The sequence below is a fragment of the Mus caroli genome, chromosome 9, assembly GCF_900094665.2.
Source record: "Mus caroli chromosome 9, CAROLI_EIJ_v1.1, whole genome shotgun sequence".
NCBI classification, from domain to species: domain Eukaryota; kingdom Metazoa; phylum Chordata; class Mammalia; order Rodentia; family Muridae; genus Mus; species Mus caroli.
This window is the reverse complement of record NC_034578.1, coordinates 20293373-20427028: the sequence shown is the minus strand read 5'-3', so window position 1 is coordinate 20427028 and position 133656 is coordinate 20293373. Positions and strand designations below refer to the sequence as shown.

Genomic DNA, 133656 nt, shown 5'->3' with positions numbered 1-133656 from the left:
AGTTTGTAGACCAGGCTGGCCTCGAACTCAGAAATCCGCCTGCCTCTGCCTCCCGAGTGCTGGGATTAAAGGCGTGCGCCACCACGCCCGGCTGTTGTTGTTGTTTTTAATCATCAAATTTCCTAACCAACAAGGCCTTGAGAATGTTGAGATAACTAATTGATATATTAGTATGGACTTATATCTCTTATGGGCATTGTGATCATTTGGAATCTAACCAAAGGAAACATACTGATGTTTCAAAACTAACTTCCCCCATATAATTTCTTCTTTTTAATGAAATATCCTCAAATGTGTTCTATGTAAGAAAGAACTGGGGGAAAGAGGATATATAAGAATACTGAACTGAATGCTGAAGCCCTGGCATTTCCACACAGACATTATGTAGATCCATTGGCTTTTGTCTAAATAACACTCATGTGTGGGTTGAATTCAGCAGTGTATCACTTAGTATCTGCAGCCCAGAGACACACATGGGATCCACAAAGCTATTCATTTGAAATGAAAAAGAACAAAATTTGGGGGTGGATTTCTAGAAGAAATGTGAAGGCAAGAGGAAATAAGCATTGAGAGCAGAGCAGTCAGAGTTCACCCTTTCCAGGGCGACTGACATCCATCTCAGTTTTGCTTTTATTAAAGCTTTGCAGACTCTTCTAACTGGATGGGAATGCAAGATGTGTGTGCTTCCTCCCTTCGGGGTACCAATGAATGACTCCACTAAAGTGACATGACTGCTGTGGCACATCTGAGGACCAAATGACCCCAGGAAGTACTTACATGTGTCCCTGGAGAAGCCCTGATTTCTTCCTTCATGAAGAGTCACGTGACCTTTCAGAGAACATTCCCAGTCAAGGAATTGAATTCTTTAGCAACAATAACTCTGGGGCTTATCCTGAAGCCTGGGGTCCTCCCCAGATGACCCAAGCCTACTAGAAACCCCCATCCCTAGTTCCCAGCCTCTACTTTGGCACTACAGGCTTTGGCTTTACCACCAAGTACTGTTTTAAAAATCTGTTTTCAGGAAGGCTGGAAGACTGACATGCACTGCTGATGTCTTGTTTTGTGTGTCTTCCAACTACGTTTCCAACTTGGTTATATAAATATCCCCCATTCACATTTATTTTCCAAGCCAGTGGCTTCCTAGCCATGATGGTGTCACAACACACTGGCATGCTGCTATGGGCTGTGAGCAATAGAAAAGTCATTTGTTACTAACAATAGAATGTCAGTCTGCCAGGGGCTTAGTTATACGTATATAAATTAAAGGGAAGTCAACTTAATCCCCGTAAAATGCCACACTCTGTTGCTCTGTACATACTTCTGAAAGCCTATGATTGGAATGACGGCCACATTTCCAAAGAAGTAATTTTGAGGTTTTAAGAGAAAGCACAAAACACAGTGCCTGGCCTTTTATGTACATTGAAACAGCAAATGCAGTAGTATTAGGGCAGAGTTGGAGAGAACTGCTTGAGTCTACTCTTGACCTGCTGTGTAACCTTGAATGAGTTACTCAGTGTCTCTGTGTCCTTCTGCTAAGATACTGGGAATGACAGCACACACCTTGCACAATGCCATGAGAATTACACATTCTCGTGTTTGGCAAGGACTGAAACAGTGCCAGTACCAGGAAGTGTCTAGCCTTTGAGTGTTCCCCTTTAGAACACTGAGGTTTCCCCCCTTGCTTTTGCCCTGCTGTCTGACCAATCTGCCTTTGGGTGGGAAGAGCAAACTTGCCTTTACTGTGATGAGTAGTTGGAGCAGACAGGTGAGGAAGTAGCCTGATTGTAGCAGGTGGCTTGTCACAGGGCTCCAGGGTAGTTTCTTTGAGGCACTACACTAGCTGTGGGAGAGACTCCAAACAGTTGTGTTACCTCTGTTCCAGTTTCCAGTGAACTGCTCCTCGCTAACTGGCTCCCTTTCTCCTCTCTATCTGCCTGTGTTCTTTGCCTTTACTGTCCTTGTCAGGGTCCTCTGTCCTCCTTGCCTTTCCTTGGAATCTTTCTCCCAATGATCTTATAGAGTCAGGGGCTTTGAGAACACATACAGCTGGCAAACATGGCCAGTGAAAGCAATGCAGTCAGATCTCTATAGTGTTCAATGAGGAAAATAGATGTGCAGACTGGGCTTCTTGCTCTTGGAAGTTTCATCATCTCCCTGCATAGCCTCTACAACTTGACTGGGCTTCATAGCAGTGGATGGGTCTGCCCTGACTGTCTGGCGTGCTCCCCAGGGCTAGTTCCTTCAGTCTCTCCATGCACACTTGACTCCCATGGAGAAAATAATACTGAAGGTTCAACTTTGAAGCAAATACTGAAAGTGCTCTGTAGGTAACTTCTTAGAGGCTCGGTTGTATATATTCCATCATGGGAGAGAAGAAAGGAGAACAAACTTATGTCTGTGTGTATTTCAGAGCTACAACAAGATGCAAAGGGAACCACAGATCAGCGTGTGGGTCAGCTTTCCCACAACACTGTTTTAGATGCAGCTGTGAGTAAACTTGGTATCACCAAGCAAGACACAACACTCGACTATCACCAGGAAAGACCACTGTACCATCCGATCAGAGGAATCCAGCGGCTCCACTTGACTTTCTCTGACTTTCACACTTGAAGCAATTGAGAACTGAAGGAAGTTCAGAAGAATTTGGAAGGACACCAGGCTGTAAGTGTCGTTAAGTTACTGTGTTCATCACCAGACATCTCACCGACACCACTATATAGCCCTCAAGCATGGCTGGAAGCCTGTAGCATGTGCAGTTCCAGGACCAAGGATAGAATCTAAGCCCATCTGCTTCTTTTGTTGACTGTACTGTAAGAACACACTGCTGTCCCCTGTCTGAATGCTCATTTTGTCTCACAGCAGTAGCAATGGTGGTTTCTGTTCCTCTCAAGACTGTTCAGAGGTCACACTAAGTATTACTCCCAAGACTGTTGGAACCTACGATGGTTTTTTTTTTACTGCTCCACAAGCAAGGTCAAGGCCAGTAGCACATGATTTCACCATACTTTGTACTTTGGATCTTCTGAAGTAGTATTGATTTCCAATGCACAATAGCCACAGGTCAGGGACAGAAGTCAATAGTAGATGCAGTGAGTTCTTTTCTCAATAGACCAATTCTCTTCCACACTATACTCTCCCCTTCCCTGTTGTTTGCTACAAATCTTAGAGCTTCTTGGCAGGCAAAGCAAAGTGTTCCCTCACTGAGCAGTGTGTACGTTGATTGGGTCATCTGGAGGTAGAAGTGAACCATCTGCAGCTGCCCCTTCATATTTAGTTAACTGACAGAAAAACAATATCTGTCACACAAGCTTACTTTAACTGGACACTTGTTTAGTAAGCAAAATTACTAAATCTCTAAACACCTTAACTTTAAAATATATCTGCTAGATTACTTAAAAATAATGACTGTTTTGAAATGAATAGTGAATGTGTCGGGTGGGAGAATTTTCATCAGTCATGGCTTACTCACTCCAAATCTGTATCAGATTTCAGCCAAATAAGACCTGATATGCTTATGAAACAGATATTCACTGTTCATTACTGTTAAGATTACTAAATGCCCAAGATAGCCAAGTTTTCAAGAGAAAATATTCATTTGGCTTATGGTTTGAGTGATTGCAGTCCATGATTGGCTAGTTGTGTTACTGTTGGCCTATGTTAAGGGAGTATACTTCAGTGGAAGGACAGGATAGAGCAAAAGTGTATACTTTGTGCCCAGGAAGTAACTTGCTTCCTAGGAATCATGATGCAGAAGATTGAAGGGTAGTCAGAGAAGATGCAGAGACCACTTTGGATGAGTTTGAAGGCTTTGATAGATTATAGGAGAGACATGACAGATGTTGATGAGCCAGATGCCTAGGATTATAGATTGATCAATTTGAGGAATTACAAAACGGAAAAATAACTTCCTGGATTGGGGGAATGCTTACATGCTCAGATGAAGACACTAGAGAAAACATGGGTTGTGATTTGGGCATTTGCGGCACCAGGGGAAGTTCTAGTACAAGTATTGAGTGGGCAGTAATGTATTTGGTTCTGCATGTCAGAGAGGGGAATTGAGGGCATAGGTTTAGATATGTGTAGCAAAGAATGTGATTATTAAGCTTAATTGTTAGTGTGAGTAGATTTAGAATCCCCTAGGAAACTGAGGTACATGTTAGGGTGTTTTGTGTGGGTGTTTACAGAAAGATTAATTGAGGGGAAAACATATCCTGAGTGTCTGTTAGCCTGATCCCATGGGGTGCAGGCCTGAGTGGCTCTCCTTTCTCCCACGACCTGGCTGCCATTATGCAAACAGCTGCCCTCTGCAACACACTTCACTGTCAACATATGTTGCTAATACAAAGTCAGAACATTGCCTGGGGAAAATGGCATAAAAAAGAGAAGAGGAAGCTTTCAAATCCTGGGGAAATGAGTATTTGTATGTAAGCAAGATGTACTTTCAAAGGAGAACAAAATAAAAGCAGACAAAGGAATCTCAAATCCTGGGAGGGTGGTTTAGAGGAACCACAGGAAGTGAGTGACTAGGTGCTGTAGAGAAGAGAACCACAAGATGCCATGGAGGAGAAGACCATGGGAAATGAGTGATCAGATGCTGTGGAGGAGTGGACCTTAGAAAGTGAGTGATCAGATTCCAGGGCAGATGGAGACATGTTCCTATGAAGCTCATAATGTGGAGGCTATTAACACCTTGGCAGGAGAAGAGCTGTAGAATATTATATGTGAATGCCAGGGTTCTAAGAGCTTGGGAGGAAAATAAGGACACAGAGACAGCAGGTAGAAGAACTCTACTGAGAATATTTTTGGGTAAAGGAAGAAGAGGATGGTTCTATTGAGATACTGCTTTGAAAGGGAGATGCTACTTAAGATAGGAGATGACTGGCCATGCTTGTGACGGTTGAAATCACCAAAAAGAAGCAATAGTGAACCCAGCATCTAGTTGATAGTTGATATAGTGAGACACCAAGATTGTAGGATGGTATAGGCTGTCAACTAGAAGAGAGGTTGGGCATGTAAAGGAGCCTTTCTCTCTTTTGTGAAAGGGAAGGAGACCAAGTGTGACTCTGGAAAGATAAGACAGTTCCTTGTATAGGTGTCCAGTGGCTCCATGATGTGGGAGGAAAATCCGTCTTGTATGAATGAGAGGGTTAGTGACATGTACAACTATAAGACATTAGTAGACGTTTTTTTTCCACCTGCATTGGTGAATGGGGTCAGAAGAATGTAAAAGATAGCTGTCAGGGTCCAGTTAGTGATAGAACTAAGGATCCATAGGGATTCCCAACCTTCTAAGTTGTGGCATTTCCCTAGCATTCCTTACAAAGATGGATGTGGATCTCAGAGCTGTACAATGAAATTATGCTATGTGGGTGAGATGGAATCAGGCAGGGAAGGGAGGTAGAATTCTACCAGAGTTGCAGTGGTGGGCCTACCACTGATTCAGAGTAAGAGACAATGAGAAGCACTAGATTGGATAACTTGGATTGTATAATACAAGGCAAAGGCAGATGGGGGCAGTGACAAGGTACATGAGGAGAGTGTAAACCTGGGTAGATAAGATGGATTAGGGATGCTGGGGCCTGGAAAAGGAAACAGAAGGAACTGAGAAGCCTGTTCTTCAGAACTGTGAGGACTTGGTAGGGTTTGCTACAGTGAGTTATGAGTGAGGAAGGAAGGGTCATCTTGAAGGACAAGTACTACAGATAGGGGGTTCAGAGGAGTGCTGAGAGGGTAGAAAGGAGCTCTGACAAAGTACAGTCATTGGATGTATGAGCCCACCATAGAAGGTTCTAGGTGGAGATCATGGACAAGGGCTGAATGTGATGGGAGCCAACTGGAGATCTTGGAGAGACTGTTAAAAGGCTGAGTAAAGGAGTCTCTCCAGTGTTTGCCTGGAACATTTTTTTTATTGCTGTGATGAAATACGTGAGATAAGTTAAAGGAAGAGAACTTTGTTTTAGCTCATAGTTTCAGCCTGTAGGCATTTGTCTCAGTTGCTTAAAGGGGAGGTGAAGCAGAACACCTGGTAGAAGCACGTGGGAAAAGGACCCAGCCTATCTTGTGGCTGTCAGAAAACAGAGGAAGGGCTAGGGATCCCACTGTCTTCTTCAAAGGTTATGTGGAGATATGTTTGACCCACTTTGCTCCCAAATACTTATGTTCAATAACCAGCCCCATCTCCTAAACACTTTAATTCCCCCCAATAGTGTCACTAGCAAGAACTATGTCTTCAATACATAATCTTTATGGGGACAGTTAAAATCAGAATTATATCGTTATATACCTGACCCTGAAAGCTTCCTGTCAATCTCACAAAGCAAAGTGTATTCAGCACTTCTCCAAGAGCCACCAAAGTATTAAAGTATCCAGTATTGTTCAAAACCCAATCCAAAGTCTCTTTTGAGATCTAAGGGAAACTCTTAGCTGTGGACAACTGTTAAGCTGTTTAAAAATAAGTTACATACTTCCAACATACACTGTCACTGGATAAACATTCATGTTACAAAGAGAAAGAAAAGAATATCAATAATACTGGTCAAAACCCCAGTCAGAAAACATTAACTTCTATAGTAACAATATCCTCTCAGTCATGCCCCTACTTCCAATATTACTACTATCTGAGAAATCAAGCCCTTAACCTATGACACTTTGAGAGACAGGGACACAACTGGATATAGTCCTATGTACTGGTGATAAAACACTGACCATATAATTTGTGAGAATTAGTTCTAGATTTCCTTTTTGTCTGGGGGCAAGTGAGAGGAAAGCTTGAGATTCTGGTAAAGAGTTAACAAAAACATGCTAGATACTAGCAAGTTCTGGTCCAAAGAGGTTAGTAGTGGATCCTTGTTTTCCATTAGTCCCAAGACCATTATCAATATAGACGAGTCTCAGAATGTTGGGTGCTGTCTGACCCAGGCAGACCTGAGAGCACACCGAAAGTCACATAATGGGCTGTGTGTTCTGAACATTTTACAGCCCGTTCATAAGGTAACTCATATTCAGTCCCTTCTGTAAGTTTTGCTTTTATTTCCTCAGATGAAGTCATGAAAGTTGTACCCAAACTGTGCAAATACATGGCTTAGGCTGAGCCCAAAGTGTTTCCTTCTTGCTTCTAACTTCTTCTAGGCCTAGGCCTAGAAGCTTCCAGTCTCTGGACAATCTAATTTTCCAAGTTGACTGATTCGATTCAGTTTCTCTAGGCTTCTGACTAAATTGCTCTCCCTGGCCTCATATTGACGTTGGCACTATGTTTTAATCTTCTTGATCTTCCTTATTCTCTGGCTCATTGTGCCTTATCTGTGTCTAGCTTTCTCTCTCTGTATTCTGTCTGTAAGAATGCCCTTGTAAAACTACCATACCCACCAACCACCCTCCACCAACTTTTTTCTTTCTTGCTGCTCTAAAGTAGTCTCTTTTCCTTTGCTGTTCTCATGTGAGTTGGCTGTATCCCATCTCTCACTCAGTCTATCAAATCTTTCTCTGATTCATCACTTTGTCTGCCCCTCAACTAGACATCACTTTCAAACATGACTGCTTTCTTCTACAAACTGACATTACCTTCATTGTTAGGGATTAAAGATGTGTACAAAGAGCATGTCTGTATGTATTCCAGCTGGATCATATCTTTAGATATGATCTCTTGCCAGAGCAGCCATGTTACTGGATTAAAATTCCTCTACACCTTCCTTTATTCCAAACAGGATTTCAGATGGTCATATTAAAACATGCTATCTACCAAATACAGGTTTCAGAAATATGCTTTTCCCTGCTTACTGTGATTCTTCCACATTCCTTCCTATTTACAGAAAAAAAAAATCTATGCCTAGTCTACATTTCACTTCCCTGTGAAAACTCCTCCATCATGCCAGCCGTCACATCTTTTTAATTTAGCCCTTATGTTCTAAATAATACACTTTGTTATGTGAGCATATTTTGTTCTAGTTTATTTTGCCTCACCAATTAAACCTTATGCTCTTCCAGGATAGAGATTTGACATATGAATTTTTAATGTTTCTAATATATGCTAAGGCACTTGGGACCTAGTAAGCCTTCAATAATTGGAATTATACTTTAGTTTAATGGACATGCACTTCTGCCACAGAATGATTGTCTGAGTGCTATGACTAAGCCTAATAATAAACTCTCTGGGGAACACTCATGGGGGCATGAATATTTTAAGTTACAAGGTCAGAATCAAGAAAGGCACAAGATAAAAAAATATAAAAAGCAATAAAGTAGCAATTTATATATTTTCTCCCTACTTTAGAGATGCATTAAAACAAATACAATGACAAGCTAATGTTGGAGCTTTGCCTGAAGCCAGTTGCTACACAGATAGATCTTTTGTACCAATTTAAGTTTCAGTGAAGTGACAGGATTATTCTGGTTCCAGTCTTGGTAGAAGCAGCTGTTGAGCCAGGAAACCAAAATCTGGAACTAACTTTAGGGCACTTCTTTAAAATAGAGCTCAAATGATCTAGCTGAAGAGAATAAAAATTAGCACCAGAGACTCCACATTTGTCTGTTACCTATGAATAGGAAAACAGTGGGGTGGAGGGAGGAAAAGACATTTGGAAGATCCAAAATAGAGCCTTAAATGATAACAAAGAGGAGGGCAATTCCCAGCATGCCCCTGGATCCCGCATACTTTCTTCATTACTCATTACTAAGTTTTACCTTTCTGGATTACTTGTCTTGCTTTAGGATTTAATACTTTTAATCTTCATTCTATGTCTACTTCATCTTTATATCATCTACCACTTATTCTTATAGGTGCACACAAAGTGTCTTCAACATATCCATGGGCAAAGTATAGTTTTCTAGTGAGAATTGGATTGGTGTTTTTTTCTGGAATCAGCCTTGGAACCTCTCTGGAGTAGTAGTTCTTTTTGATTCCTGGCTTAGATTCTTTGTCTCAGGCTAGTATTCTATAGTATCGCAGTGGGAATTATCTTTCTGGTATACCATTAAAGCATAGAAAGCATAGTAAAGGAGCTCACTGCCAATACTTAATTTAAAGTCATTATAGCCTTGTCTTAATTCATGTGAGTGTGCACATATAACTTTTTAAAGATTTATTTCATTTGTATGAGTACATGGTCACTGTCTTTGGACACACCAGAAGAGGGCATCAGATTCCATTACAAAAGGATGTGAGTTACCATGTCGTTGCTGGGAATTGAACTAAGGATCTGTGGAGGGGCAGTCAGTGCTCTTAACCTATGAGCCATCTCTTCAGCCCAACATAATTTTTTATTAATAAAGAATAGCTTTTAGTTTGTCAGTTTAAAAAAAATATCAATCACTATGTGGTAGGCACTGGTCTAATAATACAGAGGTGAATAAACTGTATCTCAGCTCTTCTAGATTTTTAAAGGTTAAATCAAGTCTGGCATATTCTCTAAAGACTCCATTTTCAGTTCTACTACTTCCCAGAGCAAAACATCCTGCCTCTGAGGAGCAGGGCACCAAGAGTGGCCTGCTATTGTATCTAGGCTTAATGATTCATGAAATGGATATTACTTTGTAAAGCACCTGTTGGAAGCAGGGTCAGTGAGGGATTCAGGTCAGATCTGAGAAGCCTGACACCCAAGGAGTCGAGGACCATTAAAGTCTAGGGTGGCTCTTGATTTCTTGCCTCTGCTTGCGAGCCATCTCTTGGCTCAAAGAATCTTGGATTGTCAGCCCAACTCACTGGGGGGGGGGGGGCAACAAACCCCTCTCTTCCTTGTCAACACCCAGTGCTCTCAGCACAGAGCAAGTGCTTTGCCCAAGTCTCCTTGAACCTTCATAGAACAACAGCCCCACCTACTCATTTTTTTAAGTTTTGCAAATCTGATAAGTTTTCTCTCTCTCCTCTCTCTCTCTCTCTCTCTCTTTCTAAATAAAAATTCTTCTTATTCCAGAGAGGGGGAAACTGAGATTCAAAAGGTGAAGGGTGTGAACAGGAGAGTCGTGCCAGGCATCAGAGCAGGGATTCCAACCTGAGTCTAGAAGAAACAAAAAATGAAACCAAAAAACAAAACCCAAAACTCAAACCAAGCACCATCCCCTATCCCCCCAGTTCACACTTCCCTTACTTGAGGTTTCCTGAGGGTTGCATCGCAGGAGAGGAAGTAAGATCTACTGGGTCTGCCCCACCCATAAGTAGTCCTTTCCCAAGTCAACTGAGCAAATTTTCAGCCATGTTCTGAGCTTGGGTCACAGCTGCAGCTAAAGAGGAGTACTGGAGAGATTTGGTTTCTTCCAGAAACTCAGGTCATGTGGAGAATGTTCAAGAGCTAGGAGCATCATGCTTGATTATGCCGTTTCCTGTACTCATCCATTCATTTATTGAACAAGAAAATCATCTAACAGAATTGTACCAATTAATCAGTCGCCCCTCCCCCACAAGTTTCCCCCACAGAGCCCAGAAAGCACAAGGAAACTTTTCTCTTTTTGTACACACTTTTAATTTTTCTCATATAGTACATTTTGATCATTTTTCCTCTCCCTAATTTCTCCCAGAACCCCCCTATCATTCAACTTCTTACCTCCAAAATCTTTTTAAAATACCACTCAAAATCACAAAAATGAAAACTGGAACAAGCAAAAGATCAGTACAACAACAACAAAAATGTCAAAGTAAAACAAAAACTCCACAAACAACATAACCACAGAGTTCGTTTTTTTGTGTGTTAGCCAACTACTGGTGGGCCCAAGGACTGCCCTGGAATGTGGGTGATATAACCAGTGACACTCCATGGAAAAACTGATTGGGAAGCAGTCCTTGATGCTCCACGTCTCAGGGACAAGCAATCCAATACTGTAGCTCCGTGTGTCTTCTAATTAATAAGTACGCTAGTGATGAAATTACTGTTATTGTCTTTGGCAGACACTGAAGTAAATTTCTTTTAATCTGGTGGGTTATAAATTTAGTATCAACCCTAGAAATAACACTCTATCAACCTGATACCTTGTTTCACAATATAAGCCCCTGTACGACACTGTCAATCTTTTTTTTTTTTTTTAATAGAGGTGTCTTAAACAGTTGTTCCTTGTTTTCAATACATAACTTAATAATCAAACTCAGGAAACTTACAAAGTGTAATATAGCGGTGAGTCTTTTAACAAAATCCATTCTTTGTGCCTGAGTTAATGAATGCTCATATTAATAAAGTCGTGAGCAATAGAAGCCAGAGCCTCCTGAAACCCCTGTAATTACTGTGGAGAAAAGTGAAACGATGTGCCTTGATTTCCAGCATCCAGACTTTTTGGAACAAGCTCATTTGGACAGGGGCCAAGAAATAAGTCTCGCTGCTGCTGCAATTCTCCAAGGCTTTGTGCAAATAGCAATGGGCTGGAGGCAAGGAAGGTTAACTTGGAATATATTCTATTTTTTTTTTTTTCTTTACCTGGGCTTCTTCATTAACTCCTACATCCTGCTATGAGACAATGCGTTTTCAAGTGTCATATCTTTTAGCCGTTTCCATACTTTCAGGATACATGAGGTAAAAGTAACACGTGGATAACCTTCCCTGACAGGCCCTTTTCATTTATGACTTGAGTTTGGGTTCCTACCCAGGCCTTCAGTTTACATCCTCACTCCGACATACCGGACACTTATTTGAATACTCGGTCCACTCCCTGCTTCTCATCCTTGAACCAGAAACCTGGCTGTTCTGAGTGGCGGGGTCACACTTTTACCCCGTTAGTTTCTTGCACAAGCCTAATGCACAGAGCCCCGGAGCGCACGCACAGCGCCGATCTGTGGCCATTCGGTTCCCGCCCGGCGCCACGCCGCCTCACAGCCAGAATCCCGGTTCCCGAGGGCGCACTGCCGCTTCCGGAGGTCGTCCACGCTACTCCCCGGGCCGCCGGTCCCGCCCCGCTTGTAGCCCGCGCGTGCGCGCTTGGCCCCTGGAGCGCGCCCGGGCGCGCGCGCCGGAGGGCGGGGCCGCGCCGCTCGCAGCTTGTCCCCGCCTCCGCCCCGCGGCGTTCCGTTGTCGCCCTGGCAACCCGAGAGCGGCAACGGCGGAGGCGCGGGAGTCCGGCGCCGCCTCTCGGCCGCCACGCGTTAGGCAGCGGCCACCCGGCCCGCGCTGTCCCCGCCTCCCGGCCCGCCCTCGCCGGCCGGAGTGAGCGACCGCCAGTCCGCGGATCCCAGCCGCCGTCCGGGCGCGCGCAGCTAGCGGGTGCGACTATGCCAAGATGGTCCTGCAGGCGCGGAGCAAGCACCGGGACGCGGCTCCCAGGCCGCCCCGGTCGGCCCGCTCGTCGCCGCCGCCACTGAGCGGGGCATCCGAGGTGGACGCCGGGGAGCTGGGGTCGGAGCGCACGCCTCCGTCGCCGGGGCGCAGGGGCGCGGCGGGCAGGAAGGGACCCCGCGCAGGGACCGCCGCGCCCGCCCCGGACGGCCTCGCGGGCCGCCTGGCGGCCGGGCTGCACTGGGCGCTGGGCCTGCGGCGCGGGCGCGGCCGGACCTGGAGCACGCTGCTGCTAGGTGAGCCAGTTAGCAGCCCTCTCTGACTTTTCCCGGGACGCTCCTGCCTCCTCCCTACTCCTCCCCGCTCCTTCCGGGGCTCAGCTCCACGCAGCCTCTGCCCCGCGGTCCGCCCGGGCTTTTAAAAACATGGCCCCGAGATCAACAGCTGCTCGGCTGACCGCGGGCGGGCTGGTCCGCGCCGAAGAGACTGGATTCTGCCTGCATCGACAGTCCACTCTTTGCCCCTGGCCCAGCCGCTACTTCGGAGGATGGTTTGCTTGGTGATGAGAGCGATTCCTGGAGCTCGAAATACTCAGGTTTCCTGACTTAGAAAGTTGCCAAACTTATAATTAAATTTTAGCGTGCTTTTTCCCTTCTTGGCCGCAAACACTGAGGGTGGCACTTCGTGGTTCTGTCACTTTTCAGGCTGTGTCGTGTTTTGGATGCCCAAGCTTTAACCTTGCCTGCTGGCATCTCTTTACCTTCTTCCATGCACCAAATGGATGGGATGTAACTTGTGCCTAAAAGAAATAAAGTTGAGGCATTTTCGTGTGGACTATCTTCTGGGTTCGTTTTCTGATTGACTTTGTCGGATATGGCAAGTTTATAGAAGTTGGATTAATAGGCCTAATTTTTCCAAGCCCATCATAAAGATTCTGTGATATTTTTGCCACGATGGGATCTAGTTGTTGAATTATGTAGTGATATTTTCTTACTATCTTTTCCCTGTTGCTTAATGACCTCTAAGAGTTTGGGATGCTTGAAGTTTGGGGGTTAGACAGACGATACAGCAAAATCAGCCTTTCTGTGGGGATAGCCTCTACTGCAGCCGTATAGTTAATGAAAGCCAGTCATGGCTGTGTGTTTGTGGGTTCAAGAAGACTGGCATCGTTACTAGGAATTTTTTGTTTTTTTTAATACTTGGGTCAAGATTTGGCAAATTCATTATTTTCATCATGCCCTCCTCCAGCAGCTAGCTTGAGAACCTGGCAAGTGTACAGGTTAAATTCACCTTGGGGAGGCAGCGTGGTACAGTGGCTGAGGTTGAAGGCACTCAGCACTGGTGCAGAGTGCTTGATTTTGGTTTAAGTCTCACTTTGAGGGCCTTCCTTCTGTGTTATATGGAGGTATCCCATGCCCTACTTACCCAGGGATGTCCTGAAGAGCAATACTAACTCTGTGGGTGATGCAGGTTTGTACCCAAAGCACTTAACAGCATCAGTTCCTATGTAAAAGCAAATGCATAATCCTGATTTCTGATCCCACGACAGAATAAATCTCCAGCGTTTGTGAACGGCTAGTATAAACAGCAACTGTAGTAGAGTAAGGGATAGCACTGTTTATTTTAGGGAGAGATAATAATAGATTTTAAAGGATACTGTTCTTTTCATGTTTTATGGTACAGTTCCTTTGGGTTTGCTTATATTGGATGGCTTATATTTGGATTTTCTAATGCTCTTGCAGAAATACTGTTTTGTTCAATGCAGGTGGGCAGCATTTCTCTTGATTTGCTCTTTTTGACTTTGTGAGTGGAAGTACAGTGAATGTGGCAGACCATAGTCTTAGGTGTACCTGGATAGAGGTCACCAAGGGTGGGAATTAAGAGGAACACCACAGCCTCTGTCTTCTTGCTTGGCCATCTGCTGTGAGACCACACAGCACCTGGAGAGAATGAAGGCTCTGCTGAAGGACCAGGACCTGGTGTCTTTGGGTCAGCTCTGGCCCTGTACTCTCAAGGGAGTATCCATAGTGATTTCTTTTGTACCACCATGTTGTGGAAGCTCAGAAAGCCACTGACCCTGCAAGAGGGTCAGCAATTTCCATGTCTTTGTAGGCTGTTTCATTTCCTCCGATTGATTTCATCCTCCAGTGTGGGTGAGAGTTGCATTTCAGGGTGGAACTTTTAAAATAACTCCTTGGTCTTACACGGTGAGAGGTATTGCTAGTCACTTGTTGCTTGAATTACTTGTAGCTGCTCAACTCTAAAAACTACATATTAAGCTGTGATAAAATGGCTTTATTAGTATTTTATAATAAATTTCCTAACTTGGAGTGCCATTACAGCAGCACATGTTAGAACTGGTTAGAGCTTTTCTTCTTGTGTGCTGGGCACTGATAAGTCACTTGCCAAGGTAGCTCTTCCATTGTTGGGCAGTGGTGAGCATTACCTGTTTTAGTAAGTACGTTTGATTTTCTTATATGTGAACATTACTACTTACTAAATGGTGATGATTAAAGAGGTTCGAATTGTTTATTTTTAGTAGTTTCAGTTCACTTGCTCCCAGCTACAGGAGACAGTGGCGGAGGAAGAACCTTGAAAATGTTTTTCAAACTTTCCTGACCACAGAAAATAATATACATTGCCTCTAACCTGCTCCCACCATAGGAAGCTCATCTTAGCCCATAGATATGTCTATACAGATTTCTGTGTTGAGGCAAGAAGCACTAATAATTGAGCTATCTTCAGAGGTAAGAACAGGGTTGAGAAACCTACAAAGGGTGTTAAGGCCGTGGACAGTAAGGCTCTACTGCTGGAGAAGAGTGAGGCGTGGAGAACTGGCTCTGTCAAGAGGTGTGCTCAGCTGTGCTTGAGGGAGCCCAAGAGGAGTTACACAGCCTTTCCACACTCTGGTCTCCTGCTTGTAGTAACCTTGGAGGCTACTGAAACAGGCTGTAGAGCCAACCTCCTGGGACTGGGGTCAAGGCCAAAAAAGGATAGACAGTTATCAGCATGGTTCCAGTTCATACTGTCTTTCAATAAGTTCTTTTTTCTTCTTTCCCTCTGTGCTGGTTAATTTTAGCTGTCAATTTGACACTGCTTTAGAATTACCTGGGAAGAGACTCATAGGGATTATCTATCTCTTGGCCAGTAGGAGGTTGTCTTTACTGTTGACTGAGGGAAGAAGACCCAGGCAGTTGTTTGCTGTGCCATTCCACTCCCTAGGCAGGGAGAGAGGAGGAAGCTGGGTGAGAACAAGTAAGCGAAAGATGAATGCCTGTGCTTCTGTTCTCTCTGTGCTCCTCTGTGAGTGTGACGCCCTTGCTCTTAGCTGCCTTCCCCGCAGTAATGGGCTGTAACCTGGGATTTTAAGCCAAGTGAACCTTCCCCTCTCCTGTGTTGCTTTTTGTCAGGATATTTCACAACAGCAAGAGAAATGAAACTAGGACTTCTGTACGTGCTCATGCCTCTCTTCCCATGCCTGCTTCAAACTTGTTGGGCTTCTGAGCCAAGAATTTAGCTTTTTAACATTTAGTTTAGAGATGTATAAGATGAGAGATCTGCATTAGACCAGCATTTCTTAACCTGAGCTGTACACTGGAGCTATCTGAACCCTTAAAATGAACCACATATCAGATGACTTAATTGTGTATCTAGGGGTGTGAATATGGCAATGGGGGAAGTGTTGTAATAGGTTTTTCCCCCCACCCCCATAATAGTGCTTAGTTTTTGGTGCTGGGAATTGACTTTGGGGCTTCATGCATGTTAAGTAAGTCCTGTATCTCTGAGCTTTTTGAAGCACATGAGTATCCCTGGGAAATGAAATTTTCATGGCTGAAGTCTACTGAAACTGTTATTTATTTTTCATTTATTTATTGTGTGCACACCCACACACATGTATGCATGTGTATGTGCATGTATAAATGTATGTGTGTGTATATGTATGTGTGTGTATATGTGCATATATGTATGTGTGCATGCGTGAGTGTGTGCATGTGTGTGTACATGTGTGTGTGTATGTTTGTCACAGTGCTTGTGTGTCAGGATAACTTGCAGGTATCAGTTCTTTCTTACTGTGTGAATGTCTGGACTAGAACTCAGGTTGTCTGGCTTCCACTGAGCCTTCTGCTCTGCTCTGCCCTCTTTGTTGAAATAGGCACAAGAACTATGCAGTTGCTACAGTTCCTATAATCTTTATTGTTTCCTCAGAGTGGGGACTATTGGTTGCCACTTGCCTGATGGAGTCTCATCTTTCTTACACCTACCTATGTCCTCCACCTTATTAAAAGAAGGAGGAAAAGTTCTGATAGTTGGAGAGAGCTCTGTTTCAGGGTGAAAGTGAGAAAAGTGTGTATTGAACATGTACACAAAACATGCTAGCAGTCCAGGGATGTAATATAAGATGCCATTTGTAAAAATTGTTAAAAGTAACTAGTGGTTTGAGTAAAAATGGCCCCAATGGCCTCACATAGTTAAATGAAAATGCATGGGAGTGGCATGAATCTTTAGGGAGTGGTACCGCTTTAGAGGGATTAGGAGAGGCCTTGTTGAAGTAGGTGTGGCCTTGTTGAAGTAGGTGTGGCCTTGTTGAAGTAGGTGTGGCCTTGTTGGAGGAAATATATCATTGAGGATGGGGTTTAGGGTTTCAAAAGCTCAAATCAGGCCCAGTGTCTCTTCCTGCTACCTGTGGATCCAGATGAAGAACTCTCAGCTCCTTCTCCTGCACCTTGTCTACCTTGAGGCTACCATGCTTCCTGTCATGCTGACAGTGGACTAAACTTTCTAGCTGTAAGCCAGCTCCAGTTAAATGCTTTGCTTTATAAAAGTTGCCATGGTCATGGTCATGGTGTCTCTTCACAGCAATAGCAGCGACTAAGATAGAGGTTATGTCACTTTCACACTTCCAGCCGGGTTCCCGTGGCAACTGCAACCCCCTTGAGCTTCGTGATGTTTTGGGTGGGACTGTCCTGTATTCTGAGGGACTGTCCTGTGCTTTGCACAGGGTTTTACAGCATCCCAGGTTCTACCTAGTGGCACTTCTCCAGTGGTGGCAGCCAGAATGCTTCCCAAACACTGCCCAATGTAACTGGGGAGGCAACCACCATACTGAAACTACTCTTTCAAAAGTCATGGCTTATGAGAGCCTGCGACTCACCAGGGACGGGAGGAAGCCTAGAGAGGCAGAGAGCTGAGTCTGCCTGGGCACTGGGACCTGGGATAGGCCATCAGGGTTGTGGTGTGGTGTGGTGTAAGCCACCTGGAATTTCAAAGCTGACCTGCATTGGAAGCCTGTTTCTACACTCAGAAGCTGTTTCAACTCTCCCCACTGTATTATTATTGCCTTTTCTTTAAGATGGGGATAGTAAGTGCTTTGATAGAGTAAAAGAATAATTGAGATAATGCATGCCAACTAGTATGTGTGGTTTCTTTATATTCTCCAAGTGCCAGGTGCATCTGGGAAAAATATAGACAACAAAACTGTACGGTATGGAGCTTAGATTCTGGAAGTAAGAAGAATACATGACTAGGTGGTTTCACTTTATAGTAAGAGCGTTGGAGGAAAGGAAGGGCTTCTGCGTTAGAGAAAGTGAAGCAAGGTGAACAGATAAAATCCCAAAGCCAGGGAATGTCCACGTTAGCAAAGCCAAGAAAAGCCATGGCATGGTGGCCTGGGCTTGAACTTTGCTCTATGGTGAAGAAGCAGTGGCACCTACCTATCTCAAGGCTGAGCTGCTGTGAACTGTATGAAGATGACAAGGTGCATCCCAAGTACAAATGGGAAGGGAGGAACAGGTGTCAGTTTCCCTGTCATGGAGAAAAGCTGGGTGTATTCCTGCAGCAGTGGAAAGCCCCTAAAGAGTGTTGAGCAAGGCAGGGTCATGTATACATTTGAATTTTGAGAATTCTGTGCTAGAAAAATGGGTTGAGGCAATGTAAAGACAAGGGAGACCTTTACCCCCACTCTGAGTTGGGGCTCTGCCAGGGCCCTCACAAGTTGCTGGTGTGAATAGAGGGCATGGCTGGCTGTGGAGATGGTAAGAAGGTGATAGCTTTTAGATGAAACTGGTAGAACTTGGGGATGAATAGATCTGGGTGTGTAGGAAAGGGAGGGATTGTTTTCTAGGGGAGAGAGTGGAGACTGGAACAGGAGAGGTTTGAGGGAGAAGAGAAAAGATTGTATCCCAGACACACTGTTCTTCAGGTATTTGTGGGATCTCCAGTTGGAAATGTCTAGAGGTTCTGGCCAGAATAGGCAGTGGTAAGTTTCCAGCTATCAGGTGGTATTTAGTCATAGTTAGTTGACTTTGTACACCACAAACATTGTATACTGGGGTTGGGGGCAGTGCTGTGGATGAACTCATTTAACAGTAGCTTGGGCCTGACCGTGGCCTTGTGACTGTCATAGTTACTAAAAAGGGGATCCGAAGGTGCTTAGTTCCTTATGCAAAGTCCCTCCTGGAATTTTTAAGGACAAGATTCGAAGCTAGGCCTCTTGTCTTCTGAGTTCACTTTCTTAACTATGGAGTGTCTCATCCAGTGAGCATGCAGCAAGTGGACACATAGCCCCCCCCCCCCCCCCCCCTTCGCCCCCAGCCTGTTCTGAGAAACCTGGACAGTTTGAGCAAGGACAAGCGTCTGCCTTGTTTCCTTCTTCAGAAGTAAGGAAAAGAAATTATATAGAGAGAGGGATACCAGACTGGAGAGAAAGCAGGTTAGAGCTTCGGCTGTAGGAGGAGAGAAGCTGAAATGTGAAACCCAGGAAACATTGTCCCCCTCCTGTGCTGATTTTCAGGCAAGAAGTTGGACCCAGTGTAGCAAGCAGCTGTGAGGGTATGCTTGTGTTAATTACCAGAATCCCATCAAAGCCAGAGAAAAGATGGAAATTTGGGGTTTTGAAACAATTTCTCCCTTTTTAAAATAGACTTCTGGTTAATTCTTAAGAATATTTAGAATCACCTAAATATGCCTTATTAATAAGGTGCTCTAAATATGCGGTCTCTGAACATCAGGTGCTCACAAGCACTGAAGCTGCATGCAGTGAACCTGGTTCACTTGTTAGTATAAGGCTGTATCCCTTATTTGTGATTACTTTTGTCAATAATATGACATTGATAGAGACTGAAATCTAATCTCTCTCTCTCTCTCTCTCAACAGCTGGTTATTTTAAGCCTTATCCTACTATGTTGTATTAGTGTCTCTTAATGAGTGTGAAGATGCATTAATGTCTTTGTAAGTTTATTAATGACATTTACATTTCATAGACTACAGAGCTTTATTATTTACATATTTCTTTCTAAACTTGTATTTTGGGTTCATCTTTTACATTAGCTGAGATTTACCATTGGGACATTTCTAGGAGATAATTTGTTACTTTTCTTCATTCCAGTGCTAATCAGAACTAGTAAAAGTCTCATCCACTTTCAGATACACACCTTTAATCCCATGAAGAAACCAGTTTCCTGTGGGTGATCTTTTCTAATTCAGATAAGAGTCATTTCAGAAGAGTATATTAAAGTAGAATTACCTTTGGGAATGCATCAGTTTACAACAGTTGTAGAATGTGCTTTAATAATAATACTTTTTATTTTCTTACCACTATTATGATTAAGTGAAAACAAGAACTAAAAGGAGCATGATTGCTCCTAAGGGGTCTAGGCAGAGGCAGAGACATCTGGGAGAGTCCAGAGTGGACATTGCCAGCAGACTGGACCTGGCCATATGAAGAGATTGCAGAGGGAGAAGGGAGAGGGAGGAAAGGGAACCAGGAACAGTGGCCAAGAGGGCAATGGACCAAAAGGTAGAAAGCGGTGACTAACCAAAATGGTTGGGTTGTGTAGGGAGGAAGAGCTGGAGGAAGTGCAGCCCAGCCCCTGGGCTGGAGGGCTCAGGGTAGGGGTGGGTTATGCCAGCCAGGAGGATCCTGCTACTGAGACTGAGACTGAAGGATACCGGGAGAACCTGGACATGTTAATAGGCATCCCAGTTATCCTTTTGTTTGAGGTTGAGACCTCAACCAGGCCCTTTAGTGGACAGTGAAGTTGTCCATCTTTGCTTAGTGTCATTCCCCATGTTTGACTTCCTTCTGAGTTAGCTAGTTGTTAGTATGCCTGCTAGCACCGGTGCCACCACAAGAGGAACTTAATGTAGAGGTAACTGTTGATATAACTGTCACCCAAAGCATTGACAAGATTTGTATTTGGCTCACAGCCTGATGACGATGGAAGTGGTTTAAATGCTCATTAACTGTATCGTCATCTGGACCTTAGAGCACAGTTTATGTGTAAGTTGACCAGACACTTTTAGAGTTTGTTGGCTAGGTGAATTTTTAATTTGGGAAAATTTTCATAATGGATAAAGGTGAGGTTTTCTTTGTAATTTTGTAATAGTTAAAATAATTATGTGATTGCTCCATCCTCATTCTTGCTCCACATAGTAATTAGTCATGGCTGTCTATACAATTCTCTTCATGTCTCTGCTGGTCTACTAGTTACAATTTGTTTTTAGAAGACCTTGATTTTTTTGTTCCTCATGTTTGAAATCTATAGAAATCTCCCAAGTAATGTTATTGTTAAGAACTTTACCCATGTGGGTATCATTCTTGAGTTTCTCAGATGAGGTTTAGGCTTGCAGCCAACTCTTTGTCAGTCCTATTGGTCAATAGTAAGTCTCAGATCTGAAGCATAGCGACAACCAAAGGCCTGTCTGGGAATAGGACCTGAGATTCCCTAGGAGAGTTGATTCATTGGAGAGAGCGGAGATTTCTCTTTCTGCTCATTCTGAGAATCGTCTGCTTTCTATATCTGCAGGTCAATCCACCCCAACCCCATCTTCATTTTGATTTCCTATTTAATTTTGAAAAAAATGAATAAATTCTGAATTTAAGGAAGGATAGTTGGTTGTTTGGCAGTGCTATTAAAAAAGATAGTTTAATAAGTCATGATTTCTGACTCATTTAAGTTAAATGATAAGCTAAATCTTATGATACCCAAGGGCAGTTTGCAATTTGAAGGGGTTTCATTATCTTAACATTAGAATGCTTTATCAGGGAATAAGCTTGTTAAAAATTACTAAAGACTTATATCTTCCTATCCCAGCTTCCCCAGTGATCCCCAGGCTTTAGGTGAAGGGATTGGATTTTAGATGTATGTGTCAGTTGGTGCTGGACAACAGCCACATGGTCACTTGTTATCTGCATCCCCACTCACTGGCTGTGATTTTCTGTAATGGTTTCAATCTGCTGCAAGGAAACATTTCTTTGATGAGTGGTAAGGATTGCATTAATGGGTGGGTATAAGAATAAAGTTGGGGAATATGCTGATTTATTAACGGTTCTAGATTCTCTTTCAGGATTTGTGACTTCCCCAGCCCTGGGAAGGTTGCTAGGTTTCTAGTACCAGATATGGCTTCCCTCTTGTTGACTGGGCCTTAAGTCCAATTAGCTATTTTTTTACCACCAAGATATACGTGGTCACTATTACACTTAGGGATATTGTGCCATGGTAGTAATGGTTTTAGTTCGGAGGTGTCATAGTTGAATAGACTATTGGTTGGTTTCCTCCCTTGCAAGTTTGCATGGCACTTTTTAATATCATGAAAGCCAGTCCTTTAATATCTGAAAGCCAGGATGCTTTCAGATCAGAAGCAGCTCGTGTCCTCCAGTTCATGTGTCAGGCCCTAACGTCATATACATACAGATGACTTCATATGAACAAAGAAGGTTATATTTATATATTTGTGTGTGTGTGTGTACACCTGTGCTTGTCTCTTCATCTTGTCTTACATTAAAGAGACCTGTATTCTACACTTCCCTCCTGGATTTATCAGGTTTTGGAATTTCCCTCTGCATGCTCAGAAGCATATTATTTTGGTTGTATACTTTAAGTTTTTGTTCTTAAAGCAATAAAATGCATTGTATTTGCTAATGAAGAGGAAGTTAACATGGAAATTATCAATGCAGGTTACTGTTTGACTTAGAAATATTTGTATAAGGCTAATATTTTAAAAGGAAGATAGAATTCACTGCCTTTAAAATGTGTCCTGTGTTTTGTACATACATCCATATTTGAAATATATGAGGGCTGACTTTGTGTGTTTTGGTGAGTCCCAGCCATGCAGTCTGTGGGGTGGCAGTGTAGACTTTCTGTGCTTTCTTGTTTTCCTGTATTCACTTAGAACACATCATTTTTTTCTTTGAATCTGTTGTGATTTCTAAGACATTTCTTTCGTGTTACTTCACTCTTTTAGCTAACGTGCTCAGTATTTTCACGTCTGAACTTGGAGTTGGGGAAAGCTGAGCTCTGTTCCGTGGTTTGTTGTATCCTTGCTACATGAGACCTTGGGCCTCTTGGGGAAATAAAAGCCACCAGTTCTCTAGATGGACTCCTGGATCTCTTATGTTAACACTGATGAGCAGACATTATATACTATCATTACAAGTAGGGGTTTCTACGTTTTTCCCTTAGCTGGTGGCCAGTACTGTTTGGCTCAGTGCCAAATGTTGGTCGTCCTCCCATACCTCTGTGAGTTCTCGATTTTACCAGAGATGGTTTCTTAAATCAGGCTGGGAATTTCAAATTCAACTTTGCTTCTTCTCATTTTGAGACTTAATGTCTCTATGAGCTCGTGGCTGCTGCTTCTACTTTTTTATGAATCAATGAGTGTTTTATTGAGGTTACTAACAGGACTCTGTGTGAGTGGTTACTCACTAGGAGCAGAGATGATTCAAAAGCAGCCAAATCACCCAGAGCCCACCCCAACATGGTCAACAATTTCTTTTCTTTTCTTTTCTTTTCTTTTCTTTTCTTTTCTTTTCTTTTCTTTTCCTTTTTTTGAGTATTTTCTTTATTTACATTTCAAATGTTATCCCCTCTCCTGGTTTCCCCCCTTCCTGGAAACTCCCATCCCATCCCCCCCCCCCCCCCCCCCTCCCCCCTACTTTTATGAGGGTGTTCACCCACCCACCTATTCCCACCTCCCTGCTCTTGATTCTCTTATACTGGGGCATCTATCGAGCCTTCATAGGACCAAGGACCTCTCCTCCCATTGATGCCTGACAAGGCCATTCTCTGCTTCCTATGCAGCTGGAGCCATGTGTACTCCTTGGCTGATGGCTTAGTCCCTGGGTGCTCTAGAGGGTCTGGTTGGTTGATACTGTTGTTCTTCCTATGGGGTTGCAAACCCCTTCAACTCCTTCAGTTCTTTCTCTAACTCCTCTATTGGGGACCCTGCCCTCTTTTCCTATTAAAAATAGAGTGTTTTCCCCAATCCCAAAGAGGGAACAAATGAAAGGGATCAGACCTGTCAAGGCTTTGAAGTTTGTGGAACAGGATTCCAGTGCTGGTGGTAAGAGCTGTGGGTCCTAACCTACATTAAGCACTGGAGGCTGAGCTAAGCCCCCTGCCCCCCATTCTGTACTCTGTAAGTGATACTCAGAGGCTAAGTCGATGCTGTCTTATAAAACCTGAAAAGCATTTCCACTTAGGAGGGCTTTCTTAGAAGAAGGGAGGTTATGAATTTTAACTCTTTCCCTTTCTGAGTCCTCATTTGTGATCTTTTGAGTTTGCACTTCCTTTTCCTTATCCCTTTCTGTTACCGCCCTCCAGGCCTCCATTTCTTACCCGAAGTCCACTCTTCTTGTGGATTTGCTGTCATAACTGTACCACTTTTTAAAGTGTAGACTATGTGAACCACTTGAGGATTTAATAATAATGTGTGGCTTCAAGCCCCTGTACCTGTTGAATCAAGATCTTCTAAGAGCAGGACCCAAGAAGGCAGTGGTGGTGGACTTCTTCCATGACTGTGCTCCAGTGCCACCTAGTGCTGTGCAGGTCTGCTAGGGAATGTCACTGAACTGTCTGTGTCTTCCTCAGGCTTCTTGAAATGTTGATTGTTGGCAAGGCTGTGACCTGAGATTCTGCACTGTCACCTCAATCCAGGGTAATAAATCCCTGTTGGCCTTCAGGAGAGTTACTAAGGGACCCTTCCGTTCTCACAGTAAATCCTATACAGAGTACCTAACCTTTGCCCCAGTTGTTCTGTGATAATGAGCCTTAGTCAATTTGTCAGTCACTTTGCTTTTATTTGTTAAGGATATCCCATAAACTTATGTGTTGAGACACTTCTTCCCCTATCTGTGGCTATGTTTGGGGAGGTTGTATATTTCTTAGAAGGTGGGTCTAACTAGAGGAGAATGGGTCCTGAAGCTGGGCCTTGAGGTTAGTCGTCCCTTGGGAGCAGCCAGGTTCCAGTGGGCTATCTACCTCTAGACTATGGGTGCTGTAATTAGCTGCTTGAGGTGCACACTGTTACTCACTGTCATGTCTTCTCTCTCAGAAGGGCATCACCTCAGAACATGAGGGAACATAAATGCTTCCTTCTGTGGCTTGCTTCTCCTCATGGCGTTTAATCACCATGATAAGAAAAGGAACTAAACAAGGAGAGCTGCCTAGACTTTCAGATGTATGGGGTGGGACTTCGTGAGCTCCTCCCCCAGCCATGCCAGGATTGTGGCTGGCTGGATCTTGTGAATATCTTGTGCATGCAGTAGGCAGTGACAGTCTGAATCTGTGAGTGCAACGGCCTTGCCATGCCTGCCAAATACTGCTTTACTTCTGCTGCTTCTGACTCTTCAGTCTGTCTAACTTCTCTTTGGTAATGATCCCTGAGGAAGGGGGTGTATTAGAGACATCTCAGAGCTGACCACTCCTCAGTCCCTTCGTCTCTGCACGTGGAGGAGTTGTGGGTCTAGGTATTAATAACTATCACTATAGTTATAAATATCACTATAACTATAACTATCACTAGAAGCTCCCCTGCTGAGGGCTGAGAGACAGTGATCTGTGGGTATAAAGGTAACGTAAGAGGCATTTTGTTACTATGTTTGTTTAGAAGACTAATAGTAGTAGGCTTTTCTCCTAGGGCCTGCAACCTGACTAACCCGGGGTTCTTGGCCCAGTTAATGATACCAGGTGTGGGTGGATCAGGCCTTAACTGAAACTGAAAGTGATGGATTGCTTCTGTAACATTTATGCCACTATTTCATCTGTGGCATGGCTTGACAAGGCAGTAATTGCAGCTCGTTTGCAGGGTTCATAGCCGGTAAAACTGTTGATTATGTAGCTAGCCTGTAGAGCACCTTCCAGCACTATGCAAGCTAGCAATTGGACAGGGCTTCCTGGTCAGTACCAGGTTGATGTGTCCGTGTCCTCTGTGCGACACAACATGTCTTTACTGCTTAGGTCTCACCATCAGCAGTGTAACCTGGAGCAGCATCACAGACTGTGATGAAGGAGGGTCTTTCAACCTCCGGTGAGCATCACCTTGAAAAGTGGTAACTCAGACCTGGCTCTGCCGGAACCTTCCCACCTCTCCCTGGACTTGTGAGCTGTGGCTGGAATTTGAGTCAGCTGGGGACAGGCGGAATGTGGCTGAGGCAAAGAGCTCCAGTGGAACAAAATAGCCAGTTGCCTGCTTTTCCACACCTATGGCTGGCTCAGTAAGCTGAGACAAACTCAGACAACAGGGTCCTGGATGCTCTGCCTGCTAACGTGGCAGAAAGGTCCTAAGGCTTGGCCCTTGGCTGCCTCCAATGAGCTGTCTATAACTTCCAGGAAGTAAATTGAGAAATGATTACGTCTAGGTGTGTGACTTAATTTAGCTTTACTCCAAGGACAGGGTTTAGTGTTAATTTATACCCTCCCATCAAACTTGGTTATGCACAGTAATTTCTAATTCATTTGAACCCCATCTGTGTATGCAGGCTAACAATTACTGGGGTAAATCCAGGAACTTTGTTTCTACACTCCCTTCTGCAGGGCAGTCTGTGTAGCTGCAGTCTAGCTGCAAGGAGACACATAAAGTGTTGTTTGTTTTGTTTCACCTCAAATACCACAAGATTGAACATTGATACAGGGTAACACAGTCAAGAGTTGTTTGAGAGCCCAGTGCCTGATGGAGCTTTGGTGTGGGAAGTATGGATGCTCCCAGTCAAAGTGGCAGGGTTTTCAAAGCCATCATAGGAAGGGTGGGATCTTCTGCAGTCACCTTTCCTTGACCTTCTTTGAAATGTTTTTATTTGCAGATTTTTTAAAGTTTGTTTTTAATAATAAAAACTCAGCTACTGAGAACATAAAAAGAGCATGCTTATTTAAGTGAAGAGATTACCTATATTGTTAGACCCCCCCATATACACACCAGATAATAAAAGGCTAATAATTACTGACATAAATTCAGAGAAAATAATTTAGAATATTCTTTTCTGAGGCCAAGAAAAGGACAGAAGTGTTTTCAGAAGTCTCTGTCACTTTAGCTTTATTCCTAAGTCACGTGTTCATAGCGCAGTGTCTTACTGGAGCGGCAAACGAAATACCATGCATCATTTTAAATACAGTATCTGGGAACTTAATATCTCTATGTGTGAGCCTGTGTGTGCACACGTCTCTGTGTGTGTCTGTGTGTATGTGTGGACTTCGGTGTGTATGTGTATATAGGTGTGTGTGTGTGTGTGTGTGTGTGTAGTGTGCTTATATTAATGTGCCTGTGCCTATCGAAGCAAGATGAACCATGGGTATCATTTTTCAGGAACTGTGCACTTTGTTATATTGAGACAAGCGTCTCTCTGTGGCCTGGGGCTTGAAGATTAGACTAAACTGGTTGGCCTGTGATGTTAGGGAATCCTCCCTTTTCTCTCTCCAAGGCTGGGTTTACAAATGCTGTTGGCTACCACACCCAGCTTTTCACTTGGATGCTGGGTGCTTATCAAGTTTGTGTGGCAAACATTTCCTGGTCTGAGCCTGCCCCCAGTCTCTAGTAATTATAGTGTCTATAAAGTATATTTCCTATATTGAGGGATTCATTGCAGTAGTTTTGTTCTTTTATATTTAAATTAAAGAGGGATTGAGATTAGGAATTCTTTGTGGACAAGAGGCCATATGTTTGATGTTACCACTAACTTGAACGGAAGAGATTGAGAAGTGCCAGGACTTCTATTGTCTACACTGGTGCTAAAGGAACCATTAAAGGCACTAAAGACATCTGACATCTTCCATCTTCTCCCAAGAGATTATGGTTTTTAAGAAGACAGAAGGTGCACATCTACTACAAATATGTAGGGCTACAAGTTCAGTAACTCTGCTTATCTTTTGTACTGGCTGGTTTTGTGTCAACTTGACACAGGTTGGAGTTATCACAAAGGAGCTTCAGTTGAGGAAATGCCTCCATGAGATCCAGCTGTAAGGCATTTTCTCAATTAGTGACCAAGTCCCCTTGTGGGTGGGACCATCTCTGGGCTGGTAGTCTTGGATTCTATAAGAGAGCAGGCTGAGAACATCCCTCCATGGCTCTGCATCAGCTCCTGCTTTCTGACCTGCTTGAGTTCCAGTCCTGACTTCCTTTGGTGATGAACAGCAATGTGGAAATGTAAGCTGAATAAACCCTTTCCTCCCCAACTTGCTTCTTGGTTATGATGTTTGTGCAGGAATAGAAACCCTGACTAAGGCATCTTTGGTTGGTGGTTCAGTCTCTGTGAGCTACCATGGGCCCAGGTTAGTTGACTCTGCAGCTCTTCTCATGGTGTCCTTGACCCCTCTGGCTCACTCAATTCTCTCCCTCCCTCTTTCACAAAGCTACCCGAGCTCCGCCTGATATTTGGCTGCTCATCTCTGCATCTGTTTTTATCTGTTGCTGGATGAAACCTCAGGAGACAGTTATGCTAGGTTCCTGCCTGCAAGCATAGCATAGTGTCACTAATAGTATTGGGGCTGGCTCTAACCCCTGGGCTGGGTCTTAAGTTGGGACAGCCACTTACGGCTGTTCCCTCAGTCTCTGTCCTACCTTTTTCCCTGCATATCTTGTAGGCAGGACAAGTTTTATGTTGAAGGATTTGTGGGTGGGTCCCCTAACAGTAGGAGCAGGGATCGTCTTGGTCTCTGTTCCCTGCTATTGGATCCCCTTCCCCTATCTGGACTGCCTAGTTGGGCCTCAGTGTGGGAGGGGACTAGATGTCCTAGGTCAGGGGTAATACCCAAGGGGAAAGGGGGAGGGTAGGGAGGGGATGGATTTGTAAGAGTGGGACTTGGAGGGGTGGGGGCCTGTGATCAGGATATTAAGTGAATGAATTAAATAAATTAATGAAAAAAAAAAAGAAAAGAAAAGGAAGGTGACCTTGACAAATCCTTATTTTCACTACAGAATAAAAGATGAAACTTGTTCAAATAAGGGAAGTCAACCCTAGCATATTTTTTTCACCAGATTTTTTTTTAGGGTATTCTATAAGATATTGGCCAAGTAGAAGATGCTAATGGTAAAATTACAAAACGGGAAAAAAATAGTATTTGCTAGTACTACTGTCTAAAATGGAGAATTTAAAGTAAGTTGAAATAGTATAATCAATAGTCTCCTTGGATTTGTATATCAATAATAACATATATTAGCATAGGGAATATTTCATGGACATGAAAAATTTAAAATAAGGTGAATACTCCTAATCTGAAATCCCAAAGCTCCAAAGTCTGAAACAGTTTGAGTGTTAACATGTGGGCACAGGTAGAAACTGTTACACCTGACCTCAGGATAAGTCTGTCAAAATGCAGGCACCTTAAAAATATGGTATCAAAGTACCTCTGACTGAACGGTATTTCAGAGACATAAATGGATTTTATTCAGACATTGGTGCTATCCCCAGCAATGTCATTATACAAAGAGATATTTCAAAATATGAAAAAAATTGATATTTGAAACCCTTTTTGTCCCAAGCCTTGAGGGTAAGAGTTCCCGGCTTGTACTACCTGATAGAAGTTTTCTCAAGGGTAATTGAAAAGTGCTTTGTATAACTGAATGTGTACACCATGTTTATGAACACAAAGTCCATAGTCAGACGTGTCTCCAGGGATCTCTGTGCTTGGGCAGAACATGAAGCATTCTGAGATATGATCTGTGTTACTCTTGCCCTTACCCTTTTTCTGTCTCTTCTTTTCTCCTTCCACTTTCACAAGAATGGGACTTCCTGAAAAATCCGGGCACTAAGGTAGTTTTCAAAGGTGGTGGTACCTTGTATATTTATTTCACTGGTAACCCTAGCCCACCAGTAATTGTGGCTCCTCTGTGGTCTTTTTGGGATGCTTTTGATCTAATGGTTCCTGTATAGTATTGGCAACAATGTGGCCTCACATGCTATGTGAAGTGTGTGAGAGAGTAAATGAAAACTGTAGCTGGGAGCTGAGCTGCCCTCGTGGTGCAGTGCAAGCTTCACCACAGCGCTTCTTTTGAAGGGTCATAGTGTCTCCTAGATGCTAAGCCCGCTTCAACCTTTCCTCAGCTGAGGCTTTGCACGTTTATCTCAGGACTTTCTGAGGTCTACAGCCATCTGGCCCTGAAGGTGCTGGATCTCTTTGGAAGTGCTTATCTGTAAGGAGAACGTATTTCTTCATGCTAAAATAGTAATATAAATTTCTTTTTCTTTCAGCTTCCTTTGCAGCTCTATTGCACTGGTAAGATTTTTTTTCTTCAATGATATGTATTATGTAAATGTTCATAACTAACTAAAGCTATAGCTCATGTATTTAAAGGCATAGCTTCTGTGTCATAGGATGGATGTATCTTATTTATACCATAGTCTTCTCAAAGATTAGTTTATTTGATAAATCAGGATCAGAATAAAAAAACTGTTGTATGAAATTATCTATTATTAAAGAGGCTATATTTGATACTCTAATTTGTGTAACATTAATATGGTATACATGTTGAATGTTAGATTGATGTTTTTAATCTTCTGGGTGGAGAGATGTATGAATTTTGTGAACCAGGCAGTTTCTGAATGGTACCCAATGGCACATTCAGTATGATCTATATTTTTATAGTACATCACTTAAAATATTGTTATGGTTTATTTTAATGTTAAAATCTAATTGGAATGTGTTTTCTTATGGAGGGGACTTTTAGTAGAATTGTTAAAACCTGGTAGAAAACAAATACAGATATAATGGTGTTTCAGTTTTGTTGCAAAGGGTCTGCAATCTGTAGACCGTTTCCTTTGCCTTTGAAGTAGCTCTCTCGGCCTCAGCGCTGACTGCTGTGCTGTTGAATGTTTCCAGGAGCCACATAACGCACCTCTTTGAAAACGATCGGCATTTTTCTCACCTCTCAACGCTGGAAAGGGAGATGGCTTTCCGCACTGAAATGGTTAGTTCTGTGTGTGGATAGTATTTCATTGTAGTATTTTGGGTCTCTAAATATTTCAAAGCTTTTTTGGCATGAAAAGTTTCAACAAGACATTCCCAAAAAAAAGGAGTAGACAGTTCTCCCTCTTTCTCTTGTAGCTTCAACAACAGATAAGACCCAGTCATCCATATTCCTTACCAATGTCTGCTTAAAGGAAACTAGACTTAACTCTTGTGCTGCTGCATTGGAAGTTCCTCAAAGGACTGTTTGTCCCTAGTAATTTCTTAGCATCATCAAATGAAAATGTTTGAAGGAGCTGATTAGCACTTGATAGCAGCTGATGTCCTTAACTGAAGATGCAAACTGTCTGTATTTATGTTTACCTGCTGTATTGCTGGGTCTTCTAATTTGTAGAACCCTCTTTCCTTTTTTTTTTTTTTTTTTTTTTTTGCCCGTTATCTATTGAGGAACCATATATCCATATATATATATATGCATACATATACCAATTCCTCAACATACATGTAGTATACATATATGTTACATAGACTTGTCTATGGTTGTAACTCATGTTCTCACTATGTTATCATCTCCTGTGTTTTCTGAAGACTAATGGAAAATCTGACTACTTTCTGGAAGGAATACTTGCCAGCTGATTCTGGGACCTTTATTGTAACATCTCAAGGGGTCACTGAGCGGACTGGTTGCCTTCTCAGATGCTCAGTCTGGGGAGTAGCTGAAGGAGTGGTCTGGCTGACTCCTTCTTAGAGTCCAGCCATCGTGTAGTTCATTCATCTTGTTAGCATAGATGCTGTTAATTGTTTTTCTGCACATTCTGACTTGTAACTCTGGAAAGGATTTTCCCACAACATTGCTTCAGTGTCTTTTCTAGGCTGTGTTGACCTCAGTGTGACCTCACTAGTGTTTTCTTGGTGTCCAGGCTTTCCTTACTTTGGGTGCTGCACGATATTTCCTACCCAACTGGCAGCAGCCAGTTTCCCAAGGAGCTTCAGTTCTTTTGAGCTGAAGATGACAGGAAGCACCAGGACCTCCGTGCTGCAGGTGCTCATTGCTCCTACATGGGCCATTGAGACTTAGCCTTTTAGTGAGCAGAATTAGGAAACTTTTTTTTAAAAAAACAAAAAACCTAGTAAGTCATGAGTTTATATTAAAATTTTTTAATTAAAATTTAGGATTTGATCTATTTTACTTGATATTAAATTTGTTTTAATCTGAGAGTATTAATTTCAAATTATTTAATAAAATAAAGATATCAAGCTCAGTACTAGAAATATAATTATTAAATGAGTTTTAGGGTTTTCTGGAAGTCTGTCTCTATGCTATGCTGTGTTCTACTTAGAATACCGAGTAGGGTAACTTGGTATTCTCTTCCAATTTGATAAATAATTAATGTCTTTTAAATTTTTTGTTACTTAAATATTTAAAGTTGTGTGTTTTGTGATTAAATAAAATGTTAATATGCTTCTAAAGCACAGAGCAGGTAGATGCAGTAATTTGGGGCTTCTGACAGTCCCAGAGTCTAGAAGGGATGGGCCACGTGCCTCTCCGTGGGGCTGGCTGGTGTTTGCTGCCTGTTTGGGTTTCCTGGTTTGTTGCTGCATTGCTCTTCAGTCTCTGCTTCTGTCCTCTTGGTCCTTTTGTCCTTATTAGGCTGTGCTCAGAGTCGAGTCACCCAAATCTTCTTTGCCATTATTTCAACTTGATTGTATCATTGATTGTATTGGACCCTGGTTCCAATGAGACCATATTCACTAGTTCTGGCCTACAAGAAAGTGTTAGAGACCCTGTTAACTTAATACAGTAGGGAATCTATTTTATATTAGAAAGGATTATGTGAAGACTAACTCAAGGCAGAATCAATCTTTCTCTCTCTGGAGACATTCTGGGTAGTAGGGCAGTTACCTTTCTGTGTTCAGAGCTTGGCAAGTGTCTCACTTTGGTGGAACTGAAGAGAAGGTGGCATTGATTTGCCCAATATACGTCTGTGTCCTTTACACTGCCTCTCAGACTCTTGCCTAAGCTTCATGGACTGTCAGGGGATGTTGTTTTGTTTTATTTTGTTTATTTATTCACTGAGAAAGAGTCTCCTGTCTCCTCACCTGGCTCAGACTTTGTAGCTGAGGGTGACCTTGAACTGCTTGCTCTTCCTGCTTTAGTGTCATAAGCCCTGGGCAGGTATATGTAGTATGTAGAGTTGGGTGTATGTAGTGGCCGGTGTTGAACTCAGAGCCTCCTGCATGCTGGAGAGCACTCAGCCAATCGAGCTACATCATTAGCCCTACCTCTTACCTTTTGTCTCATGTTGTTTCACCTTTGCTACAGTCCTTTTCAAAGTAGCATGTCAAGTTCTCTCAAAATGCAGCCCTCCCAGTCCCCAATGTCAGCTCCTAGGCTGTGTTGCTATGGGGGAAAATGATCTGTAAAATTATTGTTTAATAGGAATGTGAATAATGTGCCGTCTTTTTAAAAAACACATTTAGATTTTTGAGTGTAAATTTGGAGGAAATAAGACTGATATCATTTTCAGGTAATGAATAGACTCTTCATACCTGGCAAATGCAGAATTGCATGTATACATATTTAAATTCTGATACTATTTTTGAAGCTATTTTTCCATTAAATTACTTTAATTATGATGAAATTCTTCTAAAATGTACTTTTTTTAACCTAAGAATTTATAAATGATCAGAAACCTGTGAAATTAATTGTAGCTATTACCTGCTTGAGTGCTCAGTTTTTCAAAGCCAGTGTTTTTTAAATATTTGTAATCTACGAAGCTGAGTAATGATGTACTTTTATTATAACTGGAGCATATTCTCCTTTCAGGGGCTGTATTACTCTTACTTCAAGACTATTGTGGAAGCACCCTCATTTTTGAATGGAGTATGGATGATAATGAATGACAAGCTGACTGAATACCCCCTTGTTATTAACACGTTAAAAAGGTTCAATCTTTACCCTGAGGTAAGTCACTGCTGTGATTTTTTTATGAAAAAAATTAAATGTGAGTCTAACTTTTAAGTTCTGATTTACCATACTAAATTTTATTTCACCTTTTAATAAAAAATATGTACCACATGAAGGAGTTTATTGGGGGAGGGGATTTTGAATCTCTGGGATCTATAATTGTGATGGCATTATTAGAAAATGAGGGACTTCTTTACATTTGGCGACTTTATAGCGAGAGACAGCCATGATTGGCATGGTTCATTTGTCAGATAACAACTCTTTTCTCTGTAGGAAGACATCCCTTCCCTCCCTAGGATAGCATCCTTCCCTCCCTAGGATAGCATCCTTCCCTCACTTGGGTAACAGCTCTTGGGTTCCTCTTTTCATTGTGAACGTTTTCTTGGACAGGGCTAGAAGGAAGGTGGGCTCATCTAGGAGGTAAGGATCTGTGATAATGGTAACATTTTTAGACTTTCATTATCTTCCCTGCCTTCATTTGACTAACTTGACATATTTCTTAAACAATTTTTTGGGCCCTGGGCTGAGAACCAATTCCTTTGTGACTTGAAGTCAGGCTCTCTTGCAAAGCCCACATCTTCCCTTACCTTGTAACATTGGTACAGAATGCACGCAGAGGGCTGTGTCTGTCTAGGTTTCTGCTCAGCAGCTGTCCTTAGTGGATCTTCAGTCTTTCTCTACGATTTGTTACTGAGCAATCCGTATGAATGCCCTCCACAGTTCAATGTTTTCCCACAAAGTACTGCTCTTGAATATTTTCTGTGACTATATGCAAGTCGACTTTACAAACATGGGATTACAGGGTGTGCAGTATTTTCTATGTGTGCGTTTTGTCTTTGGGGACATTGTAGCCACCCTCTCCACCACTTTCACTTCAAGACAGGGTTCTTCTGACTTACCATGTGTCTTAGTTAGGGTTTTACTGCTGTGAACAGACACCACGACCAAGGCAATTCTTATAAAAAAACAACATTTAATTGGGACTGGCTTAAAGATTCAGAGGTTCAGTCCATTACCATCAAGGTGAGAGCTTGGCAGTAACCAGGCAGGCATGGAGCAGGCAGAGCTGAGAGTTCTACATCTTCATCCAAAGGCTGCTAGTGGAAGACTGACTTCCAGGCAACTAGGGTGAAGATCTTATGCCCACACCCACAATGGTACACCTACTGCAACCAGGTTACACCTACTCCAACCAGGTCACACCTCCAAATGGTGCCACTCCCTGGCCCAAGAATGTACAAACCATTACACCATGGTTGCTGGTGTATCATTTGTAACAGTTGTATGCATGATCTTCTATGGACATTGTAACTTTTTACACTTGTGAGTACTGTAAGCAAAGTGACAGCAAACATCTGTGAATCTAAATCTTTATTATACACATCTGCCTTATTTAGGTTTTACTGCTTTGATAGAACTCTACTATCAAAAGGAATTTGGGGAGGAAAGGGTTTATATAGTTTATTTCTTGTTCCTAGTCCATTGAGAAAAACCAGCTGGGAATTCAAGGCAGGCACTTGGAGGCAGGGCAGGGACTGGAAAGGAGACTGTGGAAGAATGCTGCTTACTGGCTTGCTCCCACAGTCTGCTCATGGGTAGAATGATCCACATGTGCTGGGTCTTCTCACATCAATCATAAATCAAAGAAAATGCCACACAGACTTGCTTACAGGTCAGTCTTTTGGAAGGGTTTTCTCAAATAAGATTATCTCCTCCAAGTTATGTATAAGTTTGTGTAAAATTGATGAAACCACCAACAAAACATTTATTCATTTTTTTAAAACTATAAATTTGTGACTATAGCTCTTCAGTTTAGCAGAGTATGTGCTGTAATGAGTTGAGGGCATATTGCCAAAAGCCTTCCGATAGGTTATGCCGACTGAATCCCTGCCAACAACAGTTTTGGAAATGTTGATTTGCATCCTTGTTGATTTTGATAGACAAGGAAATTATAAGTACTTGGTGCATTTTATTTAATTCATGTATATGAATGCTTTCATGCTATATAAATATCCATTTCTATTTTGAAAAAGAATTCCTGTATATGCCCCCTTGTATCTGTTTCTATTGGGGTTCTTTCTTTTTCTTTTCCTTTTTCTTTTTCTTTCTTTTTTCTTTTATGGTTTTTAGAGACAGGGTTTCTCTGTGTAGCCCTGGGTGTCCTGGAGCTCACTCTGTAGACCAGGCTGGCCTTGAACTCAGAAATTTGCTTGCCTCTGCCTCCTGAGTGCTGGGATTAAAGGCGTGTGCCACCACTGCCTGTCTCTGTTGGGTTTCTTAAAGACTCATTTTTTTTATACATAAGATGTTATGATTATGACATTAATGAAATATTTATCTTTTTAGCTATGGATACATATTTTCCCATGCAGCATTTTATGCCCATGAATCTTTTAAGTTATGACTTTTAAATATGCATGTAAAATATTTATTCTTTATAGTTATATACTTAGCTTATATTTTAACTTATTTGGCGTTTGTGTTGATGCATTTGTAGGAAAGAATATTTGTAGTGGTCTTCGTGTAACTCATCACCTTCTCACCACTAACTTGAAGTAGCTTTCTCTTTTAAATATAAAATCAGTGTACTTATCAACGACTGTCACCTGTGTTTGGATTTTATGCTCAGTATTGCCATGTCGAGGTCCTGAACGTGGACTCTGGGCTGCAGATTTGCTTGCAGCAAGTGTAAGGAGTGCCTTCTTCAAAAGCCAAGTGCCTGTGAATCCCATGGGTTCTCTAGGCTGGGATAGCTTAGCACAGTTATGCTTCCTTTGGCAAAGGCCTCTGAACTACATATCACTTCTATTGATTAGTCTATCATAGGCTGCAGTTTCCCTTGCGTGACCTTGAGTACGTTACTCTCATCAGCCCAGAGCTGTTGTGTAGGGTGGGCAGTGGCTGGGCTGGGAGTGCCTCTGTCTGGAAGGCAGGTCAGTTTATGTCCCCTGCCTCCACGTACGGCATTGATCAGTCTGGGTATCATCTGCCTGTGTCCTGCTGTTTTAGCTACTTTGAGTGATAGACCTTTATATCCCTTAGGATAGTCCCATTTTATTCTACTTCTCTAAAATAATTATACATATTGGGCTTTGGCTGGGATTGTTTTATCTTTACAAATTAATTTGAGATAAGAGTTTACATCTTGAAAAATTAGATACACACATATTTTTGTTTAGTTCTTTTATGTTTCCTTGTACAATTTTATGTTTTTTAAAATGTAAATCTTGAAGATTTCTTATTTCATTTTTTTCTTACCTATGCATCACCAGTAAGACTTGACTACTGAAGAGTCTGTGGGAGAGGCTGAGCCTCATTTAACTAGATATAGAAGGAGCCAAAGAGCTGGAGCATGAAAAGACAGTTTGACAATTATGAAAAACTCTAAAATATATCTAGTAATGATAACTTATTTCTTTTCATTTTGTTTGCTTTTTGTTTTGTCTTTGTAAATTTTCAAGACAGGGTTTCTCTGGGGAACCCCAGGCTTTCCTGGAATTCACTGTAGACCAGGCTGGCTTCAAACTTGGAAAGATCTTCTTGAGTTCTGGGATTAAAGGAGTGTGCCACCACTACCTACCTTGGAAATTACTCATGACTTCTTTATTTTCTTTAAAAAGGTGATCTTAGCCAGCTGGTACCGGATTTATACCAAAATAATGGATTTGATTGGTATTCAAACCAAGATCTGCTGGACAGTTACCCGAGGAGAAGGACTCAGTCCGATTGAGAGCTGTGAGGGTGAGCCCCTTTCCGTGTTGTCCTGATGTCTGTGGGACTACAGAAGACTTACTGCAATCTTAGTGATACAAGTAACAACCATTTTATTATGCTCTTGGATTTTGCAAGTCTCAATTTTGGGCGGGCTGGTTTGCTTCCATGGTCACAGGGCAATCGCATGGCTGTGCAAGGTGGACTGAACAGGAAGCTGTTTTGGTCACATTTTGGCCCTTGGGCTGGATTGGTTCAGGTGTTACCTGGGATGTCTAGATGCCACCTTTCCATAGACTTTGAGCTATTTTATAGCAAGGTTCTTGTCATAAAGTAGCTATGCTCTTCCCAGGGTAGCTTCACTCCAGCGGATCGCTGTGGCTGCTGCAGCCCCTCCCAGAGGCCATGCTCTTGACTCTGGCTTGCTCTGCTGTCCACCCTCCCCGCCCCCCATAACCTCCCTAATGTGTATCACCAGGCTTGCAGCCTATGTGCAGAACAGCATATCTGGGTAGTGCTGTTCTCGTCACTCTTCTGCATGCATGTCCTGTTTTCCTGTGGGAACCAAGGCAACCGTTTATCCACAGCAAGCACAGTTTAATGTAAATTGCCAGACTCATAATTTGTGGCTAGAACATATGTTTTGTTTATTTTTAAAGGATTGGGCGATCCTGCTTGCTTTTATGTTGCTGTAATTTTTATGTTAAATGGATTAATGATGGCATTATTCTTCATATATGGCACATATTTAAGGTAAGAATATCTTAGTATGTATTTGCAAAATATAATAAAAGGTCCTTGGTTAATAATTATTGATAACGTATGGCTCAATTTTAATAGTGTTTTTGAAAAATTTGTTTGTGATTGTCTGATTTCAGTTTTTATGGTAATCACATTTCAGATTGTTTAAGAGTAGTGGTTCTCAACCTTCCTCATGCTGTGACCCTTTAATACAGTTCCTCATGTCGTTATCTTCCCCCAACCACAAAATTACTTCATTGTTACTCAGGACTATAGTTTTGTTACTGTTATGAGTTGTAATGTAAATATCTGATAAGCAACGTCCCCCAAAGGGGCACATCTCACAGATGAAGCACCGCTGTTTTAGAGACTTAAATAGACTATTGTGGGCATCTGTGGCAAATGCTAATGGTTCACAGGCATGTGACCTATGTAATATGTATCATTTTTATATAATATGAAAGTATCACTTCCCAGATGACAGTGATGGTCATTGCATTGCTAGTGTTAAAGCATAAGTATATTCCATTTAAGTATTTGCAGTCTGCCTATCTTCATAGTCAAGTGGTGGTCTTGCAACACAATGATAGTATTAAAGGTTTTCTGTTTGTATTGCCCTTTCTACTTTGATGATACATTTCAAATATGTGTATGTTTGTCTGAACTGTTGTATTTCATTTGTGTGTTTGTGCTTGTGTGCACATGAATTTCAGGGTATATGTGATGGAGGTCAGAGAAAAATGTTGAATGTCTTAGGCACTGCCAAAATATTTGAGACTAGGTCTCTTGCTGGTAACTCACCAAGTAGGCTATGCTAGCTGACTGGCAAACTCTGGGAATCCATCTATTTCCTTTTCCTGAGAGCTAAGATTACAAGTGAGGATTACCCACCTTTTCTCACAGGCTCTAATGGATTGGACAGAGGTCCTCATGTTTGCAAAGTAAACCCTTGACACCTGAGCCATCTCCTCTGTACCACTTGAGCTTCTCTGACCTTGAGAGTATCTTAGACTTTTCTTCCTCCTGCTTGCTGATTGACTATAGGGCAGAACTGAGTGTGTATGAATGTGGTTTTCCACTTGGGTTAGTGGAAAGGAGTTGGGTTCCTGCAGTGTCCTGTTATCTTCTTTGCATTTTTAGTTTAACTGCTTAAAGATGTATGTTTTTAGGCCAGTCTTTGAGTACACAGCAGTTACTTGATAAGTGCTTATGAAATGGAGAAGCAACTAGGTCAGATTGAAATATATTTTCAATTTATATTTTTAAAATATATACTTATATATTTATAAATAAACATTAAATATATAAATGTATAGATAAATTGTATTATATAAATATAAAGATTATATAAAATAAATTATATAAATGCAAATATATAACTATAAATATTATATAAATGTTTTATATGTACTTATAGATATAAGTATATATTATTTATAAAATATACAAAATATGTAAATAAATCTATTTATAAAAAATGAGTATATATTTACATATATTTAAAATATGTACAGATGCTTTACAGTACTTAGGAGACTCGATTCAAGTAAGATAAATGCAAACATGGTTACTGCTAGACGGCACTGATAATTCTGCTTTTATCTCACCCTTTCCTAGAGGAAACACTCACACTGATTTTTTACCATTCTTGTTGTAACTTTTGTATCAAAGGCTAATGGCATAATATCTGTGGAAAGAATAGAAGGTTCTGGTCCGATTAAAGGGGTCTTATTGGCACTGGCCCTGTACAAGTTTCTTAATCTTTAGCCATGCCTTTCATGGTAAACACTTTTCTCCTATGGCAATGCATAGTCAGTTGTTCAGTCAATACCGACGATACATGCTAGGTAGTGTCTTCTTAAGAGCGTGGGCTGTCACAGGGCAGGCAGTGAGGTGAGCATAGTGCGTATCTGTGGAAGACAGGCAGCAAGAAAAGGAGAAAGAAAGTCTAGAGTCCTGAGGAGGGACAAGCTTGTTCTGATGGGATACTAGCCCAGCCCTGAAAAGTAAGAGGGTTGGATAGCTGGAAATATTGGGGAGGTGCATCCCAGGATGAGGCAGAAGCTGAGGCAGACAGCATGGTGACAGTGTGACCTGAGGGTCCATGTCCTCCATGGGTGAGGAGGCAATCAAAGTTAGAGCCGTGGGTGAGCTAGATGATGAAGGCCTTAGTGCAAGGCTGCTTTCAGACTTACTCCAAAGGGAATGATTCAGGCTGAGTGATAATCTTAGAAGGTCCCTAAGTGCCATCTGTCCTGAGAGGCACACAGTGAACACTCAGCACAACATCAAACTAGAGAGCACTACCTGCTAGGAGCTTTGAAATCAGTTTTGTAGGTTGGCACTCCAGTTTTCCTCAAGGAAAACAGTATTTTAGGAGCTGAGGAGCCTTGCTTTTCAAGCATGGAGACCCAAGGTTTCACCTGAACCCACATGTGTTAGTTACTTCTCTGTGGCTGGGACAATACGCCATGACCCAAGGCAGCCTGTGGAGATAGCTCTTACTGGTGTAGTGTTGTGGCATGGAGGCATCGTGCAGGCAGCAGGCATTTCAGGAGAAGCAGGCAGCTGAGAGAGTAAGCTGGCAGTGAGGTGAAGCTGGAGATTTTCAAAGCCCACCTCTACTTCCTCCAGGGGACTGTGGGATCTCTCCAAGCATCACCACACACGGGGGACAAGTTCTGAAATGCCTGTGCCTCTGGGGGACATTCTCATCCAAACCACGATACCATATTAGCACATATTAGGATGGTAGCACATCCTAGTACTGGGAAGGCTGAGACAGGTGGATCCAATTTCTAGGCTGGTGACCCTTTCTCAACTAACAAACAAAAACTGTAGATAGCACCTGAAAACTTATCCCAGAGCTTGTCCCCTGTTCTTTAGTGCAGGCACATAATCAAACACACGTGCACGCATGCACGCACGCACATACACAGGTGTTTTACAGCAATACTAGACTGTACCATTTCTAGTAGTATCGGTACAACTTAGGGTTGTTATACTTGCATCTGTGTGCTGTGTGTACTGTAGTGCTTTCTCTGCTTGTGGTTGCAGACCTTCAGAGGTCTGCATTCAAGCTGGTGGTAAGGGAACAACTTAGGTTCAGTGCATGAGAACCCGGTCTCCTCCCAGGGTCAAGGCCTCCAGTGTGTTTCAGCTCAGCCCGCTTTACTGCCTTTGACCTCTTCTGTACTGCCTAGGCTTGATGTTCCAACCCCGTAGCCTGCGTTGTCAACGCACATTCGTTTTCCAGCTCTGTCTTTGCCGTTTGTGTAACCAGAAAGTAGAGCTCAGGCTGCCTGCCACCACAGATGCCAATAAGCCAAGCTGGGAATTAGCCTCTAAATTGCAGAGATCTGAGAAGGCTGAAGAATGACATCCTAGAAACTACACTCTTTCCTGTCTCCTCACAACAGATTTTAGGGCATGACAACAGGGACCATCCATCATTCTACAGTTAGCCTTGGCCCTGAGGTTCCTGGCATGTCTGCTTTTCTTTACTTGCCCTCCACTTTCCCCTCTTAAGGGCACTCTCTGTGCAGTGAGGTTTGGATGCCCCCAAGGCCACTGAGCATTGAGCACCACTGGGTTAGAAGCTGCTTGGAACAAAGCCCTTAGTCAGTCTCTTTCCCTCTCCCTCTCCCTGCTCCACCCTCTGTGTGTGTGTGTGTTTGTGTAGGAATTTCTTTCTGCAATTTGAAATGCAGTGTGACCTGTCATTTGTAATAAGCCCCAAATATTCTGAGGCTAAATAGGAAAACAAGCCCAGTTCCTCTGTTTACAGTCTCTACTCAACACCAGCGACAGAGGCTTCTTTGACAAGTCCTCTTGTTCACTTTGGCTGGATGGCTGTGCGTGAAGGTTTGATGTCCTCACTCTTCATTCAGTAGGTTTGTAGAGCTGCTAGTTAAACTCGGGGAAATGTGCTTGTGTTGCTGGGTTGGTATAAAGTGTTACAAAGGGTGGGACGGAGAGTGGTGTAGGACTGAGAGCCCCATGGGAAGCAGCAGCAGGGCCTGTTGCTCTCTGATTGTCTTCCGCTAGGTGTTTGGAAGCTTTCTAAACGTCGTCTTCTTGTCATCTAATGGAAGTGCTGTTCTGTAGGGAAGATGGAGTCACTGCTGTCATCTTGAACTTTAACCACTTTCCTGTTCCTGGATCTTGGAGGTCGAGAATAAAAACTCCTAAACCCTCAACTCTGCCTTCAATTCCTTATGACCACTTCCCATTCCTAAACTGTCTAGGTGCCACCAAGCTGGGTTTGTTTGTTTGTTTGTTTTGGATGAAACTGGGGTTTAGATAATATTAAGTAATTTTTTGAAGATCTCCGTTCAGGTGCATTATTGGGATTTGAATGTAGACAGAGCTTCAGAGTGTGTGCTCTGCATTTTAAATGTTCTCTCTACAGAAATTAAATTATCCATAGCTTTATTTAATTTATTATTTACATATGCTGAGTAATGAAGGAAAAAGAACTGTTTATTCCATTTTCAAGGAGAGTACTATTTTATTTTTAAAAAGTTTCACCTAAAGTAATGTAAGACTGAATGACATTTGGAGAGGTCCAGACTGTGCTCGCCTGCATCATCGTTCATTACTAAGGTCCCCACAGTCCCAGGCCTTAGGTGTTCTCAGTTAGGGCTCGTCTTCCTTTTCCACTTGATAACCTGCTACTCAGTGTTTCAGGATGGAGTTTGTATTGTTAGCCAGCATCCTTCCCATCTGCACTGCTCTCAGTACCATACGGGGCTTGGTGATCATGATTTCTTTTCTTGGTGTCACTCACTATATTGACTTTCTAACTACAGCACAAATTGGAAGAGAAGGCGGCGTGCTGGCTGCAGTGTGTCTGTGACTTACCAGGTACCCTGTGATGTACCTACCCAGCCCGGTTCATTCTCCAGTCTTTATCATGCATCCATGACTACAGAGTTTTAGATGACGTGGCAGTGTGCTTGCCTCAGTCTATCTTACAGGTAGTTTTTCTTCCAGTGGTTTTTAAACCAAAAAGTAGCAAAACCTTACAAAATTTTTTGGGGGTGGGTGGGTGAGTGGTAATAGGAATATCTGTTCAATACCACCTGATAGAATTATCTGTTCAGTGCCATCTGATAGGAATACCTGTTCAGTACCACCTGGGATTTTCCTATGGCTTTCCTTCTCATAGTCATTTGCATGACAGGCAGCAGCTGGCGTCTGTGTATCTCCTAACAGCCCGATGCTGAGGAATGTCAAGCTAGCTTGGTGGTCATTACACAGTGAGCATTCCTGACCGGACCAGAACGATTTTAGATTTGGCTTTTATATTTTGGAGTATTTGTAATACATGGAATGTAGTACCTTGGAATGAAATCTAAATGTGAAATTCAATGTGTAAATAATTGCTTATTATCATGATTTCCCTAGTTTTCTATATTCTGATTAATCCTCCAACTGAACTATAAGTTGATATTTTTTTACTTTTCATTTCAGCACCCCCACTGTTGTGTTTCTCTTAGAGTCCCACTCTCTCTGATTCCATGGAGGTGGCTTCTCTAGGCTGCCTTCACTTGTCTATGATGCCACACATCCTAGGCTACCCACAGGCTGCGCTAGGCCTTCTGTCTCCACCGTCCTGAGAATTCTCCCCTTTGTATTTATCTTTGGTTGGAATTCTGTAGTGGCTTCTTTCATATATATGTCTTGATTTTGGAGAATCGTATTCTCTTATAGTTTGGAAACAAGAAAACCTAAAGATAATTTTAAAATAAATGTATCTTGCAGATTTGAATCAATCTGCCCCCTCCCTCTTTCTTTCTTTCTTTTTTGTTTCTTTCTTTCGTTTTTTTATTAGATATTTTCTTTATATACATTTCAAAGGCTATCCTGAAAGTTCCCTATTCCCCCCCCCCCTGCTCCCACTTCTTGGCCCTGGCATTCCCCTGTAGTGGGGCATATAAAGTTTGCTATACCAAGGGGCCTCTTTTCCCAGTGATGGCCGACTAGGACATCTTCTGATACATACGCAGCTAGAGACACGAGCTCTGGCGGTATTGGTTAGTTCATAATGTTGTTCCTCCAATAGGGTTGCAGACCCCTTCAGCTCCTTGGGTACTTTCTCTAGCTTCTCAATTGGGGGCCCTGTGTTCCATCTTATAGATGACTGTGAGCATCCACTTCTGTATTTGCCAGGCACTGGCATAGCCTCATACAAGACAGCATAACTGGGTCGCTTCAGCAAAATCTTTCTGGCATATGCAATAGTGTCTGGGTTTGGTGGCTGATTATGGGATGGATCCCCTGGTGGGGTAGTCTCTGGAAAGTCCATCCTTTCATCTTAGCTCCAAACTTTGTCTCTGTAACTCCTTTCATGGGTGTTTTGTTCTCTCTTCTAAAGAGGAATGAAGTATCCACCCATTGGTCTCCCCTCTTCTTGATTTTCTTGTGTTTTGCAAATTGTATCTTGGGTGTTCTATGTTCTGGGCTAATATCCACTTATCAGTGAGTGCATATCTAATGATTTCTTTTGTGATTGTGTTACCTCACTAAGGATGATATTCTCCAGATACATCCATTTGTCCAAGAATTTAATAAATCCATTGTTTTTAATAGCTGAGTAGTACTCCTTTGTGTAAATGTACCACATTTTCTATATCCATTCTGTTGAGGGACATCTGGGTTCTTTCCAGCTTCTGACTATTATAAATAAGGTTGGTATGAACATCGTGGAGCATGTGTTGGAACATCTTCTAGGTATATGCCCAGGAGAGGTATTGCTGGATCTTCCGGTAGTACTATGTCCAATTTTTTGAGGAACCTCCAGACTGACTTCCAGAGTGGTTGTACAAGCTTGCAATCCCACCAGAAGTGGAGGAGTGTTCCTCTTACTCCACATCCTCACCAGCACCTGCTGTCACCTGAATTTTTGATCTTAGCCATTCTGACTGGAGTGAAGTGGAATCTCAGGGTTGTTTTGATTTGCATTTCNCTGATGATTAAGGATGTTGAACATTTTTTCAGGTGCTTCTCAGCCCTGCAGTATTTCTCACTTGAGAATTCTTTGTTTAGCTCTGTACCCCATTTTTAATGGGGTTATTTGACTTTCTGGAGCCCACCTTCTTGAGTTCTTTATATATATTGGATATTAGTCCCCTATCTGATTTAGGATTGTTAAAAATCCTTTCCCAATCTGTTGGTGGCCTTTTTGTCTTATTGACAGTATCTTTTGCCTTACAGAAGCTTTGCAATTTTATGATGTCCCATTTGTCAATTCTTGATCTTACAGCACAAGCCATTGCTGTTCTGTTTAGGAATTTTTCCCCTGTGCCCATATCTTTAAGGCTTTCCCCCACTTTCTCCTCTATTAATTTCAGTGTCTCTGTTCTTTCTTTCCTTTCCTTTCCTTTCCTTTCCTTTCCTTTCCTTTCCTTTCCTTTCCTTTCCTTTCCTTTCCTTTCTTCCTTTCTTCCTTCTTTCTTCCTTTCTTCCTTTCTTCCTTTCTTCCTTTCTTCCTTTCTTCCTTTCTTCTCTGTTGCTGTTTACCTTGTTCCAGATTCTGTTTTCCTTAGAAAATGAAAGCTTGTTTTGCTGTTTTCTCAGCTTTGTTGTGTGATACTGTTTCTGGGAAGACATAAAGAATCTAGTCACCTTGGATAGGGAACTGGCAGACCAACACCCAAAGATTCCACCAAAATCAGCTTGGTAAACCACTGAGTTTTATTGTAATTACTTACGGAAATAAGGGTGAGGGATTACTTAAAAGAGTACAAATGACTCAAAGCCAGCTGCTTGGCCATGGCACCTTTAAGCATGGGTGACAGCTCATAAGGCTGAAAACTTGGAGTGCACTGCACAGCCTGCAAGCAGCACAGCATGCTAGAGAGTATCCTTTCCAAGTAGCTCAGCCAGTCTGCATCTTCCAGTCACCTTATCTGAACTGCCTTTTTAGGAAAGCCCAGCTTGCCTTTCATTTATATATTTCAGTTATATATTTTCAGTTATATATTTTCAGTTATATATTTTGGCACCTAATCAATTTGATGAGTTTCAGGAACTTCCTGAAATCTTGCAGTTGTTTACTTTCTGGACTTAATGAGTTTCTCTGCATGGTAGAGGGTTTTACCTCCTCTAGATACTCTGTGCCTTAATGTACTTTCCTCCAAGGTGGAGGTTTAATCTTGGCAAATTGTCTCATGGCAGGGATGCCTTCTATAAGTTCCTTCTGACCCCCTCCCCCATCTGTTCCCTTTGCATTTGTCTTTTTACCTTTGTTGCCCCAAAAGTCTCAGTGTAGCAGATGACAGTTTATTTTGTCTGTAGCACTCTGGGCTCTACATTTTGGACAATGACTGTCCTCAGTCTGTATGAATACTTTGTCTAGTGGGGTTTCTGAGATGACTTTCTTACCTGTTGTTTTCCCCTTTCTTCTCAAAGTCCAAATTGTGTAGATACTAGAACTTTTAAAAATAAAATTTTAGGGTTGTTTTTCTCCCTCATTCTAATTGTTATACTTTCTGTTCCTTAGTAAAATTTCAGCTTTTTAAAGAATCTGGATTCATGATTTTTCTGGCTCTGTGTGTTTGTGTGTGTGTGTATGTATGTATGTATGTATGTGTGCGCGCACATGTGTGCGCACAAACATTTTTTCTTATGCTTAATTTCCCCTTGAATTGTAGTTTCTGTTTTTCATGCATAGAGTGACCCTGGAGCCTGGCAGTCCTGCAGCAGTTAGAAGTAGATAGCTCTTAGAACTTGAGATGACTCTTTTCAGGGAGTGGGACTTTCAGACTAGCCAGCTCCAAGAGTCTGGAAGTAGGTCTGTAGAGGAGACCCAGACTCTTTTCGTCTGCAGCTCTGTCTTTGTGACCCAGCAGTGTCTGCATGTAGAGAGCAAGCAGTCAGGGGAAACTTGCATTCTTAACCATTTTCATTCCTGAATGACTGTGGTCGGTGGACACGATACCTGTATAGGGCTGCCACCCACACAGAAGGATGACACACTGCCCAGGCAGGGCTTACTCTCCTGGTCCTCTTTTACCTTTGCATCTTGTGCTGAGCTAGCTTTCTTAGAACTGACTGTTTGTTTGTTTGTTTGTTTCATGCATTTCTGTCCATTTTATCTGCTGACCAGGGTCCCTGAGACCACTGTGATCTGTCTCTGATGCTTTTCTCCTCTTTCTTGTGTCTACTCGACTTTCTCTGCTTCTTTGTCTTTTGTAGATGGAGTTAGGCAGCAGAAAGTGTCCTTCCTTCAGCACATGCCCCCAGCAGGCCTCAGAGCAGTGTGTTCATCTTTTCTCCTTCTCTCCTTCTAGCCTCCTTGGTCACTGAAGGCCAGAGTAGCTCTCTTGGTAGCAGAGAAACTTTTAAACCATGATTTTATTTCTAGATGTGTTACAGAAGACCCGAGGGCCCAGAAGACTTATCTGTATTCATCTCCTCATTTGATTTTGTTGTAGCCCCCTTTACTTCTGAAACGAAGCGTCATGATAGTGCCTCCATGATCTGGCTCCGGGGACTGAGCATCTTTCCTTTGAGGCTCTGTGGTAGAATGAAATGCTTTTTATTGTCAGTGTCTTAGTTCTCCACTGATTCCTACCTGATAACTTTCCCATGAGAATATATTTTATACCTGTCTTGCTTCTACAGTTTTGTGTGATATTTTCTAATTCTTACTATATCTTAGTGTAGGCATTCACTGCTGACCGCACACAGGATTTGGTAAGCTGTATCTTAAATAGGCTGTGTTGCACCTATGAAACTTGGCCAATTACATACTTTTCTGAATGTTCTAGTAAGTTGGCTTGCTGTCACGTCTTTAGTCCAACCCATGTGGTTTAACAGTTGTATATGAATATTTAAAGATAAGTATTTCTCTTTGGTATGCATAAAGTGATGAATGTTGTTGTTAGAAAATACTAACATCTTTTCTCCAAATTCTTTCCCTTGTATGACTTCACTGTCTTAGCAAATGACACCTCTTTCACAGTGATGCCCATGCCTGCTCCTGGGAGGTGCCTGTGGCCTTCCTCTGCTCTTGGCTCTAATCTGGGTGTATCAGAACATCTCAAGTCCATGCATTTTCCTCTCCATCATCGTCTTTCCAAACACGAAGCCTCAGGACACTGGCTGTCCAGCTAATGCGTCAGCCTCACCCTTGCCACACTGTTCTACATACACTGTAGTCCATGTGGGCATTTTACTTGAGACTGACTGAGACATGGCAGACAAATACAGACATTTGAACATGTGTTGATGTTTGGATTGACATTGAGGTGTGGAATGGTGGCCAAGTGTTGGGAGCACAGAGGTGGCTTGTGCAGCTCATTTATAAAGAGCTTTGTGGACATTAGCTGCCTGAGGCACACCATTATGTTTAGAGAAAGGTAACAGGCCTGGGAGAAGGAGGCCATGAGCTGTAACTGTCCTCCTGGTGGAAGAGGGTGGCAGCCTGGGCTAGTGTGTGGGAGTGCTGTAAAGGAAGTGTGTAGACTGCAGACATTTGCAGGCTGCAGACATTTGCAGGCAGAGCTGGAGTCTCCAGGGAAGCAATTGTACCAAGGACATGGTGGTTCCAGCAGCTACAGGAGGAAGGCCTTGGGAAGCAGCTGCAGGGCAGCACAGGAGTGCTCCCTGGGTTGGAGGGCACAATAGAAAGGCCTGTTGTGCTGCAGACTCCTCTTACCACACACTGTTGTGAATTGGTACCTACATTTGGGTAAGTGGCTCAGGACAGCAGCGGCATGCTTGACAGCAAGGTTCCCAAACCAGTGAACACCAGCAGCCTTTTGGATGAGTGCCATTTATGTATTTGTTTATGCTCAGGTGCCATCCCTGACTGTCTGCCCTGGCAAGGCTTGGTCTGGTACTAAGTATGTGGTTCCTACCATAGTGGTAGGGAGGTTTGGTTAAATGCCTGCAGACACAGTTAAATTAAGGACATTAACTGGTTGGAATATAAACTGGAGACCTTGACAGGGCCAAGCAGAGAATACGTTTTTAAACCCCATTTAGTTGTCATTTCCTTTTTTGTCTTTACTTTCTTCTCTTTAAATAATTATTATGGTGTACAGATGTGTAGATGCCATGTTGGCACCATGGTTCAAGAATGGAGGAAAGCCAATTGAGTTGTTTCTCTGTTCTTACCTTTGTGTGAGTTCAGGAGCTTGAGAGGCAAGAGCCTTACCCCTGAGCCCTCTCCCAGGCCAAGTCCTTATGACACCACTGAGTCCCATTGCTGTAGGGAGAAGGCTATCAACCCAGGCCTATCAGGTGTCTGCTTCACTAGGCCAGCAAGGTGTCAGAGACTTACTTCCCAAACTTGGGACTGAAAATTCTCTATTTAGCTCCCACAGTTTTCTCTTTCCTATTTATTGTTTACATAAGGAATCTCATCCCAAGTGTTATTTACTATAGCTTTAAAACCCTGAGTGTGCTTTTCTTTTTTTCAAATGTTGTATTTTGTGTTCCATCATTTTGTATGTAGTACTACAGAGCACAAATTAACATTTGTTAATCTGAGGACTAATAAAACCCATTAAAACTTGAGAATTGATTTCAGTCCTTTGAAATCAAGAAGTAAGAAAGATTATAGAATTATTCAACTTCAGAACTAGGAAGCATTTTTAGTGGATATTTTAAATTTTAAGCTTTAATGCCCCTCCTTAATTTTCTATCTAAGATCATTGAGGCTCAGAGTATAAATAAAGAGACTGAGTACACGTCTCAGTTAATAAAATGCTTGCTTGCACAAGCATGCTGACCTGAGTTCAGGTCACTGGTGGCTGTGTAAAAAGCCAGGTGGTAAAGCAGCACACAGCTGTAATCCCCAGTGCTGGGGAGGCAGAGATGGAGGAGGCCTGGGGCTAACTGGCCCACTCTTTTGCTAAGCTCCAGGCTCATGGAGAGGGCCTGTCTCAAAACAAGAATGTGGATAGTCACAGACGGAGATACCCAATGTCGACCACTAATCAATCCATCCATCAATCAATCAATGTCTCTCCCCCTCTCCCCCCCTCACACACACATATGAACACACATATATAAATAGACACATACACTACATGCGCAAAAAGATGAGTGAAGTCTATTGAGTGAAGGTGACAGATGTTCAGCAAGCTTAGAATGTTTTATAAATTTGCATGGTGGTGGTTTTCATGCTTTCTGATGATTAGTGATAGATATTGCAAAAGAAGAATACTGAGATATCAACTATAATGGGAAATAATTAAATAATTTCAAATATTTTAATTATCACTTTTTTTTGTTAGCAAAGTAACATTTTTGTGGCAATCTCTAGGATCAGAATGGTAGCTTAGTGTTAGGGACACTAATTTTGATTTTTGTTTTTGCAAGTCACATCATTAAATAGTGATTGCAACCCAAATTATTCCTTATAGACAAGCCAGCTCTACTCCACCTTCCAGCTTTGCACGCTGTGAAAGTGGGTCAGAAAAACCTGCCTCCCTGGGTAGTTAGGCACAGAAGATAGAAGGCGCCAGATTGGTACCTGTGCTGAGCAGTTTGGTGAGAGGGATGTGTCCTTTGGTGAATGTCTGGCCCAGAGCCTGGGGCCGGTGGCACTGTGTGAGGATGGACAGCTGTGGCAGTGCCGGCCTGAGATGTCATCAGGCTTTGTACCTCTCACACCTCTCGGCTCACTCTACTTTTTATTAAGAAAAACTAAACTTTGAAAACTTTAGCTCGGCTCTGTTTTGCTTAAGGAAAGTCTTAAAAAAGGGAATTTTTTGTAAGTTCTTAAATGTTTCTTTTTGTCTTAGGTGTTTTACTATAATCAGAGAATGAGTTATTTCTAGAGCTCATAGCTATAGGAATGTTAAAAATAACTTTTCTCTATACAGTCAGACTACTGTATATTTTTATAAAATTGAGCATTTTGGCTATCCACATCAAACCTTTGGCATGTTTTCCTTGGCTTATGTGACCTGTCACATTCTGAATGTATGAAAACAACCACCATGCTTAGATTCTACCACATTCTGTGTTGATAGAAGAATTAACTTTAGTATTTGACTGATGTGTTATTCATAAAACCTTCTTTGGAATAATATAACTTGAATTAAATGTATGGGGAGTGGCATATTTAGTGATTGAGCAGGCAGAACAGTCCATCAGAAATTATATATAAATTCAGTGCCATTCTGATGAAAAGCAACATTTATTTTGATCATAAATGTTAGATCATAGTCTGTGCAGACTGAGTTGCTGAGAATCACAGAAAACAGTCTCTATGAGTGACTGGTCATGGATAGTTCTCCTGAGATGTATTAAAGTAGCCAGAATCTTATGGGATATAAATGGTGCCGTGTGACAGAAAAGGATTACAGAATTAAATCAATTGACTACAGTAGAAAAGGTTGTCGGTTGTAGGAAATTCCTGAGACAGGCTGGGTTAGAAGGGTGGTTTACTTGCTGGGTATTTTAGCATGAATGGTAACTTGAGAGAGAACAGAGATCTCCAGATAAAAGATCTAAGTGGAAACACATGGCACTTGAGGAAGTTTTAGGTGGCTATCTATAAAATTTTTAAATGGAAAGACCCTTCATGGACAGGACATGCAATAAAGAAGAAATAAAATTGACAAACTTAACCATATAATATCTTTAAAGTTCTAATGGAATACACTATAAATTATGTCAATGTAATTTGTCACACATATGCCAGCCAGCCATTTGATTACCAGTCTTTAAGCAGAGAAGCATGCAGTCATAACGTGAGTACTTAAGGACGTTTGTAGGCAGTCCATGGAATAATCATGTGCATTTCATTGAAACAGTGCAGTGGTCTTCCATACTGATAGGGATGGAAGTAAAAATTCAAATGACAGTTTGAATGGGTGCATTCTGCCTATCTGAAGGGCAGACTTTGAGAGTCTGAGCTTGGCCTCGGGAGGGCCAGCGTGGGTCACTCTGGTCTGCCCTGGGGAAAGAGAAGCAGGGGCATATGTATTCTTAAGATGCATACATGTTACATAGCAAGGGGCTGACAAATACCTGCACACCCATTATGAAAGAGATGAAGACGTTGCTGTGCTCTGGGACTGTGCAGTATCTCACAATGATTTAAAGATGCCTTTGGAAACAAGTATTGATTAAGATTGGTAATCATAATAAAGTAGAAAAGAACAAATATCAAATAGATGTGGATGACACACACTAGAAACTGTATGATTATAGAGAATGGTTTGGAAGGAGAGCCGCATGCAAAAATGTCACTAACTTTCTTAAATGATGTCTTTCAGTTCCCCCCGTCCCCTAACCCTCTGGGTGTGCACATTTTGTAGGAGGTGGTAAATAAGGTGGTTGTTTTTGTTTTTCTAAGACAAGATCTCATACTCTGGCCTCATATTCCAATGTAGCTAAGCCTGGCCTTGAACTTATTCTTTTGCCCGAATCTCAAGTGATGGGTCATGGGCATTTGTCATCTCATTCAGCTGGTAAGTATTCTACTAGTGGTAGTTTGGAAGAAATCAAGCATTTTGTAAATGAGCTCAGGAGAGGTCCTCTGTGCCAAAGCAGTCTGTGTTGGTGGCAGGGCTCCCGTGGCATTGGGTTTTAAGGTTTTAGAGAAGGAGTGACCTCCATTTCTGACAGGCAGCTAGTGACCTTTTCCTACCCTCTTTTGCAGTGGCAGCCGATTGGGAGGCGTGGTCACCGTGCTGTGCTTCTTTTTCAATCATGGAGAGGTAAGTAGTCAGAATCACTACTGAAACACAAGCTTTTCCCAATTAATTTCCTTCTGTTTAATCTGTAATAGTATTTCTTAAGCATGTGATCCAGTTATTTTATCCCAAATTTAAATACTAGTGATCTCTTAAGTGACGAGAGTCTTACTGATTTGTGTAAATAGTCTGATTTTAAAGCTAGTGACTCTTATGTAAGGGGCAAAGTACTTCTAAATATCCTATTCAGACTATTGGCCTAACCTATACAGGGCAGTGCAACGATAGCAACATTGCCAAGTATATAGTCTCTGGATCTGTGCTGCCTGGGTTCAAACCCTAGCATTTCCATTTATTATCTGTGACACCTAGGCAAGTCAGTTAATCTGCCTGTGTGTTCATTCCTCTGCTCTGTAAACAGGGTCATGATGCTATTTATCTCACTGAGTTATTGCATAAATCAGATGAACCTGTATGTGTAAATTGCCTAATACAGGGTTTAATATTAAGTGTCATGTGCTTGTTAGCTCAGATTGATAGTTTTATACATCACTAATAGTTTTCAGATAAAATTCTAAAAAATCCAAATTTTCACTACATTCCTTCACCTAAGTTATTCATACTTTTAATGACTTTTCTAGTGCTATGTCTGTCTAGACTTCTCATGGAAATGTTTGTATGGGAAAGGAAAAAGATGTGTGAGATGTCTCCATCTTTTCTCTTCCTGCTCTGAGTAGCTGCAGTCTTTCCTGCACAGGTTTGCAGAGTGAGTAATAAGATGCAGAGCTGCTTGGATTCGAGCGTTTGAGTGTGAGCATAGCAGCCACTGTGCATTGCTACAGCTGGGTTTGGGCCAGCAGTGAGAAGGAAGGCTTTGACTTCTTCCTGACGATTCTGCACATTGTAATAGCCTGGGTCATGGGATGTTTTAAAGCTGGTTAAGAGAATGATGGGCGAAATGGTAAATAACTGCTTACTACTGCAAGAAGGGAGCATTGTACGTTCAGAGTCGGATGTGGGGCTTGGGCTATTGAATATGTAGATCCAGATGCACCGAGAAAGGCACTGTTGTGGAGCACAGAGGGCCCTTGTAACCCTCATGGTGTCCTGAGTTAGTAGGAACATCATTTCTTAAAATCGTCACGTCTAAAAAGATTAGTTGACTTTTTTTTTTAGTTTTTTTTTCTTCTTGACGTTTTTTACCCATTTAATTTATCTAAAACATGCTTAGTTAGATGTCATTTTCTTAGGAAGAGGTACATGAAACAATTAAAATTAGAATTTGAGTTTTATGGAAATGACTAGTTGTTACATTTATTTGCTTGTTTATGGCAGAAATGTTACATTTTTATATAATGACATTATAATTTAGAGCATACACTACAGTTTTGGTAAAGTATTGGTAAGAATTCCTGTAACCTAAAACTTACTATAATTTTGTGTATCATGTGGCTTTCAGATTATGAAAACTTCAGTTCTCATTTTCTTCTAATTTTTTAAGACTACTTTTAGCTGAGTGCTTGCCTTTCATCTCAGTGTTCAAGAGGCAAGAGAGAGGCTCTGAGTTTGAGGCCAGTCTGGTCTATAGGTTTTAGGTCAGCCAGGGCTACACAATGAGACCTGTGAAACAAACAAACAGAAATGTTTTGTATGTGTGTGTGTGTATGTATGTTTCTAAAGTATGCAGTTTTTGTGTGATAAGAATCATCTCTGCTGCTGTACCCATTCATGTGTGTAGTAACCTTTGTTGTGAAACAGTGTATTTGTATATTCTGTGAGTTGTTAGGGGTACATTTGGCATGGCATTATGTGACTGCACTGGACAGCTTTTAGACGTGTGTTCCCCATGTGCGCTCAGTGGATCAGATGTGGGCTGTCAGGTGGCTTCAGGAGCCTGTACCTGCCGAGCCATCTTGCTAGCACTTAACTTTCTTAGAAGAGATATTTATTCACAGAAGTGAATTATTCATACACCAACACACAGGTGTGAATTATTCATACACCAACACACAGGTGTAGCTTGTTAGTTGCTTTTTTTTTTTTTTTTTTTTGGTTTTTCGAGACAGGGTTTCTCTGTGTAGCCCTGGCTGTCCTGGCACTCACTTTGTAGACCAGGCTGGCCTCGAACTCAGAAATCCGCCTGCCTCTGCCTCCCGAGTGCTGGGATTAAAGGCGTGCGCCACCACGCCCGGCTTGTTAGTTGCTTTTAAGTTACATTTTCATTAGTTAGTTGTCTTAGTAGTAGATCTAAGATAGTATTTGGTGTATTGTAAAGTTGTTTTTTTCACTGATGATATTACAAAGAAATATTTGCCTTAACAGAAGAACTGTTCTGTCCATAGGGCAAGGGGTATTGCTTGAAGGTAGAGTATTTACCTCATATTCTCAAAATATTTGGTTTGTTCCCCAGTTACCTAAAATAATGTGTAGCACAAGTGGATTAGTAGAATTTAAAAAAGTAATCTGAAAACCTTAAAATCTGAATCACGTGAAAATGAAACATAAGAGCTTTCCAGCATCATGACTGTCCACGCAGAGGGTCTGCACTCTAGGATAAAACATGGGGTTGAGCTTACTTCTTATCATTCATATTGTCACTGTGGGTCGCCAAGATGAGGAAAGCCAACAACTTAGCTGTTTGTCGAATGTTTCCTTGTCATAAGACCAGAAATGTATGCTCTAGGTTAATGGTGCAGCATACTGACTGAAAAGAATGGAGACTGGGGACTGCTCAGCCCTAGAGGGGACATGCATAACATTTCCTCCCCAACAAGACACAGGGCTCTGTCAGGAGGAGCAGGTAAAAGACTGAAAGAGCTGGAGGTTGTGCTTAACATCAAGGAAATAGTATTCCCGGCTACCACAGGGAAGTTGCACGTGTGAATTCACAGTGATTGTGACAGCATGCACAAGATCTGTGCAAGCTACAACCAGACCAACTCTGGCGTAGAGTGGGGAGATGGGCAAGAAATCCCACCCTTAGCTGTGGGGATATGACTCCCTGGTTGCTAGACCATGTCCACAGGGCAGGCCCCACTCTCAAAACAATCTACACAGCACAAACTGTACTTGACTTGTGGTGGCGAGCCTCTAAGTTGAGGGAGGAGGGGAAGTGCCGTCACGGAGGAATCAGTGAAGGAGGAGATGTTCAAAATAAGTTGTATGTAACCCTCAAAGAGTTAATAAAGATGGTGTATAAACAAAAGATGATGGAGCTCAGGCTGAAAGAGGACACGGTGAGAGTCAGAACATGAGCAGAGTAGCTCAGGGTTCAGGGAGAATAGGTTCCATGTTGAACAGAAACAGTGGGCAAAGACAATTGTCACAACTGCCCATGTTGGCATTCTCCTGGCAAGGTGGTTATCACAGGTTGAAACTGAAAAAATACCACAGAAAGATCTTAGAATGGGAAAGAAAATCTCAGTAACTGGGGAAGGAAAATGGCGAACAGAAGTGCAAAGCACTTGAGGATGTAGGGAAAGTGAGCTTACACAGCGTTCGTCACAAGCCATTGAAGGAAAACAAGAACAAAATGCTTCTCTTGATTTGTCAGAAACTTTTATGAACAAAGCAACTGGGGGTGGGGTGGGGAGTGGAGAGAGTACAAAGGACTCTTCTGTATAGGGCTGGAAGATACAGCTAATGATGCTTGCCTAGCATCTGCAAGGGCCTAGATTCAATCCCTAGCACCACAAAGAACAAAACAAAATCAACTAGGATTGTATGTTCTTCAACGTTGTGATTGCGTCTCTGTGTGTGTCTGTATCTGTGTGTGTATGTGTATGCATGTCTGAGTCTCTGTATCTGTGTATGTGTTGGTGTCTGTGTATGTGTTGCTCTGTGTGTGTGTGTGTTGGTGGGGGTTGTTGCAGAGGCCAAAAGAAGACATTGGATGCCCTGGAGCTAAAGTTACACAGAGGCAGTTGTGAGAAGTCTTCTGTGGGTGCTGGGAACTAAGCTGCTGCCCTTTGTAAGAGGAGCAGCAGCTCTTAACTGCTCAGCCATCGCTCCAGCCCTCCCTGCTTTCAATTTTAATTCTTAGAAATCCCTTTTTCTGTGAAGTAGGATTGTTTAGCTTTTTCCAGAGACTTAAGAATTTTTAAATCTGATCAATGTTTTATATAAAAATACTGTTATGAATATATTCACATATATATAAAAAAGCGTTTTGAAAATTTCAAAATTTCACTTTAGAAAAGCAAGTGAAGGTAGATGAAAGTACTGTCTTGAGGGCCATATCTAGTTAATCCTTTAAAACTACCCACAATATATTTACTCATGTCATTTTCTTAAATATACTTATTTTTGTGAACATCAGTATTTAACAAACATTATTCTTTCCTTTCTTACCCATTCAAACCTTCCTGTGTCCCTTCTTATTTATAATATTTAATTACATTGTTGTATCTACATGTGTGTGTGTGTGTGCCTGCATGTGTGTATGTGTCTGTGTCTGTGTGTGTGCATGCACACATAATGAGTCCATTTAGCATTGTTTATATTAGACAAACTACTTGTATGTTCATCTATGCAGGAAACAAGGGACTCTTCCTATTTTAGCAGCTACTGGTCAGATGTTGCACTTCATATCGGGTGGGACCATGTGCACGTCACTTGGTTTGTCAGTATGCTCCTCTCTCTCATCTCAGGCAACCACAGTGTTGAGATTTCTTGGGTGCATTTTCTCTGTCATGTCTAGGAGATACTATTTAGAAGTAGTCAATCCAGGCCTTTGATTCTTCAAGTCTTTCTGTCCCCTCCTCTGTGATTTTCCTTGAGTCTCAGGTGTAGGGGTTGTAGTACAGATCTGTAGGTAGGGGTTGGGTACCCCACAGTCATTCAGCTATGCAGTTGGATCAACTGAGGGTCTCTGTAATAGTCCCCATTTGTTCTGTAAAGGATTGGGGAGAGCTCCACTTACCGTGTTGGCATAAGAATGGGACTTTAGAATAGTTAGAAAATTATATTGCTATAGGAAAATGGCAGCAGTAGGTTTTCTCCTCAGGTCTGTGACCTCTCTAGCATGGGTAGTTAGCTAGATTTATATGATCCACTCCCCCCACCCTGTGGACCAGACTGAGACTAATTTGATAGCTGCTGTTTATACCCTAGACAAAAGTGGCCCTATTGCACTGTTGTGGAGTTTGTTCTCCGAGTCATTGTGGTGACTATGGACTTTTCAGCTGGGTAGGACTGCTGACGGGCTTCTCTTCCTTGACAGACTCTATGTCACTGTGTGATACCATGGAACCAGTCTTCAGGGAGGAGGCTGTCAGTCCAGTTGCATCACAGTTCTCCAAATCTTATGTCCAAAGTTTGTGGGGTCTTTGGCAATAGGTCTACCTTCACAGCCTGGAAGGCAACCAAAGGCAATGGAAATAGATAGCCCATACTGGTTTTGGAGACTCTTTTACTCCTCTGTACCTGTGACTCCAGGGTTTTTTCTTAGGTATTAGGAGTAGTATCATCACCCATGTGGTATAATTGTATCACACATGCACAGACACACATGCGTGCACGTGCACACTCGCGTGCACACACACACGCTTTTATACACACAAACATTAAGTTAGCTTATAAAATGTTTTCCCTGCAGCCTTTGCAAACATCCTTAGTGTTACTCTCCTTGTCTCTGCTCTGTATTCCCATTACTTTCTTTTCAGCACCTGCCTCCTATCATCCTCATCTCTAGAGCTCTTCCTTGCTTCTTTGCACACTTGACTTAGTAAAGAGTTGAGCTAGGATGCACAAGTAAGAGGTGACACAAAGAGGTCTCTGTGGTTTGGTGACCTCACTCAGTGCAGAATTCTGTAGTTCTATTCATTTACCTGCTCATTTCATTTCATCTTCTTTGCAACTGAACAGAGTTCTGTTGTGGATATGTTCTGTACGTTCACGCTCCATCAGTTGAAGGATATTTAGATTGTTTCCATCTCCTGCCTACTTTGACTAGGGCAGCAGAGAGCATGGGTGAGCAGGTGTCTCTGAAGTGGGATATTGAGTCTCTTAGGTATTCTTCACTGGACTAAGATTAAAATACACATCTGCATGATACTAATTACTTATTGGCATGATTGTCTTGCTTATATAAAATTTGGAAAACAATTTTGATAATCTTCCCAGTATTTTTTCATAGCAGGAAGTTATAATATCCTAGTATGCATTAAATGGAACCACTAAAGATTCATTAGCTCACGGTTACTAAACAGATAGATTTATTAACTCTCAGTGCATTTTTAATTGAAAAGTGATAATTATATGATCTGTGTACACATTGTAGATTTATTAGTCAAAATAATTACTAATATTTTGTGCTTAAACATATTAAAAGTATTCTTAGAGCGGTTTTAAATAATCATCTGCTGTTCACTGTGGTTATGCAGTACAGCAGTCCACTAGTTGTGCCTTTGATCTGAATTTTCCTTTTCCCCACACCTTTCTCCTTCCTACCCTGAATCTTAGGAAGCACCAGTTTATTTTTTTCACTTCTCTGAGTATAACTTTTTGTATTTCCTATATAAAGTCATGTTAACCACTTTCATTTACCAATTTTTCTTAAAATTTTTCTAAAAATTGTATTATTTGTGTGTGTGTGTGTGTATGTGTGTAATGTGTGTATGAGAGAGAGAGAGAGAGAGAGAGAGAGAGAGAGAGAGAGAATGTGTGTGAGTGTGAGGTGTGTGTATGTTCATACCACATACTAGAGCCAGGACAGCGTGGAGGAGTTAGTTGGTCCTGGGTAGTGATCTCAGGACTGGGACATTCGCCTTTGCCCGCTGAGCCATCTCAGTAGCTCTTCATGTACCATTTTGCATGTTTGCTTTCTCTTACTATCATGCATTCACCTTTTCAGACAGGCATCGTCTTGTTCCATATAGATATGGGATTTGTGCTTTATAGCATCTTGCCTTAAACACCATGGTACATGTTGCCTAGAAGCTGCTACATCATGATGGCTGACTTTTATACTTAAGAAACTCAGTGACAACATATTGCACACCAAATTCCCACAGTTATTCCAGGCAGTTCCTTTATGCTTTTGTTTTTTAGCTATTATTTTATCTAGACTGCTTCTTCTGGAGTAGTGCTCCATCTGTTCGACAGGATGGGCATTAGAATTTGGGCCGCTGGCTGTTGGGTACAGGCTCCATGATTTGCACCTGTCTGTTTCCTCACCAGTGGGTCTTCACTTGACAGGCTGTGAAGACTGTAGCAGATGATGTATCATTTTCATTGCAGTATATTGAGAGGCTTGTGAGACCAGTTTGCCACTTTATTGGATTTCTTCAGTCAGTCCCAGGGCTCAGGTGGTGGAAGTTAGATTTGTCTGTTGAAAAGATGCTCTTGTTCCTTTGTGTGCTACTAAGTGGTTTGTGTCCTGCTACTTTGAGGTTTAGAATGCCTTGTTTCCTTGAAGCTTGTTACCAAATGCTCATATCCATTGATGATCATTGTCTGAATTATTTATTCTGTTAGCCTTTGAAAGTAGCCATCTCCTGATTCTCTTATTCCATCTATGTTTAATAGTTGGCGTTCTATAAAGACAAATCTTCCCTCTTGCTTTCTTTTACTGTTATTATGTACACATGGGTTCTTTTGTATGTAGTCTGGTCATCATAATTCCTGAAGTTCAAATCACTACAAATTCAATATTTGAAAGCCTTGACTTTAAATGGTACATAATTTACACATATTGATGTTATATACAGTATCTCTTAAGCTGAACAGATTTCTCATTTGTACAAATTATGCAGCCATTCTCTAGAGCAGTGGTTCTCAGCCTTCCAAGGCCATGACACTTTAACACAGATTCTCATGTTGTTGGGACCCCCACAACCATAAAATTATTTTATGAGGTCCCTGTGAAAGATCACAGCCTACAGTTTGAAGACTTCCACTCCAGATTAAGGTACAGAGTTCATTTGGCACTCCTAACTTCCTCAAATGGAAACAAATCCTTTCTCCTTTATTATTGATGGGCTTGGTGTTTTTGAGATTCTGTAGAGTGAAGTCCTACCTTCTGTTTTGAAACAGTGGCTACAGCATGCACAGGAAATAACTTTTTGCATCCTTTCTTCTTGTCTTGTGGCTCTTAAGTTCTTTCCACCCTGTCTTCCAAGATGTTCTCTGAGCGCTAGCAGATGTGGAAGGTTTGTTTAGGGCTGAGCAGGCAACCCTGCATCTACATTCACTGCTGCTCACTGCAGAGGGAAGTGTTTCTGAAACGAAGCATTCACTTCTTTTCATATGCTCTTTCAGTCTTACACTTGCTTTCTGGTACTAAGTGTGCCCCAAGATACAGAACCAACTATTTTCACAGAATCTTGGATCCTTTTGGGGAAAATGGTGTTTCGAGATCACAGTTTGGGCTGTAAGCACTTGCATCTCCCCCAGCACTGAGCACATCTTCATGCTAGAAGAGTCTGCGCTCTTTCAGTTTTTGAAATATATCATGGATTGTTGTAACAAATACTTACCCACCCAGTAGCCCTTCTACTCTCAGGCATATCTCCATAGGAAATACAATTTTACCAAAATTTACCCACACCCCGTGTTTGCCACAGCAGTAGTCACAATACCCAAGATAAAGAATCAATGACAAAGGTTAATTGATGGACAGACGAATAAGGACGGTATGTGCTGTGCGTGTCCTTGGTGTGTGCCTTGACCTGGTGTCTTTTTCCCACTCACTTCCCAGAGTTTATATTTACAGAGAACCCAGCGCTTGTGTGCAGTGCACATGGGAAACATTTGGTGTTTGTTGATCGCCCCCTTCACCCTGTGCTTCTCACAACCGTGAGTAAGTGCAACCTGTGGCCTGTTTGTTTTTCAGTGTACCCGCGTGATGTGGACGCCACCTCTCCGAGAAAGCTTCTCATACCCGTTCCTTGTGCTTCAGATGTTGCTTGTGACTCATATTCTCAGGTAACTTTCATTATTTACTCCTGCTGGGGTTTTATTTTCTCTTAGACCACAAATTAGAGTTTTGTAAATTTTTTTTAAAAGAATGTCTTAATTCTTTAAAATAAAATTGATAAATTAAGATGATCTTGTTATGTTGAGTTAATAAAGATAATTTTAAAGTAATTTTTAAAAATGTAGCTTTAAAGGCCTTTCCTTCATCTGCCCTCTGATATTCTTTTTCTTTTTCTTCTGTGTCCATGGTGTCTGCTCAAGATGAGTAAATCCATGCTTACTTCTAGTTCTTCTATTCCCTGGGCTTTCTCTTTTACCATGTCAGCTGCCAGGGAAGGGAAAAGCTGGCCATCCTGCAGCCTGCCCTGCAGGAGCAGAATTCGTAGAATCCCAGTTGGGAGCACTGACATATGGACTTTGTGTCCTGATGCCTGTTTAGTGTCTGAGTATCCAGATAGTAGCCAGAGAGAGAAACCACCTCCATAGACCAAGGTATGCTAGGAGAATTCCTGCCAGAAATGCAGCATTAAAGTGCGTTTAAGTATTCCCGAGAAAGAATAAGTAGCTTGTCTCTCAGTGGACACATTCCGAGTTTAGACATGCATTATCCTGATACAGAACACCATCATGGAGTAGGGCCCGGGGGTCAAAGCCTGGAGAAATCCGAAGTTGTTTTGGTCTGAGAACTTCATTCAGTGGTCTGGTGAGTTTTGGAGAACAGTGGGGAAGGCTGCTAAGCTAACCCTTTGGGCAGCTTGCCTCTGTACTGCTCTTAGAAGACAGAGGGCCTCTTAGAAGACAGGGCCTTCTTGTCTCGTGTGGTCTCATCAGTCAGGCCTTTCATAGGTCACACTTGTGGTGGCTTTTATATTGTGAGCTTTTTTAAAGTCCACAACCTCCACTCCAGCCTTCCCCTAAGTCAGTGTTGCTTCAGCAACTGCAGATGAGGCACAGCTCTGCACTCTGGGCTCTGCAGTGAGAGAAAGGGCTCTGTGCACTCTGGAGGAAGTGCTACAGTGCAAGCCTCCTCCTGCTCACTTGCAGGAGTATTTCACGTCCATGTGGCAACCATTCTTGGCTTTCCCACTCCATGTGTACAGACACTAGACTGCTCAGGAGCACCTGGGTCCTGTTTCCTGTGTCTGCTCCTGTTAAATCTGATGATGAAGAGTCTCCGATTTTTCTCTCTCCTTCCCTATTTTGGGCTGTGGCTCTGTGGCAGCTGAGAATGAATCGAAGTGGATTGATCCTTTCAAGTTTAATATCTGTGTGGGTCTGAGGTCCTAAGCTGCAGGTTCTGGCAAGGCTGCCTGGGGCCCCTCAGAGAGACCCAGTTTCCCTGACCCATTGTGTGTTGGTTTCTGTTCCATCATGAAAACTGGCAGTGGAGAACTGCCCCTCTCCCCACCCCGAGTTCACTCTGCCCTGCTCTGCTGCCTTTCGTCCACTTCCAAGAGCCATCTGCGTGATTGTGCGGGCTTCATCTGCATACCCAGGAGCCTCTCCCTTGCTTTAGGATGGGCGATTAGAAATATCTTTTTAACAATATTTGTTCATAGTCTCTTTATTTCTTTTTTTTCTTAGATATTTTCTTCATTTATATTTCTAATGCTATCCCCAGAGCTCTTAATCCCACCTGAACATGCCTTCCTGACACACTTTTCTGGGGCTGCTCCTGTAGCTGTGGCCTGCTTGGCTCTGGGTCACTTTGTGAGATTTTCCTCAAGGTTCTTCTGAGGCATGCACCCCTCCCCTCCTCCTCCCCTGTTCCTTAAGGACGGGAATGCTTTAGAAATGAGGTAGGCAATAGGGCTTTTAGTGAGTTGGTTTGTGCAGTTTATTTGAACATGTAGGTTTTATAGAAATTGCTTTCTTCTCTACCACAGTCTGTTGTGTTTTTTTGTTTGTTTGTTTTTGTTTTTCTCTCGATTGGTCCTAGTAATGTTTGTTTTCCATTTCTGCTGTCCAGGGCTAGTGGTATATTGATCATCACCAGCAGGAATTCCTTTTGGCTCTTATCTTCTCTGAGTGTATTCTGTATCTGGCTTCCAGAGTAGTGTTCCTAATTTCCCTTGTCAACTGTAAAATGAAAATTGAGCCTCATTAAAAAGTAGTAGAAAAATGGTTTGTTTTACAGAGTGGCATTTCAGCCCCTTGCCTGTGCCCTATAGTGATAGAAGTAAGTGTTGACCATGGTCCAGCACATACATGTCTGCAGGCAAGCACAGGGCCAAGGCTGACGGTTCACAGAATGGTGCCCTGGTTCCCCTTCCAGGGTGCAGCCGGACGTTGTCGCCTCGTCTACTCCATCGAAAGTGCCAGCTTTCAACTACTTGATTGTTAAGGTTGCCTGGCGCTTAAGGATCCGTGGGTTACACTAGAGCAACAGAGCAGGCTCATTCCTTGGAGGCCGGAAGCTGTCTAGGAAGACAGCTGTGGTGGCGTCCCTCGCTGCCGGCTCCTCACCCCAGTATGCTAGTCTGCACACTCTACTTCTGTGAGGATCATGGCAGGCTGACGGTGGCACACATCCTGTCTTTAAAGGCTGTTCCTGAAATACCACACCCTTAATGGTGGCTCCAGGACACTCCTTCCTTTCCTTCTACTTCTCTTTTCCAAGGGGCCCCTGCAGAAGACTGGCTTCCATGCTGCTTCCTGACACTGGGTCTCACCCTGTGTCCCATCCCTGCAGTGTTCCTCCACACACGGCGTGGCTCATACAATATGTCACTTGTGTCATTTCTCTTAGACATTCTCTTTGCCAACTCATGAATCTGCTGACTCAACATTTTAAGAAGTTTGATTGTAAATTCACAAAAATACAATGTGAAAAAAATAATGACTGTATTTAGCTGGCCTCCCTCCCTCTATTTGGCAGGGCTTCGTGGTTTTGAAGTAATAATAGGTATTTATTTTTTATAGAAAATTATTGTAATTGAGAATCTGAAGGTGTAATTTCTAACCCATTGGTTCATCTTGTGCACAGTTTATGTGAACGCCAGATCATGTTTATGATTCTAATTGGCAGCAGTTTGCAGCTCTGCTGAACTGTTTTGTAGTTAAACCTCCTGGTATCTGTCTTTCCAAGGGCTACAGAGCTTTGCAGGGGGAGTCTGATTGCACTCTGCATCTCCAACGTGCTCTTCATGCTGCCCTGGCAGTTTGCCCAGTTCGTGCTTCTTACTCAGGTAAGGGGGACACATTGTTAAACTTAAGTACTTGGGCTTAGTGAGCTCATTTGTATAAAATCATAACCAAGATTTTGTTTTTATTTTTATTTTTGAGAGTTTTCTATATGAGTGCTGTATAACACCATTCTCCAATCTTCCCTCCAACCTTCCATGTCCACCTTTCACTTTCAGCTCTTCTTTGTTGATGTTACATAGGGCCAGACTGATTCATCTTGTTTCATGAGTCTTAAGTTCTAAGATTTTCTAGGTCTTTCTTATAAAGAAAATTCAGAGTGGAGATGTCTGTAAGATTCATTTAGTAATGGATAGTATTGCTTACTAGGAGAACTCAGGTTTGTATGGATGCTTGTCTATTGTTTTGTAATTGTTAGTGCTGAATGGAGAGCTCGTAGTTAACCCGAGGGACGTCTTAGGTAGAGTGTGTTCCCACTAGGATTAGTTCTAAAAGTATTTTACCAGTGTTCATGCATACATAGTGCGTATTTGCATCAGATCCATCCCCTTCATTCTCTTCCCTTCAATTTCTCCCTACCATATTTTCCTCCCAACTCATGTGCTTGGTGCTCAAGTGCCCTACTCCCAGTGTGCTTTGCACCACGCCCACCCTCTCTGAGTACATTAGTTCTGTCTGTATGTGCATGAGTGTTCGATCATTAATTGGAACAGGAGTAACATCTTGGGGCTCAAATCCCTGAAGAAAACTGACAATTGCCAATCCTCAAATTGGGGTGGGACTTCATGACCCTACCCCCCCAATCCACTGAGGGATTTTGGCTAAGTTCCCTAAATCTTTACATGTAGAATAAACATGCGTGGGACAAGAGAGTGAACAGGCATGGTGCTTGCTCGATGTGGCTGCCCTAATGGTCGGTTATTTATCATCTTGCCATGTATTCCTGCTTCTCGCTTCCAGATTTATACAGCAAGGTAGCCCTCTGAGAGAGGAGGCTTCTGTGGGCTCAAGAGTTTCTGAGTTGCTGTTATTGAAGTTATTCTTTTCACGTTTCTGTAACACTGGTGGGGAGAGGCTTCTAAATCCTCAGATCCTGTGTCTCAGGAATGCAGGCAGATCTGGATTTAAGGTTTAACTATTTACCACCTTCTTAGACAAAGCAAACAGAGAAACAGACAAAAATCCCAGAAAGACAAGGAAAACAAACAAACAACACCTTAATTTTTCTTTCTTTCAGATTAATCTTTGCTCAAGCACAGGGAAGGGAAGTGTGCACTCTCCTTGGTTGGGTTAGCATTACAGGGTAGTGTGTTTAGGCCTCAGTGTCACACCCTGTACCCAGCCAGATGTCAGTAAGGTTAGCAACTTTGTTTTGTTTTATTTTTTGAGACAGAATCTTGGCCTCAAAGTGAGGATGCTCTAGCTCAACTTCTGGGTGCTCACAGCTGCACGGTCCACCAGGCTCTGTTAGTTGCTTTTTTACTATTTAAGAAACAAAAAGGCTAGGAGTTTTTCTTTGTTTACTTTTTAAAAAAACATTTTTTTTTATCTTATCTTTGAGACTTTATCTCCTTTAAATTCTATTTAAATTCATTTTATATCCTTGGAATCCCAAGATTGTTCCCCACAAGTGTGCTGCTCTGCACCAGGAGTGTAAAGGGGGCTTTTAGTTGTTTCCAGGTAGTGGGATAGCCTCTGTTAAGTGGAGAAGTGAGGGATACACAGAAGGGTTTATCCTGCCTCTAGTGGGGCTCACACAGAACAGCACATACCTGCTTACACATCCTGTCATGTTAATCACCTTGCAGTTACCATGGGTACCTGAGGAAAAGAAATCATGTCTTTTTTATTAGTAGACATGTATAAAGGACTTGGAAATAAGAAAACAAAAACAAAACCAAACTTAATGGTTGGATAGGTTGTATGTAAATATTTAGCTGTTATGTAGTTTTTCCATGTTTGTGTGTGAAGAGGTGTAGCATTTAATTTGAATGGTTTGTGTGTGTGTGTGTGTGTGTGTGTGTGTGTGTGAGAGAGAGAGAGAGAGAGAGAGAGAGAGAGAGAGAGNGGTTTGTGTGTGTGTGTGTGTGTGTGTGTGTGTGTGTGAGAGAGAGAGAGAGAGAGAGAGAGAGAGAGAGAGAGAGAGAAGAGTAGAGACACTGTCATAAAAACCCTCTATAGGAGCTGGAGTATCATTTAATCAATGAATTCATCTAAATCTAGAAATTTTAGAATTGTGATAATTCTGAGAATTTTAGAATTCTTTATAAATAACAGAATTCTCTTTAACTGAAAAAAAGTTACTTGTAATATTCTTTCAAATTTGGAACTTGAAATTTGATTGTGACTAGCATGTGACTATTTATTTGAATTATACATAATACTAATAGAGGTGGCAAGCAGGGAGATAAAATGTGTTTTTATATAAATTTTACCTAATTACTTTGTAGTTTACTGTGTCTTCTGTAATTATGTCGTAGTAGTCATGTTATATATTTTCAGGTGTTTGATTGACTAGAGGAATTTTAGTTATATGTGTTGACAATAGGGTTAGGCTGATATTACGATGAGTTCTGTTTTGGGCAATCCATGGAGTAGATATTTCTCTCCATGTGCATTAGGACTGCCGTGATCATATTAGGAGTGTACAAGATCAGTTAATAGTTATTTTCAATAATAAATTGGAGGCAGAAGGAAAGAAAGCTAAACCACTCAATTCATGTGTAAGGATAATTTGAAACAATAAGGTAGTCTTGTCTTTATTCATGTGGCTACTTGTTTTATGTGTGTGTGTGTGTGTGTGTGTGTGTGTATGTTATCTTTATTTTAACATAATTTCTTTTTGATTTCAGATTGCATCACTATTTGCAGTGTATGTCGTGGGATACATTGATACACATAAATTACAGAAGATCATTTATATGCACATGGTAATGAGTTCTGTTGGTTTTTTTTCTTCTGCTTAGTTTGACCTTAATAAACTCCTTATTGAGATCTGATTTGTTTATTTCTGAAACTAGTTTTTAATGTGTTTCTTTAATGTCACTGTCGTTCAAACACTGATGCAGTTGCTTTTGGCTTAACTAGACCACCAAGAAAGTTTTAATTTGGATCTTGTTATCTTATGTACTAAGCTGGGCACAGGGGACATGGAGTGGTGCACTGTCCACCCATGGAGCCTCCTGTTAACGTAAAGTGGAATGGCCACTCACTAGGCTTGTGAGACACACACATGAACAGAACTGCAAGGCACTCAGCATTCATGCTTCTGACCTAGTCCAGTGGGAAACCCGGAGTATAACGCATGTTGGAAAGCCAAAGAACAAAACCAAAATAAAAACCAAAGAACAAAAGCCTAACACAGTAGGGCATATGGGAGCACAAAGCTGGGGAAGAAGATAGAGTCCTGGAGGAGGAAGTGCTCAGCCAGGTAAGGACAAGCGAGACAGAGGGTGGAGGACAGACAAGTGCCATCACGGAGAGCAGCGGTCTAGGTCGGTGGAGCAGCTGGGTGAGGCCTGCAGGGCTGGTTGGTTTCTGCTGGCTGCATGTTTGTGCTTTGATTTGAGAGTGTTTGCCTTCTCTCAGTCACTCTGCCTTTTACACATAAAGGCAGTGTTTTCTTTCTCTGGTGATCTCAGTGTTATTACACTGGACCATAACCGGCTTTTCTTATAGCACACTTAGGGATGTTGGTTTGGTTGGTTCTAGAAGGCTTGTGAATAAAGTTACAGTATTAATGAGCATGAGCCTGCTGTCCTAGCAAAGCATAGCCCGCTCTCACCCCTCCTGGAGGTGACCACTGTCCTCACGGAGCTGTCATCAAGTGATTTCCTTCCATTTTCCTATGTAGGTATTTTGAAGTTGTCCACATATTTATGAACTAGAAACCTAGTTTTTCAGGCTGATGTAAATGACTTTTTTCTGAGGCTGAAATTTTCTCTCAGGTTTCTGGATTTGCATGTTCCTTCCTAGAGTTCAGAAATGTTCGCTGCTGTGTATTTTCTGTAGTATGAACCAATCAGTTTTTTCTGTTTCATTGTTGAAGAACATTGAAGTTTTTGCTGCCACTCTGTCTCTTCATTAACAAATAATGATGTGTAATTTTACTTGGATCTCCTGGGGCAATGTATAGGCATTTATCAGGAGTCTTTATCTAGGGCTCTTCTATGCCGAGGTATTAATATGTTCAACTTTGTAACTGTTAAATCATTTTTCAAATGGTGAAAGTATTTAAGAGAACAAATATGTAATGGCTCACAATATTCCATTTTCTTTAAATATGTTGTCTATTTATATAGAATAGTATAGTGCAGTTATAATTTACATTTTCTCTTTTTTTCCATGAATCAGTACATCTTGGTATGTTTCATCGCCCCCTGTTTTCATTTCTGAGACTTCCTGCTCAAATATATCTGCAAACTCTCTCTTTAGTTAGAGAGAGGTGAGATAGCTGGTTCTGAGTAGTATAATGCACTGTGTTCATTGAGTTCGTTGTGTGGATTGCACCAGGTCAAGCCCACTGTTCTGTGTGGCTGCCTTTCTCACACGCCCTCATCGAGCTTTCACTACTTTTTAGAAGAAATGAACAACAGTGAGTCTGTTATGAAAGCCTTTTTCTGCCTCGATGGTCCATGTGCTAGTCCCTCTTCAGCAAAACGCTTCTATGAATATGAACGTGTCTTTGTTTACTGGTTTTCAGACTGGCATTGATCAAGTGGCAAGCCTATTTTTATTTTTTAGGTAATGGTGACACTGTTTTCTACAGTTATGGTACCATTTCACATTCTCTGCAATAAGTAACATTTATTCTCTGTCTCTAAAGAGGTATTGTAGACAATCTAATGGCAATAGGACCTCCCATTACAATTTTTCTTGTCTTGGTTTTAATTAAGAGATTGTATTTTATAGAGCAGATTTAGGTTTACTGCACAGTTGAACAGGAGTCCCGTCTGTATGACACCCTTAAACTGTGGCTGTCCTGCACCAGCATGGTACTGTTGTCATTGCTGATACACCTGCACTGACAGGTGTTAAGCACCCACTGCCTGGGCTTTGTTGGGGTCCACTCTTGGCACTATGTATTATATAGGACCTGATGGGCGGTGACACATCCTGTGAACAGGTTCACAGTCCTGGAAGCCATCCAGGCCTGCCTCCCTGTGTGTCTAGTAACAGCCGTCTTTGTGTTGTTTTGTCCTCTGCAGAATGCCATGCGTTTGGAGTTAGATAGCTCATAACCTTTTGCAGATAGATCCATGTATTCCATTTACTTAGTCCGGTTAGGTTTAGTCCTCTCATGCCTTGATAGCTCACTTTTTCATAAGTGAGTAGCGTTTTGACCTTTTCCCCTTCCTTTTGTCTATGTCATGGTTTATCCGTTTACCTACGGAGGGGAGGTCTACAGCTCTGTGTAAAGCTGCTGCAGCATTCATTTGCCTGCAGGCTTCTATATAGATTTAAATTTTAAATTCATTTGGATAAATACCAAGGAAAGTTATTGCTGAGTCATAGGGCAGCTGTTTATCTAGTGTTTAGAAAATTGACAAACTATTTTCAATAGTGTCTGTACCATTTTGCATTCCCACCAGAAGAGAGAGGGACAGGGAGGAAAGAAAGTGGGGTATGAGAAAGGAAGGGGGCCTGCAGCTTCTATACCCTCCTCTGAGCCTCTGAGCCAACGTCAGCGGTTCGAGAGGAAGGGTTAGAGGAAGGGTCGCTTATCGTGTTTCTGATTCTGTGTCGTGTTTGTTCAGGTCTTTGCCTTTGTCTTTTAAATTTGGTTGTTCATTTTCTTGTTATTGAGTTTTAATAATTCTTTGTGTTATTTTGGATAATAGTGGTTTAACAGATGGCATCTTTCTCTTCTTTGTTAGCTGGGCACTGGGAATTGACCCAAGAGCCTCATGCGCGGTAGTCGGCTGCTCTCTCACCAGGCTGCAGCCCAGCTCCTCAGATGTACATTTACAAATAGCTTTCCCTTACTCTATGGCTTGTCCTGATTTTGGCATTGACAATCTCAGGGTTGGAATTTTAAGTTACTTTTAAAGTTTTGGTTATTTACGTTATTTGAATATTCTAACCAGGGTTGCATAGTTCTCTTTTTATAGATCTGTATATGTTTGGTCTGTGTGCGTGTCACTGCTTTACATGTCTGCCTGGTGCCTGCAGAGGTCAGAAGAGGGCATTGGGTTCCTTAGAACCAGAGATACAGAAGGTTGTGACCTGCCATGGGAGTGCTGGGAGCCACAGCCGGATCCTTAGCAAAGGTAGCAAGTACTTTTAACCACAAAGCCACAGCTCCAGCCCCAATAGAGACTTTTTATTTTACATATTTGTGTGAGTGAGTGTGTGTGTGCGCACGTGTGTGGTAAACTCGTGCCTAGAGATCTTGTATGTGTTTTGTTGGATCTACCTATAGTCGAGTCGTTCTTGTCAGGTGCTGGCTTAAGTGCCAGTGTTCCTGACTTCAGACTGTTGCTGCTGTGATGGAAGGCAGTTACCTTTGGGCTGTAGCCCACATCTCACCTCCCTGCAGTTCCTTATTAACTCTGACCTTGTTGACTGTTTGAGATCGTCTTCACGGATTGCTGTGTCACCTGCAAAGATAGTTAATTTTTTCCTTTTAATTTTCACATCCTTCCTCACTGTAGGCTGTGGGCTTTTTGAGAAGAAGTAGCAGGAAGCTTAGAGTCAGCTCCTGATCTAGGCAGGAAGCTTCATTATCTTAACTCTGATGTGGGATAACATGGACTTTTGTAAATCTTTGTCAAGTGGGAGGAATTTCTTTGTTATTCTCAGTTTGCTGCAGATTTTTTCCCTGTAAACCATGAATCCATGTTGAATTTGGTCAGATTTTCTTTCCTGTCTTATTCTTCAGATGGTGGGTGGGTAGATGTTAATGCTACTTGCCTGGGGTTCATCCTCTTGCTTGTAGTGTATGAGTCTTTTTATTCATTGTTCAGTTTGATTTGCTCATAATTCATTGAATTGGGGTTTTTTGCATCTATGTTTATGAGAGATGAGCAATGGCTTTATTGCGTGTCATTGTCTGAATTAGAATGACAGTAATCTTGTCCCATGAAGTAAGTTAAAGAGTTTACACAGCTCCCATATTCTAGATGAGCATGTTGAAAGCTAGCATGATTTCTTGCTGAGAACATGATACGCTGGCACATTTCAAAGCAGTGCTATTTTTTCCTTCTGCTGGAAACATAGAAGGATTTTCCACAGTGGTCTTTGCTCTCAGAGTTAAAAATAAATAAATAAAACGTAAGCTTCCCCTCTCAGGACCCACTCAGTAGCCATTACTCCATTACAGTCCAGGTCTCGGCTCCCTGTCTGGGTTGTTTTCATGGGGGTTGGTGCTCCAGTGAGTTGAGTTGCACCCATCTGCCTCCTTTGTTCTGAGGTGGTTTTCCCTGTGATCTTACATCTCTGCCCACCACACATGTTAGTTGGTAGTGTTTTCCTTGTTCCTAAGACCCAGTGACAACTTCCAAGCTCTCGTGTGGTACTCTTCTTATAGAGTCTCTTCATTCTCATTTCTTATGGTGTTGAGCATTTTTGTCATGTAGTTCTTAGTAATATCTGTATCTTTGAAGAAACATCATTTCAAGTTATTAGTTCATCTTTGAATGAAGTTTTTTTTTGTATTGAGTTTTAGGAATTATCATATTTATAATTATGACTATATCCATAAGTTGATGTTTGCTTGACTTTGCTATCCTTTATCCCTTAATGACCATTAAGTTTTAGATGCCAGTCCAACCATTTTTTCTTGTTCTCTGTGCTCATAGTGTCCTACCCAAGAAAATACTGTGAAATCTGACTACAGGAAGCTTTGAGATGTGTACTGTCTTAGCTTTTCTGTTAGGTGTCCATTCTGCTTTGAGTCAGTTTTGTGAATGGCACTAGACAGATAATGGTCCATGTTTATGGGAGAATCTCCTTTCCTAAGCACTGTTTCTCAAGAGGGTTGTCTCCATTGACTGATTTGGAAAAGATCATTGGTCTGATTGGCAGGGCTTTTGCCTGAGCAGGTTCCATGTCATTGGCCTACTTTGACTTGATGCCTGCCGCACAGCGTTCTCAATACTCTGGCTTCTATCAAGTTGGAAACCCAAGTCTGAGTCTGACCACGACCACGGTCCCTTTCACTGTTGCTGGGTCTACCTCATTTCCCAGGAGATTCTGCATGGATTTTTATTTCTGCAAAAGATGCTGGGTTTTCATAGCTATTGCAGCAAATCTGTAGATATCTGGGTGTTCATGTCTTCAACCAGTAAATATGAGCTGTCTTTTCATTATTCATGCTTTAATTGCTTCAATGGCATTTTATGTTTTGTTTTGTTTTTGTATAAATGTTGTCCCTCCAACTAAGCTGACCACTGAGTCTTTTTATTCCTTCTGATGCTGTTGGCCAAAAGATCTGTTTTCTCGATTTCTCCTTTCAGATTGTTTCTTATTGGTATGTGCGTACTTGGCTGGTTCTGAGTTAGTTTTGCATCCTGGTACCGTCCTCCCTCTTAACGATTGCTATCCCTCCTTTAGGCTTTTCTTCATTCCACACTATCTGTGGGCAGAGATGTACCCTTTTGTCTCCAGTTTGCTTTGGATGTTCTCTTTCCTGTCTCTCTAAGTGACACTTTTGTACTGTCCCTGGTAACTGTTCCTTGAGGGAGAGGTTTTAGTTTCTCACTGAGTGTACTGTGGCTTCTTCATGTATGGCATCTATTATGTAAAGGGAGACGTCCTGCCCCGAGTTTGTTCAGTATACTGTAATTGGATAATGCAGAATTATGCTAAGTATCATTCTGTATCAATTGAAATAATTGTAACTTTTCTTTATTCTGAATTTATAGTGTATTGCATTGTTTTTAAATATATTTTTGAAATGAAATCCACACAAATGGACATATATCAAAGGAAAACAAAACTTTTATAATAAAGGATGGGCTTTTCATTTTTAAGGACTTTTTAAATTATAAAGATAAGTCTTGAAGACTTAAAGGAGAGAAATAATAAGTATGACTGACATAAAAATTTAAGCAGTAAGCATAATACAGAAAAAGGACAAAGTTGAAAAGTGAAGTGGGAAAATATAATGTTTGTTTCATACGCAGCTTTGTCCTGTGACACATAAGAAGGACATGAAGGAAAACCACTAATCTAATAGAAAGAACACAGTAAAAATAAGCAGTTCATACTAATACCATATACCTGTGGAAGGCTCTGTCTCATATACACAGCATTTCCCCTAGTATGATGGAACACTTAAAGAAGTAATGTGCAGTATGTGTCAGAGTATGTATCAACAGCAATGCAGTTATTTAGTTTAGGGGAGAGTAAACTGATACAATCTGTTTGTATTACAATTTGCCAGTATTTTGTCTTTTGTTTTTGAAATAACTGCATCTTGGTCCATCAGGTTTTCTTGAGGTGGGTTATCTATCTGTAGCAATGTATTGCCATGTACATAAGATGCATCTGACAGGTCCTTGTCATTTGTGCCAAGGATGAGGAAAACAGAATAGAAGCAAAAGGCAGTTAGGTGTTGGGCAGTACTAGGGGCAGTTTCAATAAGCTGCAGCTCATGTGTAGAGTGGCTTCGGTTTTTTCCAGTCGTTAATAGTGAATTAGATTGATTTAGATTGATACAAGAAGCTTCTCTCAGCATGTTAATAGTCAAAGCAAGAGAGGATACTATGGTTGGGTGGCCACTTGGGACTTAGGAGTGAAGTATAAACTAATTTCTTTATGTCAGTGGCTGGTGATGGCCATCGTGGAGCATGGGCGTGGGATGTAGAGTGAGCTGGGTTTGCCTGGCAGCCCTCTTTGAGTGCTCCAGCTTCCTTCCACCATGGGAGCAGACAACTTGAAACTGAAAGCTCTGTTCTTTCTTTGGGTCTGTGTGTAACTGCCTTTCTTTTGGATTTTGCAGATTTCTCTTGTGCTTTGTTTTGTGTTGATGTTTGGGAACTCGATGTTACTAACATCTTATTATGCATCGTCTTTGGTAATTGTTTGGGTAAGTATTCCTTTGGCTGCTTTTTTTAAAAAAATAATTTTATATATGTATACAATGATGTGTGATCATGGATATTCCCCTATATACTCTCAGATCTCTGTCCCAGCTTCACCTAACCCGCCCACTCCTTGGTAACTCATTATTTTCAGTTGATCTGTCTTTGGCTGCTTTAGAAACAAATAGTTTCCATTTCTTTATCACTGGCTTGGGACTCGTGAGTAGCTTCTGCAGGGTTATATGAAGTATCTATCAACTTTATCTCTACCTGACAGAGTGATGAAGTTCTCACTTGGAAAGCAGAGAAAATAAGACTCACGGAAGTCACTGTGAGAATGCTCAGAGCCCGCCTCCCCGTGGTTCAGCCACTAGCTGCTCTCTTGCTCCCTCAGCCTTCCTTAGCTCCTGCTTTGTTCATGAGCTCATTGTCGGAGGTTTCTGTGCTTCTTAATTTTTCTTTTCATCTTTTCAGTCTAAGTATAAAAGTCTTGTTAAATTTGGTGGCGCACGCCTTTAATCCCAGCACTCGGGAGGCAGAGGCAGCTGGATTTCTGAGTTCGAGGCCAGCCTGGTCTACAAAGTGAGTTCCAGGACAGCTAGGGCTACACAGAGAAACCCTGTCTCGAAAAACAAAAACAAAAACAAAACAAAACAAAAAAAAAAACAAATTTAGACTCCTGTGCACTTTAGAAACTGGCTTTGATCCATGGGCTTTAGTGTTATAGTGTTTAACAAACCTTACCTGAATACATGTACCTTCGCAGAGCATGTGCCTTAGACTCACGCATGCGCACATTTGCTCATTGGGCTCCCCATCTGAGCGCTTCCTGCCTTTTGAGGCACGTCTTTTCATTCATCTGATTCTAGAACCTATTAATAAATTAGGAGTCTTAAGCTCCTGTCTCACAAGTTGCTACTTTATACCATTTCCAAGAAATGCGCCTTTTCCAGCCGGAGGCGCTGCCTGTCCTCTCCGGCTGAAGCGCGTTTAGCCACAGCCATAGGCTTGTGCTGAAGCCACTTTCAACCCTAAACTCAGCCTTGCTGTCATTGCACCCAGGATTAAGATTGTCAGATTTTAAAAAATATGTATATATTTGCGAAGTTTGAAATATGTTTTTCTCTCTAGAGGTAATATAGTGTAGGATTCATGTACCTGGAAAGACTTAACACAGAAATATTTTGTTAATATAGTAAAATCTCATCAGGTAAGTCAGGAACTTTTAGCTTAAAGGGAACCTTATGAGCTACTTAAAATTTGAAATTGTTACATACCTCTTTGTAGGCAAACCATATATAAAATAGCGAACTTCATCTTTTATATATGCTGATTTTCTTTCAATTTTACAAACTCACTGAAAGTAGGGGTTTTTAGCCTTACTTTTTAAAAGAGATGCTTTGAGATCAGTAACTAACTGCATATATGGACAGGGGGTGGGTGATAATCGTGAAAACTCCACAAAACAAAGCAAAAGGCATGGCTGTGGGAAAGAAATTTGTAAACAGAAGGTATGGGGGCTGAGGATCTTCGATGAGAGAGTAATTAGGATGTATCTTATACATGTGTCAAAATGTCAAATGACTAATTAATAAATCAGTCATGCTTTGAATTTTAATTCTTAATTATTCAGAATTAATATCAAAATATCTTAATTCTTAATCAAAATTCTTAATTATTCAGAATATTATTACTTGGGCTTCTGATGTTCATTTGTGTTATATTTAGGGCATGCTGGCAATGAAGCCCCAGTTCCTAAGAATGAATGTATCTGAACTCAGCTTATGGGTAAGCAGAAACTGAGGCATTCTTTTTTCTTTTCCAAAAGATAACATTGCTTTTATGCTTTACAGTGGAGGGGCTCAATATGTGAAGAGTCTCTGGGTTTAGTAGTCCACTGAAGTTTTATTTTTTTACCTCATGTTTCTTCTGAGGAGCAACCATGTGTGACCCCACCATAGGAGTTAAGCAGTTCTTGTTTAGATCTCTGATAGACATAAATACAGTTAGCTAGAAATGTCATATGTTTTCAGTCTTATTTTTTGTTATAATAACCCTTGGTATCAGAGCAATAGGCATTTCCCCTTGGAGATTAAGATATTGCTTATGTGGGAATAAAGCATTTGTTCTCCTCAGTTCACCAGACTTCAGAAGGCGGGAGCAAAGCTGGCGTTTTGTTTTGTTTTGTTTTGTTTTGTTTTGACTTTTTCTTTTGCAGGTTATCCAAGGGTGTGGCTGGTTGTTTGGAACTGTTATACTCAAGTCTGTGACTTCCAGGATCTTTGGCATTGCAGATGATGTAAGTATATTTTTGCTTAAAATTGAAAGACTTGAAAATAATCCAATAGGCAGAGAATAAATTAATGGAATTATTAGAATATCATTACTTAAACTAGATTTCAAGGTGTGAAGTATATATTATTTTCTCTCTTCAGTGAAAGAAAGTAAATAAGAAATGTGTTGATGTATATAGTTTTTAAGACAGAATTAAAACAGTCCTCCTTTCAGTATATTTCTTCGTCACAAAGATGTAAAAATGTAAAGCAGGAACTCTGGAGATTAAGATTTGAGGTCTGTGCAGCCATTCAATAACTTCTTTACAGTCTCCTTTTAAAACCAATGGGGCAGTATCTTCAAAATCATGGGCTGACTCTGCCCTTCTCATCTCTGTGGTCAGTGTAAGTGTGGGATGTTTGCTGCTGTTCATAGTGAGAGCTGTGTTAGACTTAAGAGATTTTGTTTTGTTAGGGTGGGGCTGAGAACGAAATGATAACATTTCTGTAATTGCTTCTGCTGGAATTGAAGGGTATCCTGGGACTTGGAAGCCCAGGAACCACACAGCCCTGAGAGGAAGCCTCCTCATCAGAGGCATTGCAGCTCCCAGGGGAGGGATCCCCGCTGAGCTGAGGAGACCAGGAGACTCAGACTCGGTCCTTCTCTTTGCTGCTTCTTTTCTTATGGCTTCTTCTGATAGAGTCACAGCAGGTAGGAAATGTCAGGAAAGAGATTTATTGGAGGGTCCAGGGTTTGGAGGGATGCATCCAGGGATGGCTGGGCTGCCCTTTGCTCTTGGGAGTGGATAGCAGGCAACTGGACAAAGGGACAGTGCTTATATAGAATTTCTGAGGGGGCAGAGCTTCTCAGGGGAGAGATTTCCGAAGGGAGGGTTGGTGGGATTTCAAGTACTGAGCCTGAAGGAGCTCAGGGATTGGTGGGTGTTTTGTGGAAAGCTCAGCGATTGGTGGGTTTTCTGCCTCAGGTATTGGTGGGGTTTTTTTTTTCACACCCCTTTTCCCTGAATTGGGCCCATGAGTTAGTGTAGGAAGCCCTTCCCCACTGCAGCTCTTGCGGAGGCGCCATCTCTGTGGGGCTGCTGGGGGGTGGTGGGTGGCGAGGCTGAAGAGAGGTGCTGCCAGTGTGGACAGCTCCTGTGAGCTAGGTGCTGCAGTGATGTTTCATAAAGCCGTAGATTGAGGCAAGAAAGAAGGTGTTGCACCTCGGATAGCTCCTCACGCCCGCAGTAGGCTGAGGCTGGAAAGGTGTCTCCTGGGTAGACAGCTCCTGGGGGGCAGCTCTCCCTGAGGCAGGAAAGGCAGGGTACCATCATGGACAGCTCCTAAACTCCTGTGAGGGCTTGCAAGCGGAGGAGATGGTGTGGTGCCACCATTTTGACAGGAGCCGCCGTTTTGGACAGCCTCCATTTGGACATTTGTTCTGTGGGAACTTTTGCTGCAGTAGCCATAGGCTGGAGCAGGAAGGAGGAGCCTGCTACAGTTTGATGGCTTTTGTAGGCTAGCGGCTCCTGTGTGCCACAAAGGGACTATAATTTCTGTTTTATTAAGGATTCTTATGAATGGTTGCTTATTTATTTGCGTTGTGTTATCATGGTGCTTGTGTGGGTGCCTGTGGATGAGCAGAGTCGGACATGAGGTATTCTGTTCTATCACTCTACCTTAGTGTCTTGAGACAGTGTCTCCCATTGAACCTTTAGCTAGACTAGTTCAGCAAGCCCCAGTGATCCTCTTGTCTCACCCCTGACAATGCTAGACTTATACACATGCTAGTCTCATGCTTTGGCAGTGAGTGCCAATGTAACTCCCTCCTTGAGCTATTCCCTAGCCTCACTTTGCTTACTTGATTTTTTGATGTTGTGATCAGCACATTCTCAACTAGGGGCTTCCCAACAATTATAATAATACAAAAGATAACGAAGGCTATGACAAAACAGTAGTAAGTTTGGGATGTGTCAGGAGCACACAGAAGGAGAATCAGGAGGCATGTGTGCCGATGAGAGGAGAGGGGTGATGGATTCAGCTTGGATGTAGAGGGTGGGAAGGAAGGCAGTAAAATGGCTCCAGCCTCATGTGTGTGGACTTTGTTTCCTTTTTCTTGGGGCACAAACTAATTAAGACATATTCAGATTGAAGGCACTAGTAACATATCTGTTGTAGCCTTCAGTGTAGATTTCTGCACAAGAGATGACCTAAGCCTGGTGAGTGTCCCTAGAACTATGACAGTGAGCTGTGACAGCAAGGCCTACAGCATCCTTAGGTGCTGTTGCTAAGGAAGCACGTGCCAGGTACCCAGTTTTGGAGAGGGCTGTGTCTTTCCTCGTCCATTCATTGTCCTTTTGGAGAAACCTGCACCGGCACCTGTGCCTGCTCATGTAGCTATCTGTTCTCTCTGATAAGCTCCAAGATGTGAGGCTTCAAGTATAAGTTTTAAGTAGGTCTCATTTTTCCAGTAACAAATTCTGTAGCTTTCCAAACCAACAACAAAACAACCAAACAAACAAAAACAAACAAACAAACAGACAGACAAAAACACACTTGTACTTCCCAATACATTCTTTTCAGCAGTTTTATGGTTCCTTAGATTTGAATGGCCATGTCTGACCTGTGAGATCTTATAAAATTTACCTAAATGAAAGGATTTTTCTCAGGATAGCATGCAGTCAGTGCTCAACAAGCTTTAGTTGGTGTTGCCATGGTTATTATTGTTGTGATTTATCATTATTGTGTACACACACACACACACACACACACACACACCATTATTTTCTCCATGGATCCACTGATGTGTCCTTAGTTTGCTAGGTTGGCTTAGGTTGGGGGATAGTGCTGCAGTGCATTAAGCTATGACTAACTCTTCATTACTTAATTACTTAATTTTCAATGGTGGTTCTAGAGATTGCAATGCATATCTTAATTTGAAAGAATCTACTTAGGTTAATGTTGGCTTAATTCAGTTTAAATCTATAATGCCCCCATTTTAGAATCTTTCTCCTTCCTCTCCTTTTCACTATTATGCCATACATTGACCTTGTGTATTCGTGCCAACAGCATGAGTTCAGATTATTGCTCTATGCACTCTTATCTTAAACAAAAAGAACAAGGGGGTCACTGCCTTTTGTATTTATGATTATTTTCACCATTTTTTTTGTGTGTTTCTTCCTGTATTTGAGGAGGCTTTTTCTTTTTAACCTAGATGACTCTATTTTATAACTTTTAATAGCCAGGTCTCTTAGCAATGGGTCTGTGAGGTTTTGGTTTTATTCCAGTGTTTGATTTTGGTTGTTGTGGTTATTTTTTCTCATTTTGCCAGTTACAGAATTATCTGTTGGTTGTAACTTCTGAAAAACTTCTGGCCTTTATTATTCCTAAGAAGCCAATCAACATTATTCAATAAATATTGATAAAGTTTCCAGTCTTTTTGCCTTCTGTTCCTTTTTGCCTGTTCATACCACCTTCTTCTCCATCGATTCTGGGTTTGTAGAAAGCATGACTTCTGTTGGAATGCTCTTGTCTGTCCTTCAGGGGCGTGGGGATGTCCCCATCCCTTAGACGGTTGTCTCATCTCTAGGTTCTCGAGGTAGCATTTATACCTACTTTGCCCACCTCTGTTTGTGTCACACGGGTTACACTTTAGGCTCTGGCAGGATAGCTTCCGTCTTTCATTTCCTGCTGGTGCTGATCATGGTATTTCCAATATGTTTCAAATCACGTTTCGAAACTGGTTCCATTGTCCTCAAAGAGAATGAGCATTGACCCAGCAAACTAGAGCATCCATGGTGGCGTTGATAGTGGATGGAACACTTAGGTGGGAGTGCCACCGACTCCCATTTCTTTAAGTAAAGTTTGTTTTAATCAGTAAATACAACTAGGTGGCTCTTAGATTAGGAGGCTGTGACATGGTTGTTTGTGACATTTTTGTCTGGTTTTGTAGTTGCCTTGGGGGAGGGAATTTCTGACTCTTATCCAGAAGTCCCCACATTCACTGGCTTCCTAACTAACTCATGGTTGCACTTCCCAAGCAAACCTCGCTTGTTCATTGTGCTATTCTTTCTGTTAGTACTGGGTTTAGCTAGCTAGTAGTTTAAGCGTATTTGCCTTTAATCATGAAAGTATAAGGTTTTTTCTTTACCTGTAATGACTTTGTCTGATTGTAATGATTTGGGTTTCAGGATAGTGGTAGCTTCCCACATTTTTGAAGACAGAGAACGTTTGGGTAGAGCTGGCATTTCCCTTTAATTGTAGCCAGCGCTCAGGATCTTCTCTCTGTGGAGATTTTTCAGTGCAAACTCAATGTGGTCATCTGACTGGAGCACATGCCTTCAGGACCTTTGCCCATTCTTTGTCTGCCACCAAGGGAGTGTGCTTTAGAAGGGGGATTGTTGAACCAGCTAGCTGAAGCTGCATGTGCAAATTTTACATATGTACATATTAGGGAAGTGGTCCTTTATTATTAAAACAATTATGTTTCCAACTTCTCTAACTTGTTTAGCATATACAGTATTGTGTGTGGAAACTTTGGTACATTGTGGAATAGTAAAAAGCAGCCTGTCCTTGGATACCTTTGTTGTTTAGTGAGGAGTGCTCTTCATGTCCACCTTTGCATTTAGCAGTGGAAAAGGGGTCGCTCATGACAGTCACCTGCTGTGCAACAGGTCTGCTGAGCTTTTCCTACCAGCTATAGTTATATACTCTCTGACCTCCTCTCCCCCACCTCTTTCTTGCCAAGCCATTTTAACCACACTCTTCTGTTGAGATTAACTTCTATAGAGTCCATTTGCAAGACTGAGCATGTAGGAAAATGCTCGGCCTCTTTGCTTTTACCACTCTGATTTTCTAGGAAGTTTGTCTGAATTATTCCTGTAAGTAGTGCTTTTTGTATCCTTTCTAATTGTCATTTTGTAACTTTCTGCATGACCTAAAGGTTATTAAATTATGGTTTATTTATTTTCCATCAAAAGGATTCCTAAAGTTATTCCTAACTATTTTCTAGTTTTACTGCATTTATGATTAGAAAAAAATTTTATGAAATTTTAAGATACTGTTTTTACTTGGTGTGTGTGTGTGTGCGCACATAGACTTAGGTTTTTTAAATTTGCTTAAAGTGTGTATGCTCTTTCAATAAAGTTGATAGTCTTTATTTATGGATTGTCCTAATGTCTGCTCTGTTTTAGCTTCCCTTGCTCCTGGAGTAGTGCTTATCATTTCTAGTGAATATTGTCAGCTGACCTCTCTCTCCTGCAGTTGTCATTTCCCAGCCATACATCTGAAGCCATGCTAGGCATGTGTGGAAGGGGAGGTTGGAGTTCTCTCCTTTTGGCTTCTGGGACTACAGCCTCCATTGGTTTGCACAAGACGTGCCCTTAAATGAATCTCACTGGTCCTTGAACTTGATTTTATGAGATGCTGCAGTTGCTACCCAAGGTTTTTCTTTCAGACTTCTGTTGTTTATTTTCCTTTATGCTTTCCTGTGAAGTTTGTCTTTTGTAGGCAGCATGGTGGGGTGTTTGTTCTCTTAAGCCAGCCTGAGTATCTGTCCTGTAGCTCTTTGTGTATGTGGCACTTGCCTTTTGCTAGGACATTCTCTCTGGGATTTGTTTCAAGGTCATTCATATAACTCCCTTCTGGCTTCATGGATCTACCAGCTGCCTCTCTCTCTCTCTCTCTCTCTCTCTCTCTCTCTCTCTCTCTCTCTGTCTCTGTCTCTCTCTGACAGCTTGTATGTCATCACTTCCCATCATTCTTTGTGCCTGTTGTGTAGTGCCCTTAGGTATAATTGACTCTCTTTTTCTAATCTTTGTTGTTTTAGGGAATAATTAACTTGGAAGTTAAGTGAATGCCTTGTGTCTGTGAGTCTTCCTCTTCTTGTTTATAAAATGAAAGTGGTTGCTTGCCCCATCCCTTCTGGGGGGAGCTGAACGTGACTGCACACATGCCCATGCTGATAGTCAGACAGAGGTGCCTTTTATACCACTTCCTCCCATGTCTTCTACCTTCAAACAGTCTTCTAAGGCCCTTCCCAGAATTTGGACTCAGCCTTCTCTCTGTGCTCCAGACCTGGATTCCTGTGTGCTGGACAGAAATCTGTATGAGTGCCTGCTGGAACTCTCTGCCTCCTGGTAGAGAGCAAGGTGGGGGCCAGGAAGCCTGTTTTATCAGATGTAGTAGAAAATCAGATGTGAGCAGAAAACCTCTGGGGTAAATGCCTTGAGCATTGCTGAGTGGGCAGCAGTGGACATGGGTAAGGAGCAGAACAGGGGACACAGCTGTGAGGTTGGAGGAACAGAACTTTCCTTAACAAAAGCCCAGAATTGGAACAATGGACTTTTTCATGCAGCAAAAACTGTTTTAGGTATTGTTAAGATTATAATGCAAAGTTATAATATTTTAGCTTAGTGTAATGATTCCTGACTTTCTTTCTTTCTAGGCTCATATTGGCAACTTATTAACATCAAAATTCTTCAGTTACAAGGATTTTGATACTTTACTATATACTTGTGCAGCCGAGTTTGACTTCATGGAGAAGGAGGTAAGATGTAATGTCCATTTTTCTTCCCTTGGCCATGCCCCTTTCATTTTTCATAAAGGGGGGGGGGGCTGCTGTTTCTCAGTGCATGGCTACCTCAGAGGAAGAATGCCTAGCAGCTTAATGAAAGCTCTTCCCATTTGTGTATTTATTTATGACCTTTTCCATGTTGGCAATTTGGAAACATGATTCCAGCAGTGCTTGGATGGGTGAACACAGGCAATTTCGATTGCCTCTTTTCAGGACTGCACTATTTCGTTTAGTTGGGCTCTCAGGCTCTTCACTTCACTTGCACTTAAGTTTCGAGATTTGAATGATCTCATTGTATTTAAATATCATTGAACACAAGTTTCCATACTAACATTTCTCTTTTGAAAACTTGATTCAGGTATTTGATGTTAACAAGACAACTAGAGAGTGGGTAGAGGATTGTGGGACAGAATCCTTCAGTGTGGATTAGTGGTTTTGAACAAACACATTTATTCTGTGTGTTATAGTGTACAAGTTCTTAGTAGTATACTACAAGCAGGTATTGTGAAAACAAAATGGGATTTCACATAGTCAAGAACTTCAACCTCCTATGTGAAGGATTAGTTTCAGTCCTCAATGAGCTAGTTAGTTTGAGCAAGCATGTTTTTATAGGCTTGGAAGCACCATCCATCTTGCATTTCTCTATTGCTGTTTATGCCAGATATATTTTTCTATAAGGCTATATGTATTGGAATGTACTAAACTGGCCACTACTTTATCGACACATTCGTTACCCCTGAAATCCCACTGTGATAATTTTATGTCCTGAGTGCCTGGCTGGCAGCCTTCAGTGTAGACTCTTATGTTCTTGGTCAAGTGTGCCATGATGACTCTAACTGCATGTTGGTCTTCATTTATTCTTGTCGTGTAATTGATATATGGTAGCTGATAAAAAGCTATACAAACTGTAGTAAGAAAAATCAAAGGAAGAGTATCTCTCCTAAGGTCTTAAAATACCAATTAATAGACATTGAGGCTTCTTTAAGAAAGTGGTAAAGAAAATAGAAGGCAAACATCAGCAGAGAACAGATGTAGGAGGGGCTGGAGACTCCAGAGAGTGTCATGCATGCTGCTCTCACCTGAAAGTGGCCATTGCAGGTCTGGTGAAAGAAATCGTGTATTGAGGCATGGCATGACTTCCTTCCATGTAAAGCTGTTTGAAGTATGCCATGCCTGTGCATCAGAGTCCAGGGTCTGTGCTGCTGAGGCAGCTGAGATCGTCCCTTGAGGGAGTGCATGCCTTTTATGGTATCGTATGTGTATAGTAGGAACAAAGACAAACCTTAACTGTTATTCCCCAGCACAATTCTAAACTGACCTGGTAGAATGGAGTAGACACAGGAGTTATTTATTACCTGTAATTAGCACACAGAAGTATAAGAGCAACATCCCAGCAGAGGCTAGAGTGGTTGATAACTGAGAGGTATACAGGACTGTGCTACTAAATACATTTCTATAAATTTTTCTGTTGTTAAAGTATAAAAATTAGTTTTCTTACCTTCATAAGCATTTGCCATTATTCAGCATGTATTTGTATCTAAGAAAAAAATGCAGTAGGTAACAATATGCATAAAATGTACAAGGCAGCTTGTTCCATGTAAATAAACACTGCTTTTTTTAGGATGAACAATAAGATATTCAGATAGGCAAATAGTGTGTAAAGGGAAGAATCGAGTTGCCTTTCACAGGAGTTTGGGAAACTGTACTTTTAGTGTTTTCAACCTAGCACTGGTGAAATGTTTCTATGGAAACGTGCTTTAATTTCAGTGATGGGAATCAGTGCACGGGTGGGCTGGCCTCTCGGTCGGTGAATGTTTGTATGCATCTTCTCTACCTTGGCCTTTAGAGATTCACCTGTTTCACCATTTGAAAAGAGGTTTTGTTTGGCTAAAACATTTCCCTCTAACACTCCATTTTAGACTCCTCTGCGATACACGAAGACACTGCTGCTTCCTGTTGTTCTGGTCACCGTCGCTGCCATTGTTAGAAAGGTGCGCTTGCCACTGAGAGGCCTGTTGCTGTAACTACACACTTTCTTGGTTTTGTATCGTAGATACATTTATTTGGCTACACAATAATCTGTCTTAGTTAATTGAAACATTCTGTATTTTCTTACTGATGGCCTTTGTTATGAATACTTAGAAGCCTTACAGATATTTTGCTTTCTGCTAGCATAAATTAGATGCAGGAAAGAATGGCTTAGGGTCTGATCATGCATTTTGGAAGACATTTCTAGAGGGCACAGTTGACCCAGATACGAGTTTATTCACCCATGTCCATTGACTGGATTTTAATACTAAGTAATATTTCCAAAAATACTTAATAAGTTAGCTCTTTTATATGATATATGTGCAGTTTTTAGTTACATCTTCAAGGGGTTTATTATTAATCAAAAAGAATTGGGAGACTTGAGTATATTGATGAACTGGATAATGTGTTTAGGCTCCGTGTTTACTTTGATAATGAAATTCTAAGCCCTGGTGTAAGCCAGGCTGAGGAACATGAATCTTGTATGACGAAAAGCAGGTATGAAACTAAGATCTTAAGTAGATTGTGATGGCAGTAACTGTGTAAGACTTAAAAGATGAGATTAATGTTCAGTTGAAGAAGATAGGACAAAGCCCAACAATGTATTGATCTCTAGTGATTTATGTTAGCACAGTGGATTTATCTGTGGGATCTTCTATACTGTAATTACTGTTCTCATTGGGTTTGTGCAGGACTTTGTAGCCCAGAGTTTTTCCCCATGGCATATTTTGATGTGTTACTCAGCCAGTGACCTATGAAGTAGACAGATAGTGCCTTGCAAGATCAGACATTGTTAGTAGCTCCCTTTGTGCCTGCTGTCACACTAGACTCAGGCTTAGCCCCCTCCTCCTATACCAGGCACCTGGTGGTACTCAGCTCTGCTCTCTCAACCTGCTTCAGCTTCTGTCAGTTTACTCAGGTTCACTGTGTGGCAGGCTCAGCACTTGCTTTGCATTTTTGCACTTTGAGTCATATTTAATAATCCTTAAAAAATGCCAGATACTGACCATCAAGAACCAATTCAAAGACTACAGTGGTCAGGCATGAAGGCACTTGACTTTAGTCTTCATACCTGACAGGCAGACACAGGTGGATGTCTGTGGGTTTGAGGCTGCCCTGGTATACATACAAGTTCTACGCCAGCTAGAGCTGCACGGTGGGGTGGGACTATGCTCAATAAAGCAAAGCGAGAGAGACTGCAGCTTTGATGGTGAGCGAGCTGTGATGGAATATAGTATAGTAAGATGAAAGAAGCTCCACTGGTTAAACAACAAGAGACTCAAATAGAAGGTGGGTGACTATTTTCAAATATGTAAATTTTGGAGATAGCACTTTGGACCAGAAATGCATAAATCAGTCAGAAAGAGACTGAGGCAACAGCCCAGTTGTTCTTCCAGGGGATAAACTAAAGTGTGTACAACATGCCATAGGGATGTTCATGCTATAGGAAATAGGATTTTAATAGGTTGGTGTCTCTGAGCCATGTCAGTGGTTCTGTGTGCTTGATTAAAGGAGGCACCTCATGTGGGGAAGGAACAGGAATGAAAGTCAGGACCAGCAGTCTTCTTAAGATTTGCCCCTTCACCCACCAGGGAGACCATTTCATCCTCTGAGCCTCTTAGTCACATCCTAAATGGGGTATTAGAATCAAGGACTGTGCTAGTACAAGGTATTGTTGAAATTATTATTTTCTGAGTGGTCTCATATCTCCATATTTCTCATATTTATATTAAGAGTCTTAACATTTATTTTTATAACTGCTTTTCTAAAGTCTTTAAAAATCCATTTGCAGATTTTTAATGATATGCGGGGTGTCGTAGCTAAACAACAGACACATACAAGGTAAGTATGGTCTTACTGTTCTTACTCCCATGAACTGGATGCTTGCTCTAGTGTGTACTTCTGTGTTTGCATGTTATACATTCAGCACTTCAGAAGGGATGCTCTCGGCTGTCACTGTTCTACTTCCTGTGGAGAATCCTGGCTCTGCATTCATTCATTAGATTTCATGCACAAAAGTCTGACCATCCCCCTTCACCCGCTTTCCTAGAGGGACACTGAAATGCTAGTTCAGCAGAGAAAATCAGTTATTCTGTTGGAGACCATTTGAGAAATAAACAGAGAAATATAAAACTGTATTCCTCATTTTTTACTCAACTTCCCTAAGAAGCAAAATTAAAGCATAGGTAACCAAGAGAATGTACTTGTAATTAAACAAATGAAAGGCCTTTACTAGTGGATACAATACTTAAATTCTGGGAAGGTTGACAACTTCAAACAGAAGAACTTCAGTTTGATAAAAGATGCTAAGAGCATGATTGAAAGGAAAGGATAGTTGCAGACAGTATTTGTGGTGTGTGACTCAGGACTGATAACAGCCAGAAGCATACACAGAACCAGAAAAAAATTACCACAAAAGCACCTTGTGTTTTCTCTCTCCACCACACTCAGGCCCACGACCTTCTTGTGCACTTTCATAATGGCAAGTTGTCCCTGTGTCCAGGTCTGCAGGGGTTGAACCCTTGTCCATAACTTGTTGCCTGCTCTCCCTGTCAGCCCAACTTTTCATGTAGCCAAATAGAGTAATTGAAAGGGTGAGTATTTACACATGACTCATGGAGGCTCAGAAAGGCCTACAGTCTTGTGATGAGGACATTTGGGGTAAAACTAAAGGCTTTCTGCTTACCAGAGTAGTAAGAATTGGTAATAACCGGGTCTTGCACAGCTGCAAGGAAAAATTGCCTGTGGCAAGAAACACACAATGGGCCTGCCCTTCAACCCAGCAGTTCCCCCACTGCAGGTCCATCCTGTGGAAGAGTTCACACAAATGGAGATGGAGGTCAAAGGGTGCTAAGCATGGTATCGTGTGTAATATGGATAGTTAATGTGGTCAAGTATATATGTATCGGTATAGAATAAAATTATGGTCCTGGTATAAGGTGGAATGTTTTGCCATCTTTTGGGGAATAGTTTGAGCATAAGTCACTGGATGTTTTTTGAAAAGCCAAATAATACATACAGATAGGTAGGTAGGTAGGTAGGTAGATAGGTAGGTAGGTAGGTAGGTAGGTAGATAGATAGATAGATAGATAGATAGATAGATAGATAGATAGATAGATAGATATGGTAACTATAAGTTATGTATTTGTATGCATTTTCTTTTATAACTTGAATATCCTCACCTTTACACTGTCCCTTGACCTTCAGAGCTTTGCTAACATAATGGAACAATCTTGTATATTGTACTGGCTAGTTTTGTGTGTCAACTTGACACAGCTGGAGTTATCACAGAGAAAGGAGCTTCAGTTGGGGAAATGCCTCCATGAGATTCAGCTGTAAGGCATTTTCTCAATTAGTGATCAAGGTGGGAGGTCCACTTGTGGGAGGTGCCATCTCTGGGCTGGTAGTCTTGGTTCTATAAGAGAGCAGGCTGAGCAAGCCAGTTAAGAACATCCCTCCATGGCTCTGCATCAGTTCCTGCTTCCTGACCTGCTTGAGATCCAGTTCTGACTTCCTTGGTGATGAACAGCGGTATGGAAGTGTAAGCTGAATAAACCCTTTCCTCCCCAACTTGCTTCTTAGTCATGATGTTTTGTCTAGGAATAGAAACCCTGACTAAGACATATATCATTTAGAAACGGTTGGCTATAACTGTGCCTTGCTTGTACCTGTGAGGATAGGTAGGAAAGGGGGAAGGACTCTGTTTATATGATGCCAGCATTTCTCATCATTTGAGGCAGTGGTTTGTTTTGGTTTGGTTTTTTTGTTTTGTTTTGTTTTGTTTTTTTTAAAGAGTTTGGAAAAGCAACTTCAAAGATAGTTAGTAACTGTAGTGGGCAATTCTGGAAAAGGAGGTGAAAACTTTTCATAGAAAAATAGAACTGCCTCTTCAAGAGTAACTTAACTACAGAGGCAATTTCAGAAAACCTGAGTCCTGTGGGCTTTTCAGGTCACTGGGGTCCAAGCTCTCTTGTGGAAATGGACCAGCTTGTTGATATCTCATTTCACATAAGAAAAAAGTCATTGTAAAACAGAGGAGGAGGTAAAGGACGGTAGTCATGGCCTCATGTAGAAACTGCATCAGCTCTGAGATTGTCCTGAATGCAGTCGTGTGGCAGGGGTGCTGGGATTGGCCTTCCCTGCTGTCCATGGGAATGGCAACTGACTGTATCATGTTAGCACTGCATGTGCTCAGGAAATGAAGACTGAGCCTTTGCTTGGAAAGAAGGGACATTCTACCTCCTTCATGCTTGCTTTGTGTATTTGATAAAATCAATGTATACACATTTTTTTGTTGTTGTTTTTTTGAGATCAGATTCCCAAATCAGATTATGTTCTTCCCAGGTTGGGGCAAGAGGCTCATTGAAACAGATATTCATCTATGTTCAAATCTTGGGAACAACTCTAACTCTTTCAGTGTTCCCTTTGTCAGAAAGCTTCCAGATCCAGCTTTCCTATCTGACACCTCCATTTTCCCCATGGCTTATCTCAGAATCCATAGTCTTTGATTCTGCTCTTAGGGCCACATACTAACATTATGCAAATCTTGCCATTGTCGTATTTAGAAAGCTATCCAAACTTTGACTACTGCTGCCCACTCTTCCTCTGATCTGTTAGCACTGCCTCCATGGATTACTGCCTCTGTGGATTACGGTCTCCTGCCATTTCCTGACTATCTCTGCCTCGGACCTTGTCTCCAGCTGCAAACATTTCCAGAAGAAATCAGAACACACCATATGCTTGTTCTCTTCAGTCCTTCAAATCACTTAAGCTCAACTACATCACAGTCCTCATTTTGGTCTCCAGGACCTTGCATGGGTCCCCTTTTCCTCCCTTCCGTGGACCTCTCTTAGTGTCTCTCTGCCTTTTCTCTCTCCAAGTACACTGTCTTACTGGCTGGCTCAGGAGGACCTCCCTGCACTGCCTGCTCTTTGCCTGCAGGGTCTTCCACTCTCCCCTCTCTGATCCACTCATATACCACTCAGTGGTGATGAGCCTTTCTAGGCAGTTATGATCCTGCATGTTACACCCTTTCCTGTTCTCCACAGCTGCAGTTGCTGGGAGTCAATTGCTTATTTACCTTCTTTCCCTCTGACTTTAAACCCTGAGAGACGTGTGCTTTTAGATCTTGTTACTTCCCTTTCTCCTGCATGTTCAGTATTCGGGGAACTTGAGTAGATAGATGACTAGATTATACTCTGGACTCTTGCGTGTGTCCCATTTTAGTGGGGAAGGGCAAGGTAAAGTGAACACCAGATAAAATGTGAATCCTGTGGGATGGGTGTGGCCATGAAGTGGACACTAGGTAGGAGATAAGCCTCTCTGGTGGTTTTAGGAATCAGTTAGCTTGTGACCAGATCACTGCAATTAGGGGAGAACAAGGGAGGAGGTAGCTGTCTAGGATGAGGAGTGGGGTCACTAGAGGAGGAACATTGAAGCTGGCGAACTGAGAGTCCATATTAATTGCAGAGGAACCTCAATCATTTTAAGCAAAGCAGAGGACTTTGAAGCAAAGGAATAGATGGATGGCTGATCCTTTCTCTAAATGTTCTTCCTGATATTGTAGGAATTGATGGTTAGCAGGGAAAGATGAGGGCAGGACTTATCAGTCTCTAAGCACAGTATCCGGAAAGAGAACAAACATTTAAGCAAAGCTGAGGGCAGGATGTTAAACACCTGGTGCTGAGAAGACTGCCCGAGGCGCGGTGTCTCTGCCATTTCTGTTGCTGCAGTAGTACAGAGAGCTCAGGGATCAGTCACGAGGGCAGGAAGCAGGCACATGGGCTCTGAAGGCTTCAGAGTTCTCCATGTCAAGCCTGAAGTGATCTGCTGTGTACACCATGTGATTATTGGTATGGTAAATACATACCTAGTCAGATGCACACTGCCATTTTAAAAATAAACTATCTTAAATGGTTGTATACTAGCAGTGGGATAAAATTTTTAGTTTTGATTTACATATCTGTGTCTTGAGAGGAATACTAAACAAGTTGTAAAAGCTCTTATTTGTAGAGAAGAGGTCAATGGAGTACTTCGGTAGCCAGTCATCTTTTTTTGTTTTCCTTTCAGAAAACAACAATTTGAACATGGAGAGGTAAATATTTAACATTACCAAGACTTTACTTAATATACACTGTGCGTGTGTGTGTGTGTGTGTGTGTGTGTGCATATGTATGCATTCATTCTTTGGTTTATAGTCCTGGTATCTAGGTTTATTGGTACTTGTCATTAATTTATCTTCAAAATTCTTAGATATGGTTTGCTTTTTGTAGGAATGAGCAAGCTGATTGGCTGACTCATTTGCTGAACTGATAAACACTTTTGGTCAGTGAATGAGTCGCTGTAGTAACAGCAGTTAGTTTCTAGAGCCCAGTGAGGCAAGTGTGCAAGGTATCCTTGTGTGGTAGAATATCACATTTTTCTACACCTTGTCCAGAATCTTCAGAGATGTGACTGGCTGCTGTTCCTACCTTCCAGAGATAGCTGGTTTCACACAGTGCAGGGTGGAGCACTGTGGTTCAGAGGCAGAGGCCTCCATTCCTCTGCCCACTTCTGACCCTTGTTTAATGACAAAAACAAGGTAGACTTAAGGTAGACCTGGAAATCAGGCTGTGTTAACTGCACAAATGCTTGACTGTGTGGCTCTGATAAAATCATACAGCCTGATAGTCCATGATAACAGTTTCCCCATGCCTGTAGCTTCTCATTGAAGTGCAGAGAGCAAGTGAATAAAGTAGTGTCGCTATGACTCCTTCCACAACCGAGCCGGGGTTAGGGACAACAGCAGCTTCTGCACACAGGACTGCCACATCTGAACTCACAGCAGGGGTTGCCCGCACAAGACCTGTGGACCCCCAAGCCAGTCCACATTCTAGCATGGATGGGGCCAGTGCTTATGAGCCTCTACCCCAAACTCAGACACTATAGACTGTCGATGGTTTCTGCAGGAGGGAGTATCAGTTTTCTTTAAAGATGAGGCCCCTGGTAGGTCCAAAATGCTCCAACAGATGACCTCAAACCCATGAGAAAGTTGGGGAGGGAGGGAGAAAGGGAGAAGAAGAGAGGAGGGGAAAGATGTGTGTATCTATGTATACACAGCACAAAGTAGACTCTGAGGTATTACTGTTGTAAAGGAGGACACAAAGCTAAGAGGATATGAAGAGTCTGGGGAGTGGCTCCAAGACTCTGGAATTAGGGAAAGTTGTAGGGAATGACTGTGTTCAAGATGCCTTGTTTGGAAGTTTCTAAGACTTGATAAAAATATTCCATAGAAAGAGCCATTTAAGAAATCATTTCTGCAATTTCTGCATGCTCAAACTAACAATGTCTTGCCTTCACAAATGGTAGAGATGAACACTTGTCTTTCCTCCCATCAGTTGGTTTACCATGCTCTGCAGCTGTTAGCGTACACAGCCCTTGGTGTTCTGATCATGAGACTGAAGCTCTTCCTGACACCACACATGTGTGTTATGGCATCCTTGATCTGCTCCAGACAGGTAACTTAGTGACAGTTCTAGGCCAGCCTTGGCTACTAAGGGATCCTAAAGTAGTACTGGGCGATGGGCTATAATTCTCTACCCCTGAAGTTTCTTCTCTTTGCTTCTGAATACAACTTCCTATAGCCTAGTGGTCTGCTCTTCTAGCTTGTAAAATTATCCTGGCAAACAGCAGATACCACATCCATGCAGACTGGGCTCATCAGCAATTAGTACAGGTGCTGATAGAAAAGACAACTTGACTGTAGAGGAATTTTTTTATTTTTCTATCACATATTAATTTTGATATTATTATTATTGGGGGTAGTTTTTTGGTTTTAAAAAAAAAAATTCCTCTATGTATCTCTGGCTGTCCTGGAACTTGCTTTGAGGACCAGACTGGCCTTGAACTCAATATATCTGCTTGCCTCTGCCTCTTGAGTGTTGGGTTTAAAGACCTGTGCTTCTGCCAGCTAGCTATATAATTTCTAAAAGTGGGTTTGAAGTTAGCTTTCAAATTGTGTTCTCCTATTTGGAATCAAGCTTTAAGATGTTTTTCCTTGTGTGTACATATGTACATGTGTCCCTAGTTTTATTCTTTAGTCATCCTTGATGATTTACTCTTATTTATCATGTAATAATATTCAGACATTTCTGCTCCTCTGTAGTGTGCCTGTCAGTCAGCAAAGGTACAGCCTCACCTCTATTAACTGTAACAGACATTTACGAAGCACCAGCTCTTAGTTCTAGGTTTGTCTGGTCCCCAGAATTCAGGCAGGGAGCCTGAGGGAAAGGAAAGTGGGATGGCTCTGTCCTGAGTGTGGACTGTGTGTATGCAGATGCTTCACAGTGTGCACGCTCTCTTAGAGAGGCCCCACACACCTCTCCCATTCTCCTCCTCTAGGCTGGATTGGGACAGCAAACAGAGCTGGTGGCAAGTCCTCCATCTTGACTCCGACCCCACCAATGGGGCAGGTAACAGTGTCTACACTGTGTTGCAAACTCAGAAGGACTCTGCATTGGGTTAAGTTTGCTCCTGCTATGGTACTGGAGATCAAACCCAGACCCACAGGCACGTGCTGTACCAGAAAGCTGGATCCCTAGCCTATTCTGAACCAACAAGTTTTATAAGTGGGCTCTTGTTTTTGTTTTAGGCTGGACCTTATGAATCAGACAGGTAACCTGGCTCTTCTTGCAATGCTTCTGAAGCTGTGTTTCTTGGCTACAATAGTTTTGATACCGAATCTCATTGTTGAAGTATTATTTGCTGGACCAGCAAGATGGCTCAGTGGGTAAAGGCACCTGATGCCAAGCACGGTGACCTGAGTCCAATGCCTGCTGTTCACATGAGGTGGAAGAGAGAGCTGACTCCACAGTTCTCCTCTAACCACTCCCGCCTCCCATGGTAGTAATAATGAAATTCTTGTTTAAACAGTCCACGTGTGGCACTGCAGCACAGGTTGAGTTCTTCCTCAGGAGGCTTACCGTGCTGGTACACACTGCTTTGTACTGATGGTCACCAGGGTTTTTTCTTGAATTTCAGCTGTTTGGATGGCTCTTTGGCAAAGTGCATCCTGGTGCTGTTGTCTTTGCTATATTAGCAGCAATGTCTATTCAAGGTTCGGCAAACCTACAAAGCCAGTGGAACATTGTAGGGGAGTTCAGCAATTTACCACAAGAAGAACTCATAGAATGGATCCGGTACAGCACCAAGCCAGGTAAAATAACAAGAAAGCCCTGCTAGTTTTTAATCTACCTAGGATTCTCTTTCCACCACAATTTCATGTTACCACAAAATCCTACATGACGTCTTTTAGAGGAGTTACCACTATTGGCTACATGGTTTAAGGTAGGGAATGCTATATACACCTTAGTGATTTAGCTTGTTATTTTCATATAAGTCTAAATTTATAAAAGTTTTTCAAAGTTCTACATTTATCATGATTTTGTTATGTTTCCTTCCTTGATGGAATTTCAGTATTATTAGCCTTCCCATTCCCTTTTACCAATGGGTCATGGCCCTTAAGTCCATGTGTCTCCATGAAAACTTGCTGTCCCAGTAGGACGTGGTTGGTGCTGTGAAACGTTCTTAGTCAGCTGGTGACAGTGCTCCAAGATATTCGAAAAGACAAGGAAGAGAAAAGAAGCTGATACTCACTGCTCAGCGCTGACCACCCTGTTCCCCAAGCCTGGCTACAGACCTTCTCTCTGTCAGCCACTGGCTTCATTCTGCTGCTGCCCTTGAACCTTTAACTTGTGGCCTCCCTGGCCTTCAGCAGCTCCGTTACTTGTGGAATAGCTGGGCTGTCCTGACAGCGACCCCTGCTGACGCTGGTCCGGCATGCTCCTGAGTCCATGCAATTGCTTCTAGATGCAGTGTTTGCAGGCGCCATGCCCACCATGGCAAGTGTGAAGCTCTCTGCTCTCCGACCCGTGGTGAACCACCCACATTATGAAGATGCAGGTCTAAGGTAAGTGCACAGGTGCATGATGGGAAGGACAGGTCTCACACAGATAGACAGTGAGTGAGGATCCCAGCAGAAGAGGAGGGTTTCTGAGAAGATAGGGTCAGCAGGGTTATTTCAGAGTCATTCATGGGGAAGGAACGGCTGGGCTGGAAGCCAAGCTGTTGAGGCTGTATGGTGCAGTAATGCTGGTATCTTTGGTTAAAGCTTTCTAGTGGGCAGATAAAAGAAATCCTATCAGTTGTCCAAGGTATCCAGGTTGGCTTGGCACTATCACCCACAATTGTCCAACATTCACCAGTTTAAGGTTTTTAGTAAAGCCTCCTCCTTATTGAATTTTTTTTTTTCTTGAAATCTGAGGAGTCAGTTGGAAGAGATTCATTCAGTGGGATTTCTGCTCTGTTTTTATGATATTGTTTGCTATAATGAACTTAGATATTTTGCGTAGTCATATAAGGTTTACTTGTTTTCCCCATAAACCATGCATTCTATTCTCCTGGAAGAGGTGATAGATTTAATATAGATGTACTTTCCAGAGGAGATAAAGCTAGTCATTTCCCAAATGATTGGATGAATGCTATTAGCATATTGTTTTGCATAACAATGGGATGCACATTTTATAAATAAAAAGCTTTTTCATTAAAAAGTCAATTTCAGTGCCATTTTCCAAAGCAGTTTTGTAGAGTAAGTTTTTCTCAAATCTAGAAATCAGTGGAGAGTTGTGTGGGTTGCCAGTGCCTCTTGCAACTGTGTTGGTGTGTGTGCTCTCATCCTTGCTTGCACTCAGAATTTGCTGGACAGTTGTAGGCAAAGCAAGGGGGCAAACGCAGCATTAAGTTTGGAAATACGGGTGTTCTTTGGCACCAAGCCCCTTCTCCCAGAACCCTGGGCTTCATCCGCCTTCTTGTCTGACCTCCCCAGGAGCCTTGCCAGCTCCTCCCAGGCCTTTCCACCTTCTGTCTTCTCTGGAGTGTGCCTAAGTCCCATCCCATCCATGTAACGCTCGCTGTGCCCCTTCGAATCCGGAAAGTTTTTGCCTACTTATTTTTTTTTTCTTCAAGAGCCAGAACAAAAATAGTATATTCAATGTATAGCCGGAAAGCACCTGAAGATGTGAAGAAGGAATTGATGAAATTAAAAGTGAATTACTACATTTTGGAAGAGTCGTGGTGCATAAGAAGATCCAAGTAAGTATTTCACACAATTCATAGTTTATAATCTTAAGAGTGAGAAGTTAGCTTAGACCCATGGTAAGTGTTTTATATGTATGATATATAATTGATATATGTAAAATAAAACATTTTCAAAAGTATGAACAAAACACTCTGTACATAATTTGAATTAGACCTTTTGACTCACTATAGAAATACACTTTTTTAACAGTGATTGCCTTGAAGTGACTATATTCAGATTGATTGATAATCTTCCAAATTGTTCTTGTTTGCATTTAATTTTTTTTTAGACAGTTTAGTTAAAATTGACTTAGGTCTCTGAAACCAAGTAATGAGAAAGTCTGGCTGTGCCTCAGAAGTGCAGCGACAGCTAAGAGACTCACTGTCCAGACTGAGTCTACACACCTGACACATGTCCTGGGGCTGGATAATGTTGTCTGGTAATATCACTTCACGTGAAACTCTCCTTTCTTGTTTTACCTACATCCTCCTAAGTTGATAGTTTGACTAGTTTACTTCCATGAAGAAATTCACTGATCAGAGCCTAGCTACAGTGACAGAAAGATCTCAGAATGGAATATAACTTCTGAAGTGGACATGACATACAGCCTTGCCAGGGGCTGGGCACACCCCTGGCATCCCAGCACTCAGCACATCAAGGGGAGGGTTACAGATCTGAGTTACATGTGGACTTTGACAGCAGCCTGGATTGCATAGCAAGACTGGCTCAAAAACAAACCAAAACAGAGCTCAGCCATGCTGAAGACAAATAAGACAGCAGATGACAGTGACTTGGAATTCCAGGTCCAAAGCGTCCCTAAACGGGGAGCACAGGGCTGGATGATTTCACCAGGAGTTGAGGGCATTGTATGTGTTACATCAGAACTCCTACTGAAGCCTTTAGGGGGCTGCTCTATCCTTGTGTGCTGTTTACTTCAGTGATACTACAGGGCATTAAGAGAAACTGCTCACATAAACCTCATGAATGAAGACAGTTCTGTGACGTAGCGTCTGTATAGTGTTGTCTACAAGACCTAAGCTAGTCACTGGCTATGGAAAGCCCTTCCTATGAGTAGGTTCCAAGTAATTTGAATTTAATCATTTATAGAAACTGTTATTGCTGTTATCATGTAGAACATGTCTTAAATGCTTATAACCAATGTCAAGGAGATGGCTTAGCATTAAGCCATCTTGGTTACTCCTACAGAGAACTTGGGTTCATTTCCCAGCACCCTTGAGCTGGCTCACAACTATCAGTAGCAGCAGTTCAGAGGATCTGATGCACTCTCCTGGCCTCCACAGGCATTAAGCTCTTATGCAATGTACATACACATAACACACAAAACATTCCCTCACATAAAAGAAAAATTTAAATGCTTGTAGTGATGTGGGTATAATAAGATTCACACACTCAACAATTATCTCTGTTCTGTACATTGTACAGAATCCAAGTGTCTAAGTATTATGAGGCCATGTAAGAAGGCAGTGCTGGGTGAGCATTTGCAGCAGCTCAGCATCTTGACAGCCTTCTGTGAAGTTGGAGTCTTTAGCTCCTTGGTCTTCCCCCTTTAAGAAACATGAGGCCACTGGAACAGGAAAATCATTTGCATAACCTTTCCTCCAATTGATGAAAATTGACCCAAAATTGATCTTTGTTTTCTAGTCCCTTGTGTGACATTTTTTAATATGTCCAAGTTGCCAAAGCCTTGTGTTGTGCAGTCTTGATGGAGAAGTTTGGGTTTGCACAAGTCTGGTGGTGCCATCCTTCGATATGGAGAGAATTGGTTTTATGTGCATGGTTAGGGACATAGAGGACACAGAAGATATAGAGGTTCTCAACCTGTGGGTTACAACCTCTTGGGGTCAAATGACCCTTTCCCAGGCGTCATCTAAGACCATTGGTAAACATAGATATTTATATTACCATTCATAGCAGTAGCAAAAGTACAGTTAAGAAGTAGCAATGAAACTATTTTTATGATTGAGAGTTACTACAACACAAGGAATTGTATTTAAAGGGTTGCAACATCAGGGAGGTTCAAAACTACCGATATAAGGCAATAAAGCAAGACCAAGGCCAAGCAAGACCAGTACTGTTTAACTGGCTTCAGATCACTCCAACTGCAACTCAGGTTGCAGCAGAGAGGGAGCACATCGTGCCTCTGCCATCTGGACATGGACTTGATAGCGTTGGCTGGTTTCATCAAGAGGGAGAGGAGGCAGCCAAGAGGTGGCTTTGTCCTGCCTGCTTCCTGTTCCTGTTCCCATGGAAGTCCAGGCAGACTGAAGGCATACCCTCTGGAAACCTTGGGCAGGTCCACGAGAACTGTCCTAGTCACAGTTCCGCTTTGTGTCTTGGACACAATGAACATTTAAGTTACAAAAGAGAGACAGGCACCAAAACATAGTGATGTTACATTATGGCAGCAAAGTGTGAAGTGACCAAAGTGCACATCTACACAAGACAGTCCATCAGTAACCCTAGATCAGAACTAACAGCTATGACGAGGAGCAACTGGGTCTTCATGGACCAAAATGCAAACAATAACTAAATTGTACTGTTACAAGTCCCATAATGTCCCCAATTTTGTGAAAGCAACTCAGAACTGTCCTTGTTTATGTGAGAGGGAACATGGATCAAAGTGCTAGCAGGATAGATAGATGCTGATATTTATTAGCAGTGCCTCTGAGAAATGATATTCAGGACTAGGTGTGTACCTGCTGAGTGATGAATATTGGACTGGATAGTCAGAGAGATAAGATTAAATGGAACTTGGACTTCTCATAAGTGTTTCTTAGGGAGGGAGGGAGAGAGGAAGGTAGGGAAGGGGATGGAAGAGAAGAGAAGAGAAAGAAGAGAAGAAAAGAAAGAAGAGAAGAGAGAGTGAGAGCGAGCAGTCATGGTCCATTCTCTAATATTTTAACTTTCCCTTTCCCCCTTCCCCCTTCTCCCTCCCCCCTTCCCCCTCCCCCCTCCCCCCTTTCCCCTTCCCCTTTTCCTTCCCTTATTCTGAGTAAGCCTCATCTATGCTATTCAAGCATGCTGCCCAGACCTTTTTCCTCCGTATATGTGTGTGTGTATGTATGTACAAGTGTGCATTCATTTGTGCATGTGTGCGTGTGTGTGTTTTGAGATATCATCTCAGTAACTTGCTCAGGCTAGCCTTGAACTTGAGATGTAACTACTTCAGTGTATGCCGGTGGCAAACAAGTAAAAACAGAATAGCCACATGAAAGTATAGCAATCCTATAAATCTGATCTTGTTTAAAATGTTTAAATTATTTGGATGAGTTATTTAGGCAAATATAACTTTATACTAGGTTTTGTTTTGTTTTGGAGACAGAGTCCTTCTATGTAGTCCTGGTTGTCCTAGAGCTCATTAGTAGACCAGTATGGCCTTGAACTCACAGAGGTCTGCCTACCTCTGCCTCCATAGTGCAGGGATTAAAGATGTGTGCCACCATGCAGAGCTATCTATATTGTTCTTTATAAAAATATATTATTGGCTGAGCACGGTGGCACACATCTGGAATTCAAATCCCTGAAACTCTGAGTCAGGAAGACTGTAAGTTTCAGGCTATTCTAGGCCATACAGTGAGACCCTGATTTTGGATGGGAAAAAAAAAAAGAAAAGAAATACATTGTATATACAGTTTAGTTTCATTTAGCTAAGAAGTAAGCTTACCTTTGTCAGGTGTCAGATAGTTTGTATATCCAGAAATGCTCAAACTGGACTAGAGGAGGATTTCTGGTGATTAGATAAGAGCCAGCATTCCTCAGGAACTGGTGAACTGGTTCCTATTGGCCACAAGTGTCATAAAGAGTCATTTTCCTTACCCCTGTCAGAGGGCACATTTGATTGCGTGTCAGAGCCCGTGCTGGGCCTCAGGCTGTCTCCATACCATCTCACAAGTATTTGTTATTCATTTCCCAGTTGCTAACACTGGCCTTTCTCCCCTCAGTCCCAGCTCTGTCACTCTCCTGTCTCCTGCTATTCTTGCTTCTCTGACAGACAGCCCTGGCCTTGTCCAGTCTGCTTCTTTCCCTCTCTGCTCTGGACTCTTCCACAATCCTCTAGATATTTTCACTTTTGGCCATATCCAGTCTACTTCTTTCTCTCTGCTCTAGACTCTGGGTATTTTTCTCTTTTACCTACAATAAAAACCATAACCTCTCGGCCATATTGGCAGTTTCTTTGCTGTGTCCCTCCCATATGATCACAATACGACTTTCCTTTAAAGTGACTCATTTTAGAGTATAATGAGTACACCTTCCCCAGGAACTAAGCAAATTTCATGATTGTTAAAACTAATGCGTTTGTACTCGGAGCTTGGTGCTGTAAACATGTGAGTGTCCTCAGTCTGCACACTCTGGGGGCGGGCAAGCCAGTGCTGTGGGCATCTTCCCGTGTACACAAGTGGAAACCTCTATCAGCACATTCTTGATGAGTCGCAGAGGCAGAGCGTACAGGAGTCTCTCAGCGGTCTTATCCAGCACACGCATTCTGTGCCTCTCCTTATACTCCCTGATGCTGTGTTCCCATTGTCCTAAAGAGGAGCTATGGCCGCTTACAAAATTAACGGTGACTGTTGTGTGATTTAAGAGCTATGCTGATTAATGGAAGTAGGAAAAGTGTGATGAGACAAGAAGTATAGACACTGCTGTGCTGTCTGCACTTGGATAATGTGCATTGACTTTAAACTGTGCTACTTCTCTAGGCCTGGATGCAGCATGCCTGAAATCTGGGATGTAGAGGATCCAGACAACGCTGGGAAAACACCCCTGTGCAACATCTTGGTGAAGGATTCCAAGCCTCACTTTACCACAGTGTTCCAGAACAGTGTTTACAAAGTCCTAGAAGTTATCAGACAGTGACTGCACGTGCATCTGCCAGAGGACGCATCAGTAATGGCTTTACTGCTTTGCCACTAACTCAGACCACAAACCTTTAGAAAGTCTTTGAAAGTAACTGTTTTCAAATGGCAAGCATTTGATTTGGTCAATTTGTCAGTCTGATTGTAAAAATGACTTACACCAGATCGATTAGTTACTGTTTCACTGCACCTGTTAAAATTTGCTATGCAAATGAGTATATTCGTGTACTTGGTTTGAATATTTGTGTTATGGTGAACAAAGCCATCTGTTTAGAAATACATCATGGGTCATGACAGATGATATGAAACTACAGTCACTTCTGGACTGATAGGGGCCTGTTCGCACCTTGCTTTCTATTTACCTCCTGGTCTTACCTTTGAACACTGTCTCAGCTCTCAGTCCAGGCATGGTCGGCCTGTGGGTCACCTGTTCACCTCTCTTCCGGGTGCTCCTTTTGTTGTGTGTTGCTCTTGTGAATCAAGTGTTTCCTACCTGTTGTTACCCAGACTCCTGGGTATGGTGGCAAGGACCAGTTCCTTTAGTTTCCAGCTATGTGGTATGTGTTTCTCCCCACACAGACTTGGCTTCTTTCCCACATAAATACTGTCTTGTCTTTAGATTGGTTAGCAAGTGCTTATTCTTGGTTAAAAAACTAGTAATTGTGTATTTTCTCATTTTTAGACTTTTTCACGTTTTCTCACAATATTCCTGGTCCTACTGCGTGATTTTCTCATTTTTCGACTTTTTCAGGTTTTCTCACCATATTCCAGCTCCTACGGTGTATTTTCTCATTTTTAGTATTAATCAAATATTATATTTTAATACCTTTAATTCATTTAAAAATTTTTATGATTAATTACACTGTTAGGAAAAACTATTTTGGACAACCTCAAATATTGATGCATCTATAGCTTGATATATATATACATATGGAGAGAGAGAAAGAGAGAAAGAGAGGGAGACATAGCTTGTGGTGGACTGTAGTTTTTGCTAATTTTACTTTCACTATTAAGATAAAATAAAACCTAAGTAACTTCTGTCAAAATGTAAATGAATAGAGTTTTTAATTTTGCTTTCAAAATTGCCTGTCTTTAATAAGACAAAGCCTTAAGCCTTATAATTTTGCCTCAAAAAATAAAAAAATTTCAGTGTGTAGAGTGAGTATGCTCTCCGTCTTCCCCATTTTTTTCTTGTTTTTTTATTTTTTGAAAAATTCCTAAACTTGCTTTGAATTTCTTATGCAAATTTTGTTTCATGGAAGTTAATTTGTGTGAAATGAGATACTTCAAAACTATAATCTTCATTGTTGTAAGTAATGGTTTTGAGGTTTTAAATTCTAAGCAAACTGACCATGGCTGACTACCCATGTTTTATGCAGTCTTCTCTTTATTAACCAGAGGCAGATGAACCTCGGTGTGGATTGTCCGTGAGACCTGAACCCTCAGGGATGGCTTCCCGTGCCCACTCCAGTCCTGGCAGCCACAGAAGGAAGAGCTGCTCTTTCTGCCTTCTTCCCAGAGCCGAAGGACAAGCTTGTCTGGGGGACATTGGTCACCTGCAAAGACAGCACTTGCAACTGAGGAGTGTGGCCTCAGTAAGGAGCCAGCCTCACCAGCCAGGGTCTCCCTCCCTGAAGCTGCCCGGGAGCTGTTGCAGACTGTGGCCAAGCTTCCTCATCCGACGCTTACTTTTATTTCCCAAGCTTTTACGAACTCAGAAAATAGGGGAGCAACTGGAGGTCATGGTTTAGGGGTGTTTGAGTGATAGTGTGGCAATTCAGGGCAATGTAAAGAAAGGGGCAGGCATGGGAGTGAAGGACACATGCCCTGCCTGCTCCGCAACCCTTCTGCAGCCTAATATGGCTGCTGTGTGGATACAGCAGTTAGGATTTTTTTTATCACCTTTTAAAAGTTATTTTCTGTCCTTACCCTCTAACAATTCCCTTCATAATAAGTTCACATGTAGTGATTGGAAATTCTGTACAGAGAAACAAAACATTAAAATACTATTAGAGCCAGTTCACATGCTGGGAAACATTAAAAGTAGTCTAAATTAGTTTTTTTGCAGAAACCTTTTGTAACAAACAGTATGTCGTAATGTAACTCCAGCAGCAAGCTTTGCTTGTATTTAGGCAAGTCAGCTTGGAACTGCAGCCTTGGGGCCCACTGAGTTCTTAGTCCAGCACATCTAGTAGCAGTGTGGCGGAAACACTTTATGGCAACATGGAGCAGTATTAGATTTTATGTAGCTGACCATGCAGTATTAAAGCTCAGTATTTTGCATATTTTTAGCATTTACAAATATTTTTGCTTTAGTGTGAAAAAAGGAAAGAAAGACAGAAGGCAGTTGAAGAGTTATTATTGTGACATTAAAAAAAAATAAGCTGGGTAATATGTCCATTAAAAGCTAAACCTCTAAAATGCCTGTCAGAGTGTGTGCTGTTCCGGTAGGCCAGCAGCACGAATGAGAAGACAAAAGGATGTGTCTGAGCTAAAGCGATCCTGCACAGGAGTGTTGTATTTTTATGAATTTTATGCCCCTTGTTTACATGTACTATATATGTTAAATTAAAAAAAAATCCATGAAAAATGTGCCAATTTTTTCCACCTGCTACTGTCCTCTGCACCCATCTGTGGCTGCGCACATTCCCATCTGTAGTCAGATGGCCGTGAGCTGATCGACATCATCTTGCAGTCTTTGGTAAAATGGGGAAAGGTAACAACCTGGGGTCCATTGCTGATGGTAGGGGCGCGAATCATCCAAAATGGTATGGTAGTTATGGTCAAAGCCACACGTTCCTTTGTCCTTTTCATCAAGGGACATATGTATTGGTATAATTACAGAGTTGCTAACAGCTTTTCTCATAAATTACACCAAAGACCATTTGTTGTAAAAGATTCCCCAAATTATAGTACATTTATTTGTACATTATTGCTTTTGCTGTTTAGGGAAGGCAGTTTAGGGTGTTCACCCATATAGAACTAACTTACTGTTTTTTGTTTTGTTGTCGTTGTTGTTAGATTTGTTTGTTCGTTTGTTTGTTTTTCAACACGGTTTCTCTGTGTATAGCTCTGGTACTAATCTATAGACCAATCCGGCTGGAACTCAGCAGTTTGACTGCCTTAGTCTGATGGGGTTAGAGGCGTGTGTTGCCACCGCCCAGCTTAGAGCTGACTTTCTGACAAAGCTGCACTTGGATTCTGACATCTTTGGAGAATGGTGCTCTGATATGCTAATTCACAAGCTAGTGGCCATAAGAAGTACCCATAAAATCTGGAAATTTGCCAAGCTTCTCACTTGGCTGATCTAGATGGGGACCCCAAGATTTACATTTTTATTAGTGTAGTTATATATGATGGGCTTCATTATGACATTTTCATACATGAATATGTTTGGGTCACTTTCCCCCCTCCATTGCCTTCTCTTGTCCCCTCCCGCTCTCACTGATCACTTCCTATTCCCAAAGAATCCTCTTTTTTGTCTTATTTCTATCTGTGCCCGTGTGTGCGTGTGCGTGCGCGTGTGCCCGTGTGTGTGTGCGTGTGCGTGTGCGCCTGTGTGTGTCCCAGCAGATTTATTTAGGGTTATTACAGGTTTGCAGGCACATGGATGAGGGAGTGATTATACAGGAGTAGGGAGAGTTTACCAGCTGCTCAAGGCTGAAGAAAGTATCCCTCTGGCAGCCTATTAACTGCCTGTAGATCTTCAAGGATGGGTGGGGCCCTTCCCCTAGCAATTGTTAATTGCTTATAAGTAATAATCTGGGAGAGGCGTGTCCTGTGAGCCCTCCCACCCCACCCCATGACAGACTGTTGGTGGGTCCAGTCATGTGTGAGTTTTACCAGTGATGACAACTGCTAGAAGTTGAAAATGGCAGCAACCTTGCTAGGTCCTGAAGATATTTTCCACATTGTACCCCTCCTGTCTCTTACAGTCTTTGTACACTATCCCGTTTCATGTTCCTGAACCTTGGAAGGGGGATATAGATGGCCTAGTCAGAGCTTAGCACCCACTAGTTATTCTGCAAACCAACCTGATATGAGCTTCTGCAGTAACTGCAGCCCAGTACAAATGGAAGCTTTGCTTACAGCAGCCTTAGTCTATGTGTATAATTATACTCAGAAGCCAACTAACAGTGATATCATGTCCTGTTAGCAAGGGCTTCCCCATGAGGGCCTAAGTCCTTCCCAGCTCTGACTTCTGACTAGGTTTGCAGCACCACACATATGAAGCAGATTGCCAGTCTCCTTAACAGTCCCTTCTCTGGTGAACCACTGAATACATCTTACCCTGCAGGTCAATACTGTAGTTAACAGCCTCCATGGGCAAACACAGGAGCAAGGACAGTACCCTGCTAGCAGTTGCAGAGCCCCTTCCAGCACCATAAAATCTTGCCAGCAGGAAGAAGCTTCCAGCTCAGTTGCAACTTGATTTCAGTATGTCTTTCACCCAAAGGATGTATTGTGTTTGGTAATAGGGTCTTACCATCTTGCCAAGATATGCAGCCAGTATTAGGGACAATGATGTATTGTTTTAGATACATCAGAGGTCTTATTGCCCAACGACCTGTGGAGAGATAGCTCAACCCTGCTACTGGGTTTTCATTTTTAATGTTTTCATACATGTATACTGCATATTTTGATAATATTTTCCCCATATAACTCTCCCAACCCCCTTTTCTCTGCCAATCAGTTGCCCTTCCTTTGTAACTCAATTTCATTACAATTACATACAGGAACATGGGTAACTTAACCAGTGGCTAGACCACTGAAGAAAATACTGAATAATGTCATGGGAAGATGGGCCTTGTGGTTGTCTCCCCTCCCCGAGGCAGTATTGATGGGCTAATTTTTCACAGCTGATGAGAGTTCAAGACTGCAGAGAAGAAAATATTCCATGACACTCTATCCCTTTCTCCAGCTCTTGCCCTCTCCCTCGACACTCTGTGGTGGTCCCCAAGCCTTTGAGGGGTGTGAGTGGTGTCCTGGTGAGAGCACAGCTCTGCCACTCAGTTTCTCTCAGCACTTGGACCAGTTATGAATCTTCAGAGTAACCATCATCCATTGAAAACACACTTTTCTAACCAAAGTGACAGCAACCCTCATCATCTCTGCTTTATAATAGTAATGCCTAAGACTGAAATTTAAGGGAGAAACGATTTTCTTCTAGCTCATAGGTCCACCTTATAGTTTATCATGGCAGGAAAGTTGTCACACCAGTAGGAACCTGAACTAGCTGGTCCCATTGCATCCACTGATGAACAGCTCTAAATGGCTGTGGTGATCCCTGCCCACAATTAAGATGGGTCTTCTCCCATGCCCAGGACCATCCCCACTGATTCTAGTGTGGTGGCAGTCATAATACTGGGCATAATCCAAATTATGGCTTCTGGGAGCAGTTCAAACATTTTTACTTTTATTTTCAAAATTAGTTTCTTGTGGCTTTTTACACATAGTTTGGTTGAGTTGTTGTTTACATTTCTTACCACTGAGGTTGTGTGAATTCCAGGGCCCCATTCCTGACAATGTCTTCACCAATGAATGGGAATGGACTAACTGGACAGCTGACCTACAGGGGCACTCCATTCCTGTCAGCTTATACCAAGACATCTTACACGGTCCCTTATATTTGGAGCTATCTTTCTTTGTCCCTCTGTCACATAGGGGCTTTGATTTAATTGGAACAAATGAGTTAAGTCTGTAGCAGAACATTTCACGAATTATGCATCACTTAAGTATTCTGAAACTGTAAGCCACTTTCTATTCACTTCAGAGATGGACAATGAGTGAAAAATCTCTCGCAATGGAACCAGACTTTGTAACGTTACTTTGTCTGGGAGAAAACAGATAATAAATTCAGTGGCACGAGGGGATTTTAAAGTTTTCTTTTTCCATTTTACTACTTTTTCCCCCTCAGAAGTCTCCAATCTTCTCCCTGTATTAGAAGGGCACTGCAATCAGCTCTGGGTCATCAGCTAGCTCCTCCTCCTGCTGCCTGCTCTATTCCTGTGCCCACCTCGCTGTTCCTAAAACTGTTCTCAGCACAAACTGCACGAAGCTACCTTTAAGCTTCCTTGTGTTTGCAAACTGGTCTTCACTTCACAGTGCTGCATTTGGACAAGTGTATTTTCACAAACCAAGGTGGAAGGTCTTAGATTTCCTCCCATGAATTCCAAATAAGGCAGTTGAGAACTTCCTCCCTCCCTCCCTTCCTCTTTCCCCTCTTTTTTTTTTTTTTTTTTTTTTTTGTGAAGAACACTAGATAGTGATACTAACACTGGCTTGATTTTCAAAGCAAACTTTTTTAAGCTCAATTTTCTTTAACCACAAACTAATAGGTACAATTGAGAGTGTCCCTGCGGGTGTCACACAGGGAAGCAAACTACACAAAGAAATCAGAATAAAAATCTGGTACAGATTGACTTCATCAACCTGGATCAGACTTCCAGGAGTCTAGTAAAAGGTGTTTTATCGACAGTGTATTTAAGCATAGTATAATTTGGGGGGGAAAGGTTTCCTGATGTAATACAATCTCTGTTCCACAAAGAAGCATAATTACATTGAAGCTCAACTCAGGATAGTGTCATTTCTTCCAAGAAGATGGGTTCTAGAGATACACTACCTATACTAACTTAAGGGCCTAAGGGTCTGGTTTGGTCTTGGCCATACAGATAGAGCAAAGGTCATCTGGGCTATGAGCCACCTCTGTTTCTGGATGTTGAAGTTTAGGGAAGCCTCTGGCTCTAAGAGTCATTTAGATTCCAATCCTGGTTATAGGATCTTGATATGGCCTGGGTCAACACATAACAGATCTCCAGGCTGTTCATCACCTCCAATTCTCAGCTTTCTGGATAGAAGAATAAATGTTTTATCTTTCACATTGGAAAGACAATCCTGTGTAGTTAACATTCCTGGTTTCTCTGGAGATCTGTGCTCCCAATATACAATGTTGTTAAATGATTTTTAAGTAAATGGCAATGGCACCTGGTTTTCTGCTTCGGAAGGCATGCTGTTTTAAATACAATATAATGCCATTTTATCAATTTATAAGGCATTTGGGTTTGTTTCGTGTATAAACAGTATAAATTTAATACGGGGGAGAGTTTAATTTAGTAAAATTAAGCTCATTTAGTTGTTATACTAATTACTCCAATAACTTTAATCCTTATCAAGTCATTTTTAATAAGAAATGAAAATAAGAAACAAGCATTTTGAAAAGATGTCGTGCCATGCATGGGAACATTTTCTGGGTCCTCAGGTAATGCTTTAATGATATTTTCTGTGTGGTGTGGCTCCTGATGGTCTTCACTCTTCTACTCCTGGTATCTGCTTATCAACAGCCTCTTTTTGGTCCAGGTTGGATTAGATTCCACCCCTTCCCATTGCTGATAATATGGATTTTCCTAGTAGGTTTCATCATCTCAACAAAATCTCAAATTTTGAAATACTACAGTGTCCCAGAAGGTAATAAAGATACAGACTGAGACTTCTCTCTTCCTTCCTTCCTTCCTTCCTTCCTTCCTTCCTTCCTTCCTTCCTTCCCTTCTTTCTTTCTTGTAACTTGGTATGTAAACCAGGAAGACCTTGAACTAACAGAGATCTGTCTGCCTCTGGTTTGGCCTCCATAGATTCACGTGTTTCAGTGCTGGGTGATAGGGAGTGTCACTATTGGAAGGTGCAGCTTTCTTTGTTGGAATAGATGTGGCCTTGTTGGATAAAGTGTGTCATTTGGCAGACTTTGAGCATAGGAATATGCTCAAGCTCCACCCAGTGTGGAATCCTAACCTTATCCTTGCTGCCTTTTGGCCAAGACATAGAATTTTTGGCTTCAATCACCATGTCTGCCTGCACACTGCCATGCTTCCTACCATGATGATAATGGACTGAACCTCTGAAACTGTAAGCCAGTCCCAATCAAATCTTTTCCCTTATAAGAATCACCATGGTGTCTTTTAACAGAAAAAGAAAGAAAATAAAGAAATGAAATACCAAACTAAGATATATACAAAGGGGATTTATAGTAATGACTTACATTAATCCAACAATGGCTAGCTATATAAATGGAAAGTCCAAGAATCCAGTAATTGCTCAGCTTATGAAGCTGGATCTCTCAACTGGTCTTCAATTTACTCTGGAATATCAAAGAAGTTGGCTCTAATGCTAGGGAGGGAATGGACTTGCTATCGTGGTGAGAACAAGAAGACAACAAAAGCTCCCTTCTTTCATGCCATTGTATAATACATAGACTTCCAGCACAAGGTGTGACCCAGATTCCATCTGGGGTAAGAATGTGTTTTTCTACCTCAAAGACTAGAGATAGATCTCCCCACTTAAAGCTCACTGAGAAGGAGAAATAGAATAGAAATTGGTGGGAGAGAGGTGGGAAGGGGAACAGGAGAGATCATGTCTGGGGAGGACAGAAAGAGAGAATATGGAGAGAGAAAACAGGAATTGGGGCGGGGAGAAGGGTAGACATCTCTGGGATGAGCTAGAAACCTAGAACAATAGAAATTCCCAGGAATCTATGAGGCTGATTTTAGCTAAGACAGGATATAGAACTTGAAATGCCCATCTACTGTAACGGGAAAAGATTTCCCGTGGAGGTTCAGGTTCACCAACCACAAAACCTTAGATCCACAATTTGTACTGACTACAAGGTTTACAGGCATGAATAAAGATGGAGCAGAAATGGAGGCAATGCCCAACCAATGACTGGCTCACCACCACTGACACTATTAATGACATTCTGCTGTACTTGCAGCAGGCATCTATCATAACTGTCATCTGAGAGGGTTTACCCAGCAGTGGATGGATACAGATTCAGAGACCCACAGCCAAACATTACTCAGAGCTAAGGGAAGGAAGGACAGGAGGAAGGAATAGCAGATGTCAAGGACACCACTAGAAAACCTATAGAATCAACTAATCCGGACCCATAAGGCCCCACAGAGACTGAGCTGCCAAACAGAGAGCATGTATGAGACAGACCTAGGCCCTTGGCACATATGCTAACAATTTTGAAGCTCAGTCTTCATATAGGATTCCTAACAGCAAGAACAAGGGCTGTCTCTGGCTCTGTTTCCTTCCTTTGTATCCCTTCCCCCTAACTGGGCTGCTTTGACTGACTACAATAGGAGAAGATGTGCCTAGTCCTACCCCAACTTGATATACCAATGTGGGTTCATATCCATGGGAGGCTTCCCATTTTCTGAGGAGAATGGAAGGACAGGAAGATGGAAGGAAGGGAGATGAGAGGGAGGGAGTGGGAGCCAGGGAGGAAGGGGGAGGTTTGATTTGAATGTAAAATTAATTAGAAAGTAGATCTCCCCAATTCAAATTAAGCAAGAGTTCTCTATGGGTGTGTCCTGCCCCCCCCCCCAATTTTGGGTTGTAGTTAATTCCAGATGTAGTGAAGTTGACAACTAAGAACAACCGCCACAGACCACCATGCCTGGTGTGCTAACATTTCAGAACCTGCTTTCCATGCTTCATTTCGGGGTTCCCACCCTTTCTGAGATCCCTGCCCAGTCAAAATAGGTAAAGAATATCTCAAGCACATAGTTTAATTAACAACAATCGATGGGTTTGGGCATTTTTCTCAGTCAATGAATTACTTGGTGAACAAGCATGAGGACTGTAGTTGGGTCCACAGCATCCAGGAAACAAAACTGGGAACCGTGAGAAGGTAGAGACGAGAGGATGCCCGGCACTTGCTAGCCAGTCTAGACAAGGAAAAGGTTCTCGATTCAACATCATGGCTCCAGAAATAAGATGAAGCACAATTTACGAAGATGCCTGACCTTGACTCCTGACCCCTGACCTCTACACATATCTGCAAACATGTACATACAAGCATGAACACGTACAAGCATAGACAAAGTGATGCTTGCAGTATTTCTACTCACCATGGAACTCAGTTGTGTTTGTCTATTTAAAAACTTCAATATACAGTTACCACCGCTTTTGCACATGACAAAGCCTGAGGAAGGAGGAACAGTTTAAATTTCACTCATTTATAAGTCCTGGCTAGGGTGCCAGTTAAAAATTCAAAGAAAAAAGATACTTTAAAAGTTACCTTGACCATTTAATATATATGAAAAATCAACTTCCTTCTCTTTGTGTGTGTGTGTGTTTTACACTTTTCTTGGTCAGTGTCTACTTTGAGATGCAGCTCAAGTGTCACTTTCTCTGTGAAGCCTTCCCTGACTGACTGTCATGTGGCCACGTGAACTGTCCCTTTCGCCTTGTCTCATCACCCATAAGCTCTGTACATTTACCAACATGACTTTCCCTATACTGTATTGCATTCTCACAGAAGAAATGTGTGTCCTTCCTCATTGTGAGTTCGCATGCCTTCTGGCAATGACACTGGCAAGTAATAAAACTTAATGATTTTTTAAATAAACTATACTTTCTATTTACAATATGGTAAATTCTAGGGCGCATAAAACATATTTTTTCAAACCAAAGAGAGAGAGAGAGAGAGAGAGAGAGAGAGAGAGAGAGAGAGAGAGAGTTTTATGTAGTCTATGGAAAGTAAAGAGAAATAGAAAATCTTTAGATGAGTTAACGTCACAGGAGAAAAATGTTTTTGATGAACTGCTAGCCAGAAATAACCCAGTAGTATAAACTGACTTGGCACCCTGGAAAGCAAGGTAGCCAAAGCAAGTGTGTCAGCTCTAGGTCCACAAACCTGGTTAGGCTGCATGCCTCAGGTACTGCAGTGGCTAGTCTATGGTGCACTGTGCTTCTGACGCAAGAGCAGAAAACCTGATAATGTGGCTAGACGCAGGTAAAGGGCATTTCTCACAGGATGAGAAGACATTAGTTGTGTTAGTTATAACTTGAGACTATTGGGCAAAAAGACAGTAAAGATCCAACAATTCACCCTGGAATCCTCGATCTATCCTATCTATGTCTTAATTTGAGCATAGTTTCTTGTTCTTCAAATGATTTGCCTTCTAGATGATAATAAGAAATAGAAGAGGAAGATAAATCCACAATCACACAAAGGACATTTAATACGACTCTTTAGAAGGTGATATGGTATGGTATGGTATGGTATGATATCATATGATATGATATGATATGATAGAAAGATGAGTTAAGTATATGTGAGTACTAAGCAATCTCGGCTTAGTGGTCATACATAGAACAAGGGCACCCAACAAATAAAGGATGTGCATTCCATTATGTTATATTACAGGAGAGATATTTCCCAAGAGTTGACAGCAGAACATGCACCGGGGAAAACACCACTCCTGATCCAATTTTGTTCACAAGTGCAACTCAAGCGCTTGCAACTATCCCTGGCTACACGGGTGCTCAATACTGTGGAATGAAGGAATTGTTCATACAAAGGACCAAACATTAATTCTCAAGAGCAAAATTGAAGACTGAAAGCCCATAAATTGGAATTCAATAGAAAATAAACACAATTTTAAGTAATACAGAAAAGAATCTATGATAAAAATTGAAGGAACAGAAAAAAAAATCTATCATGTCATCACCAGATCCAGAGATATAAAGTGGGTATAAAAATCCAGTTGTCGTTCTCTTATCCTAAAATGCACGCACAAAGCCAAAAAAGAAAAAAAAGAAAAAGAAAACCTGAATGAAGAATTCAAATGTCTGTCAGGAATATAGATAATCGCAAAATAATCACTCCCAGTCAAAGCTGAAGGAAAGGAACACAAATTGATGAAACAGAAACCAAACAGAAGAGATCTACAAACTCAAAGCTGTTTTGTTAGACTATGATCATAACAAAGGAAGTTAAAAACCTAAAATTATGGAATTTGCAGAGAGCTGATAAATGGCAGGAAATGCAAAGCAACTTGCACTGTAGGCTTGGATACAGGTGAAACGGCTGGATTCTTTGAAAAATGCAAGTTTTCTGAAATGAACCAAAAGGAAAAAGAAGGTGCAAGTATGTCAGCCACAGCAAAGAAACGGAGTGAGTTTTTCTCTGGAAGAAAAAGTCTTCTCCCAGAGAGACTATCCAGTAATATATGTCTTTTCTGCCGAAGCTTTCAGAACAGTGATGTGCTGGCTACTTTTATGTCAACTTGCCACAAGTAGAGTTATTTGGGAAAAGGGAATCTCAATTAAGAAAATCCTCCTGTAGGCAAGCTTATGGTACATTTTCTTAATTGATGATTGATGTGGGAGGGCTCAGGTCACTCTGTGAGGTGCCACCACCACCGGGCAGGTGTTCCTGGATACTTTAAGAAGACAGACTGAGCAAGCTATCAAAAGCAAGCCAGTAAGTGGCATTCATCCATGGCCTCTGCATCAACTCTTGTCTCCAGGTTCCTACCTGTTTGAGTTCAGTGATAGACTGTGATCGGGAACTGAAATCTGAAAGAAACCATTTTCTACCCAAGTTGCTTGGTCATGTTTCATCACAGCAATGAAAACCCTAATACATTTGATAGTGTAATTCTATTCCAGAGAACACAAAATTAAATAAATGTAATTTTCAAAACTTTTTATTTATGTATGTATGGGGTGTGTATGCACATGCCTTGTCATGTATGTGGAGGTTAGAAGACAACTTTCAGGAAGTTTGTTTCCTCCTAAAAGTGGGATCCAGGTTTGTTGGCAAATAACTTCCAACTGAACCATCTCATTGGTTCTGAAACTTAATCTTTTAGGTAACCAGAGCATTACTAGCTGGAGAGATAGCTCAGAGATAAGAACTGATTACTCTTCCAGAGGACCAAGGTTTGATTCCTAGTATCCACATGGTGGCTCAAAACTCTGTAATTCCAGTTCCATGGGCACTAAAGTGTTTGTGGGCCCTGTACACATGTGGCACGTAGACACACATGCATGCAGGCAAAAACACTCTTACACATAAAATTAAAATAGATACATCAAAAAAGTAGCATAGGGTCAGTGCAGTGAAAGAAGACTGTAGAACTATGACGTTCAAGAATAAAGATGCAAACGAAGAGCCAAGAATCAACTTGAGATGTAATAATTTCAGGCTTTTTCGAAGCTGTCTGTCTATACATTTAATCAAATCCATGTAAGACTCTCTTATGGGACTTGACAAATGGGAAATGTTTTGGGGTGAAATACAACAAGGATAAGTGTGGTGAACCTGAAAGAAGGGCATTTTCTTGCCAGACAGCAAGGTTACTATATCTGCTATGGAAGTACATGCCTGCACAGGAGTAGAAACAGCTGGCTAACAGCAGGAAACAGCTTGGGACCAAATGGTGCATTTAACAAAGGAAGCTGTGTGAATCCATAGAATCAAGTCCTCATTTCTCATACCCCAAAATACAATTCCAGATGGATTAACTGTGAAATGCACAGACAACAGTTTAAGGGTTAGAAGACCGCCAGGTAGTGGTGGTGCACGTCTTTAATCCCAGCACTTGGGAGGCAAAGGCAGGCTGATTTCTGAGTTCAAGGCCAGCCTGGTCTATAGAGTAAGTTCAAGATCAAACCAGTGCTACACAGAGAAATGCTGACTCAAAAAAAAAAAAAAAAAGAGAGAGAGAGAGAGAGAGAGAGAGAGAGAAAAGACCAAATAGGACACTGTGTCCTTCTCCAAGGAAGGTTTTTCTCAAGCAAGGAATTCCCAGGCCCCCCACAAGACTATGCAACTCATTGTAACTACAAGAAGCAGCCAATGCACAGGAGAGATTCACCACTGTAGACTAGAAGATGAACCAGAATCAAGAATCAGGAAGAATTAAGGAAGTACAGAGGACCCATTAGAAAACTAAAGTCTGAGCCTTTCTGAGGAAGCAAATTGAAATGACCCATAAACACTGCAACATTTGAACAATTTGGAATTGATGCTGCTGTGCAAAATAGAGTTATATTCTTGCCATTTTAAAAAAACTATTTTTATACAATACCTAATAACAATGTTCTTTCTGCCCCTCCCCCAACTCACCCCAGATCTCATTTACCTCCTCAGCCATCTGATTTGTAGCTCTTTTTCTATCTCTCTCAAAAACGAAGGCCAGAACAGGAGCAACAACAGCAAAAACATAGAAGAGGAAACAAAAATCAATTACAAAGTACCAAAGGAAACAAAAATGCACACAAAAAGCAAGGAGCTGTGTTTTGTGTTGGCCAACTACACCTGAGCATGGGACATGACCTGGAGTGTGGGTGATATACCCACTTGAAAAGCTGTCTGAAAAGCTACCACTGTAGCAGGTTCACACACACACACACACACACACACACACACACACACACTATTTAAATGAAGTCACTATACAATTGAGAGTCAATGCCTCATTGAGACATCTTATGAGACCAAGTAACACATCCAGTGCAAGGATTGGATTGCATCTTGTTGGTTTGAGTGTGAATGTCTCCCATAGGCTTATAGATTTGAATGCTTAGTTCCCAGTGAATAGAGCTGTTTAGGAAGCTTAAAAAGTATAGCCTGGTTAGATTAGGTGTGACCTTATTAAAAGAGGTATATCACTGGGATAGGCCTTCAGATTTCAAAAGCTGATGTCAGCCCCACCACCACCCCTCTCTGCTGTCTGTTGAATCTGATCAGGACATAAAGTCTCAGCTACTACTCCAGTGCCATGCCTGCCTGGCAATTTGCTCCCCATCATCATGGATATGGATTTACCCTCTGAAACTATAGGCTTACCCCTAGTTAAATATGTTTCTCTTATAATTTCCCTTGGTTATGGTGTCTCCTTGTACCAACAGAACAATAACTGTGACAGTAATCAGTCACTTTTTGATTGCATTTAAAACCCATCCCATGAGCTAGAACCCATGTCTGACAATGCTAAAAAATGGCCAAGAATCTGAGAATAGATAGGTCATAGGCACAGGGGGAAACTTGCTACTATTATTCTGCTAAAAGATAATAGCAATAAAATTATTCCCAATGATATATTGCTCTACACACAGTGGAGAACATCACTGAACCCTCATCACAGAAGCTTCCTCTTGCAATAGATGGTAATTAACAAAGAGATCCATAACTGGACAATGTGCAGAGAGTGAGAGAATTACCTCCTCCCTCTCTTATATAATTGCTATACACACACACACATTCATACACACCCCCNCCCACCCTCCCCCACACACCTACATGGAATGTCATTCTCAAATTCCTTCCCTCAAAGCTCAGGAGTCTATGTGAAGGATGATATAGAATTTTCTAATAGCTAGAGATGGTTATTCCATGATTCCAACGTTGTTTTCCATATGCAATAAGATTGCTACACATGTGAACTCAGAGACTGTTCAGCATGCAAAAGATTTGTACAGACTCAAACCAAACAAAATCCCAGCACAGAGAAGGGGAAGTGGATACAAACTTCACCCCTAACCAAGGAGCTACTTGTAATCAATTCCTGTTGAGAAAGGCAAAATCTGGTTTCTCCAATATTATCATATTAACTTATAAAACTGGCTAAAAGGTTAGTCTGACTAACCAGTATTTTTAAGAATTTCCATTTTGTAAGCCCATCTCTTTCTTATCTAATTGTTACACATGCATACATACATACATACATACATACATGCACATGTAATTCAAGAAAAATATTGTTGATTCCAGAAAAAAATCATGGGACTCTTATAAGATATTTTATGTATAATAGCTTACAGACACAGAGAAGTAGAAAATTCCTTCAATGTTCTGGAGGATCAAAAACTGGAATGGCCAAGGGCACCAGGTATAAGCATACAGCCAGGCCGTACACAACTGTAAAAGAGCTCTCAGAAGCATCAGTAATTCTCAAGAAATATAGTTAAACGGCAATGGTGCAATGGACAGAATACATATGAAATGAATCCACTTATAAAAATTTCAATAACATGAAAAGTTAATTCATGTATGTGGTAGTGAGGATTACATCCAGGACCTTACACACGACAAACATGTTAAGAATACTTTTTACAACTGACCCACACCCCCAACCCTAGTGTTTTAAGGGATGGAAACACGGTAAAATGTGACAAAATACAATTGAATGATATATATGAAGTTAGATTGGCAGCCATCTCTCTGAAGATGGGTTGGAAAGGGGAATGAAGGGCCTTCAAGGTTAAGGATTATATTCTTTAAAATTGAACGAGTGAGTATGTGGAGGTAATTTTGTCTGGCAGATGCTCCCGGACTTACAATAGTATTGTGTACTGGAAAATCTATCATTGCTTTGAAAAAAATATCTTAACTGAAAGTGGGTTGAATTCACCTAATCTGCTGAAAGTCACAGCAACACAGTAGAGTGGCATTTGTGTCCCTCATGATCTATGACTGACTTGAAGCTGCTGGTTTGCTGTAGCTGTCCAGTAGCTTTCAAGGGAATTTTATTATTTGTCATAAGCTTGTTTGATAGAACTGTCTTAGAATTTTACTGCTGTGAAGAGATACCATGACCAAGACAACTCTTACAAGGAAAACCATTTAATTGGGGCTGGCTTACAGGTTCAGAGGTTCAGTCCATTATCATCAAGGAAGGAGCATGGTAGCATCCAGGCAGGCATAGTACAGGAGGAGCTGAGGGTTCTGCATTTTGATCTGAAGGCCATGAGAAGGATACTGGCTTCCAGGCAGCTAGGACAAGAGTCTTAAAGCCCACGCCCACAATGACACAGCTACTCTGACAAGACCACATCTCGTAATAGTGCCACTCCTTGGGCCAAGCATATTCAAACCACCACAGCTATTTCTGGCATGTATGAGGCTCTAGCTTAGTATCCAACTTTGGGTGGGGGTGGGGTAGAAAGAAAGAAAGAAAGAAGCATTCAAAGTACCATTTCTACCAAAAGCATATATATTATTTACACCTTTGTAAAGTTGAAAAGTCCCAAGTTAAACCACTGTAAGTCAAAAAGTAGATGAAATTCAGCTCACCCATATTTTATGATTACCAATCCAATGCTGAGGTAGGCTAGAGGCTCTAAGATGCCAGATGAAAAGAACTATCTGAAATAGGTGTGTCAGGAATAAAGAGTTGATCTTCAGTTTCTTTAGCTAATACAGAACACAAGTAACATTTCCCTTATACCTTAGATGTCTCTCAGTTCAGTGGAAAGTGAAACGCTAAATGAAGAACATAGATGTCTTTATTTATGAGTGTCAGTGGCCATGTTGAAATCATGGCAAGACCATAGCTTCAGATAAGATTGAAACCAACACACCCTTTTCTAGAAGAAGAAATTAATGGTGAAGCTGAAATGAGAAAGGGGGTCATTAGGTCCTAGTCAAAGATACTTTACCATGGCATAGGGAAAGAACATTGGCTGGAAAATTTATCAACTCTACTGAAAACACAGGATCTATTGCTTGGTGTATGAGTTGGCATAACTCACTTTGAATCCCTAAATTTCCTTGTCTCCTCAGGAAACTGTTTTTTGGTTTTTTTTTTGTTTGTTTTGTTTTGTTTGTTTTGTTTTGTTTTTAAAAACAAAACAATCAAAAAAAAAAAAAAACAAGACAAGACACAGCAGCAGGTGGCTGCTAGGAAGGTTAAATTGTTGTATACAAATGTTTGGGTGTCACAAATGCTAGTTCCTTCCTTTTCTTCCACCTCATAAGACTGGAGATAAGAAGCTTGCAATGCTACAACATTGTCAGCTCACTATACAACAGGTAGGGAAGACCCCACACTGGAATGAGAGACAGAGATTCTGGGTTTCTCTGGATGTACTTGAGAATGGTAGGGCACCCTAGTATCAGTATCTTCTTGGTGGCCCTTACATTTAGTTTCATATTCGCACTGAATTTATTTTCAGTTACATGAGTGGACACTTACTTTGTAGATGTGAAAACAACAGTGTTGATTCATCACTTGTTCCAGGTCCACAAAGCTTTCCTTATCATTAAAACATCTTTGTGGGGACCAGAGAAATCAAGCTGCACTCCTTTCCTAAGCCTTAGCATTCAGAGCTGTGAGCATTTTCTTTTTCTTTATTTTCCCTATCCCCTTCTCAAGAATGGCTAGCTGTTGTGGAATACTCCTAACCCCTTGTATTAGTTGGAGTTCTCTAGTGTCACAGAACTTGTGGAATCTCTCTCTCTCTCTCTCTCTCTCTCTCTCTCTGTCTCTCTCTCTCTGTCTCTCTCTCTCTTTTGTAATATGTGTAACACTGTAATATATAATATATTATATAATATAATGTAACACTGTATATATAATATAATATGTATATATGTAATACATATATTATAAATATATATATGTACTATATAGATACAGAGATAGATAAATTACTGAATAGTCACAGAAAACCACAGCTCCCAGTCAGTTATATACCACAGGGGACACAAATGACACCCTAACTTGAAAACCAACAAATGAACAAAAGAAAATGTCCCCCCAGAGGTCCATAGAGGGTAGCACGATAGGAGGATTGGCCTTGTTGATGTAAGTGTGGCCTCATTGGAGGAAGTGTGTCTCTGGAAGTGGGCTTTGAGGTTTCAGAAGCTTGTCAGGCTCAGCTGCTCACTCTTTGTTTCTGCTGCTTGTAGATCAAGATGTGGAACTCTTGGCTTCTTCTCCAACGCCATGTCTGACTGCCTGCTGCCATGCTTCTTGATATGATGATAATGGACTAAACTTCTGAACCTATAAGCCAGCCCTGGTTAAATGTTAAATGTTTTCTTTTATAAGAGTAGCATTGTCATGGTATCACTTCATAGCAGTAAAACACTAAAACTGACCCATTGCCTGCTATCTTCTTCTTACTCGAGAATTGTCCTAGTTTGTTTCTCTGTTGCTGTGATAAAACACTGACCAGAAACAACTTGGGGAGAGAAGGATTTATTTCATCTTTCAGTTCATTATGAAGTGAAGTTGAGGCAGGAACTCCAGCAGGGCAGGCGCTTGGAAGCAGGAACTGAAGCAGAGGCCAGGGAGGAATGCTGCTAACTGGCTTGCTCTCCATGGCTTGCCCAGATTGCTTCCTTATACAACTGAGGACAATCTGCCAAGAGGTGGCACCACCCACAGTGGTCTGAATCTTCTCACATCAATCATTAATTAAAAAACAAAACCAAAACCAAAACCAACCAACCAACCAAACAAACAAACAAAAAACCAAACCCAGAGACTTGCCAGTAGACAAATATGATAAAGCCTATGTCTCAAGTGATGGTTCCTCTTCCCAGATGGTTCCAGCTTTTGTTAAGTTGGCAAAAAAAACTTATCAACATAACGATAGTACTCTAAGCAAGAAAGAACTTGGAAGGACTAAGGGTACTATGTAATGTGACCTATCTTCTCCCATTTAGAATCCTGTTCAGGGCCCAAAGCTAAAGACTGAGACTAGAGCTCTGTAATGTCCACACAGGATGGTTGGGAAGTTGTTGTAAAGTCATATGACTTCCCTGTCACACTGTTTATAAACAAACCATTAGGAAGAGAATCTTTGGCCAGGCAGTGGTGGTGTATACTTTTAATCCCAGTACTGGGGGGACAGAGATAGATATATTTTTGTGATCTTGGTCCACAGGGAGGGTTTCAGGACAGCTACAGAGAGAAGTCCTGTCTTTCTGGAAAATAAAATAAAATATAGGATATTTGATTAAAATGATTTCTAGTATTCTAAAAAAGAAAGCCAATTTCCCTAGAGAAAGACATGTATCAGAGAGGAACCAGGTACACATGGCTTCTTGTTCTAGCTGGTGAATTTGCTCTCTGAAATCTTCAGTTGACTAGGGATCTAATTTTCTTCCTCAGAAAGCATGGAACGAATATTCCCTGTTTTGCAGAGTTGTAGCAAAGAATGTGAAGATATCTCACACAGTCCTCAACACTCACAGCATAGGCATTCTAAAATTCCATTATTTTTGGTATTTGAATGGAAAGCATCCTCAAAGAAGCTGAAGAAAGCCAGCAAAAGACGCTGCCAGGGAGCAGTGCCAGGGGCTCTGAGCAGCTGTGTTCAGAAGCAGCAAACAGGCATCACAAAGCTCATGAAGACAGACAGCTGCACCCTAGGGAAAAGAACAGTCTTCATTCTGGTGTCTGAGCTTTCCACACATCACGTCATGATTTCCTCAGGGACAACTTCCAGGTAAAGTCAGGCCTGGTGAAACATGCCTTCTCCAGAGTACCAAACAATGGATGGTATAACTTATATCTGGAATGCGTTCCTGAGAGCACAAGTATTTTAATGGCTTAGACAAGCTTAGAAGGTAAAGGAAGTTTAGGAGTGGAGCTGACTTTAGATAATTGGAGCATTCTCTGACAAAGTATTGTGGAACCCTAAACCTGTTTTCGTTGTTTGGCTTTGGCTTCCCCATGAATGAGCAGTTCTACTCAGTGACCTGCTTCCATCCTGACACGCTGCCGTGTCACAAGCTCATAAGCAGTGGAACCATGCATGGAAACCTCCAAATCTCTTCCTTTAATGTGCATCTACAAGGACCCAGAGACGCTCAAGAAAGCAGATCCAGAACACTCAGAACAGCGGGATCCACAGTCAAGTTTCAGGGTGGGATACCTACAGATACTGGAAACTAGGGCAGAGTAGGAAACTGGTTAGAGAAGAATGGTTTCCAGATCAGAGTTAAGGTCTCCCTGGGAAGACAAGGGAACCCTTTGGCAGTACAATCTGGGAACTTTCCTTACCAGTGGGGACATTCCTACATCTTAGCTGCACAGAAAGGCAGCTCTTTGCTACACATGGTTATAGAGCACTTGAAATGTGCCTGATAGGAAGTTAGATTTTGAACTTTGTTTAATTTCAAGCAAAGTTAAAATAGGTACATAGTGGAAGTGGCAACCACTTGGGACAATGTGGCCCCAAGAGTCCAACTGCTCATGGTGGTAAGAGCTGGGTCTCTGGGATGGATTATATTCCACAGAGCAAGAGTAGGCAGTTTTTTAGACTCAAACTCCAAGAGAAAGTCTAGGCTTCTGCTTTTCTGGAGTAGCAAAGACTTGGCCCATCTTATCTGGGAAAAAGAAGTTATCTTTTCTTCCTATGTTTTCCAACTTTAATTGTGCCCATTACAGGGCACGTCTCAGCCATCTTTCACTCACCTGGCAGGTATGAAAAAGCAGTCCTTAACGTCCTCTTCCTCCTTTAGTTAGCTGGGTGCCCTGCTGTGTGCTCTCTTAGTGCTTGGGTATGTCCATCGCTCAATGCTAACTAGGTTTTCTGAATACCTCTTATCAACTGAAATAAAATTTGCATTACTTACACATGATGGGCCACATCATAATGCATCACATCCTGGCTGAATGACTGCAAACAAAGTAACTTATTTTTGAGCTAGCTGTGGCATATTTTCTATGTCATAACCTGTAGAATTTCACTTCTGGGATCTTATTTGGAATAGCCATATGAAGTATCTGCTGCATGTCAGGGATTGGGCAATCATTATAGAATAAGTGGAACACTCCATACCAGTAAAGATGGTTATAGTTGTGTTGGAATGTAGGAGTTTCATCAAAACTAATCTAATTAAGACCATGGCACTAGCTGGGAGTAGCTCAGGGCAGAGACTGCATCATGCCTTGGCCATTCTCTAGGAAAGCCTGAGTGTACCTCAGCACTGGTAAGATTTCTAAAGTTCTCTGGGTCTAACATATAGGGACAATGATTCTACAGCACCTGTGTGTGAAGCATGTCTTAGTGGGACATTATTTGGGTGGTACTTCACTTCCTGTCAATGCTTAGTCTTTTACTTAGCATTAAGAGGGGGCTCTGGCGATCTAGCAATGCCAGCATCTCTTCTGTGCCTTTCCCCTCTTTCTCTGCAGGAACTGAGCAAGCAGCCTGTTTGCCTGTAAGGCAACAAAAGGTGCAGCAAGCTATGGACTTCTGCTGGGGTCTGGATGAGAGAAGGACTGTGGCATATGACTCCCATTGTGGTGCCTCTTCCAATGTGGAAATCTCTCTTCTTCAGCCTTTGGTCTCTGTCCTACTGCTTTGGGGTCTCTATCTCATTCCTCCTCTGGTCCACAAAATCACAACAGAGTTGCTTTGGGGCAAAGCCTAAAATCCTGTTCTTTGAGTGGATCAATTTATTTCCTGTTCATTTGATCTTCTGGTCTGAGTTCTCTCCTAGGGGGATTCATGCATACAGCCAAAGGTGTCCTGTAAGTTGTTTCATTCACTGGACGCTTCGGCTTCGAAGCTCTAAGAGATAAATTTTCTAACCTTTAAGCTTAAATAGCAGGCAATTAAAAGAAATATTATCTTGCTGTTTTCTCTTTCCTTACTCATGATTCCCAGCACAAAGGAGCAAACTGGGGCTGGCCAGGCCTCATTCCTAATCATTTCTTTTCATACCAAAATCCCCAGAGACTTCTTTTCGGCATTTCCTCCCAAGTGCCTTGACAACTCACCTACAATCATTTCTTGGTATTTCTCTTTGCTTTTCACTCAGAGTGGTAGCAATTCTCTCAAACATATGGAAACTTAGGGTGGGAGCGAGAGAGAGTAAGTAAATGACTCCTCTGTCAAAATAGTGTGAGTTCCACACCTGTCCCTTTCACTCAGACTTTTCTTAAAGTGGGTCTGGCAGGTGGAGTGGGCTGGAGGCTCCGTGCAGCGCAGCGTATGTCACTCCCAGCAGAGCCAGACTGCCTTTTGAGCTGTGCAGGGAAATGACTGAGTGATGACAGAAAAATGGCTGCCAGCTCCAAGAAGACTTGCCACCTCTGAGAAGCATCATCTCTTCAGATGGTGTTTTCAGCACAAGCCGGCTCTCTCTGCTGCGCCTGCGCACCTGAAGCTCTGATTCCTGTCTACATGGCATAGGTCTTGCATTGCTCCTCAGAGCTGTGCAGTGCTGTGCTGGAGGATCCCATATGTAAATACAACATCAGAGAGAAGAGCAAAGGCATAGGCCAGGAGGTAGATTTGAAGGGTGATGTAGTTTCAATTTGGACTGTTGCCAAAAGGCCAAGCCTTAAGGTGTTTGGTTCACAGCATAGTGTTTACTGGAAGATAGTAGAACTTTTAAGAGGTGAGCACAATTGTTTTTGAAGGGGATATTGGAACTTTACTCTCAGAATCCTACAACTTCCCTGCCTTTATGAGAAACGGCTTTGCTGTCAACTGCTTGCTCTATGAAGGACCAAAGGTCCTAAACAATAGGACCAATAAGGACTCCAGGCTCTGAAACCATGTGCCAATGCAGACCTTCTCTCTTTTAAACTTGCTTTAGTTCAAAAATTTGTCATTTGTCATAGCAACAGAAAGCTGACAATCAAAAGAGATAGGGAATTCATAAAGAAAATTTCAGAATTCCAAGATTCCTGAGGAGAATATGAGTAAAGAATGCTGGATTTCCTATTTCAGAAGCTTAATTCAACTACCATGTGACTTCAGACACGTGACTTCCCATTTCCTCTTGGGCAAATTACGTCTTTGGACTAAGTTTCCTCACAAAGTGAAGACACTGAATGAGGTGAATGGTATGCCGACCATGTTCCAAAGAGTAGATGAAAGGCTGGGACAAATATCTTAGAAGCAATGACCTTCTCAGAAAATATAATATGCCAATATTTAGCACCGTCTTCTAGAACAACAATATGAAAGTTGCCACCAGTGCCAGAAGTCTTCCTATGGCTCAGGTTTATCATTACAGGTTTATTTTCATCTGGTATGCCTCCTGAACACGTGACCAAACACTTCAAGAAGAGAGGGAGAAGCCATGTGAAGAGCAACATGGGTCCTAAATGTGTGAATAAGCATGGAGATGTGAAATCAGAAGGAGATGTGGGCAACAGGCAATGTGGTTGCTCATTATTTTGATGAAGGGGTTCACTGAGGTATTAAGAGATTACAGACAACAGTTGAGGAAAGAAATGTGAAATTTAAATAAAAGGAAGAGGCAAGTCTTTGCAGTACTCCTTGCAGACTTCCTCATTTCCTCGTGCACACACTTCCCAGTCTGTAAAAAGGGCCAGAGACAAAGTTTAGAGCTGAAACGAAAGGATGGACCATCATCTAGCAACTGCCATATCCGGGGATCCATCCCATAATCAGCCTCCAAACGCTGACACCATTGCATACACTAGCAAGATTTTACTGAAAGGACCCTGATATAGCTGTCTCTTGTGAGACTATGCTGGGGCCTAGCAAACACAGAAGGGGATGCTCACAGTCAGCTATTGGATGGATCACAGGGCCCCCAATGGAGGAGCTAGAGAAAGTACCCAAGGAGCTAAAGGGGTCTGCAACCCTATAGGTGGAACAACATTATGAACTAACCAGTACCCCAGAGCCCTTGACTCTAGCTGCATTTGAATCAAAAGATGGCCTGGTCGGCCATCACTGGAAAGAGAGGCCCATTGGTCTCGAAAACTTTATATACCTCAGTACAGGGGAATGCCAGGGCCAAGAAGTGGGAGTGGGTGGGTAGGGGAGTGGGGTGGGGAGGGCATGGGGGACTTTTGGGATAGCATTGGAAATGTAAATGAAGAAAATACCTAATTAAAAAAAGGGGCCTCCTGGAACAGCTCCTTTTCCTACTGTGTGTTTGCTGCTGAGCTGCCTTCAGCATGCTGTCTGCATGACAATGCCTTATTTTGCCTCTCTTTGGGAACATGCCTTCAATAGGCATAGAATCTAGGCTTTTTTTAAAAAAAATTTTTTTCTTTCAGCATTTCCAAGACATTGCTAGCAGTGGTTCCAGTTTCACTCTTTCTAAGGAGAAATTTGTAATTCTCATTGGCCCCTCTGTCTGTAAAGGCCCGCTGTTCTTTATTACTATTTAAATTATTTTTGGTTTTACACAACTCAAGTTGTAATGTGTCACTCATGGTATAGTGTGCTGTGTTTTCCTTGTGCTTGAGTTGTTCTGCCTTTGAACCTCTTAGATCAGACATCAATTCTTCCGATGGGTTTTCTCTCCTTGTTGTTTCTGGGAGGTGCCAGCTACAGACATTAGTGTCCTGAGGCTAGCTGATGCTCTTCTTATTTGGGAGAGAGGCAGGAGAGAGGCACTCTTTTAGTTCCTGGTTTTCATTTTGAAAGAGAAACATAACTGTTTTGTACGAATCCTTTTCACTGTAATGGCACTGTGCTCGCCAGCTAATGTGTTTTATTTTATACTAAGAGCTACAGTTTTCATTCTCTTAAACTACATTTGACCGTTGTGTGTGTGTGTGTGTGTGAATATGTTACTTACATGAGTGTGTGAGTCCCTGTGCCTGTGTGAGCACAGATAGAGGCAACAGCATCAGGTATCGTCCTCTGTCACCCTTCACTTTGTTTATTGAGATAGCGTCTGTCACTGAACCTGAAGATCCCTGGCTCCTCAAGATTAGCCAACCAGCAAGCTCTAGGGATCTGCCTGTCTTGGCACCCCCAATCCCGAGGTCGTAGCTACAGGCTGCCAGGCCTGACTTTTTATATGAACACGGAGGATTTAAACTCAGGCGCCCATGCTTGCAAACAGCATTCTTACACACTGAGCCATTTCCTCAGGCCTGCTTTTGAGTCTTTAAAAAGGATCTGCCGTATTTCTACTTACCTTATGAACATATGTGTGTAGCTGCAATAAAAATTTTCCTGTCTACTGTTCCTTATACGTTCTGTGCCCATTTCTGTTAGTTGGTTATTCTTTTAATTATTCAGCATGTTTCCCTGCTTTTTGCTTATCTAATAACCTATGATTAGATGCTAGACATTATGAATTTTATCTTGCTGGATTCTGATTATTACTATTTTTATTCCCATAAGTATCTGTAAACTTGAATCTGGAATTCAGTTAAACTACTTTAGACCATTTTGATCCTTCAGTCTTGCTTTTCAGATTTACTTTTAGATAGGTCCAGGGTGGTACTCTCAAGTATTCTGCGTGTGCAATCCCACTAACAGACACAGGCTCTGGCCACATCTCTGCGGACACTGCTCTCTAAGTCCCCCAGGTGCCCTCTTCCTTGCTCTGGGTTTTCACCTCCTGTGTTCCGTTGAGTATCTGAGACAAAGCTTCTTCAGATGACCATGGTGTTCTTTCCCTTTAGGTGTTCTGTCTTGCAAGCTCAATTTCTCTTTATTTCCCAGATTCTCAGCTATATTCCCTCACTTCAAAAGTTTAATCAGGCTCTGTCTAGGATTTCTGTTCCTGCTGTAGCCTGTAAACTCTCCAAAGGTGATAATCTGGGGAAACATAAGGACTTCCCTCATTAACTAGGTAACCCAGGGATGCTGGCCTTTGTAGCTATTGACTACTAATAGCTAGTAACTTGAAAATCTTTGTTTATATATTTGACCAATCTTCTCATGAATTTCTTTGGGAATGTATATCCAATTTCTACTAGGATGTCTCAGGTGGAAAGAGAAGTCTGGAGATGAAGGTTGTTGGAGAAAATGTAGGTCAAACATAAGGAATTATTGTTTTTGTATCACCATTTAAAAACTTACTGAAATGATACACTCATGGATACTGAAAAGGCCTTGTTGCTTTAAATGGACAGGTGACATTAGTTATGGGTGGCTATTTATTATAAATTCCTTCTGAAGCAAGGGACATAAAATAAATTACAACTTTCAGCAAAAAGGGATAATTTATTGGCTTTATGCTCTTTTGAGAAGCCCAAGGAAGGTAAATTTGTCACTCATGTTTGAGTGAAACGTCTTGTGATTTAAGCCTAAAATAAAGAGAATAATCCCCTGTCCAACAGCAGCAACCTGATTGATGTCGCATGAGCAATGTTAGCACTTCTGGCTTAATCACTCTTGCCATGAAAATAAAATATTTAAGTCATTCTGAGTGTTTAACTGATTTGGACTAAAATCTTCTTCATCTCTTCTGTATTTCCCCAAGACCATGCCTATTCCCGTGCATGACAGTGATAGTAAAATCTTATGCCATGGGGCAGGGCAAGACACAAATTCATGACAGGTACCTGTGCAACAAGGGATGCTCTTGCGAGATGTCTACTTCTTTTAGACATTCATAATTCTCAGGACTAAAATGGTATTGACAGGTTTAAATGAATTTACTGTGGGCTTTCATACAGCACATTAAATTGATTCAGTTTTGAAAATCATTCTTTTCTTGGTATTTTATTGGTTTTCTGGTCTTTGAATAAAAAATCTGGATAATTGAGAATGTTCCAGTACTCATATTAGGTCCTACTAATATTTTGTTGTTTGCCCAAACTGTTAAAGAACCCGATTGATCTTTTTTTTTTTTTTTGAACTTTTTCATTCCTCATGTATTGCATCCCAACTGCAGTTTCCCCCCTCCCTGCTCTCCTCTCACCACTTCCCCTCTCCCTTAGATCCTCCTCCATTTCCCTTCCAAAAAAGGGCAGGCCTCTCAGGGATATCAACCAAATGTAGCATCTCAAACTGCAGTGAGACATGGCACATCCCCTCATATTAAGTCTGGGTAAGACAATGCAGAAGTCAAAAGATGGTCCCAAAAGCAAGTAAAAGAGTCACAGACAGCCGTCACTCCCACTGGTGGAGTCCTATCAGAACACCAAGCTATACAACATATATGCAGAGGGTCTAGAACCTGATGGATTCTAATTAAAGGAGACATACCTGAATAGAGGTGGCTCATCTCCTATACCCTTTATGCTTACAGAGTGTGCTACAAGACCATGGCATTTATGCACTTAGTAATATTGTAAATGTCTTATCAATTTGTTGTGGGGTGGGTGCATGCTGGAAGGTCTTACTGCTCTAATCACTTGCTATGCACTGTCCTGTATCATGACTATCATGACGTGTTAGATAGTGTGCACAAAAGGTCGAGGTGCTGCTGCTGTCAGCCGGGGCTTTAGTATTTCACTGCAGTGAACTTTTATTTTATTATTTTTATTTCAGAAGGCTCTGTTGTACAGAGAGAGGGGATAAGGTACAGTTACATGGAACTGATGGTTGATTGGATGTTGTTTGTATCTATCCATTCTCACCATTGTTCGTTCATGTACTCACTTATCCAACAGCCTTTTATTAAATCTACCAAGTACAGGATAGTAGGGACAGATAAAGTGAGAACAATTCTTCTCTTCTTATGGGTTAAAATTCAGTGGAAGGTATAGGGGACAAGGCCAAAACCTATAAACTGTGAAGAATGCTAGGAAGGAAACAGAATATTGAAATTCACAAAATTCAGACTAAATGAAGTTATTTTTCCTTGCTTCAAGTTTTCTGTACCTCTCCATGGCCTGGATACAGTGGCCCTGATCATTCTCATGGCATTCAAATCCTCTTAACAACATGAATTCGACTTGATGCTCTCAGCCACTGATGATAATATACCCAATATACCGGGAGTGGATGGATGACTTCTTACTGCTCCATGGACATTTGTGATTCCTAAAGGGAGCCTGTTGGTGGCTCTAGAAAAAAGTATGACTCAGTTTCACTGCTGTTGTATTTGGAAGGTGTATTAGGAGTCTCTAGAGCAGAGGTTCTCAACCTGTAGACCCTTTGAGGAGAGTTGAATGACCCTTTTACCTTGGTCACCAAAGACCAGCAGAAAACAGAGATATCCACATTACATTCATAATTGTGGCAAAATTATGGTTATAAAGTAGCAACTAAAATAATTTTATGTTTGGGAGTCACCACAACATGAGGAACTGTGTTAAATGGTTGTTGTATTAGGAAGGTTGGGAAGCAATGGTCTAGAGGGACAGACCCTATAGAATGAATATATATCACAAAAGAGGATAGTTAGATTGGTTTACACTGTACAGGTTGTATAGTTCAATAGTGCTGTCTGCACACTGAGGGACACTGAGAACCTGTTAGATGATCGGTCTGTAAGAGTGGACACTTCAGAAGTTCTAATCTGCTGCTGAAGCCTTCAGCATCACTTCTGGAGGCGTGCTGGTCGTTAATCTTTGTAGGGATGTTGAAGAAGCCAGGTTTGAAGGTCAGAGAAGGATGATAGCAGCAGAGCAGATCCACCCAGCCGCAGAGAACAAACGTGGGCAGGCAAAAGGAGCCTTGCTTCCCCCAGCTCATTGGTTCTCAAACTTCCTAATGCTGCCACCCTTTAATACAGTTTCTCATGTTGTGGTGACCCCCAACCATATTATTTTTGTTGCTACGTCATAATTGCAAATTTTTTACTGTCATGAACTGTAATATAAATATCTGTGCTTTCCAATGGCCTTAGGCAATCCCTTGTGAAAAGCCCATTAGACTACTTTACATAAGAGGTCGTGACCCACAGGTTGAGAACCAATGCCTAAGGGTCTCTTTTTATCTGAGGGGCTGTCAGAAGATATTTCCTTCTCTGGGAAAGACTCTTAAATCTTCTAAGTTAGTCCATCCTGGAAATATTCTCACAGGCCCAAACAGAAACATTTTTTTTTAGTTAATTCTAGATCAACAAAACTGCCAGCCAGATTGTAACTGCAGAATGCATGAGGACATAGGCAGGGAGCGACTTGAGGGCCAGTGAGGAAGCATAGACAAGGGAAGGGGATGCCTTGATCTGGATGCAAGGGCAGCAAGAGACATTCCAGAACTTGTTTGCAGGTGGCTACAATGGGAAAGGGAAGGAGACCGCATCAGAGTCCCAGTGTTGTGACCTTGAAGAAACTGCTGAGCAGTCAATTGAGCCAGCAAAGTGGAAGAGGAATGATGTTAAAGTAGTAACACCTCTTTAATCAATATATGGATTTTTTTTTTCAGAGCGAAGTCAGAAGAAATTTCTTCCTCTGGGACTCATTAGAGTCTTATAAAGGAAAAGCATTCAGACTTCCTGCCAGTGGGTTCTCACATCAAAGGGTATCATGAGAGGATTATTTTATCAGTCTCTAACCCAGAGTCACATAACTGTGACTTGCAAGGTGCAGCTGGCCCATATACCCTGCTGTTGCATTTTCAAACTGGGAAATTCCCACTAACTTTCTGCTTTTCTCGGGTTCTCAAAAATGAAGAGATCTGTTAATATTCTGATACAGCAATGATCAAAGACTTTTGCATCTCTGGCTCATCGCAAGACTGACCACTCCCTCGTGGCCATCCTGGCTATAGCTCGAGAAGCCTTGAAGAGTATTCTTTAGAAGGCTCCTTGTGTTATCCGTACAGGGACATTGCAGTCTGAAACACCACGTACATAGGTGAAGCCATAAGGATAGTCATCCCTCCTGGATGGCCAGGGAGTTGTGAACTTCCTCTCTGGTGCTCCACCAGATTTATGAACCATACAGAAGTGCTCTTGGCCATAGCCTCTTTCCCTCCTCCCATATCTCCTCCCCAAGTTCTGGGCTGGTGACTTTGCCTGACTGAACCTCATACCCTACACTGTAGGGAAGAATCCTGCAGGCTAACTGCAATCTGTCCACAAGTTAGACATTGCTCACAATACCTTCGACACTAGCAATAGCAACTTACAAATTATTTTGTGTGTTCAAGACACTCTGTCAAGAGCTTTTTATAACTCCTTCAGTAGAATTGGGCTTTGACGTTATTGTTTCCATTTTATACATACAGAAACGTGAAAGAGATACACAGGGTTTCATGGAAAGTGACTGGGGAAAGAGGATTCTAGGCTAAATTCTTAGAAGCATTTGAATGACCTCTTAATCACTGTTGTCATTTCCAAATAGGAATGATTCCCCCCCTTTAAAATCTATTGCCAGGCATATGTTCAAATGATCACAGCTGTATGAGACTGGTGCTTAGCTGTCCACATGCTGCATGGAATTTCCTTTTGTGAGCTCATGACCTTCCTACAATTGGGTTGTGGCTCCCTCTCTCCTCTTCCTCAAAATCTGGGTCTCAATTCCCTCATGAAACAATCTGAATGTACCCTTTTTCAGAAAGCATGATGACATTTCTTAGGCAGTCTTGATTTCAAACATCTGGCCCTGTTGTTTTATTTTCTTATAGCTTGTGGCCAGATTGAGTGTTCTTAGCTCAGAATACATATCTCCATGGTATGTTTTTGAGCTTCTCAGTCTCTACTGAGGATTTTGCAAAATTACACACAAGTCTTCCTTAATGAGACAGTGATGTCCCTAGGCCAGAAATCATATTTCACTCATGTTGTATGTTGCAGTGCAGAGCCCAGTTTGGGATAATGTCCAACACAGTTGGTATAAAGAGCAATGCAAGTTGCAGGGAAAGTCCAACCCAGGTTCTGTAGATCTCAGCATTGTGTCCTCCTTTTTCCTAGTATGTTTTCTTTCTCCTAACCAACCATGAGATCCTCTCTTTGAGCATTAAAGACTGATGAGAGCTTTGCATGTTACATCATTTGGAATTTAACTTTTCCAAGATCAAAAACCTCTTTTAAGGTATCAGTGACAAGATTTTCGTGTGTGGGGAAATATGTCACAGGTACAATGGTTCGCTTATATTAAGATGAATGACCTTGGTCACTAACTCCACCTTCCCAGTAGTGTCTGGAAAAAAATATCGTTATTATTACTTCAAGAGAAGGCTTCACTGGCATCTAGTGGGTAGAATTCTACTGAGTATGGTTCAATTTATGACAGTATCCAGAATCTGGACTCTCCCATCCAAAGCACAAATGCTAGATAGAGGACGTCTTTCACTTCCTGTTGCTGCCATAATTAATGTCCACAGATGCAGGGGCTCAAAACTGCACACATTTAATATCACACAGCTCTAGAGAGCAGATGTCTCAGGCAGGCTCACTGAGTTAAGGCAGCATCATAAGGTGCTTTCCTTTTGGAAATTCTAAGGAGAAGCAACACGCTTAGCTTTCTCAGCATCTAAAGGACACCCCCCTTTGTTTGAGGCTCCTCTTTTCCTCTTTGAAAACAGCAATATTAAGGAGGGCAGCCTGACTGCACTAGTTTAGTCCCTTTTTCATTTGTAAGGCCCCGCATGCTGGCAGTGAAGCTCTCCAGATTACAAATTTAACTCCTTGATGTCAGGCCACCTGGGGAGCAGACACCATCCCATGTATAACCTGAATTCTCTCTGCCATGTCACCTAATATACTCAGGGGCCCTGGCATTAGACTGGGAACATCTTTGGAGATCATTATTTTGCCTTCTGCAATGGACCTGTCCTTGTCATGAAAATATTCTAATCCTAAATTAAATTAACTTAATGCCCTTACCAAGACTGTCTTTTAGGAAAGTTTTATAATCTTGGGATACCATGGTATGATCCTAGTAGAAGCAGGTGAGGGCTGCTCAAAATAAAGAACTCCTTTCACTCCTTGTTGATGAGAGTGAGTGATCAAGGCCAAAGGCTGCTACGTGACCCTAGATCGTTTGTTTTGGAGGATGTCTATGCCATTAGATGTTCTGGAATAAATCATTTTCTCCATGTTCTCCATAAGGGCACGACAAAGAAGCTGTACGGGAATCAGTAAGCCTCTTCGTATGAGTGCCTGCC

At 41.8% G+C, this 133656-nt stretch overlaps 1 protein-coding gene across 2 annotated transcripts; it reads left to right on the top strand.

The window, feature by feature from the left end:
• Positions 1 to 12069: 12069 nt before the first annotated feature.
• Dpy19l1 (dpy-19 like C-mannosyltransferase 1) lies at positions 12070 to 103981 on the top strand. Of its 2 annotated transcripts, XM_021172503.2 has the most exons (23): positions 12070 to 12484; positions 29647 to 29671; positions 30275 to 30362; positions 33189 to 33326; positions 36950 to 37070; positions 37700 to 37793; positions 52411 to 52468; positions 61278 to 61369; positions 64449 to 64548; positions 67357 to 67434; positions 74448 to 74534; positions 76258 to 76317; positions 76748 to 76828; positions 83248 to 83349; positions 85296 to 85367; positions 87197 to 87246; positions 91474 to 91498; positions 92781 to 92900; positions 94423 to 94597; positions 95251 to 95350; positions 96406 to 96531; positions 101236 to 101422; positions 102790 to 103981. In XM_021172503.2, exons 1-22 carry the CDS (start codon positions 12193 to 12195, stop codon positions 101390 to 101392), a joined length of 2241 nt encoding a protein of 746 aa, XP_021028162.1. In that variant the 5' UTR covers positions 12070 to 12192; the 3' UTR covers positions 101393 to 101422; positions 102790 to 103981. The 2 variants fall into 2 exon arrangements, with proteins under 2 accessions (XP_021028162.1, XP_029337232.1); XM_029481372.1 differs by lacking the exons at positions 12070 to 12484; positions 102790 to 103981 and adding an exon at positions 28961 to 29208 and having other exon boundaries at positions 101236 to 102067.
• The last annotated feature ends 29675 nt before the right edge of the window (positions 103982 to 133656 follow it).

Excerpts from the sequence above, each read along its gene's own strand:
- Dpy19l1 (XM_021172503.2), top strand. The coding sequence starts at position 12,193 with ATGGTCCTGCAGGCGCGGAGCAAGCACCGGGACGCGGCTCCCAGGCCG. Across the intron at positions 52,469-61,277 it reads TCTTTTTCAATCATGGAGAG|TGTACCCGCGTGATGTGGAC; the intron begins GTAAGTAGTCAG and ends TTTGTTTTTCAG. Across the intron at positions 76,829-83,247 it reads TCTTTGGCATTGCAGATGAT|GCTCATATTGGCAACTTATT; the intron begins GTAAGTATATTT and ends CTTTCTTTCTAG.